At 40.5% G+C, this 127812-nt stretch overlaps 1 protein-coding gene across 2 annotated transcripts; it reads right to left on the minus strand.

The window, feature by feature from the left end:
• Positions 1-17688: 17688 nt before the first annotated feature.
• On the minus strand, positions 17689-103476 carry ATXN10 (ataxin 10). Of its 2 annotated transcripts, XM_084205506.1 has the most exons (11): positions 103387-103476; positions 98288-98479; positions 96782-96864; positions 79071-79167; positions 78061-78225; positions 67435-67515; positions 60601-60766; positions 56866-56974; positions 54941-55110; positions 35031-35094; positions 17689-18480 (listed from the first exon to the last, which is right to left on the minus strand). In XM_084205506.1, the coding sequence occupies exons 1-11, from the start codon at positions 103473-103475 to the stop codon at positions 18293-18295; spliced, it is 1404 nt and encodes a 467-aa protein (XP_084061632.1). In that variant the 5' UTR covers position 103476; the 3' UTR covers positions 17689-18292. The 2 variants fall into 2 exon arrangements, with proteins under 2 accessions (XP_084061632.1, XP_084061633.1); XM_084205507.1 differs by lacking the exons at positions 17689-18480; positions 35031-35094 and adding an exon at positions 45388-45522.
• Between the last annotated feature and the right edge of the window lie 24336 nt (positions 103477-127812).

The following is a 127812-nucleotide window of genomic DNA, read 5'->3' on the forward strand; positions in this document are numbered from 1 at the left end:
CCCATTAGTGTCTGGAAGGAAGCTGTGGCTCAGGAACCCCTTTCATATCCAGGCTGGGATGCCCATGCTCACCTGGTAGGAATGAGCTGCCTCTGCTCTTGGAGGAACCTTTGCAAGTATATTTTTGCAGAGCTTCATTTCCAGGGAAAATAACCCCAAAGCCTTCAGCTTTTATTTGGAATAACTGAGAACAAGGGAACTGAAAGACTGTATGGGAGGGATTCAGAAAAATACAACTGGCTGTTAACCACTCATGTTACTGCATGTCAGTGGGAAATGAACACCAGACATGTGCCCTCCAAAACCTCCCAGGTGTGATTTGTCCAGAGCTGCAACACAACCAGAAATACAATGCAGGAATTGCACACCAGCGTGTCTTGGCACTGATCACCACAGAACAGCCACTGCACCTCATGTTCACACTGCACTGCCTCACTTAGGGCCTGCCCAAGTGAAGAGAAATCATGGTGTGCCAGAAGCCATCAAATCCAGATTCCAGAAATCTGCTAAAAATGTGGAAGGAAAAAATAAAGCATGAAAAATATTTGGAAGGAGCAGTAAATGAATATGGAATCTACAGTACATCAAAGATCTAAAATTATTCACTACTTTAAAAGCATTGATTATTTCCCTTTTTACAACTCCTTAGTTTTCACAAACACACATACCTGTTTTTACTATTGCATAGACCAGCTCATCCAGCTGTGTTCCTATTGCCCAGATTCTATAACTTACAGTAGATGAAAACCAAAAAGCTGGATTCTGTCTTGTGATTAAAAAAGATTTCAGGGATGAAGTTTCCCAAGTAACCACGGAAAAGCCACATATTGATCATTCATGCTCAGAGCTCTCCCTTTCCCAAGGGAAAGGACATAAAAACATGCATCTGTTTATATCAGATTGAGAGGAAGTGGTAGAAAGGATGACTGTAACAGTGCCCTGTCCAACACGATTTCCTGGAGCTCATCTGCTGATGCTTGAAGTGCATCTGCACAAAGTGGACCTTTGCTAAACTTCTCTAAAATATGAACCCTCAAGTATTTCAGAGCAACAAAATCAAAGTTAGGTGATAATAGATATGCAAAACCGAAGCCACCTTCTCCCTCTCTCTCAGTCCACCTGCAGGAGTCAGCAAAGCATATCCAAATTTGTGTTTGAACCCATCAGCACCAGCACAAACATGATTTTCAGAAATTTCAGAACAACAGCATTAATTTCATTAATTTCTAGTCCCTGTCTCCAGTTGGAATAATTCCCACAGCAAACTCTGGAAGCTTTGAAATGGCAATGACAGCAGAGAAGAGAAAGAGGATCACTGAGACTGACCCTACAGTGATCACTTGCCAATATTATTATATGCATAATACTTTTAACACAGACATAGAAATGACAAGGAAATATTCTTTTCAAACTATGAAGTTATCCCCAGGGTGATGGTTTTGAAAAAGTAGAATACCTTAGACTATTCACTAATTTAATTGCACAACATGGAAAAAAGTACAGTGCTTTTCCCAACAGGCATCAAGTGGAGGGGCTCTGGTGGAGACTCACACTGTTCATTGGATTGGTAATCCCTGGAATCCCTCTGTCCTTGCCATACATTCCTGTTCCACAACACATTGGACAGCTTGCTGACAATTCCTTTCTCTGGAAACCTGCTTTCACTTCAGGGTGTGCTGGGCAGCCTCCAGCACATAACAGGTTCCAGAAGATGCCCCTAAATTCCCAGTGCCTCGTAGGCTTTGGCAATGATCAAAATGAGAAGGGACAAGATGCTGAGCATTTTCTGTGAGGGTTCTGCATCTTAGCAATTAAAAACCTGGACCTGTAATCTCATTAATTTACCTCACTAATAAGACAAGATTTTTTTTTTTTTTGTTTTAGGTTTATTTTCATTGAATGATAGAGGATAGCAGGATGTCAGTGAGGGAAACAGAAGGCACCTGCTTGGCATTCAGTGCCTGATATTTTCTAATGCCATGGGTTGGAAAAGTGTAATCTAGAATTTGCTTTAAAAGAAAGAGGGGAAAAACCCCAATTAATAGATCAAAAGAGATGTGTGGCTGTGGTGCAGAGGTCCTTGGGATCTGGCATTTGGAGAACCAGCAGTGGATTTGGCACCCCAGGAGAAGCAGCACAATTGCCTGCTCTCACCAAATCCTCCTTGCCATATCCAGCACAACCTTCACAGTAGCAAGTTGTCCTTGGTATGACCCACAGGACTTTTCCAGCTAGTAAAGTCCTCCTCTCTTCCGCCTCTTCCCTCAGAAGGCATCAGTTTTCTATTTTAAAAATATCAAGTCACCCTATCTCAGCTGCATTATAAACAAAGACAAACAAAACAACCCAAAACAGTTTCGTGTGTGTGGAACAAGAAAAAAAACACTTCAAACCCAAAGAAGTTTCCAATAAGTCACTCATTGAAATTCAGGAAGAAAAAACCCCAAAGGGTAAAAATACCCCCACGTATCCAAGTTCTCTGAGGCCATTTCTTTCCCTCATCTGTGTTCCATCATCTTCTTCCTTATCCAAAAAAGTTGTGGTGTCCGTGGGAGTATGAACAAACATTGGTGTGACCACGGAAAGGAACTCTGCGTCTGGCAGCAGAAAGCCGTGCGTTATCCCGTCTCCAGGAACTCAGCCTTCCTTCGATGGTCATAAATATTCTCTGATGACAAAGCAGAGGGTAGTCATTCAACCAGACTGAATAATACTCTACAACCCTGAAAAGCACGCTGGGATCTGTGCTCTGTCCCCAGCCACAACAAAGATCCACGGGGAACGACCCGACTGGCCTGGCGTGCGGGACGCGCTGCGCTCTCACAGCCACCTCAGGGTGATTCTGGCTTCCCTCTTTCAGGGGTCTCAACACACCTGGTGGCCATAAAACTTATCTGAGGACAGTGTCATCCAGAGCAGCCTTGGGGAAGGACTTGGGGGTGCTAGGGGTGAGGGCTGGGTACCCCAAATTCCCCTTGTGCCGGGCTGAGAGCGATCAGCCTCAAGCACACATCACTGAAGGACACACAAAGGCTGGAGAAAGCACCAGGGCACAGGCTAGCTCATTAATGATAGCTGTTAATGAGGACACAAGCAGCTATGACACCTTTTTAGTTACACTTTGTCCTTGGGAGTTTTCAAAGTTTTACAAAACATTTAGACACAAGTTTTTTGAAGGGAGGGGTAAAAAAGACTCATTACACCATTACCTTTACACTACACTGTGTAATCAAAGATCTCCTGATATTCAGGAGAGTGTTACTTGACATCTTGTTGCATAAATATTCTGCTTGTGCAAGCAGATCTGGGAGTTATCAGTAATGTATGTCACAGTCTTGCCAAAGTTATTGATGAGTAAATGATCTTCATGACCAACCTTCCCCTAGCCAGAACAAAAAAAAATTAGACTTAAATGTAAGTCACTCTGTTCTGTTGGCCTCCCTTTTCGCTCCCCAAACCCCAAATTAATAAATTTAGAGTGAATAAACAAATAATCACTTCATGCTTACCCATATGCCTTCTCCTTTTACGGTAGCCTTATAAATTAAATTTAATCTTGCCCTTCAAGGTAGAAACAAGTAATAAAACGAACCTGTTTATTAGTCAGTGTAGTTTGAGAACTATACTGGCATTTCTGCCTTTGAGAACGTGAGGGATTGTTGACACAATGGAGGCCAGGCATGCATTTATGGTGCATGATATCACCGTGGGGCTCACAGGGGCAGTTTGCTTATTCCACAGATGACTGCCACAAGAGAATGTAATTGCTCAATAATGTGTCAATGTACCCATGGGAAGCATTTAAGTCATCTGAGACCTGTATTGGGAACTTGCCAGGGACCCCAGCACTACCTCCAATTTGCACGAAATGGAGGAATTGTGGCCATCTTCTGCAGCAAGGGTAAACAGAACAAGGGAGAAAGTCAGGACGAGTCAAAAAAGCACCCCTTTCTCAGAAAACTGAGCACAGCTGGAAGGGGAAAAACTGTTCCCCAGATTCAGGAAATAAAAGCTGTAAGATGAACAAACTTCCAAGCAGGGGAGTCAACATCAGGGTGGTATACTCCAGCACATGAGATGATCTGCACTGGGGAGAAATCACCTCACCTAGAATTAAAATCTCAGAAACAGATGTAACACCTGACTGAAAAGCTATTTGTGGACAGTGAAATCCTCATCTCCACCATGGCTTTATTTTCTTAGTCATAAATCAAGTTAAGGTGAAACATCCAAGTGATTCCATATTAGTGTGAGAAAAATAACAATTAAAACTCTCTGAACACTGCAAATCAAGAAGCATCATCTAGGATCAGCTTAATAAATGAGAGTCTTTTCCATACTTCTCAAGAATTAAAGGATCATAGGATGAGATCCAACTTTGTGGATGCCTACTTTTAAGCATGTAACTAGTTCCATTGATTTTGAGAACACTACCCAGATATTTTAGTTCAGGTACATGAAAAATATCTGGATGAGTGAAAGCCTTGGTAAGGAAGTCATCACTGGAAACTTTGGGAAGCTTTTCAAGCCAATGGAAATTGTAACTCCCTTCAATAAGACCCACAACAATGTAAAGAGACCCTGCAGCTCAGCTGAGAATGACCAGAGTCCCCAGTGGCTCAAATGAAACAGGAATTTACAGCCTTTCCCAGCATCCTATTGGAGAATGTTTCATGAATTTTAAAGTGGTTTACCTTTTCTGTTCCCCTTTCCTCAAGACACAGCTCAGAAGAACCTGCCCTCTTTTAGCACAAATGGGTTCAGTCCTCAACCCCACAGTGAGTCAAAGGATCTGACTGAAGGATGGCCACTGTGCCATGCCATGATGCTCAGCTCAGGGCCCACATGGGACCTACTCCATGTAAAAAAAAACCAACCAAACAAAAACAAAACAAAAAAACCAACAAAATTCCTAGTTCTGCTCATTTCAGGTTAGTCTTTCAATCTAGTTTTTTTTTTTTCCTCCAGCCCTCCCTCTACTTCTCTCTCCCACCCTGATCTGACTTTTCCCATTTCAAATGAGATTTAGAAGTCTGCCTGATGGCAGGTGGGTGGAGGCACTCCAGATTCTATGTTTGTTGGTAGCCCAGCAGTTATTTGTGGTTGACTTTTTTGTTTGCCCACAAGAATTTCTAGGGTGGTGTAAACAGACAGATGTGGGTTCTCTTCTGCTATACAGATCACACCATAGGGAGATATCAAAGGAAAAAACCAAGCCCATGAATAATGCACTAGTTGAGAGCATTTGAAGCTCTGAACTTTAAAGCCTGGCCTCTGAATTTATTGGTTTAATTGTTAGGTATGGGCACTCAGGCTGCCAGATAGCTTTTGAAATCAAAACATCATGGAAAGGCTTCCCGAATATTTAGGAGTTTATGCAAAGTGTAAGTGGGCTCAAGCTCTGGCAAACTCCAGCCTGGTCCCACCCTGACAGCACTGCCCCAATCTTACATGCTAAAATTGCTCTTTCCTTCTTTCCCTCAGTGGCACAGTGGTTTGGTTCTTACTTCAGTGAGGCATCTCAACAGCTATCCCATGGCTCACTGCTGCTGCAGCACTGGCACGCTGAAGGGGAGGGTTTCAAAGGTATGGATTAGTAAAGCTCCACTGACTTCAGCCTAATTCATACCAGCCAGGAAATTCTGCCCCTTGTTCTCTCTCTTTTGCTTCTAGTGTTACCATATTATGCAAATGCTACTTTTGCTGTGTAATTTCTAGGTGCCTTGTTCTCACCTCACACATCATGGCATTTTTAGCCTTGAGATGAACAATTAGCCCATGATTTAAATCACGTTAAGTCAACAGTGCAGCTTGCTAATCATTCTTACTCTGGAGTTTCCAGCTAAAGCTTTTCTCATCATTTATTTTTCCAGGAGGATTTGTGTATGTTTCTGTCAGTCTATTTTGGAGCAAGGCAGGTTAGAGAGGCACTTTGATTCATGGCTGGACATGGATTATTTTAAGTAGAAAGAAAAAGGAGTCTTGGTTTCAACAGCCTTGCACTGTCATCTTGCGGTTGCAGCGCTCAGTTCCTCACCCTTATTTGGAAGTGCCTTGAACAAGAATTCTATTTGAGCAGGAAGAAATGGTGATAGCCCCACTCCTAGGGCTTTGGTTTGAGTGGAGGCCTCCTTCCTGACATTCTTGAGCCAAGACAGAGTGACCTTGCCATGTCCTTCCTTTGTGAGAAGAAAGCGTCACCTCCTCCATAAACCATCATTATTTAGAAGGCTTCATCTCCTCACCACTTAGAGCACTTCCACCAGGAACACGTGCTCCAAGACAAGTTTTCAGGGCAGGGTTATGCACAGCCCTCCTTCCTGCCTAGGCTTCCAAGAGGGAAAGCTCTACCACCATCAGCTCCAGGTGAGGGACACATCTGTTTCTCAGCGAGGCAAATCACTCACAACCTCTTCTTGGCTTTGCCCACTGATCTCAACCTGCAAACAGCAATTATTTTTGCCTCTCTTCTGGACTGCTCAAGACACCAAGCATGGGTTTATCCTTGTAGACCCTTCCAAGAGTTAATTTCCTGAGCTTGTCCAAAAGACAAGAGAGAGCCCTGAGCCAGGCTTCCCTTCATCTCCAGCAGTGCTGCTCCCAGCCAGAAAGCTGGCCTCCCACCTGGCTCCTTATACCTTCCTGCTGGATAAAAATAAACCATATTCTGCAAAGATAGCCCAAATCCATCCCCTCCAAAGGGAAGCCTGGCCAAATCATCTATCAGTGAGTGACCAGAAATGAGGAAATCCACCTAACTAGTAACTTGGATGTGCAGCAGGATGTTATCCCAACCTAAACTACAGATTTCAAAAGTTGCATCCCTGTCCTCCTCAACAGGGAATACTTAGATCTCCTTTTATACAAAATCCTCCTTACCATTTTACTAACACCAGCTTAAATTTTTAAGCTTAATCAAAAGCTTAAAAATCTACATTGTTTCTATTTGTGCTATTCACTTCAGTCATTTGTCTCAATTTAGAGGTAAAAAATCCTCATAAGGTCACTCTTGTTACATTCAGTTTCAGCATCTCTATTTGGGCTGCCAATACCTTGAGGAAATGTTTATTTTTACAGAAACCACAGTTAAAATTAAGAGTCGGGGGAAAAAATAAAAAATGGGTTTCTAGGGGACTTATTTTAGTACTTGGGGAAAAACCCACTCTATTTTGATTAGAATTGTGTTACTATCATTCCCTTGAATGAAATGTAGAATGTGAAAAATGAACTCCCCGTTTTTGGAAAGAGCTGTCTCTCAGCATAAAATGTTGCAAACCATATTCACTTCAACTTTTCTTTAACATATGAAAATTGTCATGATTTTGCAGAAAGATTGCCACAGATAAGATTTGTTTATCAACCCAAAATCTTACTGCCAGCAGAGGGATCCTCTGTGGCCTTTGGAATCCATTAAAGCTCCATTCAGAATCTCTGTGAGGGTTAAACTCCCAAAATACAAGAAATTTATGCAAGATTTTTTTTTTTTTTCAGCTATAAGGGATTTTAAAGGATAAGAATTTTCTGTTTTGTCCTCACACTTTCAAAATGACTACATTTTAGTTTAGCTTCAGAAAAAATAAAAAAGCTTTAGATAAAATGTAAAACCACTTCAGAAAGAGGACTGCAAAATAATGGGGTGGTATAGAAACTTTGGGAGCGGAGAGTGACCAGAAGTGTGACTACTGTTATCAAACCAAGGGACTGAAATCCTGGACTCACAGAGCCATTCAGGTCGGGAAACACCTCCAAGGCCACCGAGTCCAGCCTGTGACTGATCCCCACCTTGTCACCCAGAGCAGAGCACTGAGTGCCACATCCAGGTATTCCTTGGACACCTCCAGGGGTGGGGACTCCACCACCTCCCTGGCCATCCCTGCCAATGCCTGACACCCTTTTGGTGAAGAAATTCCTCCTGATGTCCAACCTGTCTCCTGGCACAGCTTGGGGCCATTTCCTTTTGTCCTGTGCCTTGTTCCCTGGGAGCAGAGCCTGACTTCCCCCTCCTGTCAGGAGCTGTGCAGAGCCAGAAGGTTCCCCCTGAGCCCCCTTTTCTCCAGGCTGAGCCTCCCCAGCTCTCTCAGCTGTTCCTGGTACTCCAGGCCCTCTCCCCAGTTCCATTCCCTTCTCTGGACTCACAGATGTGAAGAATCCCATTTTTGGCACGCTTAGCATGGGTTGTCAGGAGACAACTCCGACTGACAAAGGGTGTGTAGGAAACCCCCATGCACGGAGATGCCCTTGAACCAAGGGACTGACAACCTGCAGAGGCGAAGCAAAACCAAACCCACACAGGGACCCAGCTGAGCACTGGGGGGCTGCCGTCACCCCAGAGTACAGGAACACACATCCCACAAGGCCAACAGCACCAAACCCAGCTGCTGCTGCTGCTGCTGCTGCTGCTGCAGGGCTGCCAGGGCAGCAGGGACCACCTCTGACAGCAGGAGCAGCACAGCACACTCTAATTCCATCCTTCCCTGCTGCCAGCGCTGCCAGCCCGGCTGATAATTGGCACCGACCGCGGCCGTGGTTGCTGTGATGTGGGAGCTGCTTGCCAAGAGCTGGACTGAGACCACCAACTCACTTCAGACAGGCCACTAAACACCCATCTGAGGGTAACCACGAGGTCGCTCTCAGCTTGGGCTCCATTCAAACTGGGGACTTGGAGGTGAAAAGGCTCCGCATTCAATTACCAGTCCCCTGAGTCATCCCATCCACCCTCTATAGTTATTGCAAAGTGCTCTGGTAAGCAATATCTGAGAACATTACATGTATTCAAAATGCTAAAAATACACGTCTAAGAAGGCAGGGAAAAGTTCAGATCACTGAAGAGTACATTTTCCTTTCTCTTTAAAAATAAAATAATAATTAAAAAAAGCAATTCACTTTCAATTTGCTTTTTCTTTTTTTTTTCCAAATATTTTTTTCCACACCCTGCTTTGCCATTTCAATTAATTTCTTGCAAATATCTTTAGAATACTTTAAATATCTTTAGAATACTTAAATGTCTTTGGAATCTTTAAATATCTTTGGAATCTTTAAATATCTTTGGAATCTTTAAATGTCTTTAGAAAAGACAGACTGTTCTTGGAAAAAAAAATAAATGTTCCTTTTACCTTTGTATTTTCTAAATAGCGAAATCAGTACTAGAAAGAAGGCGAAAGTACTTGGGGGGGGAGGGGGTGTGAGAAGGGTAGCAGGAACAAAACAAAATGTTAAAAGATGGATTAAAAAGGCCCCACACTGAAATGACAAGTCGCAGGGATTCTCAAATGTGAGGATTTGTTTTCAGAGTGGTGCTGCCCTCTGGTCCCCCAGGATATGGTATTTTCAATGCAGCTCCAGAGGGTCACCAATCCATCTGTGTCACCTATCCTGGGATCTGACAACTCTCCCCAGGGGCTCAGTTAAACAAGCCTGCAGTTTTTAAACAAAGTGGATTTTAATTGAGAAGCACCTGTGGTGAGAGCCTACCAGCATTTATTAAAAAGCAGATTTATCACAGTGAATCATGGAGGGGGGAGCTGGGGGTGCCAGCGGGGAGGGGGAGTGCGCACGCACGTCATACCTGCAGCACAGAGCCAGCCCTTTCACAGAAAACCCTCAGAGAAATGGGCAGGATTTGCCTGTGCCCCACAAAGAGTGTTCTTCCCAACGAGCTGTTCCCAGGGTGCTGAAAAGCTATCATTCATAAAAAATTATTGAGGGGGAAGGAGGTAGCAAAAGGGAGTTCAGGAGGCCAGGGATGCCAGTGGGAGCTGCAGAATGAGACCCTCTGTAAAGCACACACCTGTTTGTGGCCACCATAAAAGCTTAACTAGAAAGCCTAAAGTTCCAAACTGGGGGGGTGGGAGAAAGGGGGGAAGAGGGAAAACATAATGAAAGCTTGTTTTAATATAAAAATAAACTTTAACCCATGCAGTGCAGACTCACAACAGATGGCTGCAATTTAGAAAAAAGCCCTGGCAATGAGAAATACAGAGAACTGAGGAGGAAACTCTTCCAGACATCTTGGTATCATCAAAGATGGGCTTGGGGCAAAGACTGGAATTGCACCACTTTATAAAATATGTGTCTAAAAAACCTGCCTCTAAAACAAAATTTAATGTTGGCCTAGAGAGCAGTTGACAGGAGGTGCCAAGGTCTGTCTACATGTAGTAATAAACAATTCCAGTAAGGAAGAGTTTGCAAGACAAGGAGAAGAGAGTGAAGCCAACAGTTACACGACACACAAACGTTTACAGTGACAAGGGATGTGCTGTAATTTTAGTGACACTGTCAGTAAGATCCCCTGGTGATTTGTTGCAGTGTTATGCACTCACTTCACCCTTGGTGAGGGGCAGAAATGATGTGCTCAAGCCCGTTGGCCCAGTTTAGAAGACTTAAAATTAAGGGTGAGGCTTCTCAAAGGAGTCACTAAGGATGCTTTTTACCCTCAGAAAATATCTGGGCATTTTCATCATTTTCTTATCAAGGTTTTCCAATTTATTTCACATGTAAGACTGCCTTTTCCCCGCCTTGTGCAAGTAAATCAGCTTCACTTCTAATCAAAAGTAGGCACAGCCTGAGATGTTCATTAGAAAAGAAATGCATGGTGCAGAATAAAGGGGGCAAGGAACAGAAATATCAGCCACTCGACATCCCATATCTGGGAAAATGTGGTTTTCTAAATGGTTTATCAACAATTTCAGAATTTGCTTTTTTTCTCTTTTAAAATCACGGCTAAAGTAAAAATCTACTTCTCCCCTGCCACAGTGCCTTCATCTGCAAGGCTTGCTTCAACTTTTTTTGTTAAGGCACTGTCAGCTTAGATTTGCATGGAGAGAGACTATACACAAGAACATGGGGGGATGGCTTCAAACTGACAGAGAGTAGGTTTAGATTAGATATTAGGAGAAAATTCTTCCCTGTGAGGCCAGTGAGTCCCTGGCACAGGGTGCCCAGAGAAGCTCTGGCTGCCCCATCCCTGGAAGGGCCCAAGGCCAGGCTGGACAGGGCTTGGAGCAACCTGGGATAGTGGAAGGTGTCCCTGCCCATGGCAGGGGGTGGAACTGGATGGGCTTTAAGGTCCCTTCCAACACAAACCATTCTAGGATTCTCTAACTGTTTAGATCTCTTTTTCTAGGGATTATCTTTTTTACTCAGCCTATCTCAAATATTCTTCCAGCATGCTCTTCCCTTCCTCCACTTTAATTCTTACATTTAACCTTACCAGCTCAATAGCTCTGTGGCAAATGTAGATAACTTCCTCCACAATTAATACAGAGTTAATCTGAAGCAGCCAAATGATTCTTCTCCCCCAACTCCCCCCCTCAAAAAAGCCCACATACACTATTTCCACGACCTGTTCAGCGAGAAAAGTGCCAGCACAGAACATGCAAATGCTCAGTGTTAGACTGATTCCTAGCCAAAGGTGTTTAAATACATTTAAAAGAAGCAATATACATAGGATTTATCATGAAAGCCAAATGCTTTTATGATCAGCCATTAAACAGCTCACTGCGCTGGCCCTGCTGAGGCAGTGTGAATCTGGGAGCCTGTTCTGGGCTCCCCTCTGCAGGAAAGGCACTGAGGGGTTGGAGTGTCCAGAGAAGGGAATGGAGCTGGGAAGGGGCTGGAACACCAGGAGTGGCTGAGGGAGCTGGGGGGGCTCAGCCTGCAGAAAAGGAGGCTCAGGGGAGACCTTCTGGCTCTGCACAACTCCCTGCCAGGAGGGTGCAGCCAGATTGGGACTGGTCTGTTCTCCTGAGTAACAAAAGACAGGACATGGGGAAATGACCTCAAGCTGTGCCAGGGAGGTTTAGGGTGGCTGTTTAGGAAAACTCCTCCTGGAAAGGGCCATCCAGCCCTGGCACAGGCTGCCCAGGGCAGTGGTGGAATCCCCATTTGTTCTGATCCACTTAAGGTGAGGATGGTGAGTTTTGCCCCAGTCTAAAACTGCAGAAAGGAATTAGGTTCTCAGCATAGTGGAAAACAAGATTAAAACCCAAATGAGCTTAAATGTTGGAATCCAAAGTGATTATTCAGCTGCCTTTTTTTTTTTTTTTCATAAAGAAGAAAGAGATAAAATAGAAAAGTAGGGAAATGTGAAGAACAAAGACGAGAAGCACAGGACAGGGGTTACCTCCTCTGTGAGTCCTGTCCTGGCTCATGGAGTGCAATGGGGAAAACCATCCCCAGTGAAGTCCCTCCAAGAGCTGCCAGCGAGTCAGCAGCAGGGCAGAGCCACAGCAGCAGGACCAGCAGGGTGGGGCACAAGCAGCCAGAACAGCAAATAACAGCACACACAGCAAAGACTCTGACACTTGGTGGGTTTTGAAAGCTGCAGCAGGTTGGACACTGGCTTACAGAGTGGCCATGTTGTATCTATCTACCTTAGAGGAACAGCATGTCTGGGGAGAACTTCGTCTCTGCTCCCTTAAAGTTCATTGGCTGCTCATTGGCATCCAGGCAAAGCTTCCTTGATGCAGGATGTTTGCTTTTCTCATTTATCAAAACTTTATTGCTTGTTTGCCTGATGTATCAACAGGTGATTTTAATGGCCTTCAAACAGGGTGCCTTATTTTCTAAAATAAAGCCATTGCTAAAATTTTTATTAGAGGCAGTTCAAGACTAACTTTCAAAACTTAATATTCAGAGAGGCGTTGGAGAAACATTCCTTACTTTTTACTTGTTCACTACACCATCCCTGGAGGGGTTTAACAGCCATGTGGATGTGACCTTGGCAGTGCTGGGGGAATGGCTGGACCCAATGGTCTAAAGAGATCTTTTCCAATCCAAACCATTCTATAACTTCCAGTAAACACAATTTCAAAACCAAAACTGCCCAGCACAACAGCTGAAAATCCCTTCTTCATCCAGATTGAGGACTTGGTATGCATTATTTATCTTAAATATTTTTTTCCTTATTACTGTGCTATGAGTATTACATAAATATGTATTTCTGAAAAAAAGGTCTGCAGTAGAAAAGTGATCATCACCATTTGTTCTGCTCATGCTTTAGAGTTGACAATACCATGGCAAGGTACTCTCACTGACTAATGCACTGCTACTTCAGAGCTTTATCAAGACTTTTTTCCTTAGGCAACACAGCTTTTGTGCTTAATTTGGTCACATTTTCAAAACTCCAGGAGAAGAAAATGTTTCAAGAACAACCCCACAAAAAAACACATAACTGACTGGACTGTTTGTCTTATAACAAATACTGACTATGAATGTATGCTAAAGCATGAAGATTTTCAGAACTCTCGAATTATTACAGAACTAAAGGCATTGTGTAACAATTCTGCAAGTGGACAAACAGGTGGAAATACTTCCTGAATGCAAAATGAAAAAAATCAAACACAAATCCCTTTTGTGCAATTATGTTTCTACATTAATATTTGCTTGTACTCAAAAATGAAAGGAAACTTTAAAGTTTAGCATGAATGTGTTATGGAAGCCATCCTACATTTAAACAAAACCAAGTGCAACTTACAGTGTGTCTTGCTCAGGAACTTCTGTGACATCTCCACGTCATCACTGGTGTGGCATCAGCTCCACTTTTGAACTGAGAGGAGATGAGATGCCATGCAGCAAAAACCCAGGAGGTTAATTTTAAATTCTCTGCCTTGCCTTGGCCTTTACCTCCAGCTGTGTTTTCTTTTCCCATGAAAATCCATGCAAAACTAGAATTCTCTGATTTGTTTGTATATTTTCTCTTTACTATTTAAATATTTTACCTATTCAGGTATTCTCTGAACTTTACACTACTTTTAGAGTAAGCTGTAAAGCTGCAGAAAATGCTGAGGAAAATTCCTGAGTATCCTTGATAATCTTGGAGCTCTTTTACAACCTTAATGATTTCATGATTCTATAAGGCAATTAAAAACAAGACAATGCCAATTCTGTCCAAAAGAAATTTGGGGTGAACGAAAACTCTTTTATCTTAGTCTGGAGAAGGGGAGGCTCTTCCTTAAAAGATACTTTTTGGACAGCAAATTTCTGTAAGTGTGCAGACAGCAGGAAGGAAGATGCAAACTAACAAGACTCTCTCATTTGACTGACAACGTACTTTCCATCTCCCAGGAGTTCTCCCTGGGACGTGAACTCCTCCCTCTCTCACCCCACAATCCACTTTTATTTCCTTCTGCCTTCTCCAGTCTAGTTCCTGATTCTGTGTTAGATGGACACCACCAGGAAGGTCTGAGAGAATTGCAGGGAGTCTCTCAGTTCTTGCCTTCTTTTGCCAGCACCACCCTCGTGAGGGGCAACGGCTGTGGGAAATGTCCTGTACAGACACTAGATCCATGACTGGAACATCAATTCAGTAAATTCAGCAGCTCAGCTCCCATGTCTCTACTTCCAGTGTATAAAATAAAGTTTTTCAGAACTTACGACGTGTCAAAGTTCAGGCTGGATTATGCAAGAAGAAAATTCACTACCCTCATTTATCTTGGGAATAGCTAAAGCTTCCAGAAAAAAAGTTATTTTAGGGACACTAAAGACCTATTCAAAAATTAATGCCAGTTTCTCATCCTCACAAATTGCTGGATGTTACCAGAAACTACAGGAAGAGAAAGTTCCCTTAGAGAAACCCATTAAGCCCAAAGCAGGATGAAACCCCTCCATTGGAATGGTTATGCCTTGGCCAAGCTGTAAGAGACTGGGACCACTGGGACCAGCTCTGAAAATGGAGAGGCTGTTCCAGCAAGAGCTCCAAAGGGAGGGGGCGGCTCTCTGTCAGCACCCTGGACAGCACCGCAGGGAGCCGGCGGCGCGCACTGCGCAAGGGGCACGCAGGGATTTTCAGAAGGAAAAGTCCAGGGAACCACAGAATCACAGAATGATTTGTGTGGCAACGGTCCCTAAAGATCACCCAGTTCCAAGTCCCCTCTGTCACGGGCAAGGACACCTTCCACTATCCCAGGCTGCTCCGAGCCCCATCCAACCCAGCCTGGGACACATCCAGGGATGGGGCAGCCACAGCTTCTTTGGGAAACCCGTGCCAGGGCCTCCCCAGCCTCACAGGGAACCATGTCCTACCAAAATGCTTCTGCACTGCTTCATAAACTCCCCCCGTTTAATACAATGAAGTCCACACTAAGAAGACAAGGATTTCTAAATCAATACATCCCAACGACACAGCTCAGGCTTGGTACAAAAAATGAGGGTAATTTTGGGTAGAGCCTCGCATTTTTAGTAGTTTCTCATTTGTAAATCAAGTGGACTTTTTTTTGATTCTCACTACATAAACACTCCTAAACTGACTGTTAAATAAAGGTTGTGACAATGGCATAAACTGCCGGTGACTTTTTCTCCTTTTTTGGGTTGTAATTAAAAACATATTTTACAAGCACTTTAGGCAAAAATCACTTAGATTATTAGAAGCATAGTCAGAGCTTTGCAAACATTTCAAGTTATCTCTCACAATTTGCCAGAAAGCTCTTCCAGAATCTCTCCACTTAGGATGAAAAACCAACTCCCTATTCTCTTTTAATAACAAATGGACCTTAAAAAAAAAGAAAAAAGAAATCTGATCACTATTGTTTGAAAGCACTCGAAAGCAGTAAGATGGTCACAAGACTTGATTTGCCTGTTCTGCCCCTTTACAAACTCACTAAAGCTTGCTTTTTATGACTGATTGCTGTGCTGTATTAATCCCCAAGCATATAAAACGAGTCTATTGGAGACCAGGACTCCACTGGGGGAGGACAGGGAAGCTGTTGTCTTCCGAGAATTAATCCATCCTGGAAAATCAAAAGCCAGCCACTCACAATACAGTAATCAGCATGTTCTCCACTATGAAAGCCCTACATTTCCCTTTTAGAAAACACAACTATTACTCCATTATGTACTGAAACACACAAAACTCTTTTAATCTTTTTTGTGTTTGTTATTATTTGGCTTATATTTATGGGTTCGTGTGTATTCTATTGGTGGGTATACAACCATCAAGTTAAAAAAACCCCACCCTGTCTATTCCTCATTGCTTAAAAAGAAAAGGGACTCCCACTGCTTTTTCCACAACCAAAGTTCTCCCTGGATTTGTTTTGTGAACAGGATTTTAACTCTTTATCACCCTAAATAAAAGGAAATTCTTTTCATTTTTTTCCTTACACAGAAAGCACAGAAAGTTCCATTTTCTGTTCAGAATAATTTTTTCCCTCACTTTGTTAAATTGTCTACCATGAGTTTCCTAAGTAGTGGCACTAAAATAAAAGTGTTTACATTTTTCTAGTTACCAAATTAAGAACAAGTTCACTTTATTTCAGATAGTGTCGTATTTGATGCTCCTTGCTCCTTTGTTAGCAAAAGTTAAATTTTTTCCTTTAAAGTTAAATGACACAATCTTCCAAACAACCGCTTTTTTTCCTTTTCCTGTGTGAGTAGAATTTTTTTTTTCCATTTAGGTGCTAGAAGTATGAATCTTCCATTGTGTTATGGAGGTAAGATCAAAAAACCCCTACAAAGCTGTAAATCTTATGTGACAGTAATGAAAATGTTAAATGCATTCTGGCCTAAACACAATCATTAAGGCTTAAGGAAATCATTGAGAAACCATGTGCTCAAGAAGAACCACAATCACATCTGCAAAAGCCAACAAACCTACCTGTGTATGACAGCACTTCAACACAATTTTAACACCCAACAAAATAGTCCTGTCAAGTTATTTTTTAAAAGCAAACAAATCAATTTGCTTATATTCACATTTACTCCTTGCTAAAGCAAAGAAAATTTTTCTCCCCTATTTATTTTTTAAAGTAAAAAGTCACTAAAAGAAATAAGAGTTAGAGTCCTTGTTCCTATTGCCATTATCCCTTTTCAGACATCATTTACTTAACAAACAGCTGCAGACAGGAATTTTGTATCATTGCCTTTAAAACCAACAGGTGTCTAAAATCCCACTGGGTCAATTCCACAGTCCCACCAGGCTGGCATGGCAGACACCCACATCCTTCTGTTAACTTGAAATTACCTCAGCACTCCAGCTCTACTCACCATCAGTTTTAAGCAGTACAATGTGTTTCTAAAAGCTCATGCACACGGATGAAGGTCTGTTTACATGTAATATGGAGTTTAAGGACATGAACTTGCCTTTCTAGTTAAGAATGGGATTAGATGCCAACAAGAACATGAACATGTTAATTTTTCTGAGACCTCTGAGTTAGACATGGCTGAAGATAATCCAATGACAGTAACTGTACACAAACACCAGCAATATAAAGCTGTAATTCCTGTTTTGCTTGTGCAGGGAGGATTATGTTTTTTTGGCTTCCAGGGCAAAGCTATGGCACTCACAGAGTTAACTGTGCCCTCCTCCCCCTGCCCCCCAGTTTCACCCCCCCCTTCTCCCCCATCTCATTCATGCCACATTCCACAGTGGCAGGGTCCAACAACAATATAGGAGGGTACCCAAAATGAAGAGGCAGGGCCTTCTATTCTTCTGCCTCTCTTGAATTAATTAACTGGAAATGAGTTTTGTCAATGTTTTGGAAAGGCAGAGGGGTGAAAAGAAACTGCTAGAATTAATCACAGTGAGAAACTACCTCTTCAGCAGTCTGCCAAAGTTCAGAAAACCCATGAGAAGTGCAAAATAAAAGGAAAGAGGGCTGACTTACCCTCCAAAGGAACAAATAACATTCAAACAAACACCCAAGTCTCCAAAACAGAGACATGCCCCAGTGCAAAGGAATGCAGCATCTGTTGCCACAACAGCTTCAGCTTTGGTTTTAATATACTTGTCATGAAGACTGATAGGTATCAAGGTAGAAAAGACAGTTTACTAATAATTTAAATAGACAAAAGCCATGTTGTGTTTAATTCACTAAATATTTAAGTACATCCAACATTCTCTTGATGCTTATATAAATAGAGCTATTTAGGTCCCATGATTGAAAATTAGTAACTTTGCTTGTTTAGCCCTGACTCAGCACAGATCTTTTACATAGAGAAGGCAGCCTGCAAAGGAGCTCTTTCTTTGAAGAGTTTTTAAACAATAGTAATCTCCAGGTTCAGCAAAGGAAATTATGACAAGTTGATACTGCATGTATGACATTCTTCTAGTGATGAAAAAGGAAGTAATGAAATTCCAACCAACTGACAAGAAGGACCTTTTTCCACAAGCTGATTTACCCAGGTACATAGAAAACACACAGGTGACCTTTTATTTACAGCAAAAGGAGGCAGCAGCATCATCTGGCAGCTTTTCTGAGAACAAGCACAACATTTTCAACACTAAAACTGAAAAAAATGGTTGCTGAGCAAGAGAAAATGTTTTAGAAATACCCTTTCAGTCTATTGCTGATATTTTTGCTCAGGAGGGCTTTTTCCTGGTTGACTGCAGAATTAACTTGCCATCTCTCTGCTGTATCTCCAAGCCCATCCTCTCGAGGGCAGAGCTGTCTGCCAGCCCCTTGCGCTCCATCTGCGCGATCAGCGCCTGGTTCTGCTCGTTCTGCTCCGTCAGGTTCCGGATGGCATAAACTGCCCACTGGCTCACAACTGTTGGGCAGAGTCAAGGATCATTTCTTTATTTACAGATGAAATATTGTTAGTTTTGATTTATTACTGCATTCACCTCCCCCAGACCTCCCCCAATCCCTTAACCTCAGAAAAGTATAGAAATCAAGGGTTTGAATAAGACATTCACAAGAGCTGACACTGAACCTGCAAATACTTGCATATGAGGCAATTTAATTTTAAAAGAGGTTTGCCCTTAAACATCACACAAATTTACTAGGGTTTATATTAAGTAAAAAAAACCCAAAAAACCCCAAGCAAATGAACTGCAGGAATTAAAAAGACATACTGTTTTAAACCAAAATTACAGTCAATTGAAATGTTCCAATGATCTTCCTAGTGAGTCTAAATAAAAAATAAGTCAGTTGTTTATGATCTGAACACTTCAACACTACACTTCTAAGCACTGGCAAACAAAATACACTGTACATCATGCACAGGAAAAATTACTATTATTTTCACTGCAAAAGTTGAAGAGATATAGAAAAAGACAACTTATCCAGGTTAATAGCTGAAAATAGCACAAATAATATCAGAGACATTTAAAATTCTTTGACTTCTAATATTACCTAAACTCAGTCCTTTATGCCTGGGTGCTTTTACACATTTGCCAGGAGACCAGACACTATGATCACTGGCAGGGAGCTCCTGCTGATGTTTAAATGGGCACAAGCTGCAACTCATTCACCTCCCAAGGTGGTCCCTTGAGGCCAGGATTGAGGCACATGTCAGGGATGTAGACAAAGGATTTAAATTCCCAGGATTATCAGCCAGGCATCTTCCAAGTGAACTACAGTGTTCCTTTTATGAAGTGTCAGAGATGTTGGTCCCAATTCTGCAGCTGAAAAGTTGTTATGATATAATCTTTCCCAAGTTACCCATACAGGAGCCAAGCCTTTCTGAATCCCATGAGTGGTTTGCCTGCAGGGCACCAATTATTTAGTACATGTAGCTTCACATCCAGTAGAAGAATATGCATAATTTACTCATCTGCTTGACGTCTTTTGGGTTGGGGAGCATCTAAGCACAGAGATAAATGTTCTTGTGGGCATTTGCCACAGGGTGACAGGAGAGGAAAACTCAGACAGAGGGGAACTTCAGACAAAACAACAGAAGAGAGGAACTGGACTTAAACAATCTTACACAACCTCAACAGAGAGAGAAGAGTTTAGATGAAAAGTAGCTTGCACATAAACATAGGGGAACAGCCCTGCATTGGCATGTGTCAGTAAAACAGCCTTTTTGTAGCAGTTTATATTTATTTTCAAATTCAAGAAGTCCAGAATTGAAAATAAAAAATAATAAACTGTTAACTACTATGGAGCTTTTATTCTTTTCCTGATAGATCTCTTTAGGCTTTGTCAGGAAGCATGCTGCACACCTTCTTTATTCAGAAAAATTCCAATGTGAGATAATGACAGAGGAGAGAAATTAAGACCAAAAACAACTTACACATGTCATCAAAGCCTTAACAGGTGAACACAACAGAGAATATCAATATATTCTCTTCCGTCAGTGCATCACTACTAAAATTAAGTAAAAAGACAAGTGCCAATCTACATTTGAGTTACATAAACTTGGTATTTGCACTGAAGATTACATTTGACTATACAAAACAATAAAATGCTGAAGTAATAAAATCATATATGTGCAGACTGTCTGTCAGTCATTAGTGCCAATGGTGAGAAGAGATTTCAGAGCAGCAAAGCATGCAAGCTGATGAATGCAGATAAATCACAGCTTACACCAACAGGTCTCTTCCAGGTCTGATTTAGGGCATGTCATGAGTACCAAAAAGTAACACCAAGTTCTCCCACTGGACTGTGAAAAACATCCTTCCACCCTCCCTGGCCCAGCTCCTGGATCAGAAGCAGACTTTCCTTGTTGTGTTCCAAAAACATGGCTTCTGCATAAAATACAGCACTTGCATAAAAGCATATTTTCTATAATATTAACAGCAATTTTCAGAGACTGACAGTTCTCAATCACACAAAGTGCCACACAGACAAAAAAAAGTACTCTCAAAACTTTTGTGTGTATTAGCCTTGAGAATGATCCTGCTACTACAGTCTTTATGTCCTTCAACACAAACCCGCTGCTAAACCCCATGGCAAATGCTCTTTTCCTATTACCAGATCCATTCATGCTTACATAATATCTAAGACATCCCCATTATCTTATGAACTCTATCACCACTGTGGCATTTATCATTACTGACTACTGTAGCTGAAGCTGCAAAATGGTTTCAATAACATTTTCACTCCTTCAGAAACCCCTTTCTGTGTGTAGGTTTTCCATTGTGACCACATCCATGAATATTCATCATCCCCTTGTTCGAATGCTGGGGAAGGATGAGGCCTTTGGACAGCTGGGAGCAGACCCTGGCAGACTTGAGTGTCTGTGGAGATTAAAGCCAGTCCCCAGCTAATACTCACATTACCCTCTTGCTCCTCTCCAAAGACAGAGACACAGAGAGAAAATGAAACATATTCGAGAGTCTCTAATCCTACCTACACTTTCGGCACTTTAATGTATGCTCAGCTTTAGAAAGAGAGCTTCTAAAGTTGCCATAGTTACTAAAAATATGAGTGTGAGCCTGTTTGTTGTGAAACTGCACCAAAGAGAAGCAACACAGCGAGCACAGCAGATCTGATTGCACAGACTCGTCTATATGTTTCCAACTGGGCATATTACACTCTCAAATAAATTAATATTATAGACAAGTGAAGATTATGATATACTGTCACAGAGAAGAGGGCATACAAAAGGAAGAAAACAATTCATTTTATTTTGCAGAAGCCTCATCCCTAGACTATCTGTGCTTAGGAACTGAAAACAAACTTTTCTGTGCATTTATAGCAACATTTTTCCAAAATGTTTCAGCACTGTGTGCTTTGGAATTCCTATGCTATTTTGACATATACAAATAACAAAACTGAATCAACTTGCCTTGTCTTCCATACCTAAGTAACATCTTCATTCCACAACTTAAAATTTAAAATCGTCCTCTGGGTCGTAACTTTGTCAGGGAGAGGGGAACACAAAGAGAAAGGAAGAAAACTGTCGCTTAAGGATGAAAAATATTACTATCTGGAAGCCATGAAAACCTGTGCCACTAAATCCTGTGTAAGTTTTGTCTCTGACTGCAAAGGGAACTTTTCACAATTCTCCCAGTTCTTTTCACTTGGATTCTGCTACAAGGGGTTGCTGGAGTCAATGCAAGAGCACAGGGACTGGTTTGTAAACTTAATGGGGTGTGAAAATACAAGGATGTCCTGCCAGGAACTGCTAACCAATACTGCAGCAGAGGAGGACACACAGACCATTTCTCAGGGAGAGGGTTCCACCTTCTCATTCTTAGTCCAATTAGAACTAAACATTATTGACAAGCCCACTGCAGCCACCAGGACCCAAAAGAATTGCTCCATAAAGCAATTTGGATTCTACGGACAACAGAGAACAGAAAGAATTATTAATGAGGATGGAAGCTGATGAGGTAGATAAAAGGCAATGCACAAGTAATCTTGGAAGCATGTTGCTTGAAAAAGGCAAATTTCAGAAGTTAATTATTATCATTAACTAATACAGGATACTGAAGGGATGACAAGGAGAATGAAATACATATATCTGTTTTCCTCAGTCCCCTTCATAGTTATTAATACTGAAGGATCTCTAAATATAACATTCTTAGTGGAGAGTTTGATTTATTACAGTCTAGGGACTTTTTTTTTTCTTAAATTAGACTGTTTCCTGCACTACAGTCAGTTTTCCATAACTAAATTATTACTTAGGAACTTTCTTCCTTACAAGTAATTAGGTCTTATGCGAAAAAGAAGGCATGCTTTACCCCATCCCATTACCTCATTTAAATCAAAATTTTTATTATTTCAATAGCAACTACATTCTAATCAAATACAGGAAGAGATACAAAACCTTATTAAGAAAGCCAGCACTCACAGGTTAGAACCCTTATCAAATGGGCTGCTCATGCAATCCCTTAGTTAAAGCCACCTAATTTTTCTAAGATATATTCTGAAACAGGACTGTATGACTAAAAAACAGAGGTAATGAAAATACAATATTTGTATTGTACAATAATGATACTTCTTTCTGGCCTTCAACAAGTAATCCAATTATTACTAGAACCTCTGCAGACTGGAGTGAAATACTGAAGCATCACTTAGAGTCACTTCCACTTGCAGACTTGACTGGACCACACTGAAAAAACATAAAACCATTTTTCTTTCCAGTCTTTCAGTCCTTTCAAGCACTTCTGTTCCATAGCACCTTGAAGATAACTCCTCCCACCATTAAAGAGGTCTCTAGACAACCACCACAGCTGTTTGTCACAGTTTGGAGCTGTGATGGACCACACGTCAGGACTTCGGCCCCTCACCATCTGCCAAACTGCTCTACAAGTTTCTTTCTGTCTGGGGTTTTAGTACTTTAATGAAGTTCTAGAAGCTGTATAAGATCAGAGCAATTCCTTATAACTCCTCTATATTTTTATGTGACTTCTACCTGATTAAGATGTTACCAAAAAAGTAATAACAGAAAATGTAACAAATTAAATGCTTTATCTTAATTTGTTTACTTATTTTCAAAAAGCTAATTTATATTTTTAGAATTAATGCTATAGACTCTATTTATACTTAGCATTGAATTACCAGCACCAGAAAACATCAGCAATTCATCCTATACAAACTTATAATATTTTGCCTAGAAGGTAGGAAAGAAAAAGTCTATAATATTTCAGTTGCCGTATTTTCATTTATTGCACAGCTGTTCTTACCACCTGTGATTGCAGTCACCACATTCTGGGTTCAAGAGCTAGAAATGGGCAGCACTGTATAAGCTGGGAATGTCCCTTCCTCCCCCCTCTGTCTGACCTTGCTCTTGCAGAGCTGATGTAGCACAACCCATCCAGTCTAGGAGCCTCCAAAATACAGAGACACTGTATGCTGGATGCTGCCAGAGGTATTTATTCCTGATCACACATTTCAGGGATAAGATTTGCAACACTGGGGAAGTGAAAGCAGATGTTTCTGCCACAGGCAACTCTCACCTGGCCCAAGGGATCAGGCAGAGGGTTGGACCATCCAGCACCAAACAAGGTTCCATCTCCACCACAGCGTGGCAGCAAAGCTTCACTGGACAGCACGTGTGGCATGAGGAGCTTGCAGCCAGCCCTTCCACTCCTCACCTGCAGCCCTGCCCAAAGGAAGCTGCACAAAATATTCCAGTAATGACAGAAAGCCTATCCCCAAAAACCTGAACTGGGGTTTGCAGCTTGAATTCTGCCCTGCAGGACATGAGGTTTTGACCTTTGACAGAGGTTTTAAACTGCAGAATCTCAGAACAGACAAATGGGCAAAACCATTTGGTTTAAAGGCACTGAAACAGCTTCAATGGTAAGGCAATATCCTCTGTAATTCACAGCCTACAGACAACAGGAAACATCCACAGCACAAGATAATTGTACATGAGGTACTTTTTCCAGTTCTGTAGCCCTCACTATCCTGCCATGCCAGTAGTGGAAACTCCAGGTCCTCTTGCAGACAAACACCATCCTTCTGGCTACTTGCATTTATCTCACTCTCTGAGCAGTCTACTCATGATCTGTGATGATCAATCCATTTCTTAAAGTGTGCCTTGTGGGACACAGGCTTCTTTAACATGGGACTCACACCTTCTGTATAACCAGACACATTAAACATAACAGACACATTAAACCTCCTGTATGACTTTCAGTGACAATTCATCCATTTCAGTATCTATGGCCAACAAATGTATTTTGAAGACCAGAATGGACTACTAAACCTCTTTTGCCCAACACTTCTGCCTAAACACAGGTTACCAAAGGTCAGCTCCTCTTGAAATCAAGCCTGTCAGTTCTGCTTCATGCAAAAGATGCTTTCATGACTTTTCTCTGAAAAACTTTCAGTACTGAACTGGAAGATTTCACTGTGTCCCTAAATAAACTTTCCTAGTGGGTAAATATCTCACTCATTACAGCCTGTGATTTATTTCTGGCTTAGATTTGTTTAGAATTGTTTCCAAACATGCTTTTCAGCATAATTAAAAAAAAAAAAATAATTCCCAGATCATAACCAGCATTTGGTATGTTCTGCATAAACTAAAGAAAGAAACCAAGAGAGTTAGTTATTCCAAGGTTTGCATAATTTTTGTGTCTCTTCCCTCAATTTATGTTTTTCAGCATCCTTTTTGAAGGACAGGCACCAGAACTAAGTAATAAAATCTGCCAAAATTTGCTATGAGGCTGATTACAGGTACAGCAGTTTCCTGGCCTTTGGCTGTGACTAGTTCAGAAAGAGAAAAACAACAGCTCACAATATCCAGTTGCTGTATATCTAATAGAGAATTATGAATATATATGTATATGTAATATTTACTGTGCTCCCAGAAGTAGAGTCCAAGCTCTCCAGCCTTTCACATTTTCACACCTTTTTAGCACTGTCCAGTCCTGACAGCCAGGGCAGATCATGAGGCTCATCTGAGTTCCAAGGCTTCCCTGCTTTTAACTACATCCTCATGTCAGTGATGTCCAGCTAAATGGCACCCTATGTTCATTAAATGAACTTTACTACTTCAGAAATTTGAAATTTACTGGGACATTTCTTAACTAGAGTCATATAGGAATTTTTCTCCCCAGATCATTGGTATTTCTGGGTTAACAGTTCTGAGCAGTATTATGCACCCAGACTGCTATTAGCTTTTAATGCCTGCCAACTAAACATTTAATCTATACTCTATGTGTAGCCTTTCATGTTCTGTGGGACTTAAAACCCAATGCCAGAACATCTTAGAATACTATGAACTTAAACAAAAAATTTGAGTCTTGCACTTCAGAGCTACAAAAGCCATAGGACATGTTTAGCTCTGTCAGGCTATTTTTATTATAATGTCTCTTATGCCAAAACTTACAGAACTTTCAAAAAAAATGAAGCCATAACCTCCAGCTTGTTTTCCTTTTCCCTATACTCAGACTTGTAATACTAGCTTAAAACCAAGAATATGACACATTCATTTTTTGCTGCTTAGGCTGCCAATTTTTTTTTAAATTACGACTTACATTTTTAATAGAAACCCATAATTTATGAGCAACTACAAATCATCTGGTTTTAAAACAGAAAGAATCACACTCTTGATCGATTTCAAGCTAGTACTTCACAGTTAGAATACTCAGTTCTTTCAGTCCCTTCTTTTACAATAATTCCATTTCAGAGTTCATAATTAAATTTATTAGCTATCTGTAAGAGGTACCAGAGTAAGCAGGTTTGTTAAAAAAGCTTCAACTGCTGTTACCTTACTTAAAAATGCCTTACCTTATCTTCTCTTCCCAAGTACAGAAAAAAAAAATGCAACATTTCATTAAGTTGAAATTCATGCATCAAATGACTATTAAAACCTATCACAAACACTGAGATGTGGAGCAATGAAGCACAGGGGGATGGTAACTGTTCACAAACTGATCATCAGGCAGGCTGTAGTCCTTTTAAATTTCTTGGGACATGGAAAGAAAAAGGCTCCACCTTTACACAAATACATTCATGTGTATTTATGCTCAGAAATAAATACCTTTTCTAAAATGCTTTAAAATGGCAATTACAGGAGTCAAATAAAACTTTCAGAAATTTGGCACTAACACTTAAAAACCCAATCTAATTCATGCCTGAGATGTGGTTAAGCTAATTATAATTCACCACTCAGACAGATGATGAGTTGAGCTGACACAATTTGGACTGAAGCTCTTTCTCTGTTTAGAAATGCCAGAGATTCATCCATTTATATAGATCCAACAAGGATTTTATGCCACCTTATCTTTCAGCACAGTACATGTGTATTTTATTGATTCAGAGTCTCTGAGTAACTTATGTGGCATACCTTCCCTCCTGCTGCTTATGGTCATTTCAAATGTCACTTTATGACAAATAATCATAACACTGAAGGTAAATGAAACTCCAGTTCCATGGTCAGACACCAAATGATGCCCAGTGTGCAGCCAAAAATAACAACCATTAAATAAATGGGTGTTTTGAAAGATGCAACTAAATTATAACCAGCTATTTGTTTAGCAAAATAGCCATTAGCCACAATTCTGTCTACAATTTCAGGGAATGGCTGCATCTCTTTTAGGAAATCTCCACACTCCAACAGAAAGGAACAAATCCACAAGGAGAGTGGAAAGGATTGCAAATATATCTGAGTGAGGAAGGAAAGGTTAGGCTTTAAAAACCATTTGCAAATCTAAAGAACAAATTTTAACCAAAGATCTGAGGAAGTGAGAGGAAACAATTTAAGGCTCAGGAAGGAGCTACACAGGAGAACACATTCAGCAGCTGAAGATAAAACTGTTCTAATTACAGTGATCAAAAATGGGGCAACAGAAAAATGCCAGAATAAAAATATTATTCGAAGCATTGGCCAGATGACATCCAAATATTCTTTGGAGGTATGCACAAGAAAAAATGCCAAGAAGACAGACTGAAATATGATAAGGTGGTTGTAGAAGGCATTCCATTCTCAACAATATTTCTGAACCACTCCTAGCTTTACTTAAAAAAACCAAAAATCTTTGGCTCTCAAATTTCTAGTGCTCCATCTCAGCCCAGAGGGGAATTTTTCAAAAGTAAGTGTACAGAAAAATCAAGGAAGCTGTTTGAGCTATAAAAGCAGTGATTTTTTTTTTGAGGTGCTCCTGATAACTAAAGACCTGCTTTTTTTTCAAGAATTCAAGCCTGTCATGGATTTAAATCCACCAAGAGGATTAGAGAAGAGGACAAATATGACAATATTTGGTTTAGAAATAGAGTTATTAACTTTAATTCCTTACTTTTACATGCATGAGTTGGTGCCTACAGAGATTACTCCTCACAAGGGATTAGAAATATTAGAATGTAACATTTGAAAAAGCCTTCTCACATTCTCTATAGCTCTGTTAGATTTCCTTCAGCTTAAGAGGGACCCTGTACATCACAAGTTTCTTAATGGTGATAGCTGGGTACAAAGGGGATACTGAAGAATAGATTGATATTTACATCTCTGCAAATCTGTGTTAGTATTTTATAAACTCTCAAGAAAATTACTAACACCACCCCCCACCCCCAAACTCTGAAGTTCAATATTTTAAAACTATATTTATAGTTTTAAATAATTTTTTAAATTTTAAATAGTTTTAACCTATTTTTATAATATTTTTAAATATTTTCAGTATTTTAATCATCCTGCAAGTGCTCTAAAAAATGAGTTTGAGGAATTACACAATGAGCAATCTGAAATATATCATGAGAAATTGTAACTTTGTTAAATGATAAAACAAAAAGTGTGATCTGAGGTCATTTTTGGAAGACAAAAAAAGGTTAAGTCCTTTAATTTCTCACAGGATCTATTTCTGTACTACACACTGCATTCTTTCTGTGGTCTCAAGTATTTTTCATATGAGGAGAATGTTGCATTTGACAGGAGCAAAGTTTTCCTGGGGAACAATGTGGAAGACACAATTAGTAATGTAGTACATCTCACAAGAAAACTTGGTATTTCTGTTTTCATTTTAAAATAAACATTTTCTAGCAATAAATACTTGAGAATTACAGTCTTTGTGTCAGAATTTATATCTACCAAATATGCTTAATGTGGTACATTTTTTCCCTTGATTCTCCACCTTTAACTGAATTTTGCCCTGAAGAGTTTGCAGCATCCAGAAAAGATAAGCGATGAGTTAAGACATGGAAGCTATGTTATCCCAACTCTTGGGATGTGAAGCCAATGTTTAGTGGGATTTAAAACAAAGTTTAAATGTGCCCTTTCCAACAGGGAGCAGCAATCAGCTCCTCCCTCTTTGGATCTTTATAATAATCCCACTCAGGACACTTTAGGCAATATACTGAAAAATCTATTTGGAATCGAGATCTCTTTGGTCAATGAACACTGATGTAAGAAACACTGGAAAATCTGGTAATGCTTCTTTCAAGAGTGTAAAAAATACCCTTGACAGAGAGTGACAGCAGTAGGCACTGGTAGACAGGTGACCTTCCCAAGTACAACCACATATGGTGTTTGGAAACAGCTGTTTGGCTGAAGCCTCTTGGGAATCACTTGATAAACCAGCCTGCTAAAGCCCCACCCTGAAACAACACTGAGGGATTCCCTTCTAAACCCCTACAGGCCCTTGGTCTCCCTTAGCCACTAACAAAATACAGCTACAAAGAATTCAGAGCAACTTGCAGAACAGGGCAGGATTTCATCTACTGAATAAGGTGGAAGAAATAAGCCCCTCTCAGACTGTTCCTGCTCAATGAATAACCACACTTGTACTTGTTCCAGCTTCTGGTCTAACCAGTTCTTCTCTGTACCTTAAAATTACATTCAGACAGAGCTCAGGTTTGTGCATATGTCACAAGGCAGGAATCCTCCACTCTCTCCACTTTAAAAACAATTCTCAGCACAGAGGAATTGAATTGGTCTGAACTGGAGCATGGCAATGCAGTGACTTCTTGGTTTCCTAGTTCCATCTATGGTGGAATCAAAGAACAGAATCACAGACTGGTTTGGGCTGGAAGGGACCTTAAAGCTCATTGATTTCCAAACCTCTAGTTCCAAACTCATCTAATTCCATGGGTGGGGGACACCTTCCACTATCCCAGGTTGCACCAAGCCTTGTACAACCTGGCCTTGGGCATTTCCAGGGATGGGGCAGCCACAGCTTCTCTGGGCAAGCTGTGCCAGTGAGAAGAGGTAGAGCTGGCTTCCACTCAGCTGTTATTTTATTTTGCCTTTGGCTCTATGAATGAAGAGTTCAGGCCAACCAATTTATGTTCTTAACCTGTGCTGACAAGTCCCATTCTTCCACTGCTGACCTCAACCACTGCTTGTTAACTCACAGTGACACATTCAGTACTGGTTGATAAAAAGGAAGATGTTTGCAGCACTCTCTGTCACCCCTGGATGACACAGAGCAACCAACAATAATGCAAAATTGATTGTCCTGTACCAGATAATGCACTTCCCCTTAGCCTAGGTAGCCTTCAAATTGTGCAGCAAAGCAAGTGTCACTGTGAGGAGGAAAATGGTAACTCTATTTCCTGGCTTGGGAGGGCCAAGTTCTGTCCAAATGGGCAAAACTTGAGTGGGCCTGATCCTTTACAGTGATCATATAATAACATGATTTGGTGTATGCTTATAAAAACACAGAATCAAATAGGTGACATCAAACTTCTTAATGCACAGTCAGTGCCTGAAATGAGCTTTCCAAAAAAAGGCAACCATTGCTGAAGTGACATTGTGCTGTATTTTCTCAGCAACACTCATGGGATATCACACGTGCATGAAAATGCTCAGCTCTGTGATGGCTCACCCTAAAAAGTCAACTCACTCTCCTATTTTTGCTTTCTACTGGCTCCCATTCAGTGGTGAGGCTGTTTTACAGCATGTGGCCTGTTTAAGGTTGCACTCTGTAACTCAGATAAAAATGTCTGTCAGCTCCCCCAAAAGTCCTTGCTGGCATCTTGCAAAAACAAACTGCCATTGTTGTAGACCATAGCAACTTGACTTCCTCCAGCTTTAGCCAGTTTCATGAACCACAATTATACTTGCTGCTGCCATGAAGTCAAAAGTATTTTCAATCTACCTCTCAGATGACTGAATATAACAGAAGCAGTTTTGGAAGCAGTATCTGGAAATTAACTTACTCTTTCTACATTTTCATCCATTATTCATACTAAGGGATCTGCGTATAGAAATTCATATCAACCTTTTCCTTTCCATATCAATTTCTTCCTTTCCATATCAAGCTTTTCCTTTCAGAAATGGTGAAAATTCTTACTCCTAAAACACAGCTGGCTAGGTGTTTGCTCACATATATAAAATACACATGTATATATATACACATATATATAAAAATATATATCCTCACAGCAGGATACATATTCTTCATGTATGACTGATTTCTTGGCAAATAGAAAACTGTGTGAATTAACAGTTTATATAAAATAGATACTTACATAAGGTCACTCTGATTAAATCCAGACATTCACAAAATCAATTTATTGAGACACCTATAAGAATCTCAAAAGGGTAATATTGGCAAGCAGCCTGAACAAACAAGAATATTCCATCTTCAAAACTGCAGTTCACTTCTGACTTTCAAGTTTTACCACTAACTAACAGCTATTATATTGCAATACTCTGGATAATATTTTGTTTCCCCAAAAAAAGTAATAACTATTTCTATGGACAGCCACTGAAAAGCCAAAAAAGGCACATCTGTGTGTGTTACTCATGAGCACAAATGTTAGGAAGCAGTGAAAAACTGAGCAGCTTAGTTAAGGTAAACTGAAAAGTTTTCAATAATAAACAGGTCAGTTTATTTAAAGTCTCTCATAAGCACCTTATTTTGAGTGATTGGGGTCAAAAGTATTTTGATCAGAACGGGCTGACCTCCCTGCTCATGTTTACTTTAAGGAAATGGAACCTGTGAAAGGGCAGAAATGAAGCTGGAAGGAGCAGGAAGAGCTTAGGATGAGGTAAAAGGCAAGAACAAAAGGAAGGGCTCTTGTCTGATGATAGAGCCAGTCAGAGATGAGGAAGACAATGATTCAGAGAGCAAAATAGAAGAGATTTGAATTTAGAACACCTTTTCAACACAAGTAACCTGAAAAGCAGGATTTGGAGTAAATTTTTTACTGGTATTACCCAGATAGGCATCTCCAACCCACTCTGCTATCCTTTAGCAGGTTGAATTTATTTATTTTAAAGCACAGGTTACAAAGGCAAAGTATGATGCTCCCACTTTTCAGAAGCAAAACAAGAAACTGAATTTTCAAAAATAAAGATTAGCTCATACAGGAATCTCTCCTTAATCTAAAGGCAAATAACTGCTTGCATTTTGAAACACCTTGTTTTCCTTTGAAACAGAAGGAGAGTTATGACTAGGACACAGCCAATCCATAGAAGATTTACCAGGTATAGAAAAAGTGGTATTAAACCTTCTTTGAAGTTTAACTCTGAATGAACTGCATCTCTCCAGTCTCACTCTGGTTACCCTTTGTCCTGTGCTGAAAGCCTAAGAGTCACAGAAAACCTGGCATCCTTCAGCATCTCTCTGTTGCATTTACATGCAAAGTGTAGTAGCTGGAAAATTAAAATACCAATTCAAATAATTACAGAGGTGCAGTAAATTTGTTTTTAACTGTCCATAATAATGTTCTTTTCTGTAACTATGAGAGTGCTGGTTTGTTAGTTTTTACTCATAAAATATCCCGAAGGAAAAAAAATGTTTGCTAGTATAAATGTAGAAGCTACAACTCTGAGATATAATCAGACAATATAACAGTTCTCCCAAACTCAGACTGAAAGATAAATTTAAACAATTAATTACAGCAATGCAAACATGTCAGTTGAACTTTGTAAGCCACAAACTCCCTGGTATTTCTGTATACATTAAAGAACTGTTCAGGATCTCAAAGAAAGCAATTTTAAGGTAATGACAGGTTTAAAAAGGAATTTAATTTAGGATAAGAGAAGACCCATTTCCTCTTTCAGTATACTTCCATATGCTACAAATAAAAAGATTTATCAAAGAACTTTTCCTCTCAAATGTAATAAGGAGCTCCTTTAACATCTACCATGGCAGTCCAGCTTCCCCTGATAAACTGCACACTTTAGGGAAATTAGTTTTTTTCCATCCAGAAAAATATCCTATTGCTTTTACCACAAAAGTTTCATTTTTTGGTGAGAAATTTTGTATGTGTAATTTGAAGGCAGAACTTTTCTAGTAAAATAGAGAAAACATAATGGCATCCTAACTGTAGAGTTTGGGTGACTCCAAAACAGATTCAACAAACATGTGCATCTACCAAGACTTACTAAGAAATCTAAGAAGTTATTATATCAAAGGATTCTGAGTGAAACTTTTTCCAGTCAGCTTTATCCAAGGAGAAATCCAAGTAACACAGCCTGAAACCAAAAAAACAGGCACTAGGAATAAGAAGGTAAAATGAACTTTCTGGACATGACTTCCTGAAGGAGCCATGTTTGAAGAGCTATGCTGAGCTCTTTCTTGCAGCTTTCCACCCCACCTTGGAAAACTACAGATGAGCCACTGTGGTTCCTTCCAGCCTTACCCATTCAGTGATTCTGGGATTTGTGCCAGGCAGGACTGGAGCACAGAGAGTGCAAAGAAACTGTCAAATCTCTGCAGAGAAACATTATGCAATGGATTCAGGCATCAGGTGTCCAGAAGTAGCAGAACATACTGCAAAGCAGATGAAAGTAGAGACAGATCTGAACTGCAAACTCATCCTCTGCTTCCCTGTGTATGACCTGCTGGGAAGGCAGCAGATGAGGAATGTTAGAGGCAGGAGAGAAGCAGGGGAGGATTAACTTCATGTAACACAAGAGCACCTGGAATAGCAAGAGGTCAAAACAATAAACAGCCATAGTCAGTGATGCCTAAAGAGGCTGACCTGGAACAGAGGCTGGACAGAGTTAAAGGAATAAAGTTGGTATTTATTAGAAGGCCTTCAAAGGCTTTCATCTTGGGCAGTACCAGAGCCCAGTCGTGGCTCTGCCCAAGATGGACCCAAGATGGATGAGCAGTCACGAGTTCTCACACTTTTCTAAGTTTTGGTCCATTTCCATATTGGGGTCAATTGTCCAATTGCAGCTTCAGGTTATGAAGTCCCATCCTCCCAGACTGCTCTCCTCAATGTGCCATTGTTGTTTACACTTCTTGACCCTAAAGCTGTAATGGTGTCCTTGGTTCTCAGGCTGGAAAAGGATTGTATTGTCTGACTACCCTGTGAAGAGAAGTTGCTAACATAGATGAAGTTCAGAGTCACACACTAAGGCAGTACAAAATCTAAAAAATATGAAAGCTAAAACTTAAGGCATCACCAGGAGCTGCAATCCAGAAGCTGATGCAGCAGACTTTGTCACAGCAGGCAAGTCCTCCCAGTGCACATGTGCTACTCACTTTTCCACATCCTCCAACACTGTATGCTATGGATGACTGGTGAAAGCTCACATTAAGAGGTGTTATTATGTTTTTAAAAACCAAGAAAACAAAGTTTTATCCTCTAGTAAGTTTATTGTATAGCCATAAAATGCCAGCCTGTATCAAAAGGTGCAAGAAGTTCCACTTTGCTCAAAACACTCTCATGGTATTTTATTTTCCTTTCATTAGACACCATAAATTACAAGTCTACCCTTGGAGAGTCTCCAACTTTATCCTCTTCTACTACAGCCAAAATGAAGGATTAATCCTAGAAGCGGTTGCACAGCTGTGCTCTCCAGCAAAGAAGAGTCACTTGGGGCAAAAACTCCTTACTAGGTTTTCTCAGGGCTGCTTTTCCCCTTTGGGAAAGGTAAATTTCCCTGCCCATCCCACCACATCCAGCAGTGCCCGTTACCAGATGTGGACCACGGAAATAAAATTCTGTCACTCAGTGCACTGTCAGGTTTCAAACTCCAGAAACAGATGTAAAACTTGTGGATATAAAGCATCAAACTGAGTAACTCAGAGGATACTTACCACCCGTTGTTCCTCCAGCCAGTTTGTCAACATTGTGCTATCATCTACATTATTTCATCATTTTAGGATATATTTATATGTACATGATGTTTTGCAGGACACAACTGAGAGAACATGAAACATTTTCACTACGCCTTTTGTTTGTTCCTTATACTTGCTAAAAAGGATGTGCTTTTTCTTATATATTTGAAAACCTATTTCATGTGTTCAGTATAAAAAAGCTGACATGACTCTGTACAGGAAAGACATTTGATTTCCAGATGCAATTATCAGAAACTTACAAAGAGCTAATGATTACAGAAAATCACAGCTTAGTCACTGAACAAACTTGTATTACTTGAAGAAATGGATAACTCAGCTTAAGTACTACTTATCTTCAATATAACATTATCTCCCTCGAATAGCAATCCATTTTTGAAAGTTTCTGCTCTTAAATTCCAGGGAAAAAAATCTCTAATATGAAGCACACCACCATCTATATTAAAATCTCCCCAACATTTCAGTAGTTTGCATAATTTATTTTCTCAACTACACAGATTTTCATAACAGCTTGCCAGCCTTGTCTTTGTGCTTAGAATAAGCTCCCCAACCTGATTTAACAAGTGCAGAGAACTGATGAGGTACTTATTTCAGTTTCCTGAACATATTTCAGTGGAAGCAAAAGCTCTAAAGTCTGGTACAATGACCAGAGTCTGAATTCAAATTTCTGACACAGCTCTTTGAAAAGGCACCTGCAAACCAGTAATATTTATTATTTTAGAAAATAGAATGTAACCACAGTTAACTTACTCAGAATCCAGTTCATGGAAGCCTATTTGTGCCCTTGCTCACTTCTGAACCATTCAAATATAACCTAGAAGCTCATGAGGCCAGTTCCATTTCAACACCCTGTGAAAGCAATGCTGGCATAACTCTGTGAAAGCCCCATACCTTTTCTCATGAGTCCTATTCCATAAAACCAGAATTATTTGATAAAGGATACAAGGATTGTTGTCATCAATGCTGCAATTGTCCAGAATCAAGGAAATGCCATCCAAGTCATACACCTAAAAAAACCCAAAAGTTTAATTTAACAGATGTCTCAACAATACTAACAATGTTTCATGCAAGAAATATATAAAAATGTGACAGGGATGTTTGTTTCATCAAAAATATTAAACATGTTAACATGAATTGCAGAGTAAACCTGGTGTTTTCAGCATGAGTATCACAAAACAGTAACAAGTGGGCTCTAATTTCATATTCTCCATTTAGCAAGTGTTTGACTGAGGTCTTTTCTGTTTCTCACACTGAGCCAGATAAGCTATGTTCACTTAAAGCTCCTGCTTGCTTCCAGAAGAAAGAACCATCAAAAACCGTGGAGCAAAAAATAGGAAAACAAAGACGTTGAAAAATACACCTACACATACACACAAGTTTGCATGAGAGCACATCTGCTGTACCTTCAGTAGCAAGGTGCTTCTTGTACACACCCAGCACAAATTCTTTATATCAAATAAGAGCCATGGATGTTTTTCCTTTGAGAAAGTGTTCCTTATTTTACTGGCAAAGGAGCAAAGATGAGATCTGGTGTCTCTAGCTCCTTGTGCATACACACACATGGGAGTTAAGGAATTGCACTGCTACATTTGTGTGTGTGCATGAGATAGCAACAAATAATTCTAACAGACTCATGAACACACCTTACCAAGATCTTGGGACAAGCTGATCTTAATAATAAACCTGGAGAATTATTATCTTGTGGAAAGTATGTTCCATTTATGTAGCCTCCTGAGGTACACTGTAACATCACACATGCATGCCTTCATAGCTTCACATGTCCCTTCCAACCTCAACCATTCTGTGATAGCCAAGCTATACTTGTCCAAATCTTAAATTCTTTCATTTCTTAAAATTTCATTTCAAACAAAGAACTGCCAGTTAAAGGAATTTAATGTAATGCCAATTTAGGCCGTGGCTTGATGATGGTGTTCTCTCTTCCATCTTTTTTGCCCGTAACAAGATGCATTTTTATGTACCAAGGAAAAAAAAAATCTCAAAATCTACACTGCAGGATCATCAGCTTTCTGCAACACAAGTTTTGTGATATGAGAGGCAAGTTGAGTAGATTTAGATGTGAAATCCCAAACAGCCTATGGATCAATAAAACTGAATTCAGAGACAAAGATGAGATCTGGTGATCTCATCTTTGAGAGCACATGCCTCAATGAGCACATGTCAAAGATGAGCACATGCCTCTTTTAAATTCCTTTCCAGATAATGTCATTGCAGAGTCTCAAGCTACATGAGAAAGCAGGGGTGACAGACAAACAGACAGGCAATGCTTACATGCATAAGAAGCAAAGAGCACTGCTAGATCTTAAAACCCACCTTGCACATCTGTGCTAACATGCCTAACTTTACCTACATGAAATACAGTTAATAATACAAGTTTAAAAATATCCATTCCTTCCACTAAACGTTTGTGTTTTCTCCAAAGGCCATGCACCACGCACAGTATCACACTTCAAAGCTTGAACAAGCAGTGACCTTTAAGCAACACAGCACTTGCACGTGCTTGGGAAATGCTGGTTCTTTGATGTGCAGGCTGCAGTCAAACTCTGATGTGCCTGCAATGCTACTGGGATCAAGTGCTGTCAACAGAAACAAACCATGCAATAATATGCTCAAGTTTGATTCAAATGAGATGTCTCCTTAACAGAGTAAGCATTTTGGGAAAGTGCGATTCTAATTAGGATCCACCAACATTTCAAAAAGTTACTGCAGGAATATGAGAAGATTCCTTCAAAGTTATGTGGGAACAGCAGCAGCAATCCACAGCCTCAGTGATACCTTCATGGAAAAACAAGTTGCTAACTGTGACTGCATTCCCCCTTGGAATTTCTTTAACATCATACAATTCAACTGTACATGCAATTTGCAGGAGTTAGGCACAGTTTTGGCACCACAATGTGGTGACTTGACATGGACAAAGTGAGGTCCAACACAGACTCATTTTGCTTGAAACACACAATACTTGCTAGTGTAGCCTTTGCCAAATCTGGCAGCAGCAGCAGAAGAGAAAAATGGTGCTAAACATCACCCAGCATTCAACACTGCCCTGCAAATCAGATGAATTTGTACAAATTTGCATCAACACCACAGCATACATTAATGTACTGCTAGTAACACATTCTCCTATTCTCAGTCCACAAACCCCAGTAATCAGATGATCTTTCTTTGCTGATTTCCAACCACTGCTATAAAAGTGATTCTTAATTCTCTTGTCTTCTTTCATCAAACCAAAAAAAACTAGATGGAAATTAAGTGTTGTCTCTAGTCTCTTATGTGACTAGAGACAGCTTCTATAAGATCATCAAAACTTCAAAAATTCATTTAGTTCTAAAGCAAAGTGAAAACTGAAGACTTCTCACTTTGAAGTTCTGAAAAAATACAGGGATAAAGGTTGAATAACAAATCACAAGATACCTTTCAGCCTTTTTAATCACTGTTGTAATAGGAAGTTCCAAGTCAGTCTGGCAAGCTGCCACTGTTTTGGTGGCTACAGTATTTTTGTCCTCCATGTCAAAAGCACTTTATGAGTATCTCATTTTAATCTCAATTAAAAAGAGAGACTGTTTTGTGGGTTATGTGTACAGACTTGTTATTTTTGGGGGATATTTTTTGTTTGTTTGTTTAAAGTTTTGTTCTCTCTTGTTTTACATTTTATATTACATCAGAAAAACTTTTCTTCTGGAACAGAATTCCAGACATTCCATAAAAAAATCCTGATTTTGCAAATCCCTGACATTGACAGAAAAATAGATTACCACTGAGCGCTCCTGTTGAAGATTTCCTCATTACTGTTCTACACTAGTGATCACTCACCCTTCCAGACAAATTTATTTCTGCATAATTGAACTAATGTCACAAACTACTTCAGCAACAATTTTACTGAGACAACAGTCACACATTTTATAAATAAAACCCCTTATGATTAACAACTTTGCCTGAAGAAGATACTCTCTTGAAATCAGAGTATCCCAGACAGACTAAATGATCTCTCATATGCTAAAATGAAACAAAGAAAACAGAAGACTTTCAGTGATATATTTAAAAGATTTATTAGTAGTAAAACAAGGGAAGCAGTGGCATGAGAGAAATACTTTTCAATAGAAAAAATGTTTCAATGCACTGAGAAGCTTTGTTCAAGTTAACATTCATTAATGAATGAATGCTCACCCTGAGGAAAAAAGGTGACTCTTTCCACAAATGTCATTTTCCACACTTGATTTATTCTTTTAAAATCAAATTCTACTTGGTTTCTCATCAGCTGTGTGTTCTACAATCTCCTACTTTAATGAGAAATAGAGATGTACTAACAAAGGTGTTCTGGATTGCCAGCCAGTTACAGAGTGGCTAGCAGCACAGCATGCAAATATAAAATCTGGAAAATACCACTGTATATGAGCATGACAAAGAAGTCTTCTCTGTTTTTTTAAGAGAAAAGTATTGATCTAAGGTTTGTAAACTGGTTGAATGAAAGTGTTATTCTTTAACAGGGCTTGGAGAGCCTGGGGGAAGGTGTCCCTGACCATAGCAGGGGGTGGGATGAGAGAAGCTTTAAGGTCCCTTCCAACCCAAACCATTCTGGGATTCTATGACTCTGATCAGCTTAACCAAAGAAGGGGGGGAAATCCCTGTGTATGCACATTATTGAGAAGTTTAATGTTTCTCACACTGCAGAGCAGAAAGGGGTTTCCTTTGGTTTGGGGTCTTTTTCACACCTTTACAGATTCAGGATTAATTCCTTGATGATTCCAAGATTTTGTCAGTAACAGTGTTTCATTTTTAACTGCAAAAGTAATCTGAATTATGATCTTTTTATGATAGCTCACCATTTTTCATTTTTGACATTTGCAACCCGTTTTGCTGATGTAACTGCAGTTAAAAGTAGCTCACAGAGAGTTTTTCCACTGACAATTTTTACAAAGTGTGATTCTGGCAGCATAAAGTTTTTGTATCCTTTCCATTATAGTTTTGGAAAGTCCCAAACTGCCAAACCACAAAAGAATTCAGAAAACAAGCTGAATGATACTCTAGGTTACAGCAGTATAACAGTTTAGTATTTGCTCCCTTTCAGCAATTATCTACAACCATAGCAATAAATAAAAGCAGAATTAATCCTTGCACCTTACACTGCACCCCCATGACCACTGAAGACATCAGTCATCGAATGACAGGGTCCACTTGCACCATAACACAGCTCAGATCCACACAATCACTAACATTAAAAAAGACTTCCAGGATCACCACATCCAACCTGCAACTGATCTCCACCTTGTCACCCAGAGCAGAGCAATGAGTGCCATGTCACTGAACACCTCCAGGGATGGGGCTCCACCACCTCCCTGGGCAGCCCCTTCCAATGCCTGCCCAGCCTTTCCATGAAGAAATTACTCCTGATGTCCAACCTGAACTTTCCCTTGAGGGCATTTCCTCTCATCCTGTCCCTTGTTTCCTAGGAGCAGAGCCTGACCCCACCTGGCTGCCCCCTCCTGTCAGGGAGTTGTACAGAGCCAGAAGGTGCCCCCTGAGCCTCCTTTTCTTCAGGCTGAGCCCCCTCAGCTGCTCCTCACAGGACTTAGAGAATGCCCAACTGCACTCTAAAATACCACTGCTGATCCTGAATGCCTGCCCACCCTGGACAAGCAGATGAATGCACTACTTAACAAACCTCTCTGTGGGTTGGGAGCTGTTTTTATTTTGTAAACTATTTTCAAGGAAAACAAACTACTAGATAGGTTAGGAAGCAAAGAATGTCATGAGGTTAATACAGGAGCAGGGCACATTGCAGCTTGAAAACCATGTGTGGTGATTCAAGAGGTGAGCACATGAACCAGCAATGATCTGCCAAAGGCTTACCCACATTTTGAGGTGCAGGTCTCCATTGCCCAAGCCAATGGGACCCAAGGTCTAATCCTTCCAGTGTGATCACAAAAATTATGATCACAAGAATTACAACAACCATTACAGGAGGTGTGGAATGCAGGGTGGAAGGAAGGACAAGATTAATCAACCTCATCTGAAGTGAACAGTACACTGGTGAAGTCTGAAGGCTGCAATAAACTTGGGTTGATAGAGCTCATTTCAGCAGAGCTTCTAAGTGCATGAGCAGACACAGAGCTGGGATGACAGAATTTGGCACTGCCTTGCTGCATTTTTCAGGTGGTCCCTGGGGCTGCTGGCTCCTGAGAACCTCCACTCCTCTGGGCCACACTCAGGAACTGCTGAGTGCACAGTGCAAGCCATGGGCTCTGTCCAAGGAAATCTGGTGGGGGAAGATTGAGGGGAGGAAGAGGAGAATGCTGGGATGTGCAGGTGAGCTATGCCAAACTCTGCAATTTGCCCTCAAGGCTAGAAATGGTCCTTCAAACACTTACTTGCTGTACCTACCATGGACTGGCCCAGCCCTCATGTGACACTGACACTGCTTCTTTGCTGACAATCCAGACTTAGAGAAAGCTGAGCAATTATTCTCTGCATTTACCTGAAATTCTAAGAATACACATTTCCTTTTAATGATTCACCAAGCATAACCTTTGCACAGGATCAGACTCTCTTATTAAGATAAATTTAGCCACCTTGTTGAGATTAAGATCAGCTCTACATTTAGAAAACAAGACTCCTGATGTTGTGATTTATATGTCTATAAAAGCCATATATATGGTATGCATGATATACAAAAACTCAGGAATGCATGCTCTAGCACTAAATTTCATGCTGAAAGCTTGCTGATGCCTCAGGCTACTGAGCGAGATGATACATGAAGCTGTACACAAGGACATTGCATAGTTGGTTCTTAATTTGCCTCTAAATTACAACTACCAGAGGGTTTTCTGACTATTTGTGCCTCTAAATGTCTTGTAGTCTGGTAATAACAACTGCAGGTACTACAAAAGTAAGATTCCCCATTTCTAGCTGAACTCTTACATCTGTGACAAACAAAATTCTAGGTTTTAAATTTGCAAAGGTGTTGTTCAAAGTTCAAATTGTTTTAAAAACTCCATAATAAATGTATCCTTTCGTAGGGTTAATTTACCTGAAAATATTATTGCACTAAACTAATTACCTGAAAATATTATTGCACTATGTGTGTATATATACATATATATATACATATATATGTACTCAAGCACTAAGCCAATTGTTTATACAATTTTGAATGTTCTGTTTTGCTTTATTTATATTGTTATTTATTTTCTTGCAAGAGATCATTAATTTGATGACAGCCTATAAGGACAAGACTGTATATTTTAACTGAAAAATACAAAGAGTTCTTGTTTCAAGACCTTTTCATTAGTCTATATTAAGTATATATACACCGTGTTATTAAAAAATATTTAAAGGAAAGCTACACAAGCACAGCCAACTCCTCCATTAACAAGGAAAAAAGCAAGTCCATTAGCAAGAAAAAAAAATCTCTTATGAACAGAGCTTGAGGGTACATTTCCACAGATGAAATTTGCACCATAATTAATACAATCATAAAACCTAGAAACTTCTTCAAAAAAACCTTTGATTCTGTAAGTCAATATGTTTTACTATTTTTAAAAAGAAACAAATTTCTATAGGAGTTTAATAATGAACACTTTCATTTGAAGTTGATTTTCAAAGGAGCAGGTCAACACTTTTACAGAAATGCCTGCAGGAACAGGCTGACAGTAATGGTGGGTCAGAAGGTGAGAGAAGAAAAAGCCTTGAATCAGAATCTCAATCAGCTGACACCAGGTTGATCTATTGTAGGGGAATTATAAGCTTTTTTTTTTTTTTTTCTCAGCAGCTACAAACTCTAAAAGCATTTTTTAAAAAGTGCATTGAATGGTAAGGTGCTCATGACTCTGTGTAACTCAAGAGCTGGACCTAAGAGGTGACACTCCCAACCACCAAATACTCCATTTGGATTGCAGGTTCCTGAAGAAGGGGCAGTGGGCAATGTCCTCCCAAATTGCCTCTGCTTCCTGTGCCTGCAGCTGTGGGGAACAGACAGAGCTGAGACAAATAAACAGACCTGGCAGGAAAATACTGAGGGAGTGACATTCAAGTAGCAGGGAACAAAAGTTAGATGCAGGTTAAAGAGAACCTACCAATTTATGAGTAATTACTCAGAGCTGCTTGCATTTTTGTTTGCAGGCAAAACACTGCTTTATTGTTATTATTTTTAGCTACAATGCTGAAGAATTGCCTGAAATAAAGGCCTTCAATATTTCCAAAGCCAAATGCACAATCATACATTTTCTGGACTCAAGGATGAAGAGATTTTTAGAGAAGTTGGAAACTCTCCTATGTAAAATTTCAAGCCCTAAACAGCTCCATGGGTAGCAACCTTCATTTTCTAAAAAGACAGGAAAAAATTGAAGGTAAATGTTATAATTTCCCCTTATTAAAATTCAACATGTGTTGCCAGCTTCAATATGAATCCACTGAGCTCCATAATTGTGTTTTAGAACAGTAATTGCTAGACCAAAATCTAAATCCTTCTTATTCTGTTATGGGTAAGATTAATGTCAAACCAAAGCTGACTGTAATGCTAAAACATGCAGAAAAACATAGAGGAGAGACACTTATATTCAATACTTATTCTAGTTTATGAAGAACACAAAAAATTCTATCTTTACAAAATGAAGCTAATCTTCATCACAGAATCATGGAATGGTTTGGATTGGAAGGGACTTGAAAGCTCATCTCAATTCATGCCTTGCCATGGGAAGGGACACCTTCCACTAGACCACATTGCTCCAAGCCCTGTCCAACCTGGCCAATTCAATATTGCACTTCAAATACCAGTCAGGTTGTAATAATGTAAAACTATTAAAGCAAACTCAAATATTGCACATGAAACCCCAAAAATTATTAGACTGAAATGAAGCACACTGGCTATTTCTACTTTAGAGTCAGTAAACTATTTAAATTTTTTATCAAAAGCAACAAAATTATATTTTTTTAAGTTAGACAAGCAGAATGCATAACAAAACTAAAATGAGAATGCTGCACCAGCCTTGGTTAAACCCATTCATACTGCACACAGAGCCCCTGGGCTGGATGCTCTGTTCCACAGTAAACTGTCATCAGGGGATTGTCACTCCCAGGGTTTGTATCATGACCTAAATCACATCCTGGGGTACACACACCAGTCAAGACTTGTGCATTCTTGCACTTTTCAAAGTACTGCTGCCTTGCAAAGGAAGACTTGCCAACTTCTGTAAATTCATACCATGTACGTTCATATGATTTTGTCCTATTTTCCAGTATCAGTGTCATTTTACTTTCTTCCTTTTCACATCAGTAAGATTGTGCCAGAACTCATTTTTAAACAAAGGTCTTTAAGAGATGCCAAAATACATCATCATACCAGTAATAAAAAATTATCCACCAAGGTACATAGAAAGTATTCATGGTATTTTTTTTTTAATTCAACAGTGCAAATTTTCTCCCAGGAATTGAACAAGAATTATGATTCTTAATGAACAGAGTAATTAGGAACATACTTGAGAATCTCCTTCACAGTGTATTTGTGTAATACAATTTGAACTCTGCTTGTAAGAAGATTATCAAAGGGAAGTAAATAGAATATGTATAATACAATTATTTCTAACCAAAAATAATACCAATCTTCTCAATTTTACCCAGAGAAGCGTTCCTGGAGTAGTACATTGAGGCAGTTTTTATATATCTATGTATGTACATTGAATCACAGATTGGTTTGGGATGGAAGTGACCTTTAAAGATCATCTTGTCCACTCTCCCTGACACCTTCCACTATCCCAGGTTGCTCCAAGCCTCAACCAAACTGGCCAGGAACACTTACAGGGATGGGGCAGCCACAGCTTCTCTGAGCAAGGGGCTCACCACCCTCACAGGGAAGAACTTCTTCTCAATATCCCATCTAACCCTGCTCTCTGTCAGTGTGAAGCCATTCCCCCTTGTTCTGTCACACCAGGCCCTGGTAAACAGCCTCAATATCCTCTTTCCATTCTTCTTGTCAGCTCCCTTCAGGTACTGGAAGACCACGCTACAGCTGGGGTTTCAACAGAGCAGAGCAGAGGGGAAGAATCAACTCTCTTAACTGCTGGCTACACTCCTCTTTCAAGTATATATTATATTATATTTTTGTATCCATGAATATATTTTCTATATTACATATCAACACAGATGCACATATCTATATATATAAATCACGCACACATGCCTATATATATATACATATATATTTATATAATTATATAGCAAGTAAGCCCCTAAATATCTAACTTGTATTAATTATTAATTCCCTCATTCTTCAGTTAGTGGAAATACTCAATTTCATAAATGAGAACAGTAAGACAAGAACAGAATTTTGACAGAAAGGCAAGTGCAAATAAAATCAGACAGAGCTTTCTTCTGTCCCTCCTCAGATTACTGCTTTTCCACCTCAGAGGACATTTGTGATAACCTGCCAGAATGTGTCTGCAATAATTATTGTACTGAACTTGAATCCTGCTGTATCTTGCAAAGCATGACTTTGGTCAAAACCATTCATTATCTGTGTATCCAAACTGCCAAGAGTTCCTACACCTATTTCACCCATTTGGAACAAGCACATTGTAGCAAGTTGACCTTGCCTTGATGCCAGGTGCCCATTAAAGTCACTCTATCACTCCCTTTCCCAATGGGACACAGGAGAGAATAAGATGGAGAACAACCAGCAGGGTGAGATAAGGCAGTTTTATTACAGTAAAAGAAAAAGAAGCAAGATGCTGCATGCACAGAAGCAAAAGAAAACAAAGTCAACCTGTATTTCTCATTAGCAGCAATGTTCAGACACCTCCTGGGAAGCAGGGCTTCAGCACACATTCCTCCAGGAGGCAAACACTGAGGAATCACAAACGCCCCCCTTCCTCCCCTCTCCCTTAGGAGCTGACATCATATGGTATGGAATATCCCTGAGGCTAATTTGGGTCAGCTGCTCTGGCTGTGTCCCCTCCCAGGACCTTGCCCACTCCCATCCCCTTTGTGGGGGAAGGAATGTCACAGGACAGCAGCCAAACTCTGCTGGGTCATCAACACCTGCCCAGCTACCAATGCACAGCACAGCACTGGAGGGGCTGAGAACTCACCTCAGCCAGAACCAATACACACACAGACATCTATTTTCACTCAATCCTCTGCCAGGGGTGACAAAGGGCATTATGGAATTCCACACTGTGAGGATGTATCTGAAATTTAGGGAGTCAGTCTTGTAGACGGGGATTGTTTGGGCAGACTATGCATTATTGTTACTATAGGACATGAAATAATACAACACGGACATGCAGCTCCTCCCAGATAAAAAGAGAATTTTTAATTTCTGATTCCAACATTTATAGATTTCCAAAAGTGACAGTGGATTGGAGGGTGACAGTGCCACTTCTCCATTGACACTGGACAAACCAACAGTCCATCACATTTCTCCTCCTCTATAAAAGACAGCAAAACAGTAAGTTGTTTACATAAAGTGTGTAAAAAAGTTTGTTACAAGAATGTAAACATCAGAAGGCTTAGAAAAGGCTTAGAAAAACTTAAAAAACCAAAGCAACATATTATCACTTTCTTTTTTCAAGCAGAGTCCACCGGAGACTCCCTCAGTCCTGGAAGGTAGATAAAAAGATGTGCCAACCTGTTCTCTGCTTCCTTAGTGTCCCTCAGGCTAAGCCTATGGGGACCTGAACATACAGTGACTCTCAGCAAGTGCTTCCTCTTGCCCCACTGAGTGACACCCTCATGAGCAAAAAGGAAAATCACACCGGTGGCACAGGTTTCTCTTTTGTTAGAGAAGAGTTTAGTGTCAGCAGATGCGATGGAAGCAATCAGTCTCGTGGTGTTACCCACTGGAAATGCTTCAGGGCAAGATGGGAGGAATCTTGCTAGCAGTCTTTAATTAACTAAATCTTAATACATACAATCAAGTCATCATCTTGGCTTTTGCATATCTACCTCATTCTGCATTTTACAAAAAGCAAAGGATTAGTTCAATATCTTGTGCTCTTTCAGCATAGAGACGACTTGACATACTTTGATCTTGCTCCCACTGCTACAATATCTAAATATAGGCCATGCTCCATTCAAGGAACTTAAAGCCAATTGTTTTTCCAGTGTCTTTATGAGATCTTTGGTCAATGTCCCTTTGAAATCCTTCCAGCAAACCACTTCTGCCATAACAATCTGAACATATCTGATTGACTGCAGTTATGAGGCAAACTTGGAGACTCACAGTTCTAAATATTTAAATGCTCATGAATGAGGCAGTTCTTTGTCACTTCTTGATTGAAATAGTGAACTTTCTTTGGTTAAAGAATAGAAAGCTTTCAAACAGCACAGTTAACGTGAATTAGCATGCTGAAGATATCAATAGACTGTAAAAGGAATATTAAGTCTGTTCTCTCTCACAACACAGGCAGAAGATCCTGAATATTTATGAAGCCCTTAAAAAATGCAAGAACTGAAGATATTTTTCTAAAATCTCCTTAAAGACTGCAAGTTCTTCTCTTGTCACCTCTTCTACCACTGCTTACATAAAAAGCTAAGTAGGTTTCTTCTAATCACAGGCTGAGGATAGCAGGCAGATTAAATTAGTTGATAAAAGCATGCAGAAGTGACCACCACTTATTTTTATATTATTGCAACCCGCTTATAACATCAGGGCTCTTTGAAGAGCCCACATTTCGAGCAGAAAAGATAACTGAATGGAGTTCTGCAAACAGCAGCTGAATGGGCAGAACCTTTGCTTACATGGACTTGTGCAATCTCATCCCCAGCCTCTTTAAAAATGAGACCAGTCCTTTGATTCCTTCAGGCACAGGCATGAGTAAGCTTGGCTCAAGCATTGCCACGCTGAAGAGCAAGAAGCAGAATTCTGCAGGGCTACAATTTAGAACAAACAGCATCACCCAATGGCAGAAATTCAAATCTGCAGATGACTGCCACTACACTTTCTGGCTCCTCTGAAAGACCTGAAGGAAAACAGGAAAAATGGGGAAAAAAGCCTAATAAAATCAAATGCTTGGTCTCTGTCTGAAGACTAGGTGCTCTGATATGGCCTCACATCCTTCAACAGGAGTTTTAGAAAACAATTAATTAACAGCTAGAGGTGTGTCAGAGGAGGTTTAGGCTGAATACTAGGAAAATATTTTTCCCCCAGAGGGTGGACAGGCACTGAAAAGGCTCCCCAGGACAGCACTCACAGCCCCACGGCTGCCAGAGCTCCAGGAGTGTTTGGACAGCACTTTCAGGCACAGGGTGGGATTGTTGAGGTGTCATGGGCAGGACCAGGAGTTAGACTGCATGATACTTGGGGTTCCCTTCTACCTCAGGAGATTCTATTCTGTAATTCTAATTTTCAGGACTGGCAAGAGAATTCAGACTGGTTCAGAGGCACACAGGCAGAAAGAACTGAAGGTTGACAATGCTTTTTGACAAGGCAAAGCTGGGCTGAAGCCTGCATGGCATCACACCTCTACTGAACCTGGTAACAGCTGTCACAGGGGAGGGAGACAATAACTGAACCCCACTGTGATGAAACTGAACCTGGTAGCACACTATGAGTTTCTGTCTAGCTCAGTATTTCTCTGATTTTGGTGGGGAAGTTAGGAGCAGGATTCAGTGGCATGGGCTTAACATCCAGCTTGCTGATCACTGGGAAGGGCTCTTCCACTACCCCCTTACACACAAGATCTCATTGGTGCTTTCCTAACCTGAATGCAGCAGTGTGCCACTAAAACCAAGTTACTGCAATAAATTCACCACAAAATGTAGTCTTTCACATGTCATGCTCCATTATTTCCTTCATGAAACTATTTTATTTCAAAATGTGAACTGGGCTACATTATCAGCAGTGATGGCCAAATCTCAACACTTAAAATATTTTTTTCTGCTAGTTCCTATAAACTTCAGGGTTGTCATAAAAGTATAAGCTGAGAAACTTTAATATCACACAGTAACCAAAACTTAGTCACTTCTCAGGAAACAGATGAAAAAAATGAATGATTCCTGTGCCTCTCAGGGTAATTAAAAGAGCAAGCACAACCTCTTCTAGGTGGAAAGAGAAGAAAGCTGTATATCCAAAAAGGATCACATTCAACACTCACAGCATTTTATAACATCAGGCCATTGTGAAGTCTGGTGCAGCTTTAAAAAACTGCAAAAGCCAATAAACAAAACATCCTGAAGAGACTGTATGCAGGATGGCAGTTCAGAGAGATGGGGAAATTCAGTTCATCTTGATGTTAGGACAATGTAAAACAACAGAGAAAACTGATTAAAATCTTGTTGTAATACTGAAAAATATGTCACTTGAATCTGATACCAGTAAAAGTGGAAAGAATTTGGATTAGCAGCTCAGATCTGAGACAGAGAAGGAGCATTCAGAAAGGCAGATGTTCTTCCACCCATGGGGTTCCTGCTTCCAGCAATCTATACCACTGGCAAACCCCAGGATCCACAGATAATCCCCTTCCTGCAATACAGGGAGCATTAGATCTTCTGAACCTCTTTAAAAAAAATATATTAACTTAACCACATCAGAAGGTGTTATTTTAGTAAGTTTTTCTAACATTGTGTACTCCAAACAAACTCAGTTCTTCCCTACCTAGTAAACTAGCAAGGAATGCTTTTAGTTGATATGGTGCTCTTCACTTCACAGAGTATGATACAGGTAAGTATGATACAGGTAAAAAATCTCTGAATATCTGTAAATATTTCTCAAGTGACTAGAAATTTTATAATCCATGCCTTACAGAATCATTTGAAACCAAGATGAAGTGAGGAAAGAGCAACAGCACAAAACCCTTTGGTGAATATCAAGCTTAATTCATGTTTGAAGTAGTTACCACAGGTATAACAGCTATTACTGAGCCTGCTGGACCAGGAGAGAAGTTGCAGAAATCTCTTGAGAACTCTTCCATATAAAGGTCAATTACCTTATTTTTAGATTTTTGTCTGGGAAAATTAGTATTTTGACATCTTCAACAGGCACATTAAAAAGAAATGCTACAGATGCAGTTTCAACACTTAGGTAAGTGCTGAAAGAAGTCTGGAAACAGCTGTTTGACACTGGTGTACCAAGCTTTCCTTTAAAAAGGGCTGGAGTCCTGTGATGTACCACTATGATGACAAGGCTCAACACCAAAGAGGGCTCAAAAAAACTCCCACCAACATCCAAGTCAAAAGGAAGCCAGGAAGCCTAAAAATTGGTACTGACTCTGGAAATGCATAGAGCCAGCTTTCCATTCTTTTTTCTTTTTTAACTTTCCATTCTTTGTATGATCAAGGTTTCAAGTGAAATTGGCCGAAGTGGACAAGTTACAATGGATCAACTGTATCTATCAGCTGGCAACAATTGGAGGTGCAGAAGAGGGAATAGGAGCAGGGCAAGAGGAAACATTAACCTGCTGCTGCTAAAGGGGCAGCACAACAGAATAGAGTTTTGTATTATTCTTTAAGGACAAATGAGTCACCTTGTTACAAAATAATCTATTGCTTTACAAACAATACTGCACACTATGCCTTCATCTCTGACCTCAATGCAAAAACCTCAAACCAACCCTTTATTACTCATATTGTCCTGCCCCTTGAGAGAGAGACTGATTCTCTTTTGTTTACCAGTCTCTACTCTTTGATGGAAATCTTAGCACCTTATTAAGCCTTCATGATTGCAAAACTGAAGACTAACACAATAACATAATAACAGCATGGGACCTGTCTGAAGGTGCATTTTCAGCTTTCCTGCTTTCACAGTGCTATATAGCCAGACAAAACTTACCAATTACAGAGCTCAGTCCTGCTCAACACCCTGAATGTTTTGCCCTTATCTAGCAAGGCATTAAAAGATACAGAGAGCTCCATGAGAACAGCCCCACCCAATGAGTGGAACCATGCAGAATTTTTGGTAGGTGCGCAGGAGCTCCACTTCAGAGCATCCAGGTCCAAAAGGATCCATCTTTTGTTCAACTGTAAACCAAGAATCTTTCTTCCATTTTAGCTTCTGTTTAACATTAGGAAAATATAATAATCACAGTGATGCAAATTTCTACTTAGGAAATCCAAGAGGTTTTGTTCTCCCCCCACCACCTCTGAATAGCATATACAGTTCAATGTGGGATGATCTTCACTCACTGCAAGTAATTTCAAATCCTCCTATGCCAGAATGTAATTATTTTAAAAAAGTTACATTCATCCTGAAGAAGAACAGATAAGCTCATGGAGTTTTTCTAAAAACCTTACGTGAGAAAGAACCATTTGTTAAATAACTTAGTGTAGTGAAAGATCAAGGGGAAATGCTTCAAACTGAAAGAGAGTTAAAGTTTAGCTTAGGTTTTAGAGGACATTCTTCCCTGTGAGGGCAGTGAGGCCCTGGCACAGGTTGCCCAGGGAAGCTGTGGCTGCCCCATCTCTGGAAGCGTCCAAGGCCAGGCTGGACAGGCATTGGAGCATCCTGGGATACTGAAAGAGTCCCTGCCCATGGCAGAGGGTGAAACAAGATGGTCTTTAAAATCCCTTGCAAGCCAAACTATTCTGTGACTCTGCAAAAACAAAGCATGTGTCCTTAATAGGAACTTTTCAATTTTATAACCACTACAGGAAGAAGATGAAGTTGAGAATCTGGGTGGTCACAGTTTGATCTATGGATGTTGGCACCTTTTGCTAACTAAGTGGATTTGTTGCACAGCTTGCCCCCATGAAAAAAAGGGAATTGAAAACTGAATTCCAAACAAGTCAAATCTTGTTCATATTTTCAGGCAGAACAGTCTTCAAATTAGGAAGCCAGTGTCATATAAAACACTTTGGCTTAGAGATCTATATATACATATAAATCCAAGCTAATTTGGATACACTAAACAGCATCCAGATGTTTTACTTGCTACTTTTATTAAGATTAATTTTAACAGTAGAAGTGTTTTTCTTTTCCCTTTCCTCCCAGAAGACTTCCTTTTTTCATCTCTGCATTGATAAAAAACAGCATTACAGCATTAGAGAAAGCACTGCTACCATCTCAAATAAATACAGGCACATGAAAAAAATTATCCCTCATAAACTGTTCATCTCATTACATTGACTCTACCTAGGTAAGAAGGTGCCAGTACCAAAGGCAACTACATGTTTTAATTTTTTCCCCCTATATGAACAACTGAACAGCTTTACCAAAGAAACAGATTCCAAGATTAGGATGCTATGATTGAGTTCATCAGTTCATAGTACCTAAAATGTCCTTGGCAGCTTTAGGGACAGGAAATAAGGTTGTGCAGAGCAGTGCTAGGTGTCACAGTAAGGCAGAGATCAGTCATCTTCCCTTCCATGTATATGATTCATGCAAAGGAACACAGTAAGAAGGGTGCAGATTAACTGTTATGACCTATTTTGTATTAATTTCATTTCTACAATAAAGAATCATATCCTCTGTAACTCATTCAAGTAGGTTTCTTTTGTCAGTTTTACTCTGTATTTAACAGTTCTATACTAAAGCAGCAGAATGAGCTGAATGAATCCATCCTGTCATAGCTCTGAAAGTGGGAATGGAAAATAAATATCAAAAGCCTTCCCCCAAGAAACCAGTATCAATTCTGTCTGGATGATAAAAGGGAGGTGTTAAGAATAACAAGAATAACAAGCAGGAATAACAAGGTAATGTGAGTATGACAGCTTCCATCTGATAGCTTCATTCATCACCTACCAGCCAAAACCTCCACCCCTTGTTCAGCCTGAGAACCCACCTCCTTCCTTCCAGTGTATTTAATAAAAACATACAATGTATCTTTGAAGGAGATGTAACACAACACAAGCCAGAGAACTGCCCCACATGTATGACAATAACTCTTGACAGCTCTTCCTCCTACAGAGAAGGAAAAGAGAATGGAACTGCACATCCCATGCAGGCTCCTGGCAAATCCAACACAGAACGAGCTCATCCCTTGGTGTCCTCAGTACAGCACTTTTATTTGTTGTTCTCTCCTGCTCAAGAGCTAGTGCAACTCGGGACATGAAGGGACCCAACACGGGTCAATCCAAAGGGAACATTTTATCTTAAGAATACCAACACATCCAGCCTTGCAAAACATGCAAATGGGCATCAAGCCTGGCAAGACTCATCCTAGTAACTGCTTACAGGTCTGCCCACTCCCTTGCATCTTAAGAACCTATCACAGCAGTGGAACTAAACTATGAGGAAGGAAGGAATTAAAGAATGCATTCCTAATGCTAACAGAGTACAAGCTAAGGAATGCATTCAAAAAGCAAAGACTGATTTTAAACAGAAAGTGAAGAAGCAATAAAGCCTTTGTAGGGTATCCCTTTCTGTTCCAAAGCACTGTTCCCCACTGCCAATAAAGCAGTGGACTAAACCCCTGCATTGATTGTTGGTACAGAAGGTGGAGACCATGAACAGAGAGATGGAAAAGCAGCCTTTGCAGAGAGATTTTTATCTCTCTCTGGACAGTCTGTAGCTTTAGCTCTGTTACCTGCACCCTGTGCAGTTGACCTGCCCCACTGAATTTTGAGACACACACTGCAGGACCCACTCCCGAGCAGGCACATAGTCTGGGTGTCACTCAGCTCAGGAAAGAGCTCCTGGGCACAGTGATCAACTCTGTTCCATGGTGAGCTTGCCCCAAGGCACTATTCAAACCCCAGGTCTTTGGGGGCTGCTTTTGTTTCCACAACGAGCCAGGCAATCCAACATCAAGCTACTAACTAGGCTAACTACAACTAAGGCTGCATTACAGATTCACAGAATAAAATCAGAGAATTGCCTGGGTTGGAACAGACCTTAGAGATGACAATGATGTTCTGAGCCCCCTGCCATGGGCAGGGACATCTGCCACTAGACCAGGTTGCTCCAAGCCCCACCCAAGACTGGACACTCCAAGCATTCACAAGTTCTCTGGGCAGCCTGTGTCAGGGTCTCACCGCTCTCACAGCCAAGAATTTCTTCTTAACTTCTCATCTAAACCTACTTGCTGCCAGTTTGAAGCCACTGCCCCTTGACCTGTCCCTGTCACTACGGCTCCTGATAAAGAGTTCCTCCCAGACTTCCTTGTAGGCTGCTATGAGGTCTCCACACAACCTTCTCTTCTTCAATTATATATTCTCCCCCATATACATAGCCCCTATTAAAAATATAGGGGCTATCTTTTTTTATTATTTATTATTAGCAGTGTGCAACTATTCCATTTACTAATTCATTCATTAGCATTGTTACTGGAGAAAGAGCTCTACTGGAACTGGAAATTTTGGAAAAATATTAGAGAAAACAAGTATGAAAACCTCAGTTGACTCAAGAGCCTGAATTTGAGGAGTGCTGCTGGAGAGCCTTTGGTAAGGCTGTTTCCAGGCTTTTCCTGCCATGCAGCCCTCTCCTCCAAGCTGTCCTGAGAGAAAGCTCCTTCCCCAGCCCATGCCTACAGCTCCCACTGCAAGTCACAGGAGAGCAACAGCCACTGGTACAGCCCAAGGTCTCTCACAGCACTGGTCACTTGTTACATAAACCACCATCTATCCTTTTACCTTGCTTTTGATTGAATACAGACAGCAAACTGTGTAAATCCAGGCAAGGATACAAAACCTGATACAGACCTGTATTGTGAGATAGAGGTCTCATCTCAGAACTCTTTCTGCCTGTGCAATATTAGCAGATGCTTGTCCTGTGCTCACTAGCATGTGTTTATGTATGAAAACTGCCTTACAAATGGCAAGTGCATGTATTTGAACCAATTCAAATATATGAAATAAACTGAAGGTGCAGACAGGATATGTATGATACAATTGGCATTTCTGAAGTTTCAATGGCACTTAAGTAATGTACCATGATATCACACACTAGAATCTAAGTATTTTTTAAGACAACATAAGGCAATAGTATTTTCAGGCAGTTTAAAGCCACTTAATACACAACTTCTACTGAAAACATTAAGCCAGCATGCTTAACTGCTCCAGGGGCCTTTGAAAATCCCAGCAAAAAGGACAATAAGCTGTAAATTAACCTTTTCAAAATGAAACCCTCCCCTCTGCTATCATTAGGTATTTCACAAAAATGTATTTTACTTCCACAAACGCATATTACATCATAATGGGTCAGAGACACAGCTAAGCAAGAGTGATTAATAGTATTATTAATATTTTTCAGACATATTAAAAGCTTTGATTACATACTATTAATATAAATGAGGAAGTGGAAAATCATTCCCATATTACCCATCCAGAGGATCATATTACTAGAATTTGCCAGACAAAGGCACTTTTGGAAGGATTTTTCTGGCTGAAACTAAGATAGTTTAACAAATCCTGGAGGAAAGCCACATCTTTTATCACTCAAAAAAAAAAATTAAAGCTTGCTGCTGTTTCCTCTTTTTCTCCACTGTGGAAATGAAACTGATTTTCTATACAGGAATTATAAGATAAAGGGTTTCAAGTGATTTGATAAAGGCAGACCTCCATTTTTAAAGTGATACGAAAAAGGGGGGAAAAATTAGACTAATTCAAAGATTTAAAATTAAGTTCATGCAACAAATCACATCCATTTCCCTTCAAAGGGAAGTTGAAATTTAGCTTGATACTTTTCAAAGAAAGTGCAAAAAGTGAAAACCACAAAGGAATTAGGCATTGGCTTGCATTCTACAGGGCTGAAACAAAAGGCAAATATTGCCTACCTAGGCAAATATTATATTGTTATTAAAAAGTCAGCATAATTGTGATAGTAATTCACAGGCACCAAAAAAAAAGCTTCCTTTACACCATCAATTCTACAATTTACAAATCAATGTCTAGACCAACAATATAGTTCAGTTACCTCATAGTCAGGCATCTGTTTACACATCAGAGTTGTGCCAGAAAAATGTACAAGCTCACCTTGTCTTGGTTTTCCTTATTCTTGTAACACAGATTTCCAATCAAACGAATGAGATGAGATTTGAAACCAACAGCTGGATGTGAAATTTCCTCCTGCCCTGTCACAGCATGTGTGGCAGTGAAAATATTGACAGCCTGTTTCCCAGCAAGGTGAGTTAGTCTCAGGGTATCTAGAGAAAACATTTTAATACATTACCATGAGAAAATCAGTCTCACGTGGCACAGAGCTTTATTATTAATTGTTGAGTTTAACAATAAGCAACATAATTTCTGATATTCAACACAATGTCAAAGAACTTTGAAAGTTTACCTCATTATGTGATTTGGGCTAATATAATCAACCATAAAAGACCAGCCCAATGTCAGAAGGCATTTTTGAGTACTTTCTACATAGTTCACACATGAATGCTGAAGGCTGTTGCTATTGATCTCCACCTAAAGAGTCAGAATTTGTAGGCTGTTGAGAATTCTGGCACCATAAATACACTGTTAAAACCAAGATTTTTAGAAAACTTCCTGTAGGCTGAATTTGTCACAGCAATACATACTAACCACAAAATCACTTTTTCCTCTCTTCTTCAGCCTGCTCCTGGCACTGTAGCATGATGAGAAATTTCAAGTACACAGAACTACAGAACAGTCTGGATTAGAAAGGACTTTAAAGATCATCTTATCTCATCTGCCATGGGCAGGGACACCTTCCACTATCCCAGGCTGCTCCAAGCCCCATCCAGCCTGGCCTTGAGCACTTCCAGCAACAGGGCAGCCACAGCTGCTCTGGGCACCCTGTGCCAGGGTCTGACCACCCTCACAATCACTCTCTAGCAGTTTGCAGCCATTCCCCTTGCTCTCTCACAACAGGCCCTTGTCAACAGCATCTTTCTTTCTTCATCTCCATCTTTTCTGTAGGCTCCCTTCAGGTACTGGAAGGTCACAATTACATCTCCCTGAAGTTTCTCCTCTCCAGGTTCAACAACCCCAACTGTCTCAGCCTCGCCTCACAGCAGAGCTGCTCCATCCCTCTAATCAACTTTAAGCTTCCTTAAACAGGCATATATGCACAAAATAAATCCTGTTGTTAGTCATCTTACTGTAAGCCATAAATCTGAGAACCCGTCACCAAAAATAAAGGTTTTGTTGCTTTTAAGTTTTTCTTCTTTGTTGCTGGAGGTATTTTCTTTATTTGGTTTTTTATTTGCTTGTTTGGGTTTTTTTTTTTACAACAAGAACCCTCCAAACATCCCAAAAGAGTCACCACTAAGAGCTGTTCCAACCTTTTTATTTTTTAATTTTTACCTATTTGTCTCAAAAATACACAAACTTTTACAATTTTCTCACAAAATAGCAGCATACCTCAGTCTAAAGTGCTAAGACGTAAAAAAGCACAGGTTATGTTATGTATCATCCCTGCTTCCTCCCTTGAGCAGCTCTGGAATATCCTGGCATAATTTTCTTTGTGTACAGTCCTTCCCTTGCTGTTTCTTAGCTTCTTTAAAGCTGATCTTTAAAAGTCACTGGATTTGGTTAATAACATTCAAACTGCACTTTAATTTCAGAAATTTGGGAAACAGAAGGGAACAGGCATGGAGGAAAAAACCTTTTTCTATTTCTTGAAGAAACTCTTCTACTCATTCAGCCAGAACACAGGAAGGAATGTAAGAAGCAACTGTCCTTGCAACACTTTCAGTGAGAAAAGAATATTGCTGATACTTGAATCAAGGCTCTGTTGGGCAACACAGGCCAACAGAGAAAGTGGAGAAGCAGAAAACTTCCAGGAACAAATCAAATATTTGAAAATACAGATTAACTCCATCCTCTATTTATTTATCTCATTCAAAGGTCAGAATTAGAATGACCACCAGTGGTGAAAAACATGTTTTCATTCACTGAGCACCAACAGTGAAGCCTTGTGGCTGCTCACTCACCTACAGCTGTTTCAAGCAAACCAGGGAATGCCTGCAGATGTTCCAGCTGGCTGCTGTTAGAGGTCATTTCACAAAGCACATCGAGAAGACGAATTGTCACCAGTGCTTCCTGGAATGAAAACTGCATTTCTCAAAATGGCTTATGAAGGTTATCATAAAAATATAAACCCAGAAATGTAAACAGGGGACAGGAACTCTCAGCTCCTCAGGTTCTGTGCAGGTCTTCCATACTGCCAAGAATAAATTTATATAAAATTAGGGCAACTTTCTAAAATAACAATAACGTATTATATTGCAATAATTTCTTTTCTACAGTTAGTGTTATATCTGCCTGAAAAATCATGGGGGAACCAAAACAGAGCCACAAGGGATAAAATTTTAACAAAAACACAGTAGCTTCCAAAAGCAGAAATACAGAAAATTACTAGCTGAGAAAATTATTTCTGTATAAATGTTTTCTTTGAGTTTATTCAGACTGAGTGTTCCACTTTAAAGACACAAACACCGCCTGCAAGACACCAATTTGTTATCCACAGGAATTCTGTAAAGTTCTGTGGTCAAACAAACTTTGGCTGTGAGAATTTACATTATTCTTGGGTAAATAGGATTGTGATCAGAGATGCAGCATTTTGGTTAGGTATGAGACACAATCTCATTTGCATATTATTTATTCAGCCAGAGAACTATTTTTTCTCACAGAATATGTTGGTCCTGCTTATAATGACAATCCAGCACTTACAGAAAATACCTTAAGAGCACATGGCAGAATTTGGAACACCACATATTGCTCAAAAGCCAGGCTGTGACTGCAAGATGATCCCACTCCAGGAGTGTTACATAAACTGCAAATAGCCATGAAAAGGCTCAGACTCTGGTCACAGTAACTGTTACTGCCTTGTCTGGTCCAGAAAAAAAAAGATTTACTTACCCATAGTGTAGTATTTTGGATCCATAAAACATTATTCAAGTCATCAACAACAGGGTTCAGTAATTAAGTAGCACAATTATATTCATTTGTTGCTCCTTGAAAACACTGAATTGCTATAGGGCCCAGGTACTAAAGCTGTATTTTCATTTTTTGACCCATGCAGGTGTAGGAAAGTGCAAGTGTTGCCCTAAATTATTCAATAAACTGCTCTCATCAGCACAAAGGCAGACTCTAAATACATCAGCCATTATCCTGTTACAAGGTAATAATACCCCAACTGCATTTCAGAGACAGTAACCAGCTTTTTACAATTTTTAAGAGGAACAGATTATTTAAAAATCATAAAAGAACTCCCAAGTTTTCATGTTTATTTGAAACTTGCGAAGTTTTAAAAAAAAATGTTCCTTCCCTGTTGCTGACTTTCCAAATTGGGTTTTTTTTTTCCCTCCACCTGTACTAAAGAAAGGCAGTAAAGGAAAATACTTCCTTTTGAAATTCAAAACCCAAAACAGTTTGAACTCTGACAGACATCTTGATATGGATATAATCTGAAAAGCAAATAAAGAAATAACTGAAGACTTTTTCAAATAAACATATTTAGAGAAAGATGCAAAAAAGATGTTCCTTATAAAGAGATGAACTAAGTCCAGGGAAGGGTTTTATTTTGCAAGTATAGTTGAAAGTTAGTGCAAGCAAACTGATGCTCAAGTCAGGCTTTGAATGGAAAAGCTATTTTAAACATTGGTTTAAGCACTGCAAAAGCATATGATTAACTTCTCATGGTCTTAAGATGCAGCTACAAGACCTGATGTTCTTTAAGAAAACAAAGCAGTGTCTACACATAACAAATTAAACAGTGGATGGGACACCCAGACAACATTCTGGGAGTCAGGCCAGTCCAAGGACTGTTCCCAAAAGTTTTTAAATGTGGCCTCAGAGTTCTGGAGTCTAAGGCAGCTTACTACTACAGACATGGCCTGAGCAAGGCACTTGGCTTGTGGGCCACAGAAAAGGCCAGGCAAAGCCAAGCTGAGTATCACAGATGTTGCCTAATGCATTTTTAATGACAGACTCTACATGCACAACCACATTTTTTGCAGTTAAATACAACTGCTACAAAAAGCCTAAAAATACTTATACAAATGAGGAGAAATTGGTGCAATTCTTTGTAATTTCTTGTAAGAAAAGAGCTTTATGAATTTAGACTGGCATGTGTACTCAGATATGCATGCACACATATTGCCCTCCATTTATTCACCTATTAGTATTGGTATTTTGTGTTCATTCAATGAGCCCCATTTTCCCACCAAACAGTGAAACTCAACTTATACCTCTTGTTTACATGAGAGAAGAATAAGAAGTCAGTGTCAAGCAGGGCAAGTTATGCAGTAATATTCACAATACTGCTGTCCCAGCACCTTCTGGCTGGACAGAGACCTCCTTCTGGTGTGCAAACAAATAGTTTTTTTCCATGAACTGAAACCACAGAAAGTTGTTTGGAAAGTAACCGCAAAGGATAAAAAAATAAAAAAAGGAAGGCAGGGGGAAAAAAGTGATGGAATTGCCTCAATGTATGTCCTCTCACTGCCAAGTCAGTATCTTTCCAGAAGTAGTCAATTAAGTTATCTGACATAACTTAGACTAAACAGCTGGGGCAGTGGGGAAGGCTGTATTTCTTGGACAGATAAGAAGAGATTGTATGCTTGCTGGTTTGTGTTTTGGTTTTTTTAACACATCCAATACCACCTCCCCATAAAGTGATTTAGGGTATTTCTTCACAACACTTTTAAAATTCTTGTGCCTATTTAAACAAAAAAACCCCAGGCAAGTCCAACACTTTTTAAGATTATCATACAAAAACATTTAAGGTAAATGTTTTTTTACTTTGATAGTAAATTATTTATGACACTTCTTCTCTCAAGTTTCTAGAGGTGAAACTATTGCATATTAGTTTTGTATGAACATTAAAATTATTCTGACTACATGTATATTACGGCTTCCCATCTATGAACAGAATAAATATTTTTGGTTTGGTTCATATTTAAATCATAGGGTCATCACAGAATCACAAAATATTCTGCACTGAAAGGTAGCCACAAGGATCATCAGGCCCAACTCTTAGGTGAATGGCCCATATGGAGATCAAACCCACAACCTTGGTGCTACCAGCACCATGCTCTGACCAACTGAGCTCATCTCAGGTCATGGTCTGAGTTGGAAGGGACCTTAAAGCCCATCCAGTCCCACCCCCTGCCTTGAGCAGGGACACCTTCCACTATCCCAGGTGGCTCCAAGCCCCGTCCAGCCTGGCCTTGGGCACTGCAAGGGATGGCACAGCCACAGCTGCTCTGGGCACCCTGTGCCAGGGCATCACCACCCTCACAGGGAACAATTTCTTCCTAATCTATCTTTACTAATCTAATCTATCTTTACTCCCCCTTGTCCTGTCACTACACACCCTTCTAAATCTGAATTAATCACAACTGAAAACTCAAATAAATTTCAGAAGTGATCCTTGGTAAGATAATAAAATATCCAAATATTGCAAGTGACAACTTAAACTATTATTATTTAGATTTTGGAATATTTAACAATGGGGTAGACTTATTTTAATGGACCATATCCTTTGACATCCTCAAATTAAAAGCAAAAGTTGGCTGCTGTCCTACAGGCTCTACTGTGTGCTCTGCCACTGCCTTCCCAAGGTAAACTGGAAAAGACATTGTTATGTGTGTCCCCCATGGGCAGCAGTGGCAATAAGGATTTATCACATCAAATTCTCGTACTTAAATGGTTACCAGTCATACCTCATCTTCTGCAGCTGCTGCAGCAGTTAACTTGAGCACAGCTCCACATTTCTCTTGGAAGCAGTCTGCAAGGAAGCCAGCATGTCTCACAAACACATTCATTTCTTCACTGCTAACTGAGTTCTTGTCATTTATTTTCACCATCATCAGCTCTAACAAAGTAACTCTGGAGACAAAAAACAATTTGTAAGTCAGATTCACTGAGCCACATATCATCATCAGTACAACAAGCAGTAGTTAAAAAATGATAAAAACAATTATCATGCCAGTAACAGAGAGGATTTTTAAAAATTACTAAGCCTCAATCAGTTGGGCAATCAGTTTCTGTCTGCTGGTTTTTGGTTTTTTTTTTTTCTGTATGGAACTAATTTAATTCATCATTCAATTAAAACAATATGACCAGACAATATTTTTCTCAAGTCTATTTCAATTTATATTTTCTTATGTCCTAACAAAACGTTACTGGGATTGCATATTCCCTATATCTAATATTTCCTGCAAACCAACTCTTACAAGCTGTTAAGCATAGAAAAATAAGCACAGACTATTTGACAGTTTCTGTTTGAAAAATACAGCTTTTCACAGCCCTTGCCTTGCTCACAGTCCTTCACTAACTGTCCTTCCCAAACCAATTTTGAGACCAAACAGGAAAAATAAAAATTGATATGCACACTCTGCTCTTTACAATAATTTTATAATTGTTACTAGATGGACTAAGCAAATCCAAGTTAATCACTCATGTACCACTCAGAGACATTCAATGCATGAAGTTGGCAAGTGATGAGACACATAATGAAGCTGCTGTATGAAATCTGCATGGCTTGAGTTTTTTAACAGCTTTAGTGTTATTTTATTTCCAATGTCCTTTCATGTTGTCAGGGCATTTTGTGGAAGTAGGACTTGGACATGGCAGAGGCCCTCCTACAGGTCCCTGCTCCAGTCCAGCACACAGGGACTGCTGAAGTCTCACTGCCATTCCCTCAAACTGTAATAACACTGTTTATTGAATGAATTCAAAAGCCAGCTCAGCATTTTCTTCCAGTGAAATATTTGAAATTCAGATGGAACAAATGACATTCAAACATGTGGAATAGCTCAAATGTTTTTTCTTTTAAATTTACCAAGCAGGTTGTCAAGAGAGGAAGAGAAATGTCTTTTTCTGTGGAAAAAGCTCGGTCACTGCTTTATTAACCTCCAAGAACCCACCTCCATTAATCACAAAACAGCTACTTAGTCCTTGCTAAACTCAGTTCTCAGTGTCATTAATACAGCTGCAGTAAACTATTATCTGAAGGAGGACAAAAAGCTTTTTCAACACAGCAGCGCAGAAGCGCTGCCGGCACACTTGGCAAAGGGCAGACTGCAGGCAGGAGGCTGGAGCAGCCTCTCTCAGGAGCTTTGCTCACTGTCTGTCTGTCCTGCAGGTTACAGCCAGGCAACCCTGCCCATCTCCAAACAACCAGAGTCCAGCTCCCCAACACCCCAGCTCCCCAACACCCCACACTGACCAAAGGCTTTCCCATTTGGCATCCCATACAAAACCCAAGCCCATAGATCTGTCATTTGCCCCTGACACAGGGCTAGACTTGACATGTCAGTTTTCACCAAGTTTAGAATCTTTCAAGCACATGCTCAGCTAAGAACACAGGCTGGTCACAGGCTTGATGAACAAAGGAATTATTCCAGTACTTCATGGGTTCACCCTGGCCAGATGTCAGGCACCTACCAAAGCCACTCTCTTACTTCCGTCCCCTCTCCTTCCCATTAGCTGGACAGGAGAGAGAAAACTTCACAAAGGGTCCATGGGTTTAGGTAAGGGCCATAAGAGATCACTCATCAAATACTGTCATGGGCAAAACAGGCTTGAAATTAGAGATATAACTTAAAATTATTACTAACAAAATCAGAGCAGATAATGAGCAGTAAAATAAAACCTTAAAAACACCTTCCATCCACCCCCGTCCTTCCCAGCTCTCCTACCCCAGTGGTGAAGGCAGACAGGCAATGGAGGTTCTGCTGAGTTCATCACCCACTCTTTCTCCTGCTACTCAGGGAAAGGAGTCATTCCCCTGCTGCACTGTGGGGCCCCTCCCACAGGAGACAGCTCTCCATTAACTTCTCCAACGTGAGTCCATCTCACCGGCAACAGATCCCTGGGAACTGCTGCAGTGTGAGTCCATCCCAGGGCAACACCCCCCATCAAACTGCAGCACTGTGAATCCCTCCTATGGGTGATCAAACTGCTGCAGTGTGGGTCACCCTGCCATGGCTACAGTCTTTAGGGACAGGCTGCTCCAGTGTGGGCTCCTCCTTCCACAGGCCTCCATGGGGTCACAGCCTCCTCTCAGGCATCCCCCTGCTCTGGCATGGGTGCTCTCCACAGGCTGCAGGTGGATCTCTGCATCCCCCATGATCTCCCTGGGCTGCAGGGGCACAGCTGCCTCACCATGCTCTGTGCCATGGAACACCTCCTCCCCTCCTTCTTCACTGACCTTGGTGTCTGCAGAGTTGTTTGTCTCACATATTCTCACTCCACTCTTCTCTGGCTGCTATTGCAACTGTGCAAAAACTTCTTTCTTCCTTTCTTCTTAAATATCTTACCACCACTTCTAATTGTCCCAGCCTTGACCAGTGGCATGTCAATTTTTGGAGCTGCCAGGGATTGGCTCTGCCAGACATGGAGGAAGCTTCCAGCAGCTTCTCACAGAAGCCACCTCTGTAATCCCCCTGCTACCAAAACCAGGCCATGCAAACCAAAAACAAATACTATCTGCTGCTTGACAGGATTCTAGTCAGTGCTTCTTGCACCAATAATACAGATAATAGATGTTTTAAACTGACAAGAATCCTTTTGTAAACAAGCTGGAGAGTCACCACACTTCCATAAACCCCATTTAATAGATTAAATGGTTGCAAATAGGGAAATTTTTTGCACTACTTTTCCCTTTGCAATATGAGTGGATGCCTTTTTCAACAACTGCAGTCCTTCTTTAAAACACCACCTGAATAAAATTTCTTTTGAAATGTTCTGGTCTCTTTAGGATTCAAGTCAAACCATTTTCCTGAGTTTTTTTCCAGGCACAGTCATTCAGGACATGCCCATCTTTCCCTGAATTTCAAGCAAGTCTTGCCATTCAGCCAGTAGTTTCCCGAGAGTGCAGTGCTTTGTTCTGGTGCAATTTCCCTTACATTCCTTTTTTCTATTATTTCAGTTTTCTTTCAAGATTCACCCTAAGTTTTCCAAGTTAGTTCTCTCAGACAATGCAATTTGCCCATTTCTTTTAAATGATCTCACAACTTGTTCAGCCATTCAAATGACAGCATCTCCTCCTACTTGTTTGCCTGCAGTTAAATACAACAAATATGACAACTGCCAGTACCAGCTGAATTTCTGCAAACTCAGTTCAGGAACTCAAATCTAATTCTGTGTATTATATTTACAATTATACTTCTGTTTGGAAATAATAATGCCATGTAATCTTCCTCTTCTTTAGGCACTGCTGAGGGAGCCCTTTTGCGAATCTCTTGCAATTTTTTTCCCCCAGCCAAGTTTAAACCAGTTCTTCCTGAAGCTGACTAAACTGGCATAAACTTAAAACAGCCACTATAAGGTATCTGCAGTCATCAGTAAAACAAACTTCTGTTTCCTGTAGCTTGCAAATAAACAATAGGATTCAAATGCAATTTAAATCTGGAAGGTCATTACTACACAATAAATTGCTGCCTCACTAAGCCTAAAACTAGCAGTGTCAAATTCTATTGATTTTCTTAGCATCACATAATGTTTGCATCAAATGTGCTTTGTTTATAAAAACTCAGCAAGGGCCAGACACTTGGGACATTCTTCCTCTGTGACTGAGGCTTCTCCTTCCTGAAACACTTCTCTGACAGCAATGGTTCCAAGAGACAAATTAGGCCCTTCCTCAAAACTTTCACTTCTTTCATCTTCAAATGATACTTGCAAGCATCACATTAAATGAAAACTGGTAAATTTGTCAGCAACTGTAGATCAGTGCTACCTTCAGCTACTCTATGGCTGGGAGCACTGCCAGGAACAAAACCATTCCAAGCAGTGACAATGGCAGCCCTGTAGCTGAGCATTAGCAAGAAGGGGTGTTGCTTGCAGGACCTGGTGCCCATTTCCTGGCAGGCAATTCCATCAATGGCTGCATCCTTTACTCAGGACACTTCACCTGACAACACTAAAATCAAACCTAGAGATGCAAGTACTTGAGCATCTTAAAAACACATGGAAGTTATTCAGCTGCACTTTTTCATGCTGCTCATTAAAGCAAAACCCCTTCTTGGAAGGGACAGCAACAGATGTGCTCATTTTTTGAAGACTTTATAAGTAAGACAAGCAAGGCATGAACTTAGTGTGCCCATGCTCAAGGCTAACTTGGATGAATGCAAACCAGGCTTTTTCTAAATACTTCTGCCAAATACCTATACACACATGCAGGAAAATCTCAAATCTGGCAAAGGATTCAAGCATCTATACTCTTTCACCTCAGTGGCCATATCCTTCCACAATAATCCCTTCCAGAGAACCAGCAGGCATTGTCACTTCTCCAGGCCAGAATATCACTTAAAACCTGATTACATTAACACAGGATTTATTTCAGGCCATTTGCACACTTAGACATGCAACACATTAAATTTCTTAGGAAATGAAAAGAGAGAATTGTCCAGAAGTCAGGAATTTTATTTTAATTGAAAATTCAAATTGCTAATCCACTTGTACAAGAACTGCTTTAAGGGAGGCACCATGGCCATTGCAACACAAATGCAATGGAAACAGCACTGGAAACATTTCAACAGCAGGAAATACCTGGAATAGTGCAAATACTGTGAACAGTGCAAATAACTGCAGTGGCATAGCCACGTACACTCTAGGCATCCCAGGCAACTGCAAGCTTTGGGGGGCACCACTAATGGGCATATTCACAAACTTCCTCAGCACAGCTAATTTCATTTCAGCAAATACATTTAAACTACCTGTATTTAATGTGCATGGCAGAGGATACTGTAACTGAGGACTACCACACATTCATGAGTTCCAGCTGCCTTCCCCAGACACCTCAATACCATTCTTCATTTCTAGGACTTGGTCAGCCTCACTGGACACCCAACATGACAATGCTTGCAGTGAAGACTCCTCGGTTTATTTTCAAACAGTGAATTCCCTATGCTTTGTGGCTACTTTTTTTTTCCAGTTCATGACATCCAGTGAGAATGTTTTTATCTGAATTGGATTTGTCTCCTCATGTATCTCAAAAGAATGCATTCTTAAATACACTAACCCTACCTAGGAAGATGCCAAGGCAGGGTATTCTTCTATAGCTTGGATGCAAAAAGATTATTCCACAGCACTTCCATATGTTTGTCAGGAAATTAAGCAGTGTCCAATTCATAACACACTGTACTGTGATTATGTCTTTGAAAAACTTATTGGAATTGACTGGCAGAATTCTTGGGATTAATAATAAATTCAGCAGATAGGCTGTAACTGGTGATCCCCTGTGATCATCTGTGTCATGCCTATACCAAAAGCCTTTGAGGCGAGGAATCTGATGACCATCTGTACTATGCTGAGACCTTTCTAGAAACTGGTTGCATCTACTTTTAAGTACCACTGAGCACTCTAACCCAGCCCACTCTATCCTCAAAGGCATTATGAAAACATGCAAAGTGCCATTTGTGATATTCCCCAAAAGAATCCAATCTGGCTCATTCACTCAGAACAGCTGCACAGCACCTACCTCCTGGTACACTAAGCACACAGCTCAGATTTGTTCCCACTTGGTCATCCTGAATCATGGAGGAAAACAGTATTTCCCTCCTTACCATTCCCATCCCATCCCCATACAGTAATGGTATTTTATTTACAGTTCAAACTTATTGCATATTCTTTCTTGGTCTAATATTCTTTCAGTCTTCTTATAATCTCCAATCAGTACCTGAACCCTGACCTGTGGTAACACTGGAAACAACACAAAACACTGAAAAAACACAAAGGCACTGTTTCAGTCAGTGCTTTGTTTTTCACCTGCAAAAATTAGAGAGGAACTTGCAGCTTCCCTGGGTGGATGCAGAACAACATAGGCACATTAAACACATAAATGAGACCACAAAATCTTCAAGCAGTTGGAGGAGCTGCAGAATTCTAGCAGTGTTTCCCAAATTTGATTGCCTTAATAAAGTATCTTTTTCAATCTTCATCAATTCTCTATTAAAGCAATGAGCATTTTCCCATTACAGCAGTGGCCATTTCCCATCAATTCAGCACACATTTACTCACACACTTGAAGGAAGCTAGCAATGCTTTTTCAAGGAGAAGGTTTGCTGAAGCTCTTCAACAGTGGAAACATTAAAGACTAAGTAATCACAGGCATCTGCTCATCTATGTTTTGTAGGTTCTGCTAACCAGTATGAGACACACTTCCATCTTTCTTAAAGGCTTCCTCTTAATTTCTGGACATAACAACAGAAGTATGAAGAGCTGAGGACATTTCTAATCGAGCTGTAAAACTCTGCAGGGTGTGGTGCTCTTATGAAATCAAGACCCAGGCATAAAATCCTGTCCTTTTTTGTGTGTGAAGTATTTCTTTACCGAGTAATGGCGCCAACCTGGATTCTGCAACCCTACATAAATCACTGCCAGTTGTGGCTAAGCTGTAATGTTAACCAACCAATTTAAAACCATTACTGACATAGAAACATGTATTTAGAGATTTTGTGCCAACTATGAAACCACACAGTTTTTCAATCATGTGAACAGGATACTCTATATGGAATGCTAAATACTAAAAGCCACACTGGTTTTGGGGTTACCTTTCTTGATTGCTCAGTTTGGCATAGAGGGCTTTTACCAGCTCTGGACATTTCAGCAAATGTTCTGTAACAATCAGGAACCTAAGAGAAAAGAAAAAGAAAGTCTTATTGGAGCTATAAAAGCAGTATCCACATTCACTCACTCCAAAGGGTGCTGCTTAGTTTTACTTGCAGATTAATGTGTGTTGCTCTTTTGGTCCTACTCACTAATAGATACAAATTGGCACCAAATAATTGCACGTTGTCCTGCAGTTTTTCCCCTAACATAGCAATGAGCATTTCTCATCAGTTCAGCACACTTTTACTCACATGCTTGAAGGAAAGCTGGCTGGAGTCTTAGGCCAGTTATATACACCACAATTCAAAACAATGAAACACTCATCCAATGGTCTATTCATTTAAGCAAAAAGACAAAGTTCAAGCTTGAAAATTATTTTTCTATTCATCACAACACTGTCTGTAAGCCCAAACAGTCAAAAAAGTGCCCAAATAATATATTGATTTTTCTTTAAAAAAGGCAATCTAATAAAGCATCAAAGCAAATGGGAACTTCTTTCTCAGATGCAAGGCAACAAAGCACTATTCTCAACTCTCAAACATACCCTCCTTGTGTAATAGAGACCTAAGCTGAGAACCAATTTTAAGTCCTTGCTTTACAAGGCAGGTAGATGTAGAATCATAGAGTCTCATATTTCGGAAGGGACCCATGAAGATCATCAAGTTCAACTCCTGCCTCTGCACAACACACCCCCAACTTTAACACAAGGATCTTGCCGGTCAAAATCCAGTGAAGTATATTCTGTAATAAATTATTAACCACCACCTCCCCCTTCTCACACCATATTGGGGGTTTCTGTCTGGAATACAAAAAGACCAACAAATGACTAAAAGTTGACAAACTGGTCACTAGTTCCCTCTTTCTCTTCACCAAAATGTTGCAAGGGATCTATGATAGCAACATTCCTCAAGAGTCTCTTTAAAAAACAATCTATCCAAAACTGGCAATGGCTCATTCTTTCTTCTTAATACTTTCTCTGGAAAATATGGTCAGCCTTGGCCTTGTGCTAATGCCAGTGTTTCACTGTTTGCTCTCCCAAGCACCATCCACAGCAGGCCACAGCAGGTGATACTCATTTAATTTCAACCAGACTCATAATCCCAGTTATGGGAAAAAACAAAGTAGGTAAAAGGATTTAGCTCTTCAAATCACATCCCCAGGAGCACTAGCAGTGATATTTATGGTGTATAGGTACACTCAAACTAGATAATGCATTTTTAAAGTAGGCTTGTCTAGGCTACAATAATTACAAGTTAAGTCTCAGAGCATCCTCTGAGCTGATGAAGTTACAGAAAAAGAACAGTTAAAATAATTTTAAAGTCAAGCAATTTCAATGCTCCCCCACCTCCTCCCTAGTTTTCCCTTTGCTGACAGCCTTTATTTTGCATTGCCATAATCTATTACATAGCTAATAAGATCACAGTGAAGCCTTCCAGCTGCAACAAAGTATTTTTTGGACAAGTACTCAATGCCAACTGGGCAGACAGGAGAATAAGAGGTCCAAAAGATTAATAGCTATTATGTTTCTAATCCTAAATGGGGATTTAACCAGGGTCTGATTCACTTACTGAAAACTTGACATTTTTAAGAGGGGGAGGAAGAAAACCTATTTTCTACAGCACTTCTTTTTACTGATATTTGCACATTCATTCATAAAAAAAATATGCAGTGGTGTAAGGAATCATCAACTTAAAACTGGCATGCTGAGGAGCGTAGCATTGACCCAAGAGTTTTTCAAAACAAATTTCAAAAAACACGAAGACTCGCCCAAAGTCAGCAGCAGGAATGTATCCAGCTGAGCTGCACAGACTCAGCTCTAACACCCAAGTGGAGCCAACAGCAGGGCAGTCAAGAGCAACTCTTCCACAGCTCCTGAACTAACATCTCACAGCCATCCACAGTTAAACCTTCAGAATCGTCACAACCAACTTCATTTTCCATGGATTTAAGCAGAACCACAAACTTTTGTATGGAGCTGCAGAAGAAAATAGCACAGATCAGTGCTAGGCAGGACACAGAACTTGGCCTAAGAATGAACAAATTTCAGCTGACAATGCAGTAGAGTAAAAAATGCATTTGAGGAGATAGCCTGAAGCCAAATTTTTCTATTTTGCAACTGGGGTTATTTAATTTAAAGCTTAATTTTCACGTTTAAGACTACATGGAGGAAATCTTCTTGCCTACTTGTCTTATAATTAAAAAATGATCAATAATTATCACAGAAAAAAAATCTGCTGCTACTAGGTTCATGTTGCTGATCAATCACTACTGCAAAGTGGAAGGCCCATAATTCAGCTGTTCCTTGGGTCAGTGCTCCTGCATCATTTCCTCACACACATTTTGCACATTCTGTGGACTAGACCTCTACTGCTTGAGAAGCCTGGAATATTTTAACACTAAAATTTCTGATTCTTACCTTTTGGTTTCATGATGTGATGTAACACTTCAGAAAATAAAAAGCTCTGGCTGCCCCATCCCTGGAAGTCTCCAAGGCCAGACTGGACAGGGCTTGGAGCAACCTGGGATAGTGGAAGCTGTCCCTGCTCATGGCAGTAGAGAAGCTTAAGAAAGGAGATGAGCTTTAAGGTCCATTCCAACCCAAACCAGTGTGTGATTCTATGAAATATCTGCTTCTGTATTTAAGTGTCCCTTTTCCCTTATCCACTTTCTGCACTACTGTATCTTGAAGAACAGAGCATGAGCATCATCACCAAGAGATAACAGAAGAACTAATAGTGGACTAAAGCACTTCCAACTCCTTCACCATGCCTAGCAATTTTGGAGGTAGCTAAGTAAGGATGCAGCAAATTCAATGTACTATCTTTAATCCTCTCAGCACTCCTGTTTTTCATTTGTGGCACGAGAAAAGAAGAGGAAAAGTAAGATCATCCACAATTCTGAAATATAAAAAGATATTCAGTTTTGGGTTACTGACTGAACATGGCATTTCAAATGCACACAAAAGGCTTTGGTAGGAGATTTAAACTCTCTTTGGGGGCCAACAGCAGAACCACTGGAATAAACTGAAGACCACTGTAATTTAGTGAAGGAAATCATGACAATTAAAGCTGTTATGCAAGCGTAACACAGTAAGAAATGAATAGTGTTAAATATGCCAATCTTCTTGACTCTTTAAAAACTGTTTGGCTAAAATCCTAAAAAAATCAAGTGCTTCCATAGTAGATAAATACAGGAGGAGATGTTCAAAGACTTTATAACAGCACAAGGGCTGTATTGTACCAAACTGCAGTTCCAAAGCAGCCAAGACAAAGTGGTACGAGCTACATTTGCACTCAGTATATTCCAGATGGCCACTAAGCTTGCTCCAATCAAAGCTGGGTGTAAGCAATCAACTTTATCATCAAATGTCATGCTCCATATTAAGTTGATTTTATCCCATTAGCAAATTTAGGAAACAATTTCCTCAGTCTCAGCAAAAGAGGAAGACAACTCCACATGTTTTTCAAGTACAAAGAACAAGACATGGCAATTCTTTACTTGATCAGCAACCTTCTTTTTCAATCTCCAGCCAAAAGCATTTTTCATCACCCTACAATGATGCCACTCTATCCAAAATATTTAGTAAGAACTAAATAGCTATCTTTTTACTGTAATTTAACAAACAAATGTAATAAATCATCCAATTTTGAAGAGAACTAAAGAAGAAAGTTCAGCTATTTTCAGCCAACCTTCAAACTCTCATCACCAGCCTTTTTAGATGCAAAAAAAAAAATATGCCTCATGAGGAATTATTTGGAATCAGAGCACATTTTAGAAGAAGCATTTTTCATCCTTGCACAAGAATAGAAGTACACTACCAAAACCATTTAAACAAACAATTACAAGTATAAAGCTATTCAATAACAAGTGGAATGTGTGCTGTCATAAAATCACTAGAAAAAATGTAATTCACCCCATTCCCACACCAGCACTTCTCTCTCAGAAGAAGAATAAAGAAACACATTTTCTTATGGAAGGCTTGGTCCTAGCATCCACCATCACAATACCCCTCTCCTGTGCTGAACCAAGCACAACAGTGAACATCCTTCCATCTTCCCAATGAAAGCATCCTCCCTTCTGGCCATGATAGTCCCCACCAAGTAAACTCTGAGGTCTAGAAGACTAAATTCAAATTATGTGCAGTCTTTCTCTGATTCAGAGAACACTCCCACTGAATTTGATAGCTACATATGAAAGGCACTATACAGAGATTAAATCTAATTTATACATAAAATTGAAATAATATTTTTCTGAAGAGCTACCAAGAAAAAATTGGAAGATGATTAGCAATAGCTAACAGCACTTCCAGCACTTCCCTCTCCACAATATACACAAGAAGAAAGAGGTGACAAGATAATTAAATGTATGAGGCTGAGCTTTGAAAGATTGAGGAAATTTGTGCCAATTCACTGCTACTGCAAATAGAAAGTAGAAGTTACTCAGATCTCTAAAATTAAGGAAACTTTTCCAAGTGTCAGTACTATTTAAAACCACAGCTGAACTTGGAACCTGCAGCACAACTTCAACTTTCCTGGAATTAAAAAATAATTATTTTCTGGAGAACAGAAGAAGAACAGAAGAACAGAACAGAAGCTGTCCAACAGAAAAAAAACTGAGTTGCCAGCCAAATGAAAAAAAAGAGTTCCTTCACCCCACACACACACATCCACACACCCCTTCAGCCCAATTAAACAAAAAGAGCAGCCCTGAAGAGTTCTACCATTGCCTTTAAATCTGTGCCCATAGTCAAGACTCCTTGCCACAGGAGTACCAGTTTCTGTCCACACATATTTCCATAAGCCAGGACAAAAAACCCAAAGGCAAAAAATTGGGGAGGGGTAGCCCCACATCCTAATCTTTACAGTAATCATTGAGTTGTGGTTTCAAAAAGAGAAAGTGGATGTTCAGCAAAACTTACTTCAATGCCAAACAGCTGACCACACTTCTAATATCATTTTTCTGAAAGCCAAAAAGCACACTATGCCTCTTATTTTAAAATGGAGGATTTTTGTACTTTGCTCTTCAGGAATCAAAAATACAACCTGTTTTTCCTATCCATACTGGCTGAACTGCCCCATGCACATACTTGGAAAAAACTGATGACACAAGCTATACTCTCATCTCTAATGGAGCCACCAAGGTATTTCTAAAATAAACAGCTTTTAGAACACACATTGATCTTGGTTAGAATAAATTACAATGTTTTTTTTTTTACTACTTTTTCCCTAATTATTTTTAAAAGACACATACTTTTCTAGGTTCACATTCTAAAATAGATCTCATGTGGCATTCTCTGCTGGTTTCTTTTCTAAATACTGTACCTTCTACACTCTGTGACATACTTTGCTACTGATTAACACAAACCCAAGAGGGAGTGAATGTGTATGTATGTGGAGACATAGAGAAACAACTTTTGTAAGGCTCCACAATCCTCCAGAGCCAAAGGTTCTCTGCATGTATTTAGGAAGGGCTATTACTGAAAATAAGACAGAGCATTTCTTTGGAACTTCACAGGAGGTTGTACAGGAGGTTGTAACAGAGGGCTCTTCATGTCTTGGTAGTCACACAGAAACAGAGTACAAAATACATATCAGTTATTGAACAGTTACAGTCAGTTATATTCCAGCTTTGTTTCCTCAAGGATGGAATCCTTTGGTAGGAAGAGGCTGTTGAAAGCCAGCAGCACCAGAACAAGAATCAGCTTAGGAGTTTAAGATATTTAAACATTAAGATATTTAAACATTAACAAATTTAAACTGTTGGAGGAAGTCCAGAGGAGGCCACAAAGTTGATAAAGGGACTGAAGCACTTCCCTTATGGAGACACGATGACAGAGTTGGGGTTGTTCAGCCTGGACAAGAGAAGGTTGTGTGGAGACCTCACAGAACTTTCCAGTATCCAAAAGGATTACAGGGAAGCTGGAGAAGGACATTTCATAAGGAACTGTAGTGATGAGACAAGGGGGAATGGATATAAATTGACAGAGAGTAGGTTTAGATTAGATATAGGGTATATTGGATATATCTAATAGATATTAAATATATTCTTCCTATGAGGGTGGGGAAGCCCTGGCACAGGTTGCCCAGAGAAGCTGTGGCTGCCCCATCCCTGGAAGTGTCCAAGGCCAGGCTGGACAGAGCTTGGAGCAACCTGGGATAGTGGAAGGTGTCCCTGCCCATGGCATTGATACTGAAATTGGCCTAAGAGAAACTTTCTAACACAGTTTGAGTATCAGAAAGCAGGAATTCTTTGTGGCAGCACTGGGGACCCAGGGGATCCTTCTTTCAACTGAGTGCCCCAATCATTAGATGAACAGAACTTTTATCACATACTCTGATTACATATTCATGAGCTATTTCCACTTCCTTGACTTTATTTGCCACAGTCACACCCCTTATTGGAAGTCCTTATCTGGTTCTTTAGGGTCTGTCTTCAAATTCCAGTGTCCTTTTTAGGTGGCTGCTCCTTGACCCCCACTTTTGAGCAAGTGCAATATCATTGTTTTGCATTAACTTTGTCAACCTTGCAGAGCTGAGCTGGCATCCTGCTTGCATTTTGCATGAATTTTGTTTTGTCTGCTTCTCCAAGGCTACACTGGCTCTTATTTGATAAGAGTAAAATGTCGTTCTGTTCTACTATCCTTGTCAGTGAGTAAAATGCTGTTCAGTTCTACTTGTCCTTATCAGCAGGGAGTTGGAACTGGATGAGCTTTAAGGCCCCTTCCAACCCAAACTATCCAAGAATTCTTTATGTTCAGCTCATTATATCAACAGTTCAGAATTAAACCTGTGTATCAATACAGATACTTCGGAAAGATGGAAGATACACAGAAAATAAATTACTGTCACACCAGGGCTTGAAAACCATGCTCATCCCTTTGAATAGAAATATAAGATGGAAGACAGGGGTGGGAGAAGGAGACACAAAAGAAGCAGAAAAACCAGTAAGAATTCAGGAAACAGCAGCTCACTTTGGGAGGAACAGCAAGTTTTCTAGAAGACAACTTCACAGCAACAAACGATGGAGGAGATAGGATCAGTTAATTAGGGTATGTCAGAAATCAGATCCAAGAAAGGAAGCAAACTTGTTTCTGCAAAGTTAGTGTCTTTGCAAAGACTCACTCTTTGAAGTACATTCTGTAACATCACACACTTTGCAACTTTCCAAAGCAGCAAGCTCTGGGCACTCTCCACGCGCCCAGCTCCAAAGGGGTACGAGTCAGTCAGACAAATATTTTTAAGAACCTCAGAACTTATATGCCATCTCAGAACTTATATGCCATCTGCTTCCTCAGACCATTGCTCTTGAGAGTCAGACCAGCAGCAGCAACCTCTGATGAGCTCCCAGCATTCAAGATTACAGGACTGCTAGCCTGACACAAGCTCAGGAGCTGTACTAAACAGAAGTTTGGTGGCAATGTAAAAATACATTGTCTAATAGATGTTAATTAATATTATTTTAATGTGCCATTCAGCATCTAACATTAAAAATGGCAAAGACAGCAATATGTAAATAATCCTGGAGCTGTTGAGAGGATCAAGCTTCTAACAGAGAAAGAGAAGGATGCATCAGTTCTTAAATCATTAGAATATTTATTAAATGTGTGTATTACATTCTCCAGCTTCACAGATTTCACAGATAGAAGCATTTCTGAGGCTAACAAGTAACCACAAGCTTAATGAAATAAACCTTCAGACCATCTGATCCAGAGAAACATGATCACAGAAGAACTGAACAAAAAATTTGACCAGGGCATTCCTTAGAAAACTGACTTCCTCCTTTATTAACTATTTCTTAGCACGCCACAAAAATACTTAATAGAATGTGTATCACTCAACAAACACAATTAAATGTACAGCACTGTGACCTCTCATTCTTTGAAGTTTTAAGGCAACTTTTTGTTATGTTGTCAATGTACAAACACTTTAAAACTGCATCAGTGCTTAGTCTAAAAATTCCACTATGCTGATCTGCAAAACAGCTCTTCTCTGTTTCAGAAACTGCTTAGGAAGTGAATAACTTGGCTTTCCATCACTGATTAGAATCAGAAGCTGCTGAACTGAGATCTTATTTCCCATGACCCACCCCTCAAAGGAAGCAGAACCAACACTCAGATATTCCCTCTTTCCTGACCCAAAATCTTAGCCTTCTACCAAATGTCTTGTGACTCAAGAAGTAGGCAAAAGTGACAGGGGAATTCTAAAAAGCTACATCCAACCTTTACAGACCCTTCCTCTGCTCTCTCTAACTGGGAGAGGAGCTTATGGCAGACAGAGGAAGAACAGCAAAAGTTCTGCTACCAACTGCTGCCTCTAAAAAAGAAGCTCTGAGGAACTGCTCATAACAATCTCAGATTTCCTTGAATACAAAGTGGCTGTGGAAGAGGCAAAAGGCATCACACTTGGAAGGAGGTTCCTCCTGAACTTTTCCTAAGGACTTTTCCAAATGGAAGATTGGAAACTGGACTCTAAACATGAATACAGGATTATTAACAGAGAAAGAACTGTCAGCCCATCAAAATAAAGACCTGAAAAGTGTGTTTGCATTCCTGTGATGAGTGAGGAATAGAGAACCCAAGTGTGCTAGCTGAATGGAGTAGTGAGCACTCCATGGAAGAGACTACATTTCAGCCAATGACCTTAAATCCAAATATTTATCCTGGATATCCTCTCTCTGTCCTAACAATTCATGGCAGCAACTGCAAAACTATTATGAGCACCATAGTTTTTACTTGAAGAATGCATTTGGCTACTGTCTCAGAGGAACATTAATTTCATAAATTTCAGTGCACAATAAAATGGAATAAAATAATGAATAGAAGTTCTGCCTATGACCAAAACTTACCTAGTTATTCAAATAAAGAGTTCCAATATCTAAAAGCAGCAATTGACAGCAAGAAAGCTCAGTCAACAGGAAGAATAAACACATGTGTCTCACTTCTTTAACATGAAATCAGATACTCCAGCTCAGAAACAAGAAGGTAGGCAGGAATTAAGTGCTACTTTGAACTTTAGGTAAGAACATCTTAATTTCAGTCACTTGTGAGTAAACACTGAGCATAACCACCAAGAATAATCTGGATTTCAGTCCAGTCATATAATATTGTAGAATGGTTACTGGGCACTTTTGCCAGCTGTGGCACAAGAGACCCAAACCTTTCCAACAGGACATTAATTCTCTGCAAATGCCACAGCCATGTAAATTCCTTTCAGCAATCCTACTGGGATGTAGATGTACTTCAGTGAGAGCTGAAGTACAGCTGCAAATTTTCAGTGTTAGAGTTTGCTCCTTTTTTCATTTCAAGATTGCCCTAAAAAGAGACCATTCCCCACCCACATCAAACATCCACAGGGAAGGTAAGACATTTTCATCATAACATCAACTGAATCTACTTCACACTAGAGAGTTCAGGGAAATGCATCCCTCAGAATTTATTTTGATGCTGCATTTATTCTGCATTTACCTTCAAAACATAAATTTGCCACTACAACTCTGGTATCTCAGTCAAAACAAATTTCAAAAATTAAGGATAATCAAGATAATTATCTGAAAAGCAACACTTTACATGTGTGTTATTGAAAGATGACAAAACTAAGGACTTGGTTTGTCACTTGTGGAACAGAAGTCTCATTGTCTGACCCTAAACTCACATTTTGCTTTTTGAAAACTATTGTGTCATAAGCAAACTGCCCTTGCCATTAAAAAAACCCAGCCACAAACAAATTTGGGTCTTTTTTTCAGTACAAAAGTAAGCTATAAAATGACATTTACTTTTCATTCAATCATTTTAAGTCTGTGTTGAGACTTTCCATATTGCTTTTAAAACACCAACAATTGCTCCTAATTAAATTTTGAATTTAACCACGACCTTATAGAGAATGCTACAAAAATATACAATTAATTATTTTCCCCTTGGAGTACATGGTGTAACAATTAGCTGAATGTGCATCCTTGCTATGTAGGGCAGCACATTTATCAAAGGCATAATTGACAACAATATTTAGAAGAATGGCCATTAGTAAAAAATACAAAAGTTCAGAGGGATAAAACCACTGATTAACAGAATTAAAGTGCTCTTAAAGTATGAAATGAAGATTCACCAAAAAAAGTCTTCCCTGTTTGGGTATAAAAATGACTGCATGTTGCAGTAGAAAATGGCTATGTTAAAAAAGGGAAACCCCCAGGTTTTATGTAGCACTCCCAAGCAACAGACATGCAAGTCTTCCTAGCATGACCTGTCTGTGAGACTATTCTGTGCTAACTTCAAAAAATCTCCACAAGTATAAATTAGTTTGCATTCTAGAACCCCCTTTCATTAATGAAAGAAAACCAGACCATGATTTGAAAATTCCTATGTCCTCAACAAAAAATGGAGTCTTAACTTAGCAACAATCAAAAGAGTCATGAAACTAGTATGGAAATTATCTCTATTATAAACTACTGACTTCTAATTAGATCTTCATTTACTACTTCGCAGTGTCACAAGTTCAGACATTTTAATACAGTGATTTACACCAGAAAAACACCTAATTAAGAGGTGAAGAAAAAGAAAATTTAACAATACATACGACCACTCAGAATCCAACTGTTCTTTGTAGACTCTCAGGACATGAAGAGCCACAGCCAAGTTTCCAGGATCCAGCAGTTCTCTCACTCGCTCTGAATTCAGGCAGGTGAACAGAACCATGCAGCAATAGGAGACAATTTTCTCATCACTGTATGTCAGACATGTCCTTCAAGAGAAAATAAGGAGTTAAGGGCAAGTTGAAATGGACCCTGGAAAAACAGGCAAGGGACACTGAGCTTGCTGAGTTGTCCTTTGCTGACTTTTAGAGAACCACAAGTTTGTCATTCCCTAAGAAGGATTAAAGTCACCTGCAAGGAAAAATATTCAACTCATTGCTGAAGATCACACTTTACAGGAAGTTTACAAAACTACTGCTAAATTGGAACTGCTTTTCTTACCGTAAGGTCTTCCTGCAAGTGGGCTCCAAAAACCCATGGAGAGTGATTATCAAATTGAATCAAAGTGCCTCTGTTACCAGCTTACTACAAAAAATCTGGCTGAACAGGTCAACAATGCTGTCATGTGTCTGCACAAAATAGTTTATGTAATATTTTCTTAGACATATGTCATCAAATCCCCAGGAAGATATTCTGGAGAGGTTAGGAGGGGGATGGAAGGATTGAAAGAGATGAAGATTAAGGAACTTTTATAGATTACATCTGATCCACCAATACTGACAGATCTGCACAGCAGCAACATGAGAAAAGAAAATGCTGTGTTCTTGGAAATGAGTGCAACTACTTGAAAACATGTCTAAAATAAAGCTTATGTTTGAAGCTCATCTTTCCAAATAGTTTCTGTTAAATTAAATCGATTTACTGATAGGTTTTTAAAGGTTCTGACTCCTGTGGTTGACTAACAAAAACCATTTACAGGATATGGTCTCAACCAGCCCATTCTCACCAAAGTTATTTTTCAGAGTTTCATGGTGCTAGCAAAGGCACAACTACCATGTACAAAAGATTTGAATACAACCACAGAAACGACACTAGAAAAAAAAACCCATCTTACAAGAAGAGATCTGGGAAAGCACACTTCCAAATGCTATTCTGGGAATCTCCATTTCCTGCTGCAATGTTTCCAAGAAACTGAAGACTACAACGAAGAGCTGAAAGAAATCCAGAAAATACATTAACAAGAATTCAAAGCAACACTAATAAATTTCACAAAAATCACATACTTCAATATTCCAGATACACACTGCAGAATCCATCTCCAGGAGCTTTAGGTGCAGTATTATACAGGTACTGTACATAAATATTTGCATTTTCTTTTCTAATACAAATAATTTGACAAAGTATTTTAGAATTACACCCAAGATTTGTCTGACTATTACACACTGACTACTGGTGATTACAAGAACTAACTGACAGGTTCTTGCTTCTCACATTATATTCTGGTCAGCTGGAAAAAACATTATAGATGATTACGATGTGCTCAATACCTTCTATCCCAGAATTTCTCTCCTAGAAAAATGAAAGCCAGCTCTCCAAACAGCTCTGCCTCCACTTTTGACACTGAATTTAACATGGCTGATTTCTGTTCTTACTCCAAAGGATTTATTTTAGCCTCCTCTCAATACAGCTTTAAAATACAAGAAGATGATATTTCACCACACAAGTTAATATCCTAGAGCAGCCACCAAAAGATGCAAAGTCATAAAACACAACAGTGTGAACCCCAAGACTTCACAAAATTAAAAAACTTATTTTGACCCTATCAACAGCTTTCAATACCTGGCCCATATGAAGAAGTTGGCAAATAAACTTGAAATTACATGTTCAAATTCAGTTTAACAGATAGCACAAACAACAGCCTAATACATATGGAGGTGGCTATTATTGCCAGGTTCTGCACATCTAAAATTAAGTCTCTTGGAAAGGTGCTGTGCCTCTGTGCCAGCTGGCAGCCAGATTTCCTAAACAGGTCTGGGCATATGTCCTCTGGAGAAGAAGAAGAAAGCAAGTCTGAGAAGCGGTCACTTGGGCTTAGAAAAAAGTTCCCTTTTTTTTTTGCCATATATATATATATTTAAGCCCAAAATATGTATGTATTCCCCATAATGCATCTTGAACTATATTCTCCTCTAGTTATTAAGATCTCTGTTCTCTCCCCCTGCACATCTGCACCAGTTTATTCTTTTCTGCTCACCATTGTGCTTTGCTTCTCCCACCCATCTGGTTCCCATCCTGCTGACTAAGGGGTTTCTGAAGGACAGCAAGCATGGGCATGCCAGCAGACATTTTATGGAAATACTTCTCTGCTAGAAAAAAACAAAACTAGGCAGTAAATCCTAGGAACAGGGTATTATTTCCCTTGGTGAATTCCTTACCTTTACAGCAATAAGAAAGGTCTCCCAAAAGAACATAAGGTTGGTTGACTATATTCCAATCTTTCCCTGAAATTTGCTTGATCTTTTTCAGCTATTACACCTTGGTTATTAGAGATTAGTCTATGCAAAAAGTTCTACAGATGAAAGAAAAATGTTCAAGATCTTGTAAAGTTACCATCCTTACTGTACCAAAGAGGAAATGCCATGAACACATTTACAGTACAGTAAGAAATAGCTATGAATTTTAGTATTTGTGAAACCAACCAGCACAGCCCTTGTCCAACAGTGATGTCCTGAACAAGGAAGTAAGATACAGGAAAAAGTAACAATTCTGGGGATGCACCCATGGAAAAAAACCAGTTTCAGCACTAAGTGCCTGTTCTTAACCAGTAAGAGTTAAGATTTTTCTTTTAATTAGAGTACACAAATCAAAATATGGGCAAGTGGATAGTCTGTAAGACAAAACCTACCATATCTATTCCCAGATAAGCAGAGAAAGAGGATGCCTTGATAATGCAACATTTTGCCATACAAACACTCCTCATATGAAGAATCTCAGCAATTTGGAAGATGTGATTCTACAAACAGAAATAAGCACTCAAGACAGCTGAGCAAAGCACAGGGTCCAGGTCACACACCATGTCCAGCTGCCACAGATAGAAAGGCACAGATGAAGAGGCACAAACTGCATGAAAAGCCATCATACCACACATAGAGTAACTCCTCACAGCACATTCTCTGAACCACACCACAGCAATATCTCTATGGTTGTGTTTAGAAAATCAGCACCTCTCTCCCAGAACTCCACAGGTGGCGGTCTTGGAACACATAAATGCAGAGCTTCTCTCCAAATATAACTCCATGGAAAATGTACTAGCCTAGCACCAAGCTACCAAGAGACAGTCAATTTTGACAGAAGCATTGAAAATCTATACTATAGTATTTATGCTTTAAATAAGAAATTCCCCAAAAATTCAGCTAGAGAAGTTAACTCACAGCGAGGTATGTGTGTGTTAGAAAAAGCAAACATCCCATAAAAGGAAAGTTTTGCATTTCAAACTATAGAACTCTTAGCATTCAATTTCCATGTTTTCCTTTTCTGTTTTACCTCTACTGGACTTAACTGCTGCAACATATGATTGAATTATGCTTGGATATATGTACAATACAAATACTGCTTTTCTCCTCTTCAAGAATTTCTTCATCATAAAATCACAGAACTAGAATTATTAAGCTTGGAAAAGACCTGTAAGATCATGAAGTCCAACTGTCCACCCAGTACCATCATGTTTATCACTGAAGCATGTTCTCAGGTACCATATCCACATCTTTTGTGAATGCTTCCAAGATGGTAACTCCACTGGCTCCCTGGGCAGCCCATTTCAATGCTTGCCCACCCTTTCCATGAAGGAATTTCCCCTGATACCTAATGTGAACTTCCCCTGGCACAATTTGAGGCAATTTCCTTCCATGTCCTTACAGCAAAAGCAAGAAAATGCAGAACCTGATGAAGACAGATTTCCATTCTGCCATCCATGAGCTTTCTGAAAGAGGGGAGGGGAAAAGAAAAAAACAAAAAAGAGGGAGAGACAAGAAAATTTCACTTATCCCCAAAAATGTACAGACCTTTACAAAGCTAAGAACAATATTCTTAAACAATTCTGTAGCCATCAGCATAGCTAAATTTTACTTTTAAAAAAGGTTACTCTGTGTGTGGTCAAGAAGAGTATTTTTAACCTGATGGTCAACCACCGTGAAATTGCATGTACTAAGATGTAACTTGTGATACACAAATCAACCCTGGAGCTGAAGAGATTTCCCCTCACCAAGATTTCAACAGCTTCTGTAAAAGCAGGTGTTCTTTAGCAAATACACAAATTACATGTTGCTTTCACAACCAGTCTGCAATGGCTTAAGGAGACTTTTCTAGGTTCTACAAAAATAACCTCTTTACACAACAGGGCAAAGGGTACAAGAAGAAACACTGACTCTTTACCTAATGAATTCTGGTACCTAAATGTTTGTCTGCATGTTTACTGAACATTTAGTTGCTCAAGGCCACCCATGACAAAGGTGAGACAGCTGATACTTGATGGCCGTGTAAGAAGATGGTTTAAATGTATTCCAGCAGTTCAGTACCTTCAAGATCACAGCTCCCTTTCTTCCTTCCAGTCCTTTATCATCCCAGAACAACTGAGCCAGACTCCAGTGCATGCTTTTCATGTAATTATTATATAGACATTCTCTCATTTAACAATTACATGATATGTTCTAAAGGACCACAGTGGTCATCTAGTCCCCCCTCCCTGCTCCAGCAGGGTCATCCCAGAGCACAGGATTGTGTCCAGAGGGGTCTGGAATATCTCCAGTGGGGAGACTCCACACCCTCTCTGGACAATCTGTTCAGTGCCTGGGCACTGCCCAGGAAGAAGTTCTGCCTCATGTCCAGGTGGAACCTCCTGGCATCAGTCCCTGCCCGTGGCTCTGGTGCCATTGCTGGGCCCCCAGAGCAGAGCCCGGGCCCTGCTCTGACCCTCCCTGCACACAGGGACACCCAGGGCTGAGGGCCTCTCTCAGCTGGGGCTCCTCTCCAGGCTGGACAGCCCCAGCTCCCTCAGCCTTTCCCTGTCAAAGATGCTCCAGTCCTCACAAAGACATCATTTCACACAGTGCCATTTGCAGGATTAGATTGTGCATTAGATGAAAATTAAAATCCCTGAAGTTCTGAGGACAAAGACTTCAAGCATTACGATTTTAAAATTCAGTACTTGTTTCCTTCTGTTCCACATGGTTAGAACAGGAGCTCACAAATGTGCTCAGCAATCATTTCAAAAAACCTTGACAGCAACTTTAGAGGCTTAAAGCAGTCCTAGGAGATTTCCATTCTCTTTATTTGAGTCAGACAACACAGTGATAGTTGTGAGTACAAGCCTATGCCTTTACTGGAGCTATAAAACAAATGGAGATATAAAACAGATCAACCAAAGCCCATACAAAACTGCACAACATTGCTTGTCAGACTGCAAACATACGACTTACAAACTTGCATCTCTCTTAATGCTCTAACCAGTAACAACACAGGAAAAACAGAGCTGGAGTGCCCCCTCTGCACTGGGGCAGACACAAAGCCTAGGAAGTCCTGGGACCACATCCCAGGCCCCCAAGAGCCTGCACCTTTCAGAGCTGCCTGTGAGCTTTGCAAATCTGAAGTGTGGGCTGTGAGCTGACATGCAGAGCAGCCCTGGCTGTTTGTACATAATGGCAGAATGCTTTGTGATAGACTGCCTGTCCCAGAAAAATAAAACCTCCAACTCAGCATAAGGTGTAGACCTCTATTACTATAAAATGTCAGTTTCTACCACTACCATCCGGTCATTGACTTGTTTCCTTGTGGCTGCAAGTTAAAGCAACTTCCAGTCATAAAGAGTTATTTGCCTCTTCACCACCATGAATCATACCACAAATACTGATGAAAATGTATTTTCCTTGGAAAACAGTCTGTCTAGACTACTGAAATTGAATGTACAATACATATATGGGCTCTGTCATTTAATGTTATTAAAATAGTACTTAGTACTTTATTGCTGTAAATAAAATTATTGTCTAGCTACCTTTTATATTTCCACCTTGGTGTTAGTGCACTTGCTGCAGTGCAGACTAGTGACCCATTTTTACCATCTGTGGAACACCAAGAATGTTGTGTTTGATAAGTTTCTGCTCACCCTCCCCTCCATCTCCTCTACCTCAGAAACAAAGTAGCACTCTTTTTTTTTTCTTTCCCTTTATCAGTGCCAACTCTAATTTTAAGAGAGCATTATGCGCATTGATTGGACAACCCTTGTGTTCTTGGAAGATAAATGTCTAGGCAAAACATCAACACTTTATTCTGACTTAAAAGGAGAATTTGATTTAAAGGCAAGTAAAATTCTTGCCACACTATTAAAAACATGGAGTTACAAACAAATTAGAAGGGAGCTGGAAGAAACCAGCAGACCACACAGCAAATTAGCCTCTGATGCAAATTAACTTCCAATGAGGTCTCATAATGGGAGATTAAAAACAAAAAGTGTGCATTTACTAAGAGTCAGTTTGACAGACCTCTTGAGATCAGGTTCAAACCTACTCTGATTCATAAGCACTAACAAGGCTTATTAAATACAGCACTAGAACAATTTTCTCTGTCTCCTGTTATTTTAATTGCATCATTTCAGTTTTAGAAAGTAAACATAAATGTGCTCATTTCTTTAACAAATTACCTATTAAAATATAAAGGCATATGAAATGGGACTCCTATTACATCCCTGTAAGTAGCAAAAGAATATGCCTGAGATTGCTCTCCTATGTGAAGTGAAACACTTTTAAGTGCTGGCAGACCTGGGAACTACCTTTATTAGTTTTCTGCAGGCATTAGGATGTAAAATCTTGTTCTTGAATCAGCCCAAAAGCTGAGCCTAAATCTAATGCAATGTCTCTTTAAAGGTCCTGCAGCAGTGAAATCAGCAAGTTTGAAGTACTGGGGAGTCTCAAACCAGGCTTAAACCATACCAGGAAACCAAGAAAACTAAGAAGGACTGGCCACCCACTATGCACTATTAGTGGTGTCTGACTGTGAGACACACCTCCTCCTACATGATACTTTGCACAGGTCTGAAAAAAAAAAAAGAAAAAATTTATTAACATGTAAAGCACTAACCAAGGTTATGAACAAATTTCTCCAATTACTTTTGATGACATACTGTGTCCATTGTTTCATTTAACCCAAAATTTCCACTGAAGTGCTTATACTTGCCCTCAAAGAGCTGAATGATCTCTTTCTGTAAATCTGTGCAAAGAGTATCAGACTTCCCCCCACTTACTTGTACCATTTATATTCTGTACCTGGCTAATAAATGGACCACAGTCCTTTTGGAATACCAGCAAATTTACACTAAGTATTTTTACTTGCATGTCCACATTAATATACAGCAACAGTTTTAGCATCAACCTTTTTGGGGCATTATAATTTATTTTAATACCTGTAAAGGCAGCTTACCTCTTCTCATTGCCATGCTATGGTCCCTTTTGTACCACACGGGGTATGTGCCCAGAGGATGGAAGAAAAGGAAAGAACTTGATGTGACTCACAAACTTTCCTGATGTCTGTACACATCATGTAACTTGGCCAATATTCTCTAAACTTCTCAACAAAAAGGGGGAGACACATTTCTCTCCAAGCCCAAAGCTGCTAGCAAGAAAGGGAAATGGAAAGAATTGGGAATGAAAGTCTTGTAGCTTTGTGTCTGGAAAGCCATGGTTAGACAACTCCCTCCTTTCCATCAGAACAATGCTCCTGTAACTGGAGAGCATGGAAGCTGTGCCATGGCAATGATAATTCAACAGCTGAGAGAACGACATGTGTAACTCCTACATAATTATAACCACTTGGATTTTTATCCCAACAGGCAGCAGATGCCTCCCATTGCTCCCTCTGCCCAGATCTTCCTCTAGCTTCTTTCCATCCCTGCTCCATCCTCACCCTCCCGGGAGGAAAGACCTTGGGGCCTCTGTGGGAGACCCTTTAGAACGGATATTTTCTCTCAGCACACGTGAAAAAAAGTTAAGCTTCTTCTCCCTACATTACACTTATGATGCTCTGTCTTTACAAAGCTCTCTGCAATTAAAAGGTTTTTTGCCCCATTCTTCCCACCTTTATCTTGAGATCCTAATGGCCCTTCAAAAAACATCTTTAAATCTAGGGATGTTTCTGCAAGGTTTGGTTCACATATATTTGTGCAGAACAGAAACCTGCCTCATTATGAATCTTGCTGACATTATTTGCTGGGGTTGGGTAGGGGACACTAAAGAGCAAGGAAGGAAGGAAAGGACTTACAGAACACTGTATTTAGAGATCCACAGAAATATAGGCATTACCATTCATTTCAAGCCTCAACCAAAGTAACCAGAAACCATTCTAATTAAATAGACATCAGCAAACTCCTATTTCCTTTGTGCTCCAAGTGGATATCAGTCCACATTATAAAACCACTATGCATGTGGCATAAATCAGCAACATCTTGGCAGGCTATACTAGAAAGCCTCCAAATTGCAGGAGCAGGAAAAAAACAAACTAGCTCTACACACTGTATAAAAGCTGTACCAGCAATGAGACCAGAGAAGCCCACAGGGCAGCCCACTGACCTACTAATTGTTCTGACTTAGAGATGTTTCCTCAGGTTACTCTCTCTCCTAGAAGAAGCAAAATGATTTACACTGACACTCAGACAGTCACTGCCTCTGCCTCCCAGCAGAGCAATCAAAACATCTTTCCATGAGTACCACCAGAAGGACAGTTCTGACCATCAGTACAAGTGTCAAACTGCTGGGAAGCACCACCTTTTTAACCACTATTTCAAAGCCTGTTTCCAACGCCAGCCATCAGTACCTGACAGGCAAACCTCATTAGGCAGGATCAGGTCTGTAGTTCAAATTGTGCCTCCACAAGTTGCTGCAATAAAATATTTTTATACTCACATATACACAGTCAATCAAATAATTCAGTTCAGCACAGCCTTAACAGAGAAAGACAATTTACACAGGCCTGGACTGAAAGGACAAGAGTGAATGGCTTCCCACTGCCAGAAGGCAGGGTTAGATGAGATATTATAGAGAAATTCTCCCCTGTGAAGGTGGTGAGGCCCTGGCACAAGCTGCCCAGAGAAGCTGTGGCTGCCTCAGCCCTGGAAACGTCCAGGGCCAGGTTGGATGGGGCTTGGAGCAACCTGGGATAGTGGAACCATGGGAAGGGGTGTGGACAAGATGATCTTTAATGACCCTTCCAACCCAGGCCATTCTGTGATTCCAGATAAGACCTCTACTGCAGAAGCAGCAAGACTCAAGGAGAGAATCAAGCCCACAGCAGGAAAAATCCCCAGTACCATGAATCACTGCACTCAAACAGTAGGGCATTTAGACCAGAGTTAGGAAAAGCTTTTAAAATGAGACGAGGGCCTTCCATGGGACTAATAAGGATAAACACAGCAAACTGGAGCTTACCATATTTGGAGACAAGAGCCTACAACTACAGTTGCCTGTAGTAAGGAAGATCCCAACCCTGCTGGAAGCCCCATACCCTCTTCCTTTTTTTTGCCATTATGATAAGAAAGTGCTGCATTTAAATAGAGTCCTACCTACAATGGATCCTACAATGCCCTTCTTCAATGGATCTAAATTCTCTCAAACCCCACTCTACCCTAAATGTTAAAAAATGAAAAAAGAAATTAAGGGATGCATCAAGTTCCCATATTAATACCAGAAGTCACAGCCATTATTACAGAGACATTTCAGGTTGAAGACACTGGTGACACTGGCATTTACTCAAAATCTCAGTTCCTGCTGTATGACACAAATGTACACAAATAGCCCAGACCTGCAGAGCACAGGAAGCTGTTCCCATATGCACTGTGCAAGATCCAAAGTGTGGGAACTCCCAGTGAATGGGGCAAGAGTTAACCACTGCAGGCAGGGCCAATACTACATGCAAAAGAGCTAAAGAGAATTCTGTATTTGCTAACTCAGGGTAACTCATCAGTTTGAGTGCTCTTGGTCCAGGTTTGGCTCTTTTTCTTTCACAGACAGCTGGAAGTAGTGTAAAGATTGGTTCCATGTTTTGGAGTTCCTGCAAAAAGACCAAAGCACAAAGCCTTGGAAAAATGACCTGAACCAAGACCCACCCAAATCAGAGTCTTTCCATAGCCTTCAATGAATTTTGGACCAAACTACAAGAGCCAAGAGAACATTCTTGCCCACAGGAGGTTGCATCAGGTTGACACGATTTGGCAACATGAAGTCGCATGTGGGTGTTCTTGCTGTAGGTGTTCTGAAGACAGTTAATTTAAAATCTGTGGCAATATTCACCAAAACACAGCAGAGACAGAACAGCTGTACAGTTAAAACTTGCATATAGGGCAGGACTGGAGCATCTGTGCATCTGGTAACTCGCCAGTGCTCAGCAGCAAGTCTGCCTGTACCTTTAACCAGCCAAGGGACAACTGCCTATTGCTATAAAACCTCACAACGGCTTCTTACCATGTATCTTTGTGGGAGATGTTCACACTCACTTTTAAGAGGAACTCAGACTCATTAAAAAAAAAAAAAGAAAAAAAAAAGAGGTAAACACAAGGGACATCAACAAAAAACCCTAAATGGTACGAAAGAAAACCCAATTACTTAAAACTTTTCTGTTTGGTAAAGTAGCAAAATGCTCTGAGCTACAGTAATTAGGGGATAGCAAAACTCAAAAAACAGAGGATTTTCTTAATCTATGGAAACATGAAACCAAAATCCCAATACAAGTGCAACTAGCAGTTTACTTCTACCAGATAGCATATCAACTGATTGTTAGGGCACACACTCTGCAAATGCTAGAGACCATGAAAATCCCTATATTATTTTTACAGATTGGAAAAACACAAAGGCCAAAAACAACACCAATAACTCAAATAAAAAACTCATGCTTATGTTTACATAAAAGTTTGATGAGTATAATATATTCATCACACTCCCACAATTATTCCCTGAAAATACTATAAATATTATTTTGACAATGTAATTATAGTTTTTACTTTAACAGTGGCAGCAAAGTATTGGCACCAGTCCCCCATACAAAAATCCTAACAGACAAAGCAAAGATCACACATTGAAACTGGCAGCTCTTAAGGTCAGGGCTGTCCTTTATTTCTGTGTCTAAAAAAAGTCTGTTTAAGTTAGCAGCTGGTTTATTTAAGCTGTAGTACATATGTAGTTTTAATTATGCTAGTGTAAGCACAAGGAAACTCCAAATACAAAAATAAATGGTAGTGCAGATTTTTAAATTCTCTTTTCTTCCATGCAGCTGAGGTATGTTCTTTCATGCTGCTCTTTGGGATTTAATCCCATGGACTGTGGGCAGACTCAGGACCTGCTTTCTCCCTCTTCCTCTCTCTCAAAAGAAAAGCTAATGCGAACCTAAATTGAGAAACATCACCTATCAACCATTCATGATGACTGTGTGACAGCTAAAATAATTCAAGCTTTATACCCACTCACTCATTCCATGTAAATCAGCAAGGAACATGACTAGTACAAAAAAACCTGCAGCACAATAATTTACTATGTTTGGTCATAAGCACCCCCAAGATCTCCAACCAAACAATATGCCTCCTCCTTCATAGGTAAATATTTGGGGCACTGACGTGGGAAGAGAGGAAAGATTAACTTTCCTTCCTTAATCCTGCTGGTTTAAATTTAGTAGCCATTGTCTATGAGAGTCTCCAGGACACAATTTAGAAATTACACCTTCTTCAAATCCCTACAAACAAGCCTTGCTCAGTTACAGACCTTGCTCAGTGACAGACCTCTTTTTATAGACAATAAAACTTGACAATGGTTTCCCAAACGCACTGAGTGAGCTCTGCTATGATGCTTGTCTACCAAAAAGTGTGTCTATCAAAACCTGTGCTCCACCACACTTTTTAAGCAAGTTTTAAAATATTTATTTTTTATATAGAAAAAATTAGCAGCAATTTGGAAATTAAACCATTCAGTGCAACATGATTAAAGAACTACAAAAAGAAGTAAAAGCAAAATGCAGTTTTTTAAAAGAATAAAACAGAAGAATGAATATACTGGACAAGATATGAGATTTGATTCTTTCAGTCAATACTGGCATTAATTTAAGAACATTTAGATTCCATAACTGACCACTCTGTTTCTCTTTCCTGTTGATTTTAAATATTCAGCTGATTGACCAGGCATTTCAAATAATTTCAAGAATAGGTGAAGGCTAGTTACACTGTAATGCCAGTACATAAGCCCCTAATGCTCAGATTTTCAAACTAATTAAGCCTTAAATATCCAGATTTTTCTACTCACTAGTTCTGCAGAGGTACCACTCAAATGCATTTCCAACAGTCCAAGTATTTACTTCTAGCTCATTCTCCTACTGCCAAAATAATCTTTTTAAGGAGACCATAGCTTTAGGGGAAGGCTTCTTTCTCCTTTCTTCTAGGGGAAGAAAATAAGTAAAGAGATAAATATTGACAAGAAAACAGTAAACAGTTAAGGACACATGGCTGCCCATTTTAGAAGGAATACAGGAAAACCAACTCAGTGTGCTTTGGCAGGTCTGAAAGCATTTCCTTCCCTTGCTCTTCTGTACCTTCAAAATTAGCCAGTCTTGATTTTCCACTGTAATTCCAGACTGCCAGTCCTTGAGTGCAGAAATGGAAAAGGTCAGAGCAAGAAACAGCTCCTGTTTTCTTTTTCACTGAGTGAGGACAGAACTGAAAGTTTTGTTTCCCCTACACCCTCCTGAAAAAGTAGAAATCACTTCACTGCTATTTACCCATTTTTGTTTTCAGGAATACTTTTGCAAACATAACAATTTAACCCTGTTTTACTCATGTTTTTCTTCAGAAAAACAAAAACATTTGATTAAATATCTCCTTTTCTGGAAGCCTTTGAAAAGTACTTTGAATTAACAACTTTTTAGAACTGAGAAGGTACCCAGTTTAGTAGCAGCTGGAAATTTATTTCCTCTTGCCATTAATTCTCAGCGATCTCTCCTAACGAAATGTCAACGTGATTTTCTAGTCCTACATGAGCACTTAGAGCTTCCATTTAGTGGCTTTTCAAACCCAGCATGTCTTCATCTTCAAAAGCTTACAAAAAAATTAAGTATCCTTCTCTGCTCAGCCATTTGATGTTCTCCTGTAGACCTCAGGGGAGCTTTTGTCTTCTTACTTCATCAAAGAGGAAATGCTTCCATCCCCTTTGGCTTTTACCAAAACAATCTCTGGAAACTGTAGACAGGCCTAGGTCCCTTACATGACATTTCTGAAGCATGTGCACACCCCTATGCTTTTTAAAATTTATTTTTAGTGTCTATGAAGGAGTGATACTTTTATTAACACAAAGTTCTGAATTCACAGGTTACTCCATGATATCTCATCTGCAGAGGGCTTCTCCTCCACACTGATGGATTACAAAACACTTCCCAAGGCTCTTTCTACCCAGATCATGAGCAACTCATAAAGCACCCATGGGTCAAGAACAACTGGGTTTTCATTAATTTTAAGAAAAATATGCATGAGAACCAATCAGGTTCACATCAGCTGGAGCAGTTCAACAACACTGACTGAGGATGAATCCAAGGTACTATTAATGGTCCTGGTGGACAGAGGAGAGAGGAGAAAAAGGCAGCTGAAGAGAGAAAAAAGAAGGATAATAGAAAAAAGGAAAATAAAAATAGGAGAGAGATAAAAGAAGGACAGAGGAAAAAAGGACAGAAAAAAAGAGAAAAAAATAGAGAAAAAAAGAGAGAAGAAAAATTGAGAGGGGAAAAGAGAAAAAAAAGGAGAGGGAAATTAAAAAAGCTCAAAGAAAAGAACATTTCTTTATAGCTCCCTTATAAGAACATGGCATTTGTAGTACTTGAAAAATGTTTAAAATATCACATATTTTCCCACACATCCTCCCTCACAAAAGGAAGCATGAACAGGTGTTAGACACATGATATTCATGCTGTGGAACTTCCTACCAGAAAATGCTCGAGTTACTATAATAAGTACAGTATTAAAAAATTTACATAGAGTCATCTTTCATCAGGCTTTTAAAGGCATGCTGTAAGTCCTGCTCTGAAGAGAGTATCTGTAGCTGCTTAACTACACCTGAACACATTGCAGAAAATTGGAAGCAAGGTCAAATTCCTGTTCACAGGTTCAAGCTACAATCCAATACATTTTACCCAAATTTCTGGACTTTGCAGAATTATGAGCACAGAACACCCCAAACCTTGCTCTAACAGGCAGCACACCTGGACACAGGTGTTGGCTGAGATCCCCAGCAGTGCCTGTGACACAAACACAGGCTCCAAACATTCTGTATCAAAAAAATTCTGTACCAGCAATGGTGTGGCAGCAGGACCAGGGCAGTGACTGACTGTCCCCTGTGCCACCACACTGCTGAGGCACCTCCAATCCTGTGCCCAGTTCTGGGCCTTTACCTAACAAAAAAAGACACTGAAGAGCTGGGAGCATGTCCAGGGAAGGGAATGGAGCTGGGGAAGGGTCTGGAGCACAAGTCTGATGAGAAGCAGTTCAGGAAGCTGGAGGGGCTCAGCCTGGAGAAAAGGAGGCTTGGGGGGACCTTCTGGCTCTCCACAGCTCCCTGCCAGGAGGGGGCAGCCAGGGAGGGCTGGACTCTGCTCCCAGGGAACAAGGGACAGGATGAGAGGAAATGGCCTCAAACTGTGCCAGCAGAGAGTCAGGCTGGGCATCAGGAGGAACTTCTTCATGGAAAATGTGGTCAGGCATTGGCAGGGATGGCACAGGGAGTTGGTGGGAGGTGTCCAAGGAATGACTGGATGCGGCACTCAGTGCTCTCTGGGTGACAAGGTGGGGATCAGTCACAGGCTGGACATGGTGGCCTTGGAAGCCTTTTCCAACTTCAGTGACTTCGTGATGCTGTGAACCCCCACCAGCACTCATCCAACTATTGGCTTCTTCATGCAACTCCTCAGAGCAGGTTCCCTTCTCCGAGCAGTACAAAATACACACTGCTCAAGACAGACTAGCTGTAAGAAAGATTAGTCTTAAGAATGTCTTAGATTACCACAGATGTACTATGCAAGCAATTATGGGAAATAAAACCAGGCTATGGAGTTCAGCTCAGAGTAACATGGGAAGTAAGCAAGGAGGAAGAGTGGGGACAAACAGCTAACTTTAGCAGTACCATAAAAGAAAGGACTAAAAATGTTTGTGGTTTTTCAATGCAAGTATTAAAAAGAAAGGAGACTCTTATTACAGGGACAGCTGGCTTGTACATGGGATTGAAGAATCTCTGAATGCTGTATGTATGAATTAACTATTTTTCAACCTACCTGAAGTTTCAAAGAGCTATTTTAGTTTATTCCAACTCACCTTCATGGATTCTGGCCCACTGCCTTAGTGGTATATCATGTAATCAAAACAGTAACTTTTTCTACAGCTAGCTGGGGCAAGTATTACAAACATACAGTAATTTATCACATTTTTTAAAGCATTGAAAAAAAGAAAAAGTAAGATGTATGGTGAAAACATGCAGTAGAGTTGCTTCAGTAAATATACTGAATTGACAAGCCAAAATAACCATGTATATAACCCCTGGGCAACTATTTTTAAAGTATTACTCATAGCAGAGAGGATGCAAAGGAGTCTGGATTTATTTGAATAAATATTAGCAACAGTTTTTAGTCATACCACTTTGCACAACACCTCCTTTTTTGTTTCTCTGATCATGTGCTCCCCCTTAACCATCACACTGGTCACAGCAGTGGTCAAACAATACATACTTTTATTTCATTTCTGGTTTTATCCATTTGAAATTGTACTACACTGAACTTTCTTCCAAAAATTAGCACACCACTCATTTACTAGCCTTAACAGCTACCAATGGATTAGAGTGCAAACCTGTCATAGATCAGGTTAAATGTATTTTTCAGTCTGCAGAAAGAATTTTCAATCTCATCTTTGTAAAAACAATAATGTTGGAACTTCAAGTTTATTTAGCCTACAATCATTTGTTCTGGCAATTTGTTCACATGAACATGATCTGAAACATTATTTAGCGCTGTTCACCCTGCAGTATAGCCTTACTTCCTCTCTTTGTGCTTTGTTGCTATGGAAGCAATATGAAGGTATTTAAAAAACCTTAATATACACAGGCACCAAGAGGGATCATCCAATCCAAGCAGGCATTTGAGGGAGGAAATGATACACATCCCAATGAATAACTTGAAATACTCCACTTAACACCTAATTATCTGCAAGAACAAAATACACTTGCTACTCTAGCCCTGTGACCTGATTTCCTAAATGAAACATGAGGAGACTCATGAAACAGAATCACAGTTAATAAATACAGTACCATTTACTAATTTTATGGGTCTCTTTTGTTTCAACAGTGCTATCCAAGTCCAATTTAGCAATTCACTTCAGAACAACTAATAATCCACAGCCAAATTTAACTGTTAATTTCTGAGGTAAACCCTGCAGAAGAAACCTGTGCTCTAGGAACTACATTAATTTCCATTTACAACGAAGTTCATCAGATCACTCAGCAAGGAATTAGCAACATTTGCTTGCCTACAATTTTTTTTTTGTTGTACTAACATACATGGAATACATGAACCATGCTCACCTCATGCAGAGGTTCCCCAAGGAGATCAGTGCTACTCACAGCATCAAATGAACCATCTACCCTGGGCCAACAGCAAATCTTAGTTATAACTCAGATGTATTTACTGAATGGCTATGTAGAGTAGCAGTCACAAAACAACTTCTACAGAAATCCTGTTAAAAATTGTCTTGTCGATGCCACCCTTATATTCAGTGTTGATAAACAGAGATTTTTACACCACCCTCTGGCTAGGAAAAAGTGCCTGAAGCAGATAACCAAATTACTGGGTTTTACCCCCTTTGCTTTTTGCTCAATAGCATTCCCTCTCCTTCTTCAAACCCATGAGCAGAGAACAGCACACACATGTGACAGCCCAGCAAGGACAGGCCAGCAGCCATCAGGCCAAAGGGAAGACCTCAGGCCACGCCTGTACCCAACAGTGAGCACACCCTGCTCCCTCTCCTGCAGGTGCTGGGCAACCCCTCTGGCACCTGGCACCACAATCCCTGACGCTCCGAAGGGGCTGAAGGTGACAAGCCCACTTCACCTGTACAGCTTTCTGAGCCCAGTGCTGTCCAAGGCCCAGCACAGACAATGACAGGCTGGACAGTGCCACCATGATATTTCCTGAAAAATCCTCTTTGCTCAGGATTTTCTCCTGGGAAGCTGAGAAGCCTCAGAGAGAAATGTAAACAATAACTATCTGACTTCCCTGTTTGCTGCTTTGGAATGTGGCTTAGACATTGTTTACCAACAGGTGAATCTTTGATTGGTTCCACGTGAGCTGTTTTTACTTAATGACCAATCCCAGTTCAGCGGTGTCAGACTCTCTGGTCAGTCACAGGTTTTTATTATTCATTCTTGTCTAGCCTTCTGATATATCCTTTCTCTTCCTTTAGTATAGTTTAGTAGAGCATTTTTATAATATTATATAACATCATAAAATAATAAATCAGCCTTCTGAGAACTTGAAGTCAGATTCTCATCTCTCACCTCGTCCTGGGGACCCTCACAAACATCGCAGGACAGAAGCAACATTTTGGCTCCCATCACTTTTCCTTTTATCCTGCTGGTCTGCAAAGCAGTTCACAACTGTGGGGCAGGACATTCTTGCCCTCCATGACCTTTCCTGTAACACGGCTTGAAAGTCACTCCTGTGTGCCATCAGTTCCTCCTCTTTAGGGCCACTGAGCAAGCCCTTTTTGCCAGCTACAGAGCTTACAGCCCAGCTCCTCCCACACTGAAGGGCTGTGCTGGCATCACCAACCCCTCCCTGGCAGCAGGATTCCAGCAATAGGCCCAGGAGTGAGCCTGGTTTAAGCACAATACCCTCACATGCCCACAGGGCTTCATTTTGAGCCAAACAGAGGAATCCCAGCCTCCTGGACTTCACTGCTCCTTCACAGCTTCAGAAAGGTGTTTGAGGGTAAGTTACTGTATGATAGCTGTTTCACCTGCTTTCACAAAACAGCAGAAAAGCAGCAGCAGAAATCCAGTAAAAAAACCTCATCTGAGGAACAGGAGTGAAAAGAAACAACAGACACACAAGGCAGTCACAACTGGAGTCCGATGTATAAAGCTCCACATGCTCACAATGGGAAACAGAGATTGTGAGAATTACTGAAAACCCTGAATATCCAGTGGAATGAGTAGCAATAACTACCACAAATACTACATAGTCCCATTTTCTCTTCACTGCACTGAAAGAAAAACTCATCTGTTAAGGAAATGTGAACACTACTCAAATCAGTATTTAATTCTTGGTAGATACCATCCTGACTGGCCAGCAACCATGGTATCCAAATGAAAATTCAAGATAATTTTTAAGAAGTCAAAGACAAAATTTGCTTCCTGGAATCAGATAAATTATCTTCAGTATCAGCAAATAAAAAGACAGTAAAACAGCAAAATGGATTCTGAATGAAGGTACTACAGGAAGTTTTCCTTTTATAAAACCCAATAACTCTGCCTCATATTAAAAAGTTTCCAAATATCTTTCCTTTAGCACTCTATAAGGAACAGTTCAGTGAAAATACAGCTGAACTAGACTTGAGGCTGAGACCTTTTCAAGCAGTCTAAGAGAGGGCAAATTCTTAATTGCAATTCAAGAAAGAATTAAGCTTATTTATAAAACAAATGCATCAGTAAAGTGACATCATACCACATGTGTAAAAAAATATAGCACAGGCTATACATTCAACAAAATTCTCAGCCTTACCAGTCAGTAACAATTCTTCTTTGATTTGTATTCCATGAAGCAACTTTATCAAATGGACAGATGTAGAGATGAGACCCAAGTTCCTATTATTAAATTGGGAATAAAACACAATAATTCACTTGATATGAAATACACTCAAAAAAATTTAAAGGCATTTCAATGAAGTTACCAGGAAACCTTTAGCATCTTCAGGACCTTTGAAATAAAAATAGTTTCTCCTACATTTCTGCCTGCCTAGCAGTAGCCACATTACTACCATCAGAAGCAAATCAAAGGGGTTTACTGCATCATCCTGCATTTTACCAATTTTGGGCACAGGACCTTCAGAGCTAAGTACCCTTTCCTCCCTTTTTGCTCTTCTTCCTATCAGACATTAAACATTAGCAAGTTATTCCCATAACTTAAACAGCTTTCTTTCTGTAAAAACTTTGCTCTGTCTGGAGGAAAAGCATCCAGAAGAAGAGTCATGTATCTTACTTCATAATAAACTTGGAGGATTTTCAATGTCAACAAAGCAATTAGTGACAGCTACCAAAAAACAACAGGGCTAGCTCAAAGGGAAACACAGACAACTCTCAGAGTAAAGCAGAGAAGGCCAAGTAATCATTTATCCTTTCTCCAGTGACAAGGAATCATAGGTAGACTCTCAGATTGACTTGCATTGCAATTTCTGTGGCATTAACAGAATTCTGCCCCAGCACAGCAATCAAGACTTGGTCCCCTGTCAAAATTACATTTAGTTCTATAAATCAAATTTGATACATCCCAAGAAGCCAATTTTTAAGACTGTAGTCCCCAACAATTCTTTGACATAACCAACTTGCAACAAGCTGGGGCAGCTTTTTTGTTGGTTGGTTGGTTTGGGGTTCTCATGGGGCATCTGGGCAAGGAGGGTTTTTGTTGCTATTTTGCTGGGGTTTTTAAAAACATCAACCAGACTGTCAGGTTTTCACTAACTACAGCTGGTTGTACCACAAGCATCCCTTCAATGTTGCAACAGACACAAGCAAAGAACAGAGAGGCTAAATAACTTAAGGAACCAGATTGATTTAATATCCTTTAAGCTCAACTTGCCTGTATATATGTATCAGGATTAATATGCACAGTTCCACATGCTGTGTTTTGCCAGGAAAGCCAGACAAATTTCAATGAACTTTAAAAGACATACTAATTCTGTAACTGATTATTATGACCATTTACTTATCTATTATGTTATAAAAAATAAAGAAAGAGAAAAAAAGGATAGTTCTACAGTCAGGCTTCTATCATTTGTGTAATCAACTTGCATTGATGGACCCAAATACTTTGTTCTATTACTGAGCAGGGCCCCAAACTGACCAACAAATAGGTCAGCTATTTTTGCTTCTTGCATATTTGAATTCAAGTGATTCCATCAAGCAGGAAATGCCAGTTAATACATCAACTAACACAGCAGTTCTTTTATAAAACCACAAAAACATCAGAAGGTGGTACTTTGGTATGGGCTAAAAGGGTTAATAACTGTACCTCAAGACATGTTGATTCTTGGCACACTCAACACAGGCATTCCTCAGACACCTGAAGCACTCTGCTATGAGCAGCAGGCAGGTGTCTAGATCTGCCAGTCCACAGGAGTCCTTACAGGTCTGCTCAATGGCACTTGAGGTGCTTGTCAGGATTTCCAGCACATCCTGAAACACACTTTCTTCTGCTGTTTCTCTGAAATACATAAATTTGTGGTTAAGAAAAAATAAAAATGCACTCCTACCAAAAAGCCTATGACATTGGCCCTTCTTATTGCAAGCCCAAAGATGTTTCTGCAGCAATCTTTAACTATTCCGAGTGTTTAATGACTCATAGTAGAAATTTTAAGTAGAAGGAACAAAAGCATCACGCAATCCTTATATCAGCCTTTTCAGAGAAAGGGCTGTAAAAGAGTGGTGCTGCCTTAGTATTACTCATGATTTTTCAACAGCTCTTTGAAATTTTAATGAAAATGAAACAAAAAATTCTCCCTGGCAGCTGGCAGGTTTATACATGCTGCTTTAAGAGGAATTGCTTTAGTTGATGAACACAGTTTGGATGTCCAGCATTAGATGTTTCAGAAGAATAAGGTATCAGAAGCTCTAGCCTGCTGCAGATTTCCTCAGAGGGACAAAGGTCATGGAGAAAGCTGGTGGCTGCACAAGCACCATTCTGAAATGTGTGACTCACAGTCAAAGGAAAAAGCCAACTGTGTCCCACCTCAGCAGACAACTACCCAACATAGAAGGTACCAGGCCACTTCCAGGAGCACCTGGACCAAGGAAAACAGCACTACCAAACCATAAGCACATGCAGAAATCCATATGACTGGATGACAGCTGATGCTGCTGCTCCATGAAGATTCACCAGCCTCCCAGGACTGACACACACATCTACAGATGATCTGTCACACAGAGATAAACAACATTTCCAAACTACAGCTGTTTGTCCACTCTGCCTTGATTTAATGTCCACAAATGTGATGAGGGCAGCACATGACCAGTGTTGCTTACTCAGTTCTGATCCCACAGGCTGGTGGAGAGAAGCCACACCAGGGAGTGTTTATGGCACTGCTACAGGGAAGTTCAATAAATCTGCTTGTCCAAGACTTCTGACCAGGGTCAGGAAAAGGAAATGCAGATGCAGCCTCCCTGAACCTTAAATAGACTTGTCCTGTACTCAGGATCAAACAGAAGAGAGTGAGATGAGAGGAAATGTAAAGTAGCATTAAAAAAAATGTTCACACAGAAAACTCTTCCTAAAGGATAATTTAAAAACTTCTTGATCAAACACTACTGGGTGATATGGTATTACCTGCATTCTGATGCTCACTCAAATGCCTGCACATTTGCACAATGAGAAATTCTACCTCCTCTTTTGGAAGTGATCATGTCCATAAATCAAACCACAGAATCAGCAAGGTTGGAAAAGATCCTCAAGATCATCAAGTTCAACATTAACCAAACACAGCCAACCCACCTTGTCTCTAAGCACACCCTTAGACATGTCTGGAGCCATTATTTCCCACCTCTGCTCCTGCCATGTTTCCTTTCCTAGACTAATCAAAACTCTCTTAGTCTTTGCTCACAGTTCACATTTTCTAAGTTCCTTATCAGATTTGTTGCTCCAATAGTGACACTTTTATGCTAGGCTACATCTTACTGACAGTACAGTGTCTCCAATGTAGAGGTCTGTTAGGGCATGGAGGAAACTTTAAAAAAAGGGAGAGTGTGGTAAGAAATACAACAACATACAATAATGTCACTAAATTACCACAACATTAGGTTTCAGATCTCCAGGAAATATGTATTTTATTCTGCAACCTCACAGTTGAGCAAGACCAATATATTTCCACATCCTACATCTACACTGAAACATTAATAAGCCCACCACTGCATCACTTGAGCATTATGGGGAAGAAGCTGCATTTAACAGTGGTGCAGTACTGAAGGGAAAATACCAAAGTGGCATAAAAAACAATGACCAAAGGCACAGCTGGCCCTCAGTCTCAAACAAAACAGTGGAGCTTACATAACCAGAAAGAAAGTTTGGAATTTGGTTTTGGTTTCAAGACTGAAGAAAATATATTCATGGAACTTGAACCTTCAACTTCCAAGAAGCAGCATAGCTCCTGCCACCTCCTGATGTGCCAAGAGAAGAGTCAGTGGCTGATGCACCACAGTCCCCATGGGAAATGCACCAGAGACAAGTTTTTCTAAATGTCAGAAGAGCTACAGTCTGGTAAGGTAGTGCCCAGCCAGGGAGTGCTTTTTACACTGAGCAGAACCATTAGCTGTTCCAAGTTCTTAAACTCTGACATTACTTTAAAATGGGACCACTCAGCCCACTGTAGTTTCCTTCACATCAGCCTGTGCCTTTTGTTGGATTATCCCATGAAACCAATCATTTCCTGCAAAATACAGAGCCCAGTGGTCAGTGCAAGACATACTACTGTACAACATTCACTTATTTAAATTGGTAAAAAGAGAAATTAAAGAAGCCAGAAGAACTTTTGTGCACATTTTTGTGACTAAATGGGTAAAAGGACACCTTACAGTTATTCTTGTGCTGGAAAAGCTCCACTCTCCTGGCAGAGCTATGCAGCACAACAGAACTTTTAGTCAGACACTGGATCAGAAGCATGCTGAGATGCTGTGACAATTTTTCTTTTGAAGTTAGACTGAAAGTAAAAGAAAACATAAGAGTATAGACATTTCCAGTAAAATATGAAGATGAAAAACTTGTGTGTCCTAATGGAGCAAGTGTGGGGTCCACAAGGAAGTGTCTGTCCTTGGTGTAAATGTGGAAGCAGATGTTGATTTTTTTACATCATTGAGGAGAGACAGAACTCCAATTTGTCTCCTAACACTATGAAAGAATATCCAGAATGCTCAAGCCGAATCATTCCAGACAGAAATCAAATCTCAAGGCCTAAGCAGCAAGCAAAAGGTATTACAAATGAACACAGACTGACTCAAATGTTGTTTGATAGAGCAGGATTCTGTTCTGAGAAAACTTTCATCTGACTCTTGTACCTAAGCATTCAACTAGCACTGCAATTTGAGTGCGTACTACAAAGGAATTTAAATGAAAACTGTCCTTCTGAATAAAAAAATCCTCAAATTAGCAAGAACAGCAGAAAATATTTAGCTATTTAGATATTAAGAAACTAGCCAAGACTGACTTGAGAAAACTGTTTCACAGCAATGCTTACTAAATGCTTACTAATGCTTACAGTTTTTTTAAAAATAATCTTTTTTCCAGCAGTAAAACGAAGATTCACATACAAAGTAGCACCTATAAATATTTAAAATGTATTTTTGAAATGGAAAACATCTTTTCCCTAATTTTTGATTTATAAAATTACCAAAGAGCCTCCTAAGTGGATTTTAGATTAAAAGAATACCTTGCATTGTAAATAACCCTTGAAATCCATCCAGAACAGCTTTGTGGATATTCCACAAACTTCAGTTTCCTGTGTCTGGTAGCCTAACACAGCAGCTCCACATTTTGCTATTGCTACCTGTCCTTCATTTCCACATCAAGTTCTGCAGGAGTACAAATGGAAGCAGAAGCAAAGGGTACAGCAGCCCAGCTCTTGGACAAGGAAGACATGCACAATTTCATCTTAAGTCAAAACAAAGAGTCAGAATTCCTGCACCTATGCCAAAAGGAAGATTACTGTCACTCCTTGTAAGACCTGTTTGATTGTTAAAAACTGAAACTCTGAAAGATACCACTCTAGTGAACATGGAGTTAGAAACAGTAATGAAACCGTGTTCAAAAGACCAGGGGGCTCCAAAGAATCACAAAATTAGTCAGGAACAATGTGAACAAATCCAAAAATTTACAATTCTGTATTTCCACTCTAAGTTTTAGGTACATGCAGAACTCCATTTCTGAAGGAGCCCCTAAAAAGCCTCTAAAGTACTTATCCTCACAGGATTCCCAGGAACAAAATAAAGCCTTTTTTTTTTTTTTTTTTTTTTAGCTTAGTAAAGGAAGCTTAAAGAAATCAAGAAATCAACTAAAAGCACTGGAAGCCTCAAGCAAATCACACAACCAAGTGTCAACAACTTGGCCAACAAGACCAAGTGCTGGCGCTGCACCTGGGTGAGGTCAACCCCCGGGGATCAATTCAGCCTGGGGATGAGCAGATGGAGCAGCCCTGGGAGAAGGACTCTGGGGTGCTGGTGGTGAGAGCTGGACATGCCCTGGCCATGTGTGCTGGGCTGAGCCCCACCGTGGGCAGCAGGGGAGGTGGATGATGATTCCCTGCCCTGCTCAGGTGAGACCCCAGCTGCAGAGCTGCCTTCAGCCGTGGGATCCCAGCACAGAAGGGACTTGGAGAGAATCCAGAGGAGGCACCAAGCTGTTCAGACAGACACAGCAACTCTGCTATTAGGAAAGGCTGAGAGACTTGGGACTGCTCAGCCTGGAGAAGAGCAGATTTGGGCTGACCTAAATGATGCCATCCAGCACCTGATGGGAGCCTACAAGAAAGATGGAGATTATTTACATGGGTCTGAAGTGACAGAACAAGGGGCAATGGCCTCAGCCTCATAGAGTAGGTTTAGACTGGATGTTTGGAAGAAATTGTTCTGTGAAGGCAGTGAGGTCCTGGCACAGGGTGCCCAGAGAAGCTGTGGCTGCCCCATCCCTGCAGTGTCCAAGATCAGGCTGGACAGGGCTTGGAGCAACCTGGGATAGTGGAAGGCATCCTTGCCCATAACAAGGGTGGGATGGGATGAGCTTTATCGTTCCTGCAACCCAAGCCATTCTGTATCTCTAGCACATTTTATGCCACCCGCGACTGAGAGACAAACACCCTTCCTCTCTGCTACAGGCACAAGGACTGAGCGCACTGCAGCTCCTCATGGGCCCGCTGGGGCAGGACAGGAGAAGGGACAGCTCACCCCCCAAAAGCACATGCCCAGGAGAAGGCTGGGGGCGCAGAAGCTCCCCAGAAGGGACTTCATTCACACCCCTACGGGGGTACGGAGAGCCCCGAAGCCGACTCCACGATGGGCAGGACCTCGCTGGGAGCCGAGGCGAGTCCTGCCCGACATCCACCGGCACCGCCGCTCCCTGCTCCCCTCTACCTGGGCTGCGCCTCCCGGAACAGACCCGACAGCGCCCGCACGCTCTCCAGGCGGGCCGCGGGCAAAGCTTCCGCCGCCGCCGCCGCCATCGCCCGCCCCGCCCCGGCCCGGCCCCGCTCCGCCCCCGCCGCGCGGAAATGGCGGCGGTGCCGCCCCGGCAGGCGGGAGGGGCGCACGGGGCCGGCGGGAAAATGGCCGCGCTGGCCGGGAGACGTATGGCCTTTTCCCTTTCCCTTTCTCCCTTTCCCTTTCTCCCTTTCTCTTTTCTTGTTCCTTCCTCCCCATCTTTTCTTTCCCTACCTGAGTTTCCGCCGTAGGAAGCTCACGGCGGCGCCGGCTCCCCTCACGCAGGTGCTGCTGCCGCGCGCCCCACACCGCGCCCCGTGCGCTCTTGGGGACACCCGTCTCTAAACAAAACAAATACTAAATTAATATAAAAATACATAAATTGCGGAATAATTATGTCATGCTTAATATTCTAATTATATAAAGATTTCCCAGCCTATGGCTGGGATGTGAAAATAAGCGATTTCTAAGTTTCCTCCCAGTCCAAGCCTTTCTTTGATTCTGTGAAGTAAATGCTACTTTGCTTCAGGTTTTAAAATATTTTTAAATTAAATGCTACATTTTTAATAATTATTTTCTAAAAATATCGTTCAGTATTTTCCAAACATATATGAAAAGTTAATCTGTGTGGGTGGGAAATTAGCTTCCAATGGTTAAAAAGACTTAATTGTGGCCAAACACTATAGAAAGCTTTATTAGACAATCACCCTCACAGGGAAGACACTCCTAGAGTTCAACCATGCAGCCAATCCTTACATAAAATTTAGTAATTTCTTTTCCCCAGATTACTTATGGATGTTTTATTTTAAGCTCATCTACCTAATTCTGTGAACAACAGGCCGATCCCTTAAAGATGCAACTTTTCCCCCAGAGAGTTTAGAGTCAAAATAGAATTTCTTTTTCTCAGCACAGCTTTAGGGCACTACAAGAGGGGAAACACTCCACCTAGAACCAGCTACACTTGAAAATAAAGTTATGCCACATTTATTTTAAAGAATTCTCCATCAAATTAAGAGATAGACTATACTCTTGAGGCAACAGTGTTTGAAGCTGGAAACAGGTGGGAAAAACACCCCTCGCTTGTTTTTAAAATTTTAAAGGTTTAATAGTAATAAAATAGTTATAAAAATAGTAATACAATTAGAGTAATAATAATTTAGACAATTTGAATTAAGACAATATGAGACAATAAAAACAAAGAGTTACGGGCGTCTGGGTACCATTTTCTGGGCAGCACAAGCCCGAGTAAGGACCCACGTTAACAAAGGATTAACCCTTAAAAACAACAGCCTGTTGCATATTCATACATCTCATACATGATGCATAAATTCCATTCAAACACAGGATTCTGTCTGGTCATCGTCACCTTCTTCCTCTGAGTCCTAACAGCGCCTTCAAGGCAAGAAGAAGTTCGTTTCTTCTGATAATGGAGCAATAAATTCTTTTTCTCTGAAAGATTTAGGTGTCCTGTGGCTGCTATCCCGCTGCAAGTCCTTTCTTTAAAAAAAAAGTATCCTACATAGCATAGTTTCTATTTTAACATTTTTTTTATAACTTAAAACTATATTTAACACACTACTTATGAGAATTAATACAGCGTTACTTTCTAACACAACACATTTCATATTCATTTTAATATTTGTGAAAAGCCAATCATAAAATACACATTTTTCACACAGGGAAGGACCTGTCTCAGCTAAGACTCCTGAAGAAAATTGCCTCACTCCAGCAAATGCTCGCTCTGCAGGAGGCAAAGCAGGTCAAAGACATTGAATCCCTCCTATCTCAAATGTTGTGAGAGGGCCACTTGTTCTAATCACAATATGTATACTGACTGTGCCCCTTTTTTATTGGGGGAAACTTCCATCAGAAGATAAAATTTGGGCTCTGGAAAAAATTACAGTAAAGAAGTAAATCCTGCGGCATAAATATTTTATACGTTTCCGGCATAAATACTAGTTTTCTGACTTATTTTGGGCCTGCGTTATATTAAGTATGACTTAGCCCACACAGCTTTGAAGCTGTAGACCAAAAGCTTTTATTTTTGTTCTGTTATTTAATAGGATCTAGTGAAATTGATCGATGCACTTGGAAAAATGCTTTTCATTAGTCTCTGTTGCTAAATCTGTGGCGCACACCCTGCCATCATCCCTCAGTTTCCTGCTTACACTGGGTGAATTACAGGCATTCCTTATCTTGCCAAGGAATTCTGAACACCTATATAAAGACGAGGAAGAGCAGATCTGAGAGGAGGTAGCACCTCTGAACACCAGAGGTAAAACAGAATCCGTATGAAATGGATACTGCACGCTGTCTCAAGCCCAAGAATAACTACTGCAATCTGAAGCCAACTACAGAGTTTATTTGGCTTCAGGTGAGGTGTTACACATGTGTCTGAAGGTCATAAAATAGCAGTTATTTTTGATGTTGACATTTATGTGTCACTTGTTTGTTATGTAATATCATAAATACATTTAATTCTTTATAAGATAGAAATCCTTCCATCTGGAAAAAAAAGCCCACAAGGCCTCAGAGGAGATGTTCAAAGCCCTTGCATTTTTGTCCTGGAAACAAATGATGTCTTCTGAGAAGGAGATGCAGATGAAATGCTGTCAGCTGCACAGTTGCCTGGCTCCAAGTCACTGCAGGGACTCTTGCCTCATTTGTTAGATGCAGTCTAGTTTTTAGAGGCAATGAGGAATTTTGTGACTGTCATCTGCCCTTCACAGAGGTTTTATGCCACATTTGCATGGAGTTTTTTTGTTGGGATCAGCATTATTCTCATCACATCAGCCAAGGGCATAAGCACGTGGAAAGAAACTGTCCTTGCCCTGGTCAGCTGGGTCAAAGAGATGCTGCTGAGGATATCTGGTACCCAAAGTCCAGTTCCCTGGTAGCCTGGGGAATTCTGTACATTAATTCATGTACCAGTTGATTTATAATAGGTAGAATTTAGGTCAGGGGTTTGTTTGGTGCAGAAGAAAATGCAGCTGAATTTTAAGAAGGCTGGTGCTGAATGCAAGGAGGTTTTGTGTATGTTAACTTGTGTCATCCTGCAGCTTTCCCCATGCTACGAGGTGCCAGGGAGAGGCCTCCTTCTGTTTAGAAATTTATTGTCATGGATAGAGAATGTCCCTGTTACAGAGTTAACACAAATTTGGATAAAACTAGACCTTTAAAAAGTCACATCTTCTTGAGTGTCAGATGATGCCCCGTCCCTGGAAGAGTTCAAGGTCAGGTTGGACAGGGCTTGGAGCAACCTGTTCTAGAGGAAGGTGCTCCTGCCCAAGGCAGGGGAGAGAAATGAAATGCTCTTTAAGTTTCCTTCCAACCCAAACCACTCCATGATTCTGTGACAGTGAGTAGCATTAAAGTTTAACACTGCTGCAGGGGAAAAAAATTGGTTAGCACAGTTTCTGTAGGAAAGGACAGGGATGTGCAAGGTCCTACACAAAGCAGGGAAGGAGATCTCTCACCACAAGGCAGGCTGCCCCGACTCCAGTCATGAGGCTGCAGGAAAAATGAAGGATGTGGGGGATGTGGCTGTAAGCAATCAGCTTGCAGAAATGCTGCATAGAGACAACATATCTGAAACAAGACCCTTAGAACTTATTTAAGGTTTTATGGTAAAGAAGGGTTCTTGAGGAGGACTGTGAAGGTGAGAGTGTGCAGTTACTAGTCTCCCATTGTGACCTTTTCCACTATCCAGTGTTACTTTAAGTCCTAGAAGCCAGTGTGAAAATGCTCCCACAAGCAGTGGAGAGGGAGCTAGATTTGACAACACTTCTGCCATATAATGTAAATTTTCCATAGAAATACAATCAGATTTCATCTCTCATGTGAAAATCTTGGCTTTTCCTGGTTTTCATTGCAGCAACAGCTTTTCTGGACTACAGCAGCCCAGACAACTGAACAGCCAAAAAGCTGCTGTTAATCCAGTGCACATAAATCACCTCTGTGCTCTGTGCTGAGCTCACCAGGCTTTTGTGCTTCTGTGGAGTCACTCTGTGGCACAGGACAGGGAGTTCAAGCAGACTCATTGCTTTTGCACAGCGTGGAGTCACTCTCCACACGCACATTAAACCTACTGGGATTGCTCCATATTTGCAGAGCTCGACATGGGAAACTCACCTTTTGGGGACTGTGACAGCCACTGTCTTAGCAAAGTCTTACAAAATCCTGTGTAAAGTCCTGGAAATGCTATCTGCCTTCTGTTGCTTGGAAAATGTAATTCATCTGCTAAACTTGGAGGCCAGCCTGGCTCCTTCAGATATCTCACAAAGATGCTGTTGGAGAGATGGGAATACTCACTGAAATTGTATCTCATTCCCAGAAAAGAGAAATAAATATCCTTGCTAGGGAGCAGAAATAACTGAAAAGCTCCCCACCACCTGGTTGCTCTCAGAGAGTGAAGAGGCACATGCTTGAATATTTTTGAGGAACTCACCAGTTATATAGTCTTCCTGAACAGATGTGTCAAGCCAATGAGTAGAGGAGCAAAGAGAAATGCCCACAGGGAATCCCACATTATGACTTGGAAGTGCTTCCATTTACCAGCATTGGTGTACCTTGTCAATGCTGAGGAATTTTCTGCAGGGAAAAAACAAGGCATAAAGGAATGAAGAGCAAGAAAAACCCATACAGCGACCCAGAGTATCTCCTATTTTGGGTTACTGCTGGTGCTTGGAATTGGAGAATTGTAGCTGTGATCCTGACCAAGCTTCCTACTAAGAAATAGAGATTAAACCCCTCCAGCTCTGTCAAAAGCCTGACATCTAGTGGAGGTAAAATAGAGGGCAGCAGAACTCAGCCTAAAACCATTGACTGCAGAGCTTGTACACTGCCGGTGTAGAGTCCATTTAATTTGTTAATTCCATGTGTGAAATATGAGTTAACCTGTTCATCTTTATTGCACAGTAAAATCACAGGATACATGTCCCTTCAGGATAACTTAGGATTCTAAATCACAATAATCTCAGCTTTTAGGAGGTTTTCCATAGGTACAACATCTGTCAGCAGATAAGCTTTGTAAGGTGAGAGCAATAGGCCTGGGATTGGTATCTTCATGTTAGGAGACAAATACCTACAAAGTTTGCTTTTGCAGAATTTATGAAAGCCAGTCTAATATCAACTTAAGAAATAATATTTGAGAAGATGCTACTGGTAACTAGAAGTTGCTACATACATTATCTATTTGTCTCTAAGAAGAAAATATATGCAATTATATAGAGTTGCTAGACTGACAGAACTGAGAAATAAAGGGTTAGACTTCAGTTATACCGATTCTTTTTCTTTAGATCTTTGTCAATTTTTGCGGCTATAAGAAAAGCTTTGATACTTACAAGAAAAAGTTATTGAAAATTGTGAGCATTCATTTTGTTATAATACTGTGAAGCTTGTGAATTTCTAGGTAAAAATCTCAGAACTTTTTTCTCAGAATTTTCCTATGCTAGCTTAATATTCGTTGAAAGAAACATGAAACCCAAACTTAAAAAAAAAAAAGAACACATATTGCTATTAAAATAACATCATCAGAAGATTTCAGAACATTCAGATATACAGATAATTTGTTACCTTTCAAAACTTTAACCCATTGAAGAAATATCTGATGAAACCTCCCTGTCATACCTCTGGATCTGCAAAAAAGAAAATTAAGTTTATTTTAAACCAGTATATAAAGGCTGTCCAAAACCATTTGTCTAATTACGTATCTGAAGAGAAGCTTTGATCCATTCCTGTTTTATATGTCTTTTTTCACAAGGTCATGTCAGAAGACTAAAGTGATAGGTTATTAATTTTTTTTAAGTAACATCTTTTTTAAGCAGACACAAATATAAGTCAAGTTTGATAATTTCCATCTGCATCTACTGATTATAAGATTTGGCCTCTGCAGAAGTCATTATTTGTATGTGTATGACAGGCTTCTAAATTCAAAAATCCCACACTCTTTAATGACTGGGAGTAATAATACTTCAGAGTTATAAATTTCCCAGCTCACATGGAGATAAAAATGGATATTGAAGGAGGCATTTGTCCAGCTGTTCACCTGTGCAATGTTCTCCTTAAGTCCAAAACTCATCCAAATAAAATCAGCCCCCTGTGTCTGCATCTGTGTGCCACACATTATCCACCTGCTAGATCTAGGCTACCTAAGCTTTGTTAGCCTCCCCTCCCATACTTTACCAGTCTCTGAGTGTGCCTTATACCTCAGTAAAAAGCACAGCACGCAGTTATTAAGTAATATAAATTTATAATTAAAATATTAACTATTAATTCCATGCAAACACAGACATGTTCAAGACACTGCCAGTGATGGGTGAGCCTGCTTTTTGATCTGAGCAAGTGCTGATATTCACAGAATACAAATACTGGTTTCACCAGAGGGGGAAACAAGGAGAAAACCTTGTGATGAGTCAGAGGTAGAGCCTCACTTGGCAGGAACTGGGTCTGGGACCTGACTTCTCTCTTCCCTTTTCTCCTTGCTCATTATTTTTGTGACTGCAACTGCACAAAAGCTCTGAGTCTTCCATTACCTTTGGGAAAACTTTTTTTTGGGGAAAACTTTTTTTTTTTTTTGGTCTCCCTTTCAGAGTGGTCTGGTTTAAAGGCAGAACTAAAGGCAACAAAGCACAATATGGTATTTGTGTCTGCTAGACTTTATTTTTGCCTCTCACCCCTGCTTGCCCTGCACTGCTCATCCTGCCCCCAGGGTGTATCACAACCACCAGGCATCAGGAGTCACCTGCTCAGCACCCAGTGCTGGGAACATGCAGGGTGAGATACTTCAGGTATAGTTAGTGCAGTCCTGTGCACCAAAACCTCTGCTTCTGTTTTACACCAGTCATCAAAAGCCAGAGACCCATCTTAGACAAAATCTGTTGCATTGTTTTCGCAGCTAGAAACTCCATCCAGCTACATCTGACTTAAATTCCCAAAATAATGTACTCTTACCTTCAAAAATGTTATTTACACGTGTGCATGCCTGACTTCTAAATATGCACTGTAGTTTCCCACTATCCATTCATGGGCAGATGAGGAGTCACTTGATAAGTCAAAAACAAGTAGCAGTCAATTTTTCCTGCACAAGACAAAGGTTTGTAAGATCATCATGTTAGATGAAGAGTTTGAGTACAGTGTGCACCTTCATTCCTGAAGCAAGGAGTGCCTCTGCTGAGGAATCTGTTATAAATCACATTTTTAGTGAGACTGGCAAAGCTGCATAACTCTGGCCTCAGGGAACCTGTCTAATTTGTCAGCTAAAATTCAGTCTCCTCACAGAAAACTAGTCTGTTCATGCTTTGTGAACGCTAATTGCCCATGGAAGGAATCTGCTCAAGAAACTGTCAGCAGTGATGTGGTGGGGTACTGTCATCTGGCTGGAGCTTCCCAGGGCAGGTAGGCAGAGCTCCCCTTCCTGCTGACCTTTCACCATGCAGCTGCTCTCCCCCACAAAGGTATGTTTGGTCAGACCACTAGCAGAGGTGCAGAAGCCAGAGGAGTTCTTATTCACATTGGTGAACTCCTTATTCCCATTTGTATCCACTTGGAAAGGGACAAAAATAACACCCAGAAAATTGGAGCTTCCAAAAATAATCATTGGAAGAAACACTGCTTCAGCTCTTAAGAACCTGTTTTTTATAATCATTCAAGTACACTATAAACTGCAAAAACTCCAGCATTTAATAAATTGCCACAAATTTAACACTTCCTATTTCAGAGAAGAACTGAGTTTCTTTTGTTGGACTAAGGAAAGTAGTTACAACTATTTTCTAACTGCAAGTCACAGTTTAATTCTGTTCCATAACCTTAGGCATGCAGTATGTTTTTTCTCTTCTAAGATATTATTCTCTGGTGTTTGCACCAAACTTCAATAAGCAAAGTAACTCCATTTGTTCCAGCTTAGTGGCATTGTTAAATGACTGTGTTTTATTCCTATTAATAATGAAGCCCAAGCTTTGAGTATGTCCCTAGAATAGCAATGAGGATAGTAAGAAATGTTGGGAAGAATGGTCAGATCTTGGGGGAGGAAAGCAGTCATTCACAGTTACTAGCAACTGTTAACCAGTAGAGGTTCAGTACTTGCCAGGGCTAATTTAGGATCCTCTAAGAGATCTCTTCAATTGACCATTTAACTTACTTTTGCTGTTATTTATCATGCTATTGTGAAGACAACTCCTGGACTGAATGAATTGTATTAAATGAGGAAAATAGGTATGAGTAAGAAGATAATTGCTTGGGAAACAGATGCTTCCAGCCCCAACTCTTTTCATCCATTAGAGAAAGATTTAGTTCAAAAATAGTTACCAAGAAATATTCCTTGTAGTTAAAAAGTATATTGCAGATTGACCATGTCAACTAGAATTCAGCAGGGTGGTAAATGTAAGTTTTCAAGAAACAGAGTAGTCTTGGGATGATTACCAAGCTTAAAATAATGCCCATGTTTAAGTTCCTTGATGTACCAAGGCCCCTTTATTCTGTTTGACTCCATGAAATTTGTGTGTTTGTTCTATTAGATGGCATCAATGACTAGTCTCTTTTCAGAGTGCTTTGTAGGAAAGGGGACATAATTGTCTGAGAAGAGGCCTATTAAGTGTTTGCTTTTAAATCAAAGAACACTTTTGAAATATTAAATAAAGAAGGACTACAATATGTAAGTCACTCCAACCCATCTTAAATATACTGATGCACATTAATAATTTACTTTGGGCTCATACATCTATTTGGTTTTGTATTTGAAACTTTGTTACCCTGGTAACCCCAACATCTCACAGAATTTAACTTATTCTCCATCCAAAGTATGCTCTCTTAAGGAAATTCATGCAGGCTCTTATGAGAGCTCTTTTCCCTTTTTCCTCTCCTTTGTTTGTAAAGGAAGAAACAGTGACTGGTTTTGTCATGAATGGGTTGTTTCTGTCTTTTCTTCCTCCCCTCTCCCATCCCATTAATGACAGCTGAGATTTAAACACAACAGCACATTCAGCTTGCATTCACTGTTTAACAAAGATCCCAGTCTTAAACAAGTTGGGTTGCTTTACTCCAGTATCGATACTGGAGTATCGATACTGGAGTAAATATGCTGGAAGGAGCCTTTCTAAGCAGTTCCTTATCCCAGAGGGTGTGTTCATTCTCAACAGGCTGTCCTCTCATCTATTCCTTTAAACATGAGCAATCTAGCTCTGTTCTGGCGCACGGGTATCTTACTGGGGTGCCATTAACTGGGGTATATTTCAGCACTTGCTGCAGTGGCAGACATCAAGAGGAGGTTGCCAATGCAACTCACGGCCCTTCTTCTACCCCGTGGTATTCCCTGGCAGGTAGGCAAGGATGGAGGGAACAGCAGTGAATATCCTGCAGGAGACTGAACTCTCAGAAGCCAAAGATGATGTAAATAGTCTGCCTTGAAGTGGTCTGGCCTCCTTCCTCCAGTGGTGATTGCTGGTGATCGGGCTCCGGGAGTTGAGCCAGGTGCACATGATGGCTGCAGATTGATGTTGGAGCTGACAGCTCTCGGAAAGTGGAAGTCCTGCTTTGCCTTGGGAGCCACTTCCCATCCTTGCTCCATTTTTTGAGGTCTATTGGTCAGTGACCCAGTAGAAGAACAAGCTGATTGAGAGGGCTGATCCAGCAGGAAAGCTGGAAGCTGACTCCAGGACTCTCTGCCCTTCCTCCTCCTGCCGCTCTTGGTTACTGGTGCCCCACACCTCGTGCTGTGCTCCTGTGAGTGCTTCTGTGGCCACACATCCCTGTGGGTTGGTGGCTGGATTTAACAGCTCCAATTTTGCATTAGCATATTCTTGCTGTTATTTTTATTAGTTCCTGATGCTGATCCACCATGGAGTGGTTCAATACATACCTCAGCACAAGGCAGGAGATGGGGGCCTTCAGGACCAAGGGACAGGAGGTGTGAGAGGGCAGGACGTGATAACCAGCATTGCCACCTTCCCACAGAGCACTGGGGCAGGTGATTTTGGGAAGACAAGTCAGAGCTGGAAAGGAAGATAAACTTTGCAGGTGGCACAGCACCTGTGACAGCGCTGTGACAGCTCTGAACTAGAACATACCCAAGGAAACCACAGGCAGCTCATGAACAAAGTGACATCTGCATCCTTTCTGTCCCATCCTGGGACAGGACAGCACAGGGCTGGCCAGACCTATCTCATCACAGGGCAGGAAAATGCCAGTCATGAATAGCTCTAGAGAATTACATCCAAGGGAAAACTTTCCCAGGAAGGGTTGGATGGGCCAATCCCTACAGAGTACATCCTCTGAGCAGGTACAGCACAGCCATAACCACACACTCAGTCTGCTAAGGCCAGAAACAGCAAGAACATTTGTTGAGCCCTGTGCTCTACATGACAAATCAGTATTTGTTCCAGATGTTGATTTTTTTGATTAAAAAGATTTATTCAGACCAATGCAGAGGAAACAAAAGGAGTAAATACAAGCCTAAAGTTTCAGAAGAGTTTCAAACTCGTTATTCAACATTATTTGCTTGCTGTGTAATCTTTTCCTCATCATTCATTGACCTCTGGCAAACAAAGAGTTGAGCTGACAGCAACTTTTTTCCCTCAAGCCCAAATTCTTAAAAATACCTTCTATTTAAAGTTGTATTTCAACCTCTTCAGACACTCTGTGCAATAATCACTTTAAAACCCCCATCCTACTAGTCTTTTGCCTTTAAGAATCTTGCAAAGAGCACTTCACAGTAGGCCAGGTAGGGAGATTATTTTTTCTTATTGAGAGTAAAGGGGAAAAAAATTCCAAAGAAAGTAAAGCCAGTCTGCTTATAGAAAAACAAAATCTCTTTTCTTGATTTTTCCCCTTTGATTTATAAAAACATCTTGTTAATCCCTGCAGGGTTTCTGAGAGAAAAGTTGTCTGAGATCGCTACACAGCGATAGAAGTTAGATACATGTGAAGCAGAAAAAATTGACTGATTTAATGATTAAACAAAAAGAGGAGGTATAAATGACTGAGGAATCTATCAGGGAAACATATTAACTGCAGTTTCCCGATTTTTCTACCTTTGCATTCTTAATAATTTACTTAGAGGAGATGCTGAGGTGACCGTCTCAGTTAGCTCTTCCTAGCCTTAAACATCAAGAAGTTTTATTCATCACAGAAACCCCCCAGTGCACTATATCCAGTTTGTTAAAGTCAATAAAACTGACTCAGTTCTTTGGAAGGCTTTCCAAATTTTGGATAATATCATCTTTGCACATTTTTGAATAATAAATAAATAATAAATAATAAATAAATAATAAATAATTAATAAATAATTAATAATTAATTAATAAATAAATAATAAATAAATAATAAATAAATAATAAATAATAAATAAATAATAAATAAATAATAAATAAATAATAAATAAATAATAAATAAAGTGATTTTCAAATTTTTTTTACAAAAACAGTAACAATTTTTTTTCCTACTTGGGTAGATTATTCTCTGAAATTTTCCCAGTTTTGAAGTGAGGATTAAAATGTTTATGAGCATTTTAATTTGAAGGAGGAAAGAAAAGTTCATTAAAGGATTTGCAGTATTTGGATAAAGCAGGAGTAAATAGAGTGTATCCTAATCTGGGTAGGAATGACAACACAAAACTACTTTTATAACTACAATATAAGTACAGAATACTGCAAATACTAAGAGTCAATATTCCAGTCTCATGGAATATTGTAAAAAAAAAATACAGACCAAATTTGCTGAATTAGCAGCAGAAATAATACTGTTAATTACTCAAAGGATCTAATGAGCTGAAGCAACAGTATTTTTTCCAGTCGTACTCAAATCAAGATACTTTGTAGGAGTTACCTCCAGGAGATGAACAACATACTGCTGAGCACAGGTGGAAAGCAGATGTTTTTTTTGAAAGCAAAAGTTACCAGGGCATCAAGAAGCTGCCACTGACCTCAAACAAGGACAAGCATCTTCCTGCACAGTAGCCATTCCCAGTAGCCACCTCTCAGTCCAGTTGCTGCAGTACTGAGCATCTCTGCCAGTGCAGAGGGACTGAGCCCAGCACAGTTTGCTCTGTAGGGGTTCTTGAAAAGCCCTTACACTCTACAGACACAATTCATGTGTACCCACTCTAATTTCATCTCCTCATACATCAATCTTCATGCACTGGAAAATGATGTCTGGGTTTGCCCCTAGAATGAGCACAGCACAAATACCACCAGGGCAGTATCCCAGGAGCTTTTCCATACATAAAAAGGGACAGAAGTATCCTGCTCAACTGGCACTCAGTTTCCAGCACTGATGTCCCTCAGCAAAGGTGGTACCATAAGATAGTCCCTGTTGAAAAGGGATGCTCTGTTGGTACAGGACCAGTCTGTCTCTGGGAAGTTACCAAGCAGGGAGCTGTTGCAGTGGAAGTTGGAGTAGCAGTGAAAAAGCCACAATTCCCTGTGAAAGATGCCCAAGAGCAGGAGAGTGTTTAGGGGAGTTTGGCTGGTACCAGCTTGGAGAGATCTGAACTGATGACCACTGAGTGCAAAGGTCCCACAATTCATTCCCTGCTCCACTCACCAAACCACTCTTTTGTCCATTTCAGATTAACCTTACCACAGAACACATCTTTGTGAAATGCCATGGAGTTTTGCTCATCACAGCATGCAAGTTGCTGCTGGTGGGGCTGGGAGCAGGGCTGCTCCAGGAACACACCAGAGACAAAATTCAGCTACAGAGTTATAACTGCCTCCTTGGAGAGAACTCTCCACTGTGTTCTAGTTGGGAATATGCTCAATTACTGCCCATGTTAGGGATGTGTTATCTTCACTTCCATTAAAGTTTAGCTGTGTTGCCTCGCAAATTACTGGAGAAGAAAGCCAAAGTGCCTTCCATGTCTGGCCACTTTCTTCCTTCCCTTGCACCCATGCAAAAGCCACCTCCCAAAACTTGCTCGTGCAGCCAGGACAGTCCCCAGCCCTGTGAAGGGGCCTCATGTGTGCATGTCAAGAGAGGTGAGAGGAAGCTGTGGCCACAGGTTACAGATGAGAAGCCTGAAGGGTGTTTTCCCCCTTGCCTAATTGGTTTGGAAGCAGAGGGAAGAAGGTTTTTCCTGATTCTAGCACACATTTCCCTCGCTCAGCCAAGCTGAAGTACACATGCCTGTGGTTCATCCTCACAAATGCCATGTCAGGCCCTGTGCCAATACAAACACCAAGTCTGTCTTCAATATATGCAGGGGGAAAAAATATAGTTCTAGCTCATTCCAGATTAGAGTGTGTTTGCAGAGAAAGGGAGGAAATGAGGAAGGCTCTGATAGTTGTAGCTGAGTAATGCTGATCTCTGCCTTTAACAGGTCCTGTTGTGGAGGGCACAGCTCTTTCCCTTGGCACGCTTTCAAGTTGATTATAATACAAATAAAAAAGTACTCAAACATACCAGGAACAGATCTCAAAGGAACAGATCTGAATGCAGTAGGATAAGAGGTTTGGTAGAACTGCCAGTATGCCCCGTGAGCTGAGGAAGGTGCAGGTGCCTTAGGCCACATGCCAGTGTGAAATTTCCAGTTTCATTCCTGACAAAGACATGGGAACAAGAGATACGAGACTTCTGATTTTGTCATTAAAATATTCCCATGTTGTAAAAATCTGCAAAACTTCCTCCATTCTCAGTTAGTAAAAATGTTCAAACCCAGCTTTAGAATAGACTGAAGCCTTGCATTCTTTTTCATTTTCTTGTGTCTGGACAGCCAGTGCTATTCTGCATGAAGCAGAAATAGCATGAACAAAATTAAGTTTTTCAAAACAAGAACTTCTGAGGAAAGGCAGCAACTGAAATGGATCCTGTTTAATCACCTCTGAAGACTTGATGGAGGGAAAAAAATAAGAGAAAAGTTAACTTGATTTGCAGGTGGTCAGTCATTAAAAATGAAATTGAAAACAAGTCATATAAATTAATAAATTATCCATGGCAATTTGTTTGCCAAACATCACTCCATACCATTTTTGTAAAGAATAAAGTTCCTAGCCCAGTTTCCTGGCCTGGTAATTACATTGTCCCTACTTAATTTTCCCCTCTAGTTCAGCCTTATGTATGTGTCTTCCTCTCTGAAAACTCTCTGACAAACCTGAAACTTGTCACTTGCCTTTCAATGCTGGGTAGTAGCTTTGGCTTTTGCTACAAGGCTCATTATTCCTCTACCCCAAACAGCTTCATATTTATTTAGGCTGAGAGTACTAAATGAAAGGGACTCAAGCCATAGCATCTCCAAATCTAAAATTTCTAAGGTTTTCATACAATTAAATTATATTGCTGCCATTGAGTGAAAAGTTTTAGCCATATCAAATCACCCAAATCAGCCCAGAAAGGGCACTGACTTTGCCCAGCCTTCAAAAGCTGCTGCAGAGGTTTTCATCATGAGTTGGATTTCAGCCAGGCTACCCTCTGCAGCTATGAACATTGCATCCTAATGCTGGGCTGGGGATTATCCACATGGCTTGACCTCAGGGCTTGGAGAAAGCTTACAAACATTTCAGAAGCAGCTGAAGGCTGTTCCTGCAGCTCCACCTTTTGGGAGCTGGGGATCAACCAGACTGCTTGAGATGGTGATTTATTTACAAGAAAAGGGCTTAACCTTGTTGGATTTGTGCTGACATTAATCTCTAAAATATAGGGAATGAAGCTCCTTGGAGGTTTTAAAGATGCATTGATTCCTCACAGAAAGCTCTATAATGTGTAGGCTGGAGATATTTTTATTCTGAATAGTTTCTGCTTTATCCTGCTCAGTATCAGCAAGGAACCTGATTTATGCATGTACTTATAACAAGAATGTTTCCTTTCATCCTTTCTGCTTAAGATTCACTTGGATTCTTTGTGCTGGATTGAGAGGTGCTCAAAGTACACCGTGTGGAATATGACAGTATCTGGCCCACATCAAATTCAATAGTATTCTTGTATGTTTGAGATGGATTTGGTTTCTAATCCTCCACTTGCAGCCTCAGGATAGACTGCAGCCCAGAGACTTCATGCCATGAGGTGTCAAGTACCCTCAGCACTGTTAGGGGATTTCTGTGCTCCAGTGAGAGGTCAAATTATCCTGTCCCTTTTTGAAAGAGCCCAGCACACAGCACAAGGAGATGCTATCCTGTGTTGGTGGGCTGAAGATATTTGAAACATGCATGGATGCCATAAACCCCCAAAAGACTTGGATCTGGACTACAGCACAAGTCCACCTCTGCTGGAAAAAGCAGGAGTATGTTGGTGAGTGACAAAGGACTTGTCCAGAGTCCATTGAAGGTTATGATACATATGGCTTGCACTGGGACTTGAACCAAGCCTGTGGTGGGTTTTAAGATAAAAAGATATTGTGGCAGTCAGGGGTGACCTTTAAGAGAAAGGAATTCCCACCCCCCCCCCCCCCAAAAAAAATGGCCTCACTTTTTGGTTCCTGGAACTCGGGGGATGACTGAAGAAACTAGCAACTCACAGATCAACAACATAAACCCATTTTCCCCTCTTTTCACTCTTCCACCATGGATTAAGTTGCTTTGATGAATATCAGACATGTATTTGCCTTTCATCACTTTTCACGTTCTAAACCTTGCCCTAGACTCAGCCTCTGTGTTTCAGACTGCTGAATATTATACGTGCACAGGAGCAGTTTGGTGTCTGTAATGACAGGCATGATTGTTAAACTGGCTTCCAATGGCTTTGAGACTGCATCCCTGCAGAATTGCAATTAAACACTTGACAAACCACAAGGCTATGCTAATCCCACTTCAAAAATTTCTGATGGCAAGGACAGCAGTCTGCCTTCCTTCTCCACTGAAAGATGGGGAGACCCAGCATTACTCAGGCTCTTAAAAATACTCCTTTTTGCCTTCAGTTCAGTGGCTCGTGTTTCAGCTGCAACATTCTGCCTGAGTTGGCCATTGCTGTGTAACAAGCTCCTCTTTGTTCAGCCCTGCTACCTCATTTCTTTCTATTAGCCTTTAATCCCTGTCAGGGTTTCACCTTTGCAGCAATGAGGTCACAGCTCATGTTGATTGGGAAAGGAAATCCTGATGATTGTTGCTGACAGAAAGCTGATAATGCTGGTTTGGGCAGCAATAAATTCTCAGTCTCTAAATGAAGACTAATCTTTGAGCCAGAAATCACCTCTTTCAGTAGTTTTTTTGGGCCTCATTCACAAATATTTTCCCATGCTCAAGCTGCCTGACCTTTGGAGCACTCAATGCACCTATGTTATTGTGCAGAACTGTTTTCCAGGGATCAAAACAAGCAGCCATCTATCAGTGAGAGGCAGGTGAAGTTATGAAATAAATCAATAGTGTTATTCTCATTGGGAATACAGCACTTGAAGCTCTCTGTAGCCTCTGCAACCCTAAGTGCCAAATTGCTCTCTGCTGCTGAGCCATTCCATCCTATCAGCATTTTCATTTCTTCAAATGACTGGTGGTGTTAGAACCACTTATTTTTATTTTTTCAGGACAAAAGCACAACGTACAGAGAGATAAAAAAATAAAAAAGGGGTGAGCAGGAGTGGTTTGTGCTGTTAAATTCATATTGTTGACTCAAACAGTGATTCAGTAAAGACAGTTTTTAAATAACCCTGAGCAATGCAGATGCTTCTTTTACAACATCATAAACCCTGTCGTTGGTATGGTTCACTACCTTAAATCAAGTGTGGCCACTGAACTGGCCCTTCTCTGCTGCAGCAACCAGCACATGCAAGTTCCTCGCAACTCCTGCAAGGACACAGCTCCCTGCCAGCAGGGAGCAGCAGGGAATTTCACCAATGGTTGGACAAGGAGAACTCTCCTGAAAATCCAGAAATTCTAATAATTGACAATACTGTCAAAACCTTATATACACATTATATTGTCTTTTTCTTTCTGTTCCTCCTGCTGTTCCCCAAAACCCATGTTCCATCAACACACTGCAAACTAATCTCTTCCTAGTGCCTTATCTACCTACCAGAGCCTCAGTGTCCCCAAATGTGCACTGCTTTGTGCACTTATTCACTCCAGACAGCCAGATCCAGGCTCAATGCTCCCAAGACATGAGAAGCTGCTGGCTGAAAGCTTTGGCTCCCTCCCTGCCTGTTTTTGTCTCTCAGCAAGCTGTACTTACCCCTTTGATCAAAATAACCCTGGACTCTGGTCTGAATGCAGATTTGAACTTTACAAATTGGGTTTTCTCAGCTAACAAAGTGGGCATTTTTCTTCCTTTCCTCCCTGCAGTAACAGAACTCCCTGCTCCAGCACACAGCTGGTAGCATTTTAGTCAGGCAATCCCTATGTAATCCATTCTAATTTTTTTCTTCCTTCCACAGTGTGTTGGTCTTCCCAATGGCAAAAATCCACTATGGTCAAAATTCTAAATACAGGCTCCAGCAAGGTTCCTGAAGGGAGCAATTCAGGCATCTGGACACAGATGTGCAGTAGGTGATTTGGGCTAGCTGTGGTACCCACAGCAGCCTGGCAGAGCTGATGCAGGAGCTGTGGAAGCAGCACACCTTTCCAGAGGGGCAGTCAGAGCCCAGGCAGGCTGTAAAAGAGGCTGGACAAGATCTCAGCCAGTTTCAGACACCTGAGCCTGTCCAGGCAGCCCTGTGCCATCAGAGGGACAGATTGCTTCTGTGCTCATCCACAGAATAGGTAACTCTGGGCCACACATTATCAAGGTTTAAAAATTAATCATTTTGTGATGTACAGAAACCACCCCTTCAGTATTTGTGCTGGTATTCCCATCTTTGCAAGGACAAATCTCAGTATGTTTGTATGCTAATCCTTATGCCTACAGGTAACTACTTTATGTATCTTGTACATGTCTGCATCTGTCTGCATGTATCAGATTTTCCAATCCCTCTGTCAACTAAATCTACTGGCCTGTGGGTTAAACTCTTCAGAGGAGAAAGGGAAACTTTGTTCCTTTAATTGTTTTGACTTCAGGATTCTCTTCTATCGTGGTTTAGCAAAAACTCTAGCATTAGCTAGACTTTGTATACAAAACAGATTTTTCATTAGAGGAATTTAACTGGACTAAGATTCCTGAAGCTGCCTCACATCTGCAGTCAAGCCCCACTTTCCCCAAATTCACATCCCACTGCCAGGGGCAGCTCAGGAGCCCAAGGACAGCAACAAACACCTGTGGGGCAGAGCAGTGCTCTGCCCCAGTGCATGGAGAGTGAACTGTGCCCAGGGTCCAGGGAAGGGCTGTCCTTGGAAGGCAGAGGGTGAGGAGAGCAGCAGGACAGCAAGGGTGAAACCAAGAAAAGCTGCTGCAATGCAGAGAGCAGAGCTGATGGACCTGCTTTCTATTACCTGCCTGAGATGAGGTGAAATTCCTTAAATGCAAGAACATTATCTCTGCAAAGGATTGGGATGGATAGTCTGGCTCTTGCTTCTGCCCATAATTTGTCAGCCCTGAGATGCTGGCAAGACAAAATACTGCATAAATGCATGGGGAAATACACTGCAGTGTAAAAATCAGAGTGAGTGGGACCACAGCCTCAATCCTCCCACAGTCCCAGGGCTCTGCTCCAGATTGATTCCTCTGGTTTGTGCTGTCTCCTTTGAGCATCTGGCCATGTTCTGCCATTCTGCACAGCTCCATTTCACAAGGGCAGGAAAATGGGCACATCCTGGAAAAGAGATGTGTGTGGAGGTATGCTAATTGCTGATGGATGAATTCCCAGTGGGTTTCTCCCAGACTAGATCCAGCTTCCTTCCATGCATTGCAAACAGCTTTTTGTGTGCATCCCTTTAGCAGCAGCTTTTAACAACAAAGACACTATCCTGCTTTTCTTACAGATCTGCTGCTAAAATGAGCATGTATTATGGTTTTAAAGCCAGTTTATTTGGTTGAATTTGTAAAAATTTATATTTAATATATCAATATTTTTAAAAAGCTAAAGAAAAAGTAATCATAATATTGCTGAAACACATATCTAACCCACCCAAATTGGCATCCTGACTCTTACCACAAGTTTAAAAAAAAAGGCAGCTGAAGGAATGGAAAACCCTTTAAGGAAGAAAAATTGGGATATCAAGTACAGGTCTGCCATTGTGCAATGCCATTTTAATCCAGTTACACAACTAGAACCAAGTAAACTCATGCAGCTTCTCCAGCTCTACTCTGAATTCATTACTCCCATTTCAAAATATAATCTCAAAGTAAGCCCAGTCACAGCTCTGTGCTGCTCAGCTGGGTAGGACACCTGCAATCTCTCAAGCAATATAGCTGCAGGCAGACTCTTGCAGCAGAACAGCCTGAGTGCCACATTTACATGACCACCTGTGGAACAGAACTGCCTTGGATTTGGGAGATTCTGAATAAATAAATGCCCTTTCTTGGAACACAAACAGTTAATTTCATCAGCATTACAATACCATTGGCTGCAGCCACTTTTCCTTCAAACTCCATTTTCCATTCTAAGATTTCTTATCTTTTTATCACCTTTTTGTTCAAAGTTTGTATGACAACTAGGACCAGGCTCCCTTCAGAATATTTGGATTATTCTAGAGATGACATTTAATTGGTCTAGCCTAGTGCCTGAGTAGCAAAGGGCCTGGCCCACCTGACAATCTGGGCTCCCCTGGGAACTGAGAGGCTGCAGAGATGCCTGACCCATGAATCCCTCATGACCCAAGGCAGGAGGTGGGAATTTTGAAGGTCAGGTTGACACTTCAGGGCATGCTGTTTGGGCATGCCCTGAAGTGCAGAGAATGAAGCACTTGATCATGAAAAGTTAAAATGGTTCAATATCAAAGACCCTTGATGAGATCTGATGCTTTCACCTAAACATGTGCACCTAAGGTCTATCTATTTGAAAAGAAGCTGCTGAAGCCTAAGGTATCCCTCTTGTCCAAGCATTTTCTCTCTTCCTTTCCCACAGAAAAGTGCTTCTGTTTCCATCAGTGAGCTCCACAGTGACCTGGGACAATTCCACCCACTGGCTCCTGATAAAACCCAGCCATGGCTAATAATAGGTCAACTGGACAAATCCTGTGAGACCAGGAATAATACAGCTTGGTGCTGACAGGATAATTGGCAGTATCAATTTTCAAGTGAGATTTATCGACTGCAAGCTCAAGGTGGAGAGGATGCAGCTCATTCATCGGTGACTTTCTTCCACTCTTTCATGAGTGACTGCTCTGCTGCGTAGGTTGGTTGTGTTTATCTGATTCATATTGCCTTGGACTCTTCTAAAATACTGGCATTTCTATTCCTCAGTCCCAGCTGAAGGGTCAATACCATGCTCAATTTGCTGCAAGTTTTACATACATAATTTCTGGTTTAGATTTAAGGATGGACAGTGGGGAAACACAATGTTACTTTCTAGCAAGTTCAATATATTTTATTTTCATGTTGTAGTCACAGAAAGATGGCATTAAAAAAATGCCTTTCTGTAAATACTTTAGCACATACTTTCTTATTTGTTATACAGCCAAATTTTGAGATTAAGAGGTAGATAATAAAAAGCACTGACATACTAAAATACCACAGACAGCTAATCTGTCTTGACTCTTATGACAATCTAACTAGGCATCTGCAGATCTTCAGGAATCTGGCCATGTGGAAAACAGCTTTGGATCCATAGAGCCTATCAAATATTTCTTGGGTGTCCCCCCTCTCAAGAGTTTCATTTTTGGTAAATAAAAAAATACAGTTGATATGTTATAGAGGATCTAATGCATTAAGCTTTGTAGAAGAGTCAAAAAGAAAACAGAGGCTGTGGAGAAAAAGATGTTCAGTCACTAATGAAATTCACTGATCAAAACTAATGGCAATGCTCCTTGGACTTCAAAAAAGCAAATTCAGACCATGAACTGCAAGTCAAAGAGACTAAAAGAAACTTGTGTGGACAAGACACACATGCAGTGTACCTTAAGGGACAGATGCTACTCAGTTATTTCTGTGTGATGCATTTCTGAGGAGACCCTAGGCTGCACTAACCCAAAGGCTCCTTACTTGATCATGAGTTCAGTTTCATGAACAATTACCAGCTACAAATCAGAGCAGTTTCCATCAAACCAGTGGCTTACTTGATATTCCAAAGAAATGCCAAAGAGCCTGGCAGATACCAAACAACTGTAGAGGGCAGGGAGGAAAACATGTATACCATTAGAATTTAAAAGGAGATTAAATAAGCAGAACATAGCTGCAGATAGACTGCTTTTACAAACTCCTTCAAAAATCTGATGTGAACTCTTTTTAAAAACATTCTGCAAGGAATTACACTCTTGGATTTCCTTTCACCTCACATATGTGAGACTTACAGCCTTGAGTGAGGCCTCTGTGGTTTGCAGGTGATTTGTTGAACTTACATGCATCTGATAGCCCCCAAAAGAGAACTGTAAATTAGTCAGGGCTAATTTGGTTATAGCTATGCTTTATCTTTATTTTTGTTATGACATTTTCTCTCTCCCACTTACAGGGAGAAAACAATCTTTCCCACCCCAAAAGTAGGTTTTTGTCATTTTAAAGGCTTCTGACAGCTCAAGGAAAGAAGGACCCAAGGACCAAGAGCTGTAGGTGGGGGCACTTCAGGGTCCTGACTCGCTCTGCGGGATCAAACCAACCCTTCAGGATCCTCCCAGATCAGGACATTCCAGAGCAAGAGCCAATGGAAGCCACCCTGTGAGCATCCCCCTGCAGCATGGGGACAGAGCTGTGCTCTCTGCTGAAGATATTTTCCCTTTTGAACTCCCCAGTAATGACTGCCACCTTGCAGTGGTCCCAGACCTTTCCACTCTGTCTGTCAAGCGTCAGGGTTATGAATTTAAAACACTTCCAAAACCTCTCTTAACATTTTTATACAGCTAAAGATACATATTAAAGACAAACCATTAATAACATTTAATAACATTTCCACGTTCTCTCAAAGAGTCTGCCACCCAAGGGTTCAGTACAAGTGGCTTTTATTTACAAAATATTAGAATGTGTGTTTTTCAGATATCTATCTACAAAATCTCCATACACAGAAGGAATGGGTAAAAAGATGAAGCAGTAAAACACTTGTTCAAGGTCTCTGAAATGCTGTGTGCCTGACAAATCAGGAGCTCTTCATTAACTTCAATGGACATCAATTTAGGCTTTTAATGTCATTGCCAGAAGATGAAACGAAAGTCAAGATGTCCTGTCCCCAGTGCAGCTGCAGAGAGTAAGTGGATGGCTCTGCTTTAGATCGTTTTGGAGCCCCCCAGGCCCTGGACCTCCTTGGCTGGCCCCAGAGACACCACCCAGCCCTGTCTCAGAGCTGAGCCGGTGGGAGGGCAGGCTGGCTGCTCTGAGCCCAGCGAGGAGCCCGTGCTGTGGGAGAGCAGAGGCACAAGGAGCCCCTGGAACCCCAGCTCCAGGGCATTCCTGCCCTCCATGGGCTCCCAGGGCTCACTCAGGGTCCAACAGCACACGGCCATCAGCCCAGTGCCACGGCCTCTCCTTTCCACCAGGTCATACTGAACCACCATGGATGGGAGGCTCCCAGTCCCTCTCACCAAACCCCTGCCTCCCTGTGTCAGGGGAGGATGCAAGAGGATGGCAGGCTGAGCTCTGCTGCCCTGATGGAACTGCTGTTCTCCCATTCCTCTCCCCACAGAAAGGCTCCTGCAGGGGCAGCCTCTATTCCAGCACCACTGCTGAAGAGAGGGTTTCCAGATCCTGCCTGAGCTGGCTGCGTGTGCCTGGTCAGAGTCCTTGTGCCCCAGGTGAGCCCCTGTCCATGGAACTCTGCTTTAGTGCCTTTCTGACCCTGTCCCAGTCAGCAGTGCATCTGCACATCTGGGAAATCTTGTGGGTTTAGGGGGGAAAAAGCAGCAGCTCATTTTCTCAGTGCCCTTCAATGGGAGCAATCTTGTAGCCACCCACACCTATCAGATAACTGCACTTGGCCAGCCATCAAAACCAAAGGCAAGCCTCAGCCACCAGTGATTTTGGTGTAACCTTTGCCTGGGAGGAGCTCAGGGAAGCCCACATGTTCTCAGAATGCATTAATACCCCCTTCCTTGCTTGCAAACAGAAATTTTCCTGCCTCTTTCTGCCCATCTCACCCCATGACCACCTTCTCTGGTCTCTGACACAGAAGCAGCAGCTGCACAGGACCTAAAGGAGCAGAACATCTCATTTCTCCTCGACTGACACAGACATCTGCAGCTGAAATACTCTTTCCATATTCCCAGGTGTTCCCCATTTGAGAAACTTAAGGAGAGGAAAGTGGAATTAGGGGTCAGGTGTAAATCTTACTCAGGGGAGAGGTAAAAAAGAATTGTGATCATAAACATTTACAGAGCTCAGTAGACAGAGATTCTTCTACATTGTGGATTCTTCTACAACAATTTGGAAAAAAATCAAGTTGCTTGTATGAGTTGAAGAAACAGCACTAAAAGCAATCAAGGCATGTAATTCAAGACAAAATGAAACTCACTGTTGCTAAAGCAAAGCTTACCATGACTTGTTAACGGGTGGGGTCTGATAAAAAAAAGTAGGAGATTTAGTGGCTGCAAATGAGATCCCTGATCTGTAAGATGTAAAGTACATCATAGGTTGAAGGCTTGACAGTCCATTTTTCTTCAAGTTTTTTGGCAGTTGTTTTACAAACTACTTCATCCTCTCAATACCACAGAAAATCTGGTGCTTCCTGGTAGAGCTGGACAAATGGTCACCAGCTCAATAGGTACAAATGTACACAATTTTTCCACTTTGGAAGAGAAAAAACCCTTTTTTTTTTTTTTCTAATTTCTAGCTTCTAGACAGCTGGCCCCAGTTCAATCACCATTTAGTATTTTCTGGCTAGCCTTAGTTAAACACATATTTGTAATTTTCAAAACTTAAACTGTAGTTACAGACTTATGATGGTATCCATTACAGTAGTGCTTTTTTATTGTTATTACAATTTTTTCTCAAAATGTTGGCAGTATTAGGACAATTTGGCAACGTGCAATTTAACTTACCTCACATCCAGAGTCAGGGGTGGTTGTTCTCATCAGGTCCAAGGTCACTCATGGGCTGGGTTCAGATAAAGTTGGTTTTGGCTTTGCCTGAGTGGAGGAACCCAAAATCTTTTATTAGCTCTCCCCTCCCCATCACTGTATGACCTGCACCAGATCTCACTCATGTGAGAACCATCAGCTAATGACAAAACAAAAACCCTTGGGGTTTTTATTAACCACCATCTTGGGGATCCACCTGCAAATATTGCTCTGTGAGCATGGCCAGGCCAAGATATCCATCAGCTATGGTGTGACACACCACAGCTGCTTTCCTTTGATGTCTATTGGTTTTTACCTTTTTTTTTTCCTTTTATATGTTCTTGGTATTCTTAACACATACATTTGGAGCTCTGTAGGTTATTATTGCATTTGTAGCTAGTTTTCCCTAGGCAGGAACACAAAACAAATTCCAGAG

Source organism: Fringilla coelebs, assembly GCF_963513975.1.
Source record: "Fringilla coelebs genome assembly, chromosome: 5".
Lineage (NCBI taxonomy): Eukaryota > Metazoa > Chordata > Aves > Passeriformes > Fringillidae > Fringilla > Fringilla coelebs.

What these genes read in the sequence shown, in the direction of transcription:
- ATXN10 (XM_084205506.1), bottom strand. Translation starts at nt 103,475, where the DNA reads ATGGCGGCGGCGGCGGCGGAAGCTTTGCCCGCGGCCCGCCTGGAGAGC. An exon ending in AGAAGAATTGTTACTGACTG is followed by an intron (nt 79,168 to 96,781) that starts GTAAGGCTGAGA and finishes GATTTCTTTCAG; the next exon opens with CTCTTCGTTGTAGTCTTCAG. An exon ending in AAACTGAGCAATCAAGAAAG is followed by an intron (nt 60,767 to 67,434) that starts GTAACCCCAAAA and finishes TTTTGTCTCCAG; the next exon opens with AGTTACTTTGTTAGAGCTGA.